The sequence below is a fragment of the Pelophylax lessonae genome (genome assembly GCF_965119305.1).
Source record: "Pelophylax lessonae genome assembly, chromosome: 6".
NCBI classification, from domain to species: Eukaryota; Metazoa; Chordata; class Amphibia; order Anura; family Ranidae; genus Pelophylax; species Pelophylax lessonae.
This window is the reverse complement of record NC_138773.1, coordinates 214,021,838-214,137,220: the sequence shown is the minus strand read 5'-3', so window position 1 is coordinate 214,137,220 and position 115,383 is coordinate 214,021,838. Positions and strand designations below refer to the sequence as shown.

Sequence of the window (115,383 nt, the reverse complement as noted above, 5' to 3'; positions counted from 1 at the left end):
AATTGCAACCGACTTTTCCGAAAAGTGGAATTTCCCAAATCCAATTTTTTATGATATATAAATATATATTTTTATTTGGTTACAAAATCAATAAAAAAATTTGTTTACGCATTTATGGTGTCTTCTTTAGATTTTCTTTGGGAATTTATCATGCATTTAATATATATCGGACAATGTTGATTAATGCTTTAAAGTCCTTTACTATTTAAATAGGGAATACATTACCAATAGATTTGCTAAAAACATACATGGCATATGTCTATTTGACATTCCATACTATATCTTGGCTGAGAGGACTTCTTTCGCTTTTTTCATTCGTGTTTACGAAACTTCTTGACATTGTACAATGCTTCCGGGTCAACAAACATTTCCGGGAAAATATTTTCAGACATGCATGATAAGGTTAAACTGAAAGACCTCAACATCAACGTATAGAATATCGTTCTTTCGCAAACGAGACGACAGAATTTTTCGGGTTTTTCAAACGGTATTTTTCGTTCACAATATCGATATCGCTCATTGATGGCTGGACATTAACAGGTAGAATATCGGCCGATCGCTCGCTGAACGGAAATTTTCGTCCGATATTCTTATCGTGTATTCCGGCCATAAGCGTTTTTTATTTATAATTAGATTTATAATCACATTTAAAAGAGACAGTGCATTCATTGTTTATTAGAAACTACAGGGGACCTGGACAAACCCTTTAAGGCAGGGATCCTTAAGTTACAGCCCTCCAGCTGTTGCGGAACTACACATCCCATGAGGCATTGGAAAACTCTGACATTCACAGACATGACTAGGCATAATGATAATTGTAGTTCCTGAACAACTGGAGGCCATAGTTTGAAGACCACTGCTTTAAAGGCTGGTTCACACCAAAAAAATGCACTCCAGGTCCATATTGGATGCAGTTCTGCAGGGGTGTTTTTAATGTGTTTTTAGCGAGTTCTGGTGGGGCAGTAACCTCATCTACCTGGGTAAGCTTGCATTTTTGATGCATTTTCGGATGCCTTTCAGATGCATTTCTACTTCTTTTTCCCTTTTTTTTTTCACTGTGCTGGGGTCTGGTGCCTTTTTTATGCACTTTTGATGCATTCCAGTGCATTCTGGTGCGTTTTTGATACATTTTACTGCGTTCCAATACACCTGTGGCAAAAAGTTTTTAGAATGACACAAATATTATTTTTAACAAAGTCTGCTGCCTTATTTTTTATGATGGCAATTTGCATATACTCCAGAATGTTATGAAGAGTGATCAGATGAACTGCAATTAATTGCAAAGTCCTTCTTTGCCATGAAAATGAACTTAATCCTATAAAAAAAACATTCCCACTGCATTTGTAAAGAAGGCTTCAGGGCGTTCCAAGAAAGTCCAGCAAGCGCCAAGATCTCCTACAGTTGATTCGGCTGTGGGATCAGGGCACCACCAGTGCATAGCTTGCTCAGGAACGGCAGCAGGCAGGTGTGAGTGCATTTGCACGCACAGTTAGGCGAAGACTTTTGGAGGATGGCCTGGTATCAAGGAAGGGCAGCAAAGAAGCCACTTCTCTCCAAGAAAAACATCAGAGACAGACTGATAATCTGCAAAAGGTACAGGGATTGGACAGCTGAGGACTGGGATAAAGTCATTTTCTCAAATGAATCCCCTTTCCGACTGTTTGGGGCATCCAAAAAACATAGTCCGGAGAAGAAAAGTGAGCGCTATCATCAGTCCTGTGTCATGTAAACAGTAAAGCATCCTCAGAACAATCGTGTGGTTGTTTCTCAGCCAAGGGAGTGGGCTCACCCACAATTTTATCCAAGAACACAGCCATGAATAAAGAATGTTACAAAAACGTCCTCAAAGAGCAACTTCTCCCAACCATCCAAGATCAGTTTGGTGATGAACAATGCCTTTTTCAGCATGATGGAGCACCTTGCTATAAGACAAAATTAATAACTAAGTGGCTTGGAGAACATAACATAAAAAAAACACAAATTCTGACGAACTACAAGCATTGATTATGCAGGAATGGGCTACCATCAGTCAGGATGTGGCCAAGAAATAAATTGACAACATGCCAGGGCAAATTGCAGAGGTCTTGAAAAAGAGAGGTTAACACTGCAAATATTATCTCTTTGCATAAACTTAATGTAATTGTCAATAAAAGCCTTTGACACTTATGAAATGCTTGTAATTATACTTCAGTATACCATAGTAACATCTGACAAAAAGATCTAAAAACACTGAAGCTGCAGACTTTGTGAAAATTAATATTTGTGTCATTCTCAAAGCTTTTGGCAGTCCAATACAGGAGAAATACAGCATGTTCTACTTTTTTCTGGTACTGGAAAGCCATGGAACTGACAGCACTGGTGTGAACTATGCCATTGGAAATCATATAATCTACTTTCCATGTGTTTTTGATGCAGAAAAAAAACACTCTGGACTATGGCATGTGGTGTAAACTGGCTCTAAAGATGGCACTGCCGCTCAGTGCCGAACAACCCCTCTGCTTGCAAGAGCTGCAACTGGGCTTGCAAGCAGAGGGGTTGTGCAGGCCTGTAATGTTTGTAGAAGTACTAGACCATCAGGCAATCAGTACTAAGGGTGTCTTGGTAGACACTGCTGTGCTGAAGATTAGGCATTGCTGTGTCCTCTTGCGGTAAGGTCATCATGAGTAACAGGGATGGAGAGGAGATTGGCTCTCACACAGACTACAGAAGAGACAGGAACAGAGAAAGGGGGAGAGGGGGAGATGCAGAGACCCTGAGGAGATAACAGGCAGGATCGGCCAGACATAGTACAACATAGAAAGGGACAATTGACATGGCAAAAACACTGTGCTATATCTCGTGCCTTAAAGGGACAGGAGCATTTCTTTTATTTTAGGGTTACAACGACTTTAAGTAAGGGCACATTTAAAAAGTTATTAAAATGACAATTAAAAAAGTATTATTTACTGATCAATGCAGGCTTTTCTTTCATTATTCATTATTACCCTTTTTTAAACCCAGCACTCTTCTCCATTTTTTGTAAGGGCAGAGGATAATCACTTCTTTAATAAACAAGCAAAAAATTGGGGGAGCAAACCCTGAACATGTATATCTAAAGCCAGTGCAGCTATGGACCAAGCAACATGTATATTAAAAAAGAATAGCGCACACATGCAAAAGAAATGACTATCAAATATGGAGACAATCCATAAATAAAAATGGGGATTTAGTCCCACCATATGGCCATATCGTGCTCAAGCCCACCACTGCGTCAAAGTACCCCATTATCAGTGGGTCCAACACTATCCATAAAAAAGGGGTGAATCCAGCCTCTCTAACCCTTGGAGACAACACTCCTTGCTGGGAAAGATGTGCTAATGCACTACAGGGGACTCCTCCTATATCTACTTGATAGTGGACACCGATAGAGTACAGGTGTGTGTGGGGGATGGGATGCTCAACCTCAGAAGTCTGGTCAAACCGAATACATAATAAACAAGCAAAAAAGTGGGGGAGCAAACCCTGAACATGTATATCTAAAGCCAGTGCAGCTATGGACCAAGCAACATGTATATTAAAAAAGAATAGCGCACACATGCAAAAGAAATGACTATCAAATATAGAGACAATCCATAAATAAAAATGGGGATTTAGTCCCACCATTTGGCCATATCGTGCTCAAGCCTACCACTGCGTCAAAGTACCCCATTATCAGTGGGTCCTACACTATCCATAAACAAGGGGTGAATCCAGCCTCTCTAACCCTTGGAGACAACACTCCTTGCTGGCAAAGATGTGCTAATGCACTACAGGGGACTCCTCCTATATCTACTTGATAGTGGACACCGATCCTTCACTTCTTTGCTTCCTGGAGTTTATTTCCGCCTTCCACATTGGTGTGGAAGAAAATCCTATTCTTTACTTGGAATACTGCTCTGAGGGGAAAAAAAGGTCTTTCTCCACCTCTTTAGAGATAAAATCTCCCTGGAAGGACCCTATGAAGTAGCCTTCCCAGGGGGCATCCGTAAAGCCCTTACTACTTTACCAGTGCCCTAAACAGACCAGGAAGTGGAATGCAAGTAAAGTAACCAAATAAATGTTTATTTTTTAAATGAATAGCAGAGATTATGTTCCAGCAAGTTCCAACAAGTTCCAGCACTGAGCTCCAGATATTAAACTCCTAAGGGCACGCTAGCCCCGGGCACCCAGGACACCTCCACCACATTCTTGTGGCTTGCCCTGGGTCCCAGGTGCAGCGATCAACCCTTCTATTATTGTTAGAGGCATCAGACTGTAACGCTCCTGCGTTTTTTATATGGTGTGGATTTTCAGCTGCAGAAATAGTTCCACGTCAGTTGTCATGTAAGAGATATGCTGAGATACCATTCCCAACCTCAATGACTGATCATGTGTGGAAGGTCTTATTTCAGCCAGTAAATACACACAATTAGCAAGCTGGTTCCTAGAGTGACTTTATATATGTGGTAACACAATGATGAAGGTTTGAGGGATAGGTTGAGTGGAGGTGGTAGGTGATAGACACTTGAAGGTGAGACAGTAGCAGATGGATGCAGGAAGGTTTAACAATGTTGTATGATAGCAGATGATAGAATAGCAGGTGGACATACAAAAGAGATCAACCCAGTGCAGAAAAGTAGCAGTAGTCTCAAGAGCTAGCAATCTAGTTTATGCAGATGTGATAAACAGTCTCTACTATGCAGAGCTAGATAGTGTAAGCTTAGTATAAGTTTATAGAGAATTCCCCTGCGGGGTACTTAGCACTATTAGCGATACAGCCAAAGGGTGGTTCAGGAGAGGTGGATGATCCAGTAGCGGGATACAGGGATCAGCGCAGCGAGGTTCCGTCAGCGAGGTGAGCTTGCAAGCATGGAAGCTTCAAGCAAGGTTAGCATCCAGATAAGGGTGTTTGAACGAACACATGTGAGTGAGAGCCGACGCCTTAAATAGCCATCTAGTCCGGCGCTGAGTGATGACAGCTCCAGTCTTAAAGGTGTATGCGCACCTTTCCAAAAGTAAATGGTAGGGCGCATACACTTGTGGAAAGTGTAATTTAGGGTACCAAAGGTACCGGAACATTACAATACCCCCCCTTTAAGGCCTGCTCCTGAAGGCCTCTGGAGCTGGTTTGTCTGGGTATCTCGCATGAAAATTGCGGATTAATCTAGGGGCATGTATGTCAGAGGTGTTTAGCCAGGTGTCGTCTTGGGGCCCATAGTTCTTCCATCTAACCAAGTACTGAAGTCTTCTTCTGTAGATACGAGAATCCAGAATCTCTTTTATCTCGTATTCTTCTCCACCTTCAACTTGTACAGGAGGGGGAGGTGGAATATTAGGCCTTATTCCTTGGTCCGGAACATGGGATTTTAGTAGCGACACATGGAAAATGGGATGGATTTTTAGGTCCATTGGCAATGTAAGCTGCACTGCAGCTTTTCCAATAAGTTTCTTGATTGGGAAAGGTCCCAAGAACAGAGGTCCAAGCTTTTTGCTAGGGATCTTCAGTCTCAAGTTTTTTGTTGAGAGCCAAACGAGGTCCCCGATAGTATACTGTGGAGAAGGTCTTCTACGAAGATCATAGTACTTCTTTTGTTGACTGTGAGCGTGTGCAATGGTAGTATTTAGTAAACCCAGAGAATCCTTTATTTGGGAAAGATAGTCTGAGGCTACTGGGTTATTTGAAGGAAGGATGCGTGGAGGGAGAATAGAGGGATGGAACCCATAGTTCAAGTAGAACGGACTCTGCTTGGTTGTACTGTGAGTTGCGTTGTTGTAGGCAAATTCTGCCAGGGGGAGAAGATCCAACCAATCATCCTGTTGGTAAGAAGTGTAACAACGTAAATACTGCTCGATGCATTGGTTGACTCTTTCAGTCTGTCCGTTGGTCTGCGGATGGTAAGGAGAAGTGAGCTTCCGCTCAATCCGTAGTATGTGACATAGTTCTTGCCAGAATTTAGAAATAAATTGGGATCCACGGTCAGACAAAAGAGTTTTTGGGATACCATGTAATCTGAAGACATGTTTCATCAGGAGTTGTGCCGTTTGTTTGGACGAAGGTAGTCTGCGAATAGCAATGAAATGTGCCATCTTTGTCAGATGGTCCACTGACACCAAGATGGTATTAAATCCTTTGGAAGGAGGCAATTCTACGATGAAGTCCAATGACAGAACCTCCCATGGAGTTTGGGGTATTGGTAGACTGCATAGTAGGCCGGATGGTCTCGTAGTGTCAATTTTGGACCTGGCACAGACATTGCATGAAGAGACGAATTTTTGTATAGATGTTTTCATGTCAGGCCACCAGAATTGCCGAGAAATCAAATTGAAAGTCTTTGTCATACCCATATGTCCTGCCATAGGCACATCATGCGATAATTCCAAGATCTTGGTGCGTAGGGTAGGTGGTATGTAAAGTTTGTCGTTGTAGTAGAGGAAGCCTTCTGCATCGGTATTTAGTTGTGGTGGGGGTGAATCCAACCTTATACCATGCAGAACCTCTTCCTTCAAGGAACGGACAACTCCAATAATGCGTTTGTGAGGTATTATAGGAACGGAAGGAATTTCAAAGTAATTTTCTTCAGTTAGTCGTGATAGTGCATCCGCCTTTTTGTTCTTATCTGCAGGTGTGTAGGTCACTAGGAAGTTAAACCTTAGAAAGAATAGTGACCATCGTACCTGTCGATGCGAGAGAGTTTTGCTAGTCTGAAGATATTGGAGGTTTTTATGGTCCGTGTATATAATTATTGGTAATTGGGTGCCGAGTAAATGTCGCCAATTCTCCAGAGCCAATTTTATAGCAAGCAGTTCCTTCTCACCCACGGGGTAATTTATCTCGGGACTGCTCAGGGATTTAGAAAAAAAGGCGACTGGATGAAGTGGTGAAGTGGGGGTAGGTCGTTGGGAGAGTATTGCTCCTACTGCCAGGTTTGACGCATCTACCTCCAGAATGTATTGGAGGGATGGGTCTGGATGGCGTAATATGGGAGCGGAAGTAAACCTTGTTTTTAACAAGTGGAAAGCCTTATTTGCTTCTTCTGACCATTTAAATGGTATTTTTATGCTAGTGAGCTGTGTGAGGGGTCTCACAATAGCAGAAAAGTTTTTTATGAACTTCCTGTAGAAATTTGAAAATCCCAGGAATCGCTGTAGCACCTTGCGTGTAGTTGGTGTAGGCCAATCCTGAATGCAGGATATTTTACTCATTTCCATCTCGATTCCTGTTTTGGATATGATGTAGCCTAGAAAGAGTACCTCATCTTTATGGAACAAGCATTTCTTCAGCTTCACATAAAGATTATGTGCAAGCAATCTCGATAATACAAGTCTTACATGTCTTATGTGTTCAGACAGGGTCCGTGAATATATAAGTATATCGTCCAGATATACCACAACACAGACATCTAGTAAGTCTTTAAAAATATCGTTTATAAATCGTTGGAAAACTGCAGGGGCATTGCATAGGCCGAATGGCATCACAAGATACTCGAACAATCCGTATCTAGTTCTGAACGCAGTCTTCCACTCGTGTCCATCACGGATTCGAATGAGATTGTATGCTCCTTTCAGGTCTAATTTTGAAAAATAGGTAGCTCCACGCACCTGCTCAATGAGCTCAGGGATAAGTGGTAGAGGATAGCGATCTTTTATTGTGATAGCATTCAATTTCCTGTAGTCGATGATAGGTCTGAGACTTGAATCTTTATTGCGAACAAAAAAGAGTCCTTCTGCTGTGGAAGAAGTGGAAGGTCTAATAAAACCTTTTTCCAAGTTCTCATCCAAATAGGTTTTGAGATGGGCAAGTTCATCCCGTGAAAGAGGATAAACATGACCGAACGGCAATTTGCTATTTGGGAGTAGATCAATGCTACAATCATAGTCTCGATGAGGAGGTAATGCTTGAGCATTTTTCTCAAGAAAAACCTCAGAAAGATCCTGATAACATAGTGGTGCAATCTCATCTGTCACCACAGACAGAATCTTCCCGGAAAACGGGAGGTTACACGTTTCCTCGCAATAACAAGAAGGGAAGGTCAAGGACCGTTTCTTCCAATCTATGGTTGGTTGGTGTGTGTGCAACCAGGGAAGTCCCAACACAATGGGAAAGTGGGGTGATGGTATTAAATCGAAGGTAGAAGTCTCCCTATGAGACTCGTTAATAGTGACTAGAAGTGCTTGTGTCTGATCGGTGATCGGACCAGAGGATAACGGAACACCGGTAATAAGACTTACTGAGACAGGTTTGAGTTTAGAAATAATAGGAATTTTATTTAAAGCAGCAAAACATATATCCATATAATTTCCACAAGATCCTGTGTCAATCATGGCCTTAGTAGTAATCCTGTTCTGGTCCCACTGTAATGTCAAAAAAACAGAAATGTAGGGGTTAGTGAATGAAGTTGTCAATCCTCCTAGAGAGACATGTGAACACTCACCCTTCTTTTTGTTGACTAGGGGACAGACGTTTATCTTGTGATCCGGGGATGCACAGTACAAGCAGAGATTTTCATTTCGTCTTTTGGCTTTTTCCATAGTTGATAGCGGTGGGCGTATGGTTCCTATCTCCATAGGAACGGGGTCAACGGCCAGACTCCGAGAGGAAACGGATAATGGCATTCCCATCTTTTCAGCCTTTCTTTCTCGTAGTCTTCTATCTATGGTAATACTGAGTTGTATTAATGCATCCAGGGTTTTTGGCACATCCGCTCGGGCGAGCTCGTCCTTAACGGCTTCTGATAGGCCAAGCCTAAATTGGGTTTTCAGAGATGCATCATTCCATTCTGAATCAAGGGTCCATCTCTTGAACTCTGCGACAAAGTCTTCCACAGGCCTCCTTCCTTGTTTCAAGGATCTTAACTGAAGATCAGCAGTACTCTGCCTATTGGGGTCATCATATAGGCTAGTGAGCTCTGCCAGGAACAAGGCATAGGAGTTGAGAAGCTGGTCGTTTTTCTCAAAAAGAGAATCTGCCCAGGCTCGAGGATCGCTTGATAGGTAAGAAATAATAGTACAAACCTTAATGTGATCAGTAAGGTAGGTACGAGGTTTTAGCAAAAAAAGTAACTCACATGCGTTTTTAAATTCGCAAAATTTTTTGCGATCGCCTGTAAATACCAAAGGGGGATTTATCTTGGGTTCAGGGGACTGAGCAGAGGTAAGTTGTGTCAGTCTAATTACCTGCTGCGACAGAGCCTGATTGTCTTCTTTTAATTCAGCAAGTGCGTGTATTAACGCAGATACTTGCTGTTTTAATTGTATCACCTGAGTGGCTATTTCTGCTGAATCCATTTTTTAGGTTCGTTCAATCTGTAACGCTCCTGCGTTTTTTATATGGTGTGGATTTTCAGCTGCAGAAATAGTTCCACGTCAGTTGTCATGTAAGAGATATGCTGAGATACCATTCCCAACCTCAATGACTCATCATGTGTGGAAGGTCTTATTTCAGCCAGTAAATACACACAATTAGCAAGCTGGTTCCTAGAGTGACTTTATATATGTGGTAACACAATGATGAAGGTTTGAGGGATAGGTTGAGTGGAGGTGGTAGGTGATAGACACTTGAAGGTGAGACAGTAGCAGATGGATGCAGGAAGGTTTAACAATGTTGTATGATAGCAGATGATAGAATAGCAGGTGGACATACAAAAGAGATCAACCCAGTGCAGAAAAGTAGCAGTAGTCTCAAGAGCTAGCAATCTCTACTATGCAGAGCTAGATAGTGTAAGCTTAGTATAAGTTTATAGAGAATTCCCCTGCGGGGTACTTAGCACTATTAGCGATACAGCCAAAGGGTGGTTCAGGAGAGGCGGATGATCCAGTAGCGGGATACAGGGATCAGCGCAGCGAAGTTCCGTCAGCGAGGTGAGCTTGCAAGCATGGAAGCTTCAAGCAAGGTTAGCATCCAGATAAGGGTGTTTGAACGAACACATGTGAGTGAGAGCCGACGCCTTAAATAGCCATCTAGTCCGGCGCTGAGTGATGACAGCTCCAGTCTTAAAGGTGTATGCGCACCTTTCCAAAAGTAAATGGTAGGGCGCATACACTTGTGGAAAGTGTAATTTAGGGTACCAAAGGTACCGGAACATTACACAGACGGGCAGAGATGCTCGCTGCCTGTCACAATAATACACCTCAGAGCTGGGAGCAGGGAGCTTCCCTTAGGCTCCTCCTTCACTCTGATGTGATCATAAAACAACATAAGGAGGGACGTTCCTCTGGAATGAGCTGCACTGATCTAAGGTCTGAAATTTGCACTGTAGGGGCACAATAACCTGGGGATGGGGGCAGGTAAAATGCTGGAGGATTTATGCCGGGAGGAGTGATGGGGGGCAGTCATTTGTGCTGGGGGCAATTTGGTAGGACAGAGGATTTTTGTTAGGGGGGACTTATTCTCGAAGGGAGGGATTAGCGGCAGGGGGCATTTGTTCCTGCCTTAGTGGGGGAACACTAGTTCAACAAGCTATAGTACTCATTTTGAGAAATCATTAATTCCAGAGACTTTTGGCTGGGTAGTGGTTTTACAACAGAGTGAATTTCCTGATGTGTAAAGACTGGAAGACAGTAGAGAATTAGTCTTTAGATAGAGCAGGAAGATTATATGCTTGCAGGAATCAATCAATGATAGGTGCTGTAGGTTGTGGCATTGAAATATCATTCCACAAGTCATAGAAAGACTGGTAATAATCGCTGAATGCGTTAGCAATATCCTGCAGGTTAGTGAGTTTGCTTTTAGTAATGGCATGTATGTTAAATTATATTTTCTGTTTAGAATGCTGTGAATTCACAATTCTAGCCAGCCATGTACCTAAATTATTACTAAGGACGTAGTTATTTTCTTTAGGATATTTCAAGTGTTTTTCATATTTAGAAGTAGGTTTCTCAGTCGCTTCCTGTCTTGCAATATAGATAGGTAATTGAAGGGTTGGGTGGGAAATATTTAATTTTTCTGTGTCTGCTACAGAGAAAAGCAAGTCCTCATTCTGCAGAACCTTTCACCCCCTTCCTGCCCAGGCCAATTTTCAGCTTTCAGCGCTGTCGCAATTTGAATGACAATTGCACGGTCACGCAACACTGTACCCAAATTTTTATCATTTTTTTGAGACAGATAGAGCTATCTTTTGGTGGTATTTAATCACCACTGGGATTTTTATTTTTTGCTAAACAACCTAAAAAAAATTTTTGAAAAAAAAAAAAGTTTTCATAGTGTCTGTGTTAAAATGTTACAAATAATAAATTTTTCTCCTTCACTGATGTGCGCTGATGAGGCTGCACTGATGGGCACTCATGAGGTGGCATTGATAAGAAGGCACTGATGAGGATGCATGGACATGCGGCACTGATAGGAGGCACTGATGGGCACTGGTAGGTGGCACTGATGTGCGGCACTGATAGGCACCGGTCAAGCTGCACTGATAATCAGGGATTATCAGTGTTAATGTCCCCTGTCAGAATTGTCAGTTACCGGCTTTCCTTTCCTCCTGCTGTTACAGCGTGTGAGGAAAGGAATGCCGATAACCGGCAAGTTTGTGTTCAAATGATCAGCTGTGATTGGAAACAGCTGATCACATGGTAAAAGGCCGCTGTGGTTGGCCCCTTACCATGATGTGTGATAATTTGTATCCGAAGGACACAGCATTCACAGAGCCTGCTGGAAGCATGCTCCAAGGGGTGAGTCATTTTGGGAGGAAGTCCACTGATGCCCTCCCAGAACTGGATGACCACACTATAGCCGTCTTTTGGCTATACCGCAGTCAGAAACTGGTTAATCAGTATGCCTCGCATGTGGGCCTTGTAGGTGTCCCATAAAGTAAAACAGTTCACATCAGGATAATTATTACATTAAAAAAAAACAGATGATGAGCATGGGCAATATGGTGTTAAACATGTAGATTGGGTGGGGTGTTCAGGTAAAGATTATCTTCTAGATCAAAACTAATAGCGGGTAAGAGATCATGCCAATTTTAAAGCTGGTTTCCCTTTGTAAAGATCTTTTGTCTGTTAGGAAATAGTCAATCCAAGATTAGGAGGCGAGGAGGATTAAAAATGATGGGCCTCGTAGAGAAGAAAGTGTTCGGTGAAGGGTCAACAATAGTGTTGAATTCCTGTCCAATAATGAGTGTTCCCTAATCCCTATTTAAGTTCAGAGACTGTTTTTGAAAAGTGGTGCAAGAAAATGTTTTTGATTGGAGTTCGGAGCATATACTGAAAGTTTATTAGAGTGTAAAGAGAATGATTAAGTTCACTGAACAAAATAATATATCTTGGGGATCAAATAATTATTTGAAACATCTAAAAATGGTAGAGTCATTAACGGCAATGAAAACTCCGCATTTCATTTTGAGGCCATTCCCCATATACAAATTTGGAAAGTGCTTGAAATGAATGCAAGGGCATGTTGAAGATGCAGGTGCGTTTCTTGAACAAAAGAACATTCCCCTAAAGGATCAGGCTTCTCTTATCAGGAAGGTATAAGAGACATATTAGGAGCAACAATGACTGTTGTGTTGCTGGATTGGGTATTGTAAGTGTAAATGTAGAGAAGGAAAGTACCTTAAGGCTCCGTTTACACATGCTGTGGCCGCGGTTCACAGCATTGGGTCCGGTGAGTCTCTGTTTGCTGATTCAGGCGCATATCAGGTCCGAAATTTTGCCTGCATTTGCACCTGAATCGGACTAGAAGACGCATGGGACCCTTTTTCAATGCAGACCGCGGCTGCCCCGGAGCTGTGTGAAATGGCACCATTGAGAGCTGGCCACACGTCGTGCGAATTGGAATGCGGAGAAACCCGCATCCAATTTGCATATGTGTGAACGAGCCTTAGTAAAGTGGTCCGGGAGTTATAAGATAGCTGTCCACACAGTTGTAGATACTATACATCTTCGGTGAGAAGCGGCAAGAGGAGTATGGTCGACTGGACTTCAGTTGATGCATAACCATAATTCCAAATAAAAATATCAGTTTATGAGATTTTCAAAACATTGCATTCTGTATTATTTAGATTTTACTTAGCGTTCCAAATTGTTTTGGAATTGGGGTTGTACAAAGTAACCAGTGGTGTCTGATTTAGGTAGGCAGTTGATATTAAACCATGGTAATTGGTAACAATAACAAGAAACAGGGGAAAGAAAACCACACTTAAAGAGAAGTACTGTATGGAATTATATATATATTTTTTAACGCTACTTACCTATGTGGATGCAGCATCAGTCCAATGCTGCATCTGTCCCCCGCCACCTCTAACACTGAGAACCGAGTGATCAAACACCGCCAATCGCTCAGTTCTCAGAGCTCCCTGAGCAGAGAGCTGGTGACTGTCAGTCACCGGCTCCTTGCTCTGCCACCCTGCGCTCACTGGAGTTGGGTGCCAGTCCAGGCATGAGGGTGGACCCCGACCATATGTTTGCGATCTTTCCCGAGCCTGGATCAGCTCTGTGATGTCAGCCATCAGTGGGCTTTGGCCTGCTATCTGCTGAAAAACGGGTCACAGGAGTGCAAAATGCTCTGCATTTCTGGGATCCATATGAGAAGTACAGCCAAACAAGCTTGGCTGTACCTCTATTTTGAGAACAACCTGCAATAAAAATGCAGGTGCAATGGGAAGTCAAGGCTGCTATAGTTACCTGGGAAGTACAAATGAGCAAGTATTTAACTGTGTCTGGGAACTTGAAAAAGTGTACGCTCCAAGCCTAAAGTCAAATAGTAAAACTGGAGTCTGTAAAGCTGTAGGATTGCTTACACAGAACCCTGAACAGGCACAGAACCCCCCTCCCCCCCCCAGGAGCCCAGGACATTCAAAGTGGATGTCGCCAGGTAGAGGGAAGGAAAACCTGTGAACAAATATTCACTGTTCTCCCATAGCTAGTAAGAACTTGGAAGTGATAAGGCTTTTGTCACCTCTTGTTTCTGCTGTCACTTTCGCTGGTCGTTGGGGGCAAGAGAAGACGCTAATAGAGTGCTATATGTGCTTTTTTATATTCAGGGGAGTGGTCCGGCCTGATGTCTCATTAAAAAACTAAGTGAACACTTAGGCCCCCCCCCCCCCAAAAAAAAATGTTAAGATGTCCTCACATACAAACGGATATATAAGTAAAAAACACATAATGGGGCTGTCTACATATAAAAACATCAATTGCGCTACATATTACATATTGTCATGCATGCCAGAGTGACAGCAATAATTCTAGAGCCATTATTCACAGTAACTCTATAATGACCTGTAAGAGCTTTTAAAGATATGCCCATGGAAAAATTTGGTTACTAAAGTTCGCTGCCATTTCAGACATGCTAAACTTTAAGTTTTGACATTTTACTCAGCACAACCTCATCTTTTATATTTTACTAAAATTGGGTAATATATTGCATTTCTTTGTAATAAATTCACTTTTTTTTCTAAAATGATTATTTGAACCTGTGTGCAAAAGAACACCACTGAACCACCACTGAACACCACAGCCCAACTGAACTTTCAGTCTAACCTCTTGCCAACTGTGTAATGCATATATGCGGCAGCAGTGAAAGTGGGCTTTAACACCCAGCGACCGCACACATTTGTCTAAAGATCAGGCCTGCTTCGGGCTCCCCGTCCACTAACTGAGCTGATTCTGACAGATCTTGCTCGCGTCTTCTAATTAGGAGCCAGTAGAATGCACTCCTGATCATATGATCAGTGTGAGAGCCAATAACAGCCAATCAGAAGCCATGCTGCAGCCGAGAGAAGGGATTAAATCAGCTAAATACATTGCAAATCAAAAACAAAAAGTTGTGGAAAGTCTTATAGTTTGTATTCTTTAGCAACCACAGTCTGAGTAGAAAAGTCTGTCCTCTGCCAGCAAGCCACAGAGAATGACCCTTGCTCTCTGTTTGGAAGAGAGTTTGTCTCTCTGCATAGATCTGACTTGCTTCCTATTGATCTTTGCAGTTTGTCTTTCTGCATAGGTCTGACTCACTTACCTATTGGTACAAAACAGTAAAAAACAGCAAAGGAGCTCCATTAAGGGAGCGCAGAACATAGATAACAAATATTAAAAAAAACTAAATACATCTCAATGGTAGCACAGGAAATACATGAATCCAAATCATAGAAAGCATACCCATAAAAATGTTGTACTGCTATGATTGAATGACATCATAATAATCGTAGGAATTCATACAGGCAACCTAACATTTGAGAAAGATTCCTTTGCACACCGACGGGCTACTTAAAACGAACAATTTAAGATGCTCAGAAGTGGAGAGAGAGAGAAAAAAAAAGGGGGGGTGTGAGTGAGGTAGAGAGGGAGAGGTGTGGGCTGATGGAGCAGTCTGTTCGCCCAGCCAAGGTAAGGGTGGAGCACTCTGATTGGCAATCCCCTATCTACGAGAGGGCATTCTGACAGTCAGAATAGGGGATTGAAACTCCCAAGTGCCAATCTCAAGATATTAATAAATCGCTATATTCAGTATGTGTGTACTGCAGCCAGGTTTTCTTTTTTTTATATTCATGTTTTATTTAATTTTTCAATAAGCATATAAACACATTCTAATTGTCACACAAGTCAACAATCATATAAAAACATTGCATTGCTTTCAATCTTAATACCCCCCTTCCCTCCCTCCCCCTCCAGAAAAAACAAAATGTTTTTAATATTATTGCTATTAACCAGATCCCTTCCTATTTTATTCTCCATTGTATTTCATCCCTCTCAATAACCCTCCTAATCTCCTATCTAGACCCAGACCTCTGAGGCCCAGGTAGTTTTACTCCTATTGGCCTCAAACACCCAGCAGCTTCACATAATCCTCCGTTTTTTTAAAGTTCATCCAATCCCCCCATATATCCAGATATTTCCTCCCGAGAGTCCTCTGCTGTGGATATAATTTCTTCCATGGACCTCACCCACTCCACCCTTATGGCCCAATCCTTCATACTCAGGACTTCTGGCAATCACCAGAATGCCGGTATCAGGCTTTTGCTCTGTGCTGTGAAACAAGCAGGTCCAGAGTTCCGCCTGAATACAGTCACCTGTAATCTGGTGGATTGTCATGATAATTCCTTCCCAAAAAACTTGTATCTTTGTACACTCCCACCACAAATGCGCAAAGGTTCCAGCACCAAACCTCTGAGCCCTCTGTGGTGTGAAGTACCAACTGGCGAAAAGCTTATAGTCCATCTCTGTCGTCCTCTAATCAACCGATGAGTAACAAGCTAATCTTAAAACATTTTTCCTCATCTTGAAGGGGTCCTAATTCCTGTTCCCATTTTCTTAAATATGGTGGGTATACAGGTCCTAATTCCCTGCTTAAAATCTAGTATATTTTTTATAAGCTTTGTTTAATGCATGAGGTCGAGCTAAGCAGATTCTCCATTGGTCTCATATTATCCATTCCTCAGAGAGGCTGCGGTAGGGAGTGTACAAAGTGCTGCAATTGTGTATATCTCCTTTTATCCAGTGGCATATTTCCTAATTTTTGTAATATTTCTGAAAATGTGCACAATCTATCCCCTACCATTACATCTTGAGACTGCATCACTTCATTTTTTGCCCATCTAACAAAATATAAATAATCATCTTTCCCTGGTTTGAAATAATTTGTGTCAATTCATTTAAATCAAAGGTGCATTATATTACCAGTGAGCGACTGTAAAACTATCCCTAGATGTACCTGTGGAATCCAGACCATCTTTCCCAAATCTACCCTGCTCTCTGCACACTCAATTTCCACCCAACTCTTGCCTTACTTATTATGCATCCAGTCTGCTATTCATGCTATAGAAATTGCCTGATAATATTTTTTAAAATCGGGTGCAGCTACCCCCCCAGACCTTTTTTCCTTTGATAATACTGCATAGGCAATTCTAAGGCACTTATGTGCGCATATGCATTTTAATACCATTGCTCTTAACTTCCTGAAATAAAGCTGGGGAGGATAATTTGAACCATTGGGAATATATATATATATATATATATAACTTGGGGAGAATATTCATATTTACTGCGTTTATTCTACCTAACCATGAGAGGGGTCTGTGTCTCAAGGAGTTCAGTTCAGTTGTTCTTTCACCTTATTTAGTATGGGAATATAACTGGCCTTATACAGAGTTTCCAGGGATCTAGTTAATTTGATTCCAAGGTATCCCAGTTCCTCTCTACAAAGGGAAATTTGGGCTAGATTGCCTGTTGTTTCCTCTTTGATATTGTAAGATTCAAAATATCTGATTGTTAGCCTAGGATTAGAGATAAAAACTAGTACATCGTCCACATATGAAGCCACCTTGTACTCCCTCTTCCCCACTCACACCCCTTTAATGTCTAAGTTTTTACTAATTGCTGCCAACAGAGGTTCTAGAGTGAAAACAAACAGCATTGGGGAGAGGGGGCATCCCTGCCTTGTCCCATTATGAAGCTCGAAAGGGGAGGACAAACTGCCATTTACTCTAAATCTTGCCATTAGTTGGCAATAGAAGGCAGAGATCCACCGTATCATCCTAGTTCCAATCAACCCTGTCGAAGGCCTTTTCTGCATCTACCGACAGCAACACGGCCGGAGAGGCCTTCTTTTTCGCTACGGGGATCAAGAGAAGTGACTTAATGCAGTTGTCTCTCCCCTCCCGCCCGGACACAAAGCCTACCTGATCATTATGTATTCATCTTGGCAACAAAGGTTTTAGTCTTTCTGCTATTATTTTAGCAAAGATTTTTTGTCTCTGTTTAAAAGGGAAAGTGGTCTGTAACTTGTTGGTGCCGTAGGGTCTTTCCCCTCCTTCAAAATAAGAGTTATGTAGGCGAGCAAAGACTCTTCTCTTAAATTCTCTCCCTTGTAATTTGGGGACTAAAATTTTTTGGAACCTTTTGTAATACAGAATAGCGTACCCATCAGGACCCATGCTCTTCTCCAGGGTGGTATTTTCATGTAGATATTCCCTCATGACCAGATCTTCCTTTTCCCCTCTCCCCTCTCCCTACCTTCCTCTTTCTGCTTCACATTATAAAGCTGACTATAGTATGAGAGAAATACCTGAGCGATATCTGGGGATGAATGTACTATCTCCCCATTCTTGTTTTTTCATTTTAGGAATATAGGATGCATTTTTTTTCTCACTTACTGCTTTTGACAACCATTTTCCAGGTTTATTTTCCAATTCATATTTTTCTTTCATAACTAAATGGAATGCATTTTTTATCTCCTGCTCCATAAATGCTGCCAAATCCCCTCTCTTCTCAATTAGTTCTCGCTTCTCTGAGATGCCTTTAGGTCTGGTCTGTTATTCCAAAATGTGGATCTCCCGAAATAGCTGGTTCTTCCTCTTCTCCCTTTCCCTCTTTCTTTGTGTCCCAACACCTATTAATATCCTCCTTATATAGGCTTTATGTATTTCCCATAGAGTAGACCGTGAAATCTCTGGTGTATTGTTAATACCAAAAAAACTCTCTAGTTCCTTTTCCACCTTTTCGGTTAGCTTAGGATCCTGAATGAGCTAATCAATCAGTTTCCAAGCCCTTTCTCTTGGTACTGCTATGAGTTAATCTAGCTGGGCCATCACTGGGGTATGATCAGAAAGTGTGATGGGCTTAATTATAGCATCTTTAAGGGAAGCTAATAGTTGATGCTCTATTAAGATATAATCGATCCTTGAATAGAAGTCATATACTGAGGAGTAACAGGTATAATCTCTAAGTTTTGGATGTCTGACCCTCCACGCATCTACCAACTGATATTACCCCAGTACACTTCTGATTTTATTCTGCCGTTGTAGTGAGAGGCATGAAAGCCCCATTGATGAATCCATACGTGGGTGCAGCCTCATAGTAAAGTCTCCCATTTCAATAAGCTTCCCTTCTTTAAATGTCATCAGTCTTTTCAAGATTTTTTTCAGGAAATTATTCGGCTCTCTATTGGGGGAGTAGATGTTTGCAAGAGTACATGCCATATCAAATAATCTTCCTTTAATAAACAGGAACCTCCCCTCGTGATCTGCCAGCTGCTCCTTTAGCGTAAACATGGTGCTCCTGTCGAATCCAATCGCCACTCCTCGTGAGTGACTCAAAACCGAGTCACCATAAAACCACATAGGATAAAGGCGGGATGACAATTTTATCCCTGAGGCATGTGCAACATGTGTTTCTTGTAGACAGACCACTCCCGCACCACAATGATGCAATTCTTTAGTTACCTTATGCCTTTTGCTAGGTGTGTTCAAGCCCCTAACATTATATGATACTAAATTAACCAAAAACATGGGCAGCCAAAAGAGGCCGCAAACATCTCCCTTTCCAGAGAGAGATCCTGAATGGAGAAAGAGAGAGAAAGGGGGAAAAAAAAAAAGAAAGGCAAAAACCCCCACCCCAACACCCTATCCAAGGAGGTTATCCCCTCGGAGGGCTGGACAATTGTTCAGATCTTATCCCTTCTACAGATCTGGTGACACTCGACCCTGTTTCCCCTCATATCCATACCTTCCCAGGGGGCAACCACTATGATGCTCTGATCCCACCTCATCCACTGGGCCAGCAAACCCTCCAGCCCCCCTCCCCCTCACCGCCGCTACAGGAGGAGAAAAGCTAAGAGAAGGGACGATAGGAGAGGGGGGGAGGGAGGAAGGAGCAAGAAGGGCACACCACAACAGGCTCATCAAACCAAACAAGCTCTCACTCCCTCCCTGTTTATTCAGATCATCCAGTAATCGTTTATGTACATCTATTCTCCCCTCCACACAGCCGAGTACCTGTCCTGTATCTGCCCAGACTGCTGCTATGTCCGATTTCAAAGATGTTTCCATTTTAGCCAGCAGTCCCGCTAAGGCTTCCTAATGAGAGGCAAGCCTGCTTGGGAATTCTCCATGCCACCATTTCCCTCTGCCATTAAAACTGTGTTCTCCCCTTTAGAGCCTCCACTTTGCGCCTTAGGTCCTCCTTGAGGGGCCCCTCCAATACTTTTTGGTCTGGTTGCCCCTAGACCACTGATCCTTCCTGCTGGGAGTTGCTCTGTTATAAGTTTGTTTTCCTGTCCCAGTCCGCCCTGATGCCCCTTGTCTAGGGCTACCGAGCCCTTCTTCCACCATGCTAAACTCTGCTGACATGTAGCACTGGATGCCTCCTGAGCTAGGGGTGGGTTGGATTACTTTATTGGCCTTTGATTTACCTCGGCCCCCAGGTAATATCAACTTGTGAGATGGAGAGGGGAGGACAAAAGAAAAAGAAAAAAGGTGGTAGAGTAGCAACATTAAGCAGTTCAGTATTCAAGGCAATATGGCATTACCTGCAAAGGCCAGATATAAACAGTGTGACAAAAACAGAAAGAATTCCCAGCTCAATTCACCAACCAGTTTGCTGACCAACCGAATAAACCTGTCTAACAGTATGCGCTAAAGACAGGGGTTTAGTTAGCACACATTTGCAAATGCATGTGTAAGCTGCAGGGCCACTACACGGCACCCTGTATTACCTGCAGTCTTAACTCCTGTAAATCTATGTGAATCTCCACAGTGGGAGCACATGTATCCTAATGGATAGATAGGGGGCATGTGGGCCTGGAGGTAGCTTTGTTTGTTGCAGATATAAACAATCCCTTAAAATCAAGCAATAAAGCTTTGCAGCAAGGCTCACAAGATGGGTGGTTATAGAGTACACAGGAGTCAGGCCCAAAATGCAGCAGCGTGGAACCATCTAATGATTGTTATGGGGGATTATCTATCTCTGCTGTAATCCTTTTCCTCATAATCTCAATGCAGGCTCCACCACCTATTTGTCTTCAGAGAAACCCCTGGGGGGGAAAAAGCCAATAGGAGGTCAGTTCAGCTAGCTCAGGAGGTCTACGTCAAGGCTTCTCCCCCTCAAGCGGCTCCCTCAGAAAGCTTCAAAAAAGCCCCCCCAAAGCAGGCTTACCACATCCAGCCTGCAGTATGGGGCGAATAGGACAAGTAGAAGTCTTCTTCATTCACAAGAGCTGCCAATGGGAGTAGAGGGGAGTCCGGTGACCGGTACAGTACTGTAGGGATCCAGTGGATCGGGTGTTTCGGCAATGGCCCGCTGCGGGGGGGATCAGGAAGCCATGAATCCCATACTGTGGACTTCTTTCAAGCGGCCGGACACCGTCTCCATGCAGCGTAGGCCGCAGGATGCATCGGGAGGCGGGCGGGGGCCCGGGCAGCGGCTCCCCTAGTCCAGGATGAGCGGGAGCATCATCGCCTCAGAGCTCTTCCCCCCTTCCCGCAGTCAGGTTTTCTTTCACCGTGTACTGCAGCCGAGTTTTCTTTGTGATACCAGCTGAGAACTATTTTTAATTGGTTAGTTCACCTGCAACCTAATGATGACAAATTAGAGCTGTATATAGGAGACTGTGGTGACTAATTCAAATAGGTAATGACTAAGCGCTAACATTTGCCTGAAACGCGTCTACCGCTTTGTCCCCTGCTCCATCTGTCAACCACTTGTCATATGAAGCTTCAATAAAAGGATTTTTGGAAGTGCAGACATCTAGAATTAATTCCTTATGCTATATTCAGTAGTGCAGGTGAATTGGGACCAGTAAAACCATGTTTTCCAAAAGCGCTCTTCCGTATGATTAATCAAGGCTATAATTTCCTCCATAAGGTGGGTTTCGGTAATTTTAGTGATCCACGGGTTTATGAGTGGCACTGATGTTTGTTTCCAATATGCAGAAATACATGGTTTGGTGCATTGAGCAAGTGTATCAGCAATTAACGTTTGTAGCGTTTCAATGATAGGGGAGCTAAGTAAAGGAGAAATGCTGCTGTGTCATCTGTCATGTGGATGTCAGTGAATTTAAAGAGCCAATGTTTGACTTGAGACCAAGAATCTTGGAGCTTAGTGCACGACCAGAAAATATGAAGCATGGTTCCCTCCTCTTCCAAGCACCTCCAGCAAAGCGAAGAGTACTGTGCAAATATCTTATGTAGTGTTGTTGAACCCAGTGCCATCTAGAAAGGATTTTATATGCCGTTTCTTGAACACTGCAGGACACTGATGTCCCATGGGACATTTGTTTAATTCTGTCTCATTGTTGTTCAGTAAAAGTTGTGCGAAGGCCTACCTCCCACCGTGTAATGTATTTAGGAGGCATTTCATGTGGCGGATTAGATAACATCCTGTATGGGATAAACACCTGCGGTGTCTCCTCCCCATCTAGGCATAATTTTTCAAAGTCTGTACGCACAGTTAAGTTCGTCACTCTTCCCTAGATATGGGAGATAAAATGGTGAAATTGCATAGCTTTCCAGTGTGGAAGGGGAGGTTTGAAAATCGAGCGCATATCCTCCAAGGATCACCAAAAGCCGTCTTGAAAGATATAGCACTCTAAATTGCTGATCTCGAAGAGTAGAAATAAACATTTTCCATCTTGGGAATCTGGGCATGAAGTTCTGGCGTGAGATAACCAGAGTTATTTTGAAGCTGAAACTTTTTAATTAGCAGGGAGCATCAACATTTGAAGGTCAGAATGAAGCTTTAGCTATAACGACACTTTACTAGCTTTAAAAAAAAAAAAAAAATCATGTTCTCTGTGTTTATTGAAGGAGACAGCAGAGATCCTTTAGATCTTGACTTTTGAGTTATAGAGCCACCAAAAATATTGTAGGATGCTAGGCACAAAAAAAAAGAAGTACAGTCGAAGTTTGGCTCCTACCAGTGGCCAAACCCTCTCCATTTGCTAGAGGCAGCGAAGTCACAAAGCAGTGCACAGAATACATATAAACTGGTCACAAACAGAATGACCAAAGGGGTGTCCTTCAATGAACACAGAGAATTTTTTTTTCTGTGAGCGCAAAAAAATCCTTTCATTTCAAGGACACAGCGGAGATTCATTTGATTTTTACCGTTGGTACATCCTAAAGGAGTGTATACAAAGTGGTGTTAAAAATTGAGATTATCGAACGAATGATCGTTCTTTTTTTTGTTTTTTTTGCATGTAAGTCTTAATATCAAAAAAGAAGAGGTTACTAAAGTACGAACATTCTCATATGACAGAGTAAAAATTCAGGAGTGATGTCCCTTGTACAGATCTGGTGACACATGACTCTGTGTCCCATCCTATCTATACTGTCAGGGACATTCCGGTAATAGGTGAATGCGCATGCGCAGGAATGCGCGTGTGCGTACAAAGATTTGCCAAATCTGAACGCCTATGCGCATGCGCGTGCATTAGCCGTTTAGCATTGGTGCCTAAATGGCGTATATAAGGGCAGCAGCTGCACTTGTGCAGTGCTGTCTGATCTGCAGCTTTACCTGAGTTCTGTTCCTGTGCCTGTATTTGATTCCTGTATTGACCTGGCTTGTCTGACTACGTTTGCTATCTCCAGTCCTGACCCTGGCTTGCCTAGACTCTACTATACCTGCTTTCCTGCCTGATATCCTGCTGCCAACCTCTGCCTGTACACAGACTATTCTCTGCCTGCTGCTTGAACCATATCTGATTATCTGTGTCTGATCTGGCTTGTCTGAACCTGCTCCAGTCTCTTGCCTATCCTGCTCCATCCAGTGCCTAGTGACGCTGTCTTGCATCCACTGTGCATCCGCACCGCTGTACCTGCTTCTACCTGCTGCTCAGCAATCCAGCCCTGTCCAGTGACTCGTCGGCTACTCATCTCGGCTGCCAGCGGAAGACCAGCACAGGCACTCTTACCCCCACTGAGCTCTCGCATCCAGTGTTGCAACTCCAGTGGTGCCTGAGCCAGGGCTGTATGAGAGGTCTCCCTCTGCATGTCAGGCTCTGCTACAAGGTATGTGACACATACCTTCCCAGGGGGCAACCACTATAATGCTCTGATCCCACCTTGTATTGCATTTACATTGTATTTTTGGACAAAAACTGTACTGATTAAACAAATATCATACAATCTGGTATCGTACGAGAGAAAAATTCTCATGTTTGTCCCTTCGGATAATTTTGGATGACAGCTGTGTACTAATGATCAGATTATTGTGCGATCCTTTCGAAAGCGGTATTTTCATCCGATTTTCTGATCGTGTGTACGGGCCTTAAGGCTATTCATCCACAACTAGCATCCAAGAATGCGGCAATGTCAACTTTGTAAAATTTTGTTTAAGTGTGGACTGGCACCAGTGGCCCCCTTACAAACCTAAGAAATACACACCTGATAGTGAAAAGTCCACAATGCACACTTATCTGTATTGACAGGAAAAGGAGACATCTTTTATCCTTGATGGTGTACACATGAACAATAGTCTGTCTACTCCATTTCAAGTTAGTAGATAAAGAAGATGCCTGACCCTTGCGCTGTAACTCTGTGACTATAAACAGAGTCCATTTTACTAAAAAAGCAGTGTCAGAAAGGAAAACATTGTACAGCCCTAACTATGTCCAAGCGATGAACAGCCACTTCCTCATGATGAACCAGCCTGGGACAGAGTGAAGGAAGAACGATTTCCTCATTAAGGTGAAAAGCAAAAACCACCCTTAGCAAGAATGAAAGCCTAGGAGGAAAAACCAACTTGCCCTTACCAAAACCAAGACCAAAAAGGGGGACTTGCGTGTCACAGCCCCCAATTCTGAAACCCACAAGCTGAGGGGATGACCATCAAAAAGGCAACTTTCGCAAAAGGGTCTGCAGGGACTGTTTCTGAATATTCCCTAAAGATGGTTTCTGATACAGTTTACTGTATGTCCTGCTGTGACATCCACTTGACTGGAGGAGTCGCATGCATAACACTGTGGATTAACCTGTGAACTAGAGAATAGGAGGCCAGCGGACACTAAAAGAAGACCACTAAAATCTGAACCTAACCTTTGATAGTACTCTAGGCTAGCTTTTGGTCCACTCCCTGTTGAAGAAAAGTCTAAATCAATGCTACCAAGAAAGTACGTGGATGAACCCGCAGAGGAGGACACCACGAGATATACGTTTTCCAGGTGTGATGATAGGTCTTCTGAAATCTCCTAACCTTAAGCATCGTAGTGATCACTGAGTCTGACAGTCCCTATGCCCTAACACCTGGCTTTCAACAGAAAATCCATTAAAGCAACTGTAAAGTAGGAGGGAATGTTGAACCCTGAGACAGCAGGACTGGCCAAAAAGGGAGGTGCCCAGGAGTGTATGCAATGCAGCTATGTCTGTGAAAAAGAGATGACAAAGCCAATCTGTTTATTTTCCTGATAAGATGCCAGGAGATTTACTTTTAGAATCCCCCACCTTCAGCAGATCTGAAGACATTCAGATTTAGAGACCGCATTCTTTGATCCAGACTTAGTCTGCCAGCCAGTTGTCTACTTCAGGGTGTACACTGTAAATAGAGCTGGAAAAGGGCACTCCACCCAACAAAGGATGTGGGAGACCTCCAACGCTGCAAATGGGCTCATTCTTTCTCCCTGATGGTTGACATTTGCCACGTTCATCGCATTGTCCAAATAAACCTTTAGGGGCTGACCCTAAAGAGCAAGAGACACAATTTAATCACATGCAGTTCCAAGACACTGACTGACCAAAATTACTCTTTGGACCAAAGGCCCTGTGTTGGCAGTTGTCCCATCAGCCCTCTCATGGCTGATTAGGCTGGCATCCATCATTACAATTCTCCAGTGAGGATGTTTAAGCTACTTTACAACTAGCATCAATAAAGAAGAGTGAACCAATTACACCAGGATAAGGAGCCATAACAAGATTTCCCTGGCCAGAATCTTCCACTTAAGAATCTGTGTGTGATTTTGAGCATACACAACCACTCTGAATGAGGAAACCATAAGGCCTAGAACCCGCATGCAGGTGTGAATCGATGCCTATCTGTGAATGGCCAGGAAAAGAACATGGACTTGGAGCTTCCAAAATGTGTCTAGTGGAAGGAACACCTTGGCTTGACCTGTATATAGAATCAAGCCAGGTACTCAGAGTAGAAAGATAAAGTTAGCAACAACTTCCTGATGTTTAACATTCAGCCAAACTCCTCCAAAGTGTGGCTCCCAGGTTGACTTCCCGGGTAGAAAGAGCATATCCTCATACAAGAAGATTGTTCAGCTATACCAGATTAAAACGACTTGCAATGGGAGTGCCACAAATTGGAAAGGTTCATCTTCCACCAGAAAGCACAAAAACCATTGATGGAGTTTAATATAAATAAATCCTGTATAATAATAATCGAGTGAACAAATCAGGACATGTAAGTATACATTCCTGATGTTGATAGATGCCAGAAATTCACTTTGTTGCAGTGAGGCCCCACCAATTGGATGGACTCTTTCTTAAATATACAGATCTTTGCAAAGGCTAGACAACCTTGAGATCAAGAATTTGGCGAATTCTGTCTTTCCTGGGCATTGTGAAAAGGACTGAATACCAACTTCTGAACTTGCCTGCAAAGGAAACCAGAGCAATCACTGCCTGCTAAAGTAAACCCTTTAGGGTTGAGGAGACACAGTGGACAAATATTTGAGGGAAAGAAAAATCTTTGGCAGATGAAAATGGATTTCTACTTTATAGCCTGAGACAGTTCACTGACCCAATTGTTTGGAATGTGGGAAAGCCAAGAATCTGCAAACAAGCTAAGTCTCCCCGTACCTTGAGCTGAATGGATGGGAGCAAATCCTCATGCAGAGAGAGATTTCTCTACAGGCTTGGAGGACTTGGCATGCCATGGAAGCTTAGATCTGGCGTGGTAGGGGATTTCTTGTAGGTCAGGTCCACTGACCAACACTAAGCCAAAGAAGCCTGCAAACAACTGTTGAGACAAAAAAAAATAAAAATATAAATGATGCACAATATAAAGTTTCAAACAATATTTATTAAAAAAGAGTAGTATTGTACTCACATGTAGTGGGTGATCATCATATCCCCCTTTGAAGACACGTTGACCCTGTGTCGTGCGCGTAGGGGAGGGGCCCGGACGGTATCACTGCCAAATCTAAAAGGAGAGGAGCAGCACACAAGAGGGTTTCCATTACCACCAGATTGCCATCACATCTAATCAATGCAAATGTTTCATGTTTGGTGCACTTGAGGACCCACTACATGTGAGTACAATACTACTCTTTTTTAATAAATATTGTTTGAAAGTTATAAGCACTATTGTGGCCCCCCCTATTTCTTTCATGCGATTTCGCATGGTAAAATGAGGGACGTCTACTAAATAAAAATACTCCCCTGAAAGGCCGTTACACCACCTCCATGAAGGGCGACCCTGAGAGAGTAACTTGCGCAGTGGGACCTTGCCTAGCGGCTTGGTCACAAGAGTGGAGGTGAGAACCCAGGTACACAGGGTGTTGCGGTGGAGGTCACTACAGAAGTTGTTAGTGGAAGCATGGTTTTAATGGACTATTTATAGAAAAAATCCAGCACTGGAAATTGGCACTTGCCACTTTTTTCACCAGTTATTTTATTTTGGATCATTGTTTATATTTGGATAATTCACTTATATTCATCGGTTTTACAATATTTTAAAAGTACTGTTGATTATATTGTCACGTTATGCACTCTATATTTGAAGATTGATTTTACACTACTGATAGACAATGCACTTTACTATCTGTTTATTTTTGTTGCCACCACACACGCTTGACACCATCTGAATGAAAGAAGTTTATCCTGGTCTCATCAGACCACAGGGCATGGTTCCAGTAATCCATGTCCTTAGTCTGCTTGTCTTCAGCAAACTGTTTGTAGGCTTTCTTATGCATTATCTTTGGAAGAGGCTTCCCTTGGGGACGACAGCCATACAGACCAATTTGATACAGTGTATTGTCTGAGCACTGACAGGCTGATCTCCCCACCCCTTCAACCTCTGCAGCAATGCTGGCAGCACTGATACGTCTATTTCCCAAAGACAACCTCTGGATATGACGCTGAGCACGTGCACTCAACTTCTTTGATGGACCATGACGAGGCCGGTTCTGAGTGGATCCTGTCCTGGTAAACCTCTGTATGATCTTGGTCACCATGCTGCAGCTCAGTTTCAGGGTCTTGGCAATCTTCTTATAGCCAAGGCCATCTTTATGTAGTGCAAAAATTCTTTTTTTCCGATCCTCAGAGATTTCTTTGCCATGAGGTGCCATGTTGATCTTCCAGTGACCGGTATGAGAGAGGGAGAGCGATAACACCAAATTTAACACACCTGCTCCCCATTCACACCTGAGACCTTGTAACACTAACGAGTCACATGACACCGGGGAGGGAAAATGGCTAATTGGGCCCAATTTGATCATTTTGACTTAGGGGTGTACTCACTTTTGTTGCCAGCAGTTTAGACATTAATGGCTGTTTGTGGAGTTATTTTGAGGGGATAGAAAATTTACACTGTTATACAAGCTGTACACTCGCTACTTTACATTGTAGCAAAGTGTCATTTCTTCAGTGTTGTCACATGAAAAGATATAATAAAATATTTACAAAAAGCATGGATCCATCCTGCCTTGTATCAACGGTCCAGACTGGTGGTAGTGTAATGGTGTGGGGGATATTTTCTTGGCACTTTTTGGGCCCCTTAGTACCAATTGAGCATCGTTTCAATGTCACGGCCTACCTGAGTATTGTTGCTGACCATGTCCATCCCTTTATGACTACAGTGTACCCATCTTCTGATGGCTACTTCCAGCAGGATAATGCACCATGACACAAAGCTTAAATCATCTCAAACTGGTTTCTTGAACATGACAATGAGCTCACTGTACTCCAGTGGCCTCCGCAGTCACCAGATCTCAATCCAATAGAGCACCTTTGGGATGTGGTTGTAACGCTCATGCGTTTTTTGTTAATGAATGGATTTGCAGCTGCAGAATTGTTACACTCAGTAGTCGTGTAGAGATTCTGTTGAACAACATATCCAACTCTCAGGACTTCATCACCGTGCACAGCCTGTTATGCAATATACATACACTCAATATGATGTTCCTGGAGTGATAGAATATATGATAGTATAGAGGTGAGAGACAGGCGATAGTATGGTGAGCACTCAGTAATAGTATTCAGGAGAGTGGTAGGTGATGGTAGTATGCAGATAGGTTCTAGCAATCATGTATAGTACAGATGGTAGGGGACAGCAGAATGTATACAAGATAGAGTAACCTAGTGCAATGATAGATGATGGTAGTTCCAAGAGCTAACAATCTATGCAGATGATAGGAATAGATTAGATAGTAATAGTCTTTGTAATATGCAGTAGATGATAGTGAAAGTACAGGTTAGGAAGGAATCCCCTGTGGGGTACTTATCACTAGATAGTTAGTAGTAGCAAGGTCCAGTAGTAAGGAGTGATCCGGTAACGAGATACGGGATCGGCAGCGAGGTTCCGGTTCAGTTCAGGCAAAGGGTATAGCTAGAAGCTCCGGCAGCACAAGACAAGGTAAGGTGAACATGCGGTTTGATCGAGCAATGAGTGAGAGCAAACCGGCGATTGAAATAGCCGCTCATAGCGGCGCTCGGCGATGATGTCATTGCCCTTAAAGGTGTATGCCTTCCATTTGGATAGCAAGATGGGACGCAATGTTAGGAGAGAAATGGAAATAAGGGTACCATAGGTACCAGAACATTACAGTGGTGGAACGGGAGATTGGCATTATGGCTGTGCAGCCGACAAATCTGCAGCAACTGCGTGATACTTTAATTTCAATATGGACTAAAATCTCTGAGGAATGTTTCCAACACCTTGTTCAATCTATACCATGAAGAATTAAGACAGTTCTGAAGGTAAAAGGGGGTCCACACCTAGTCAAAATATATCAAACATCCCAAGTATCCCACGATGTGTGGGAGTCTCCCCCATGCGGCTCCCTGACACCCGCAAGTGCCGTGCCATATCCCGGCTGTCTGTGTCCGCTGTCAGAACGGAGCCGATGCTTCCTGTATAGTTCCGGTGTTCCGTGAAAAAACCATACCCGTAAAAATTCCATACCCTCGTCACTTCCAGTGCACCTACGTCAGCGCCTACGTCATTGAACAGCTGAGGAGCTTACTAGTGCGCATTCTCGGAGGGTATGGAATTTTCACGGTACTGTGTGTAACGTTACACCGCATCAGCTGTTGCGGCGGTTACATTAAAGGTTACAATAAAACAGCTCGGCTGCAACATGAGTCATCTCCGCTCCTATCCCTGTCACTTCCCTGATCTTGGCTACTAAATGTAAAAGCGGCAGTGGGTGTATGAAAATATAAATTTACGGAGCCGAGATATCCGTCATTTAGATTTTATAGACCCGCCGCCGCTTTTACATTTAGTAGCCCAGATCAGGGAAGTGACAGGGATAGGAGTGGAGATGATTCATATTACAGCCGAACTGTTTTAATGTAACCTTTAATGTCACCATTGCGGTGTAACGTTACACACACTACCGTGACAATTCCATACCCTCCGAGCATGCGCACTAGTAAGCTCCTCAGCTGTTCAATTACGTATTCGGAGCTGTGAGCATGCGCACTGATACGCTGCTCAGCTGTTCCATTACGTTTCTGACAGGAAGTGACGTGGGTATGGAATTTTCACGAGGTATGGTTTTCTAACGTTACATCGGCTCTGTCCTGACAGTCACAGGCGGAGTGACATCAAATGCACTCCGCCTGTAAGGAGACCAAGAGATACCGGAAGCATCGGCTCTGCATGCTTCCTCCAGCACCACTACTCACACTTTCGCTCCGTTGATGTCATGTGTCTCGAGTCAGCATTTCCCGCCAGCAGTACCAGCCAGCAGTAACAGCCAACAGTAACCACCAGCAGTAACCACCAGCAGTAACAGCCAGCAGTAACAGCCAGCGGTACCAGCCAGCAGTACCCACCAGCAGTAGCCGTCAGCAGTAACCACCAGCATTACCAGCCAGCAGTACCCACCGCAGTACCAGCCAGCAGTAACCACCAGCAGTAGCCGTCAGCAGTAACCACCAGCATTACCAGCCAGCAGTAACCATCAGCAGTAGCCGTTAGCAGTAACCACCAGCATTACCAGCCAGCAGTACCCACCAGTAGTAGCCGTCAGCATTACCAGCCAGCAGTACCCACCATCAGTACCCACCGCAGTACCAGCCAGCAGTACCAGCCAGCAGTAGCCATCAGCAGTAACCACCAGCATTACCAGCCAGCAGAACCCACCAGTAGTACCAGCCAGCAGTATCCGCCAGCAGTACCAACCAGCAGTAAGTCACATGTACTAGGAGTGCAACTAGCCCCCAGCACATAATTGTAAATATCCCAGCATGTGCAGTGTTTCTGACTCCTACCACCATGACCACTTCAAATCACTGAAGCCCCGTACACACGTACCGATCGTCGGCCGACGGAACGTCCTACAAATGTTCGCGGCTGGTGTGTTTGTTGTTTGTCTGTTGAAAAGTGCTCCAAACTTGCCCAGGACATTTGTCTTCCGACAGAAAATGACGTCACTACGTTCCACGCACGTTCGCCGCTACAAAAGAGGAAGTGAGTGTTTGGCCGTGACCCTTCTGGGCATCTCGCGCTGATTTCGGTAGCATTTGTTTGGTTGACGACATTTCGCTATTTTCCGAGACATCGTTCGAGAATTTATTATGGCGACCGTGAATTCGTCCGTTGCTGTCGTTAGTGTTGGAGTTTTGGCTCTGAGACGACGTACGAGCAATAGGAAGAAGAAGCGGACCTCCTGGACGAAAAATTGGTTGCTTAACCGTGATCAATTTTCTCATATGTCCTTGCTGAGGGAGCTCCAGGAAAATAATCCTGATGACTTCAGGAATTATTTGAGGATGACGGATCCCATCTTTTACCGTCTTCTTGCCCTGGTGTCCCCCTATATTCTGAAGCAGGATACTTGTATGCGGCTTGCAATTACTCCTGAGCAAAGGTTAATTGCGACGTTGAGGTATCTTGCAACAGGGAGAAGCCTGCAGGATCTGAAGTTCACCACAGGCATCTCCCCCCAAGCTCTTGGAGTCATCATCCCTGAGACCTGCTCTGCCATCATCAAGGTCTTGCAGAAGGACTATATCAAGGTATGTTTGATTTTTTACATTACATTACATGTATTACTAGTTTCACCTGAATTATGATGTTTTTGGATGTACAGCAATTGACACAGGCCATTATTTGTAAACTACCCTCTGTCCGCATGCACATAGTAGTAAAGATGTAGATTATCTTTAACCATTTGTAAAATTACCCACTAACCACCCCACCATTCTCTCCTATGTGTCCCTAAACGCATTGCCTGTTAACAGTATTTTGAATTTGGGTCATTTTATTGCTTTCCCTCAAACAATTATTCCTTGGCCAATGTTTTAGTACCTAGTTAATGATTTATCTAAAATACATCAGTCCATCCATTCCCACCTATGATTCTGTATGTTTATGTAATGATGTTAAAACCTTCACTGACCACAAGCCCTAATTGATGTATAAATGCCCAGTTTTACTTACCCATCCCCCACCCACATGCTAAATCTCAAAGTCAGCATATACCAAAGCTCAAGTTCAGAGGTCTTCAAACTATGGCCCACCAGTTGTTCACGAACTTCAATTTCCATCATGCCTAGTCATGTCTGTGAATGTCAGAGAATTACAAGGCCTCATGGGATGTGTAGTTCTGCAACAGCTGGAGGGCCGTAGTTTGTAAATCTCAGCTCTAGCTGGTGAGTATAATGGGCCATACACACTAGAAGATTGTCAGAACAATTTATCCTTCCGATTTACCAAAACCAAATAATATGAGGTCCAACAAACACTTTCAAATCCTATGCAATCTGGTAGGCCCTTGCACTACATAGAAAAGTTAAATCTGCACGAAAAAGTCTTCAGAGAATCTTCTAGTGTGTATAGCCCTTTACAATATAAGAACAATAGGAGGTTGAAAAGAAATGTATGTAGATGTTACATCCCCATATCCAAACCTTTGCCTTCCTGTTGTATATTTTTTTAGCAAGTTGCATAAGCATTTAACAGACAACTGTGTGTGTAATTAATAATGTGATGTGCTCAAGCACTAATTTTATTTATTTTTTTTTTTTTTTTTTTTTTTTTTTTTCCCCACAGTTTCCTTCAAACGCAGAGCAATGGCTGGAGATTTCTGATCAATTTCTGGAGAAGTGGAATTTTCCCAATTGTGGGGGTGCTATTGATGGGAAGCACGTCCGCATTGTCCCCCCTCCGAATTCCGGCACATTTTATTATAATTATAAAGGTTTTTTTAGTATAGTCATGCTAGCCATAGTTAATGCAAACTATGAGTTTATTTTTTTGGATATTGGCAAAAATGGCCGCAATTCGGATGGGGGAGTTATTGATCAGACGGAGTTCGCTCGTCGTCTAAAGAACGGCACTCTGAACCTGCCATCCAGGGAGCAAACTGTTGAGGGTATGAGCTTTGTGTTTATCGCAGATGAGGCTTTTGCGCTTGGGGAGCATCTCATGAAGCCCTACCCTCAGAGGAACCTCACCCCAGACCAAAGGATTTACAACTACCGGTTGTCCAGAGCTCGCAGAGTTGTGGAGAATGCCTTCGGGATAATGGCCAACCGGTTCCGGATATTCCTGACGTCCATAAACCTGGCACTGTACAAAGTGGATAATGTGGTCTTGTGTTGCTGCATTTTGCACAACTTCCTACGCAGGAATGCACAAAATTATGTATTGCAGCAACTGGATACTGACCCTGCTATGCCAGGTACAAGTGGAGAGGCCCAACCTTCTAACCAAGTGGAGTCCATGACGTCAATGGAAGTTGGACGGTCAGCATTGGCATCACACAGGGCCCGTCAGATCCGCCAGGAATATCTGGACTATTTCGTGGGGAGAGGAGCTGTGTCCTGGCAGCAATCACTGTCACACACCCATTAATCTTGTTAAAGATTGGACACACAAGATAAATGTCAGAGATATATTATTTTTCAACACATTAAACAAAAATTGCAATGATTCTGTATTGTGGATTATAATCATTTGGGCACATATGCCAAACACAATTATTTGGGTTAATCATGTGTTATATATGTGTGACTTTGGAAGGGTTAATACATTCATCAGTGTGTTTCTTGACTGTAGTCTCTCACCAGCTGATCCAAAGTGATGATGGCCATGTGTTATTTTTTAGCCAGTGGTGTAAATACAAGGGCCTTCTGCACCCCACAAAATGTACACAAACCCTGTCACATTGAGAACTAGGTCACACCCAAGGTTCATCTAATGTCACCTTACATTGGTGTTCATTGTCCAGAAGTTGCCCATACTATATATTTCATATAATACATTAGGGTATTAACAAAGTACCTACACCTGTTATGTTGTGTTCATTTATGACATCCTTCTCACTGCCCACCAATGTTAGGATATGTCAGTGTTATGTGAAACTTGATCATTGTTCATCTCAAAGTGTTATATATATAGGTAATGGAAAGTGGACTAGAGCAACGAACAAGCAATACACTATAGATTACACTGATCTCCCTACACTGATTGCTACTGGCAATATCAATGCCATATTGAATCCTAGGACTGCTAGTACCTTGAGTGTTGAGTCACACTTATGCGATGCGGGAAGTCTGCGACTTTGCAGCCTTCCAGCATTGCATAAGGGTGACCCGCCACTTACTTTTTCCACAGGATTGTATTCCACAAGTGTTAAGCACTGTGCGATCCAATCCAGATACATCAGAAATAAAGGGTCATGTGCGACTTGTATGCGTGTTCAGTGCGAATGTAGCCATACAAAGTGTATGTCTCAATTCACACTGCACATCTGATGGCATGTAATATCGTAGCGCACTGCTCCTTTATTACATGCGATCAGATGTTCATGCGAAAATCAGCTATACAGTTTGTATGGCTCAATTCGCACTGCACTCGCACAAAAGTCGCACATGATGCATTTATTCAGCCGCATCAGGATAGGATCGCACAATCGTTCAAACTTGTGTGATCCGATCCTGTGTGAAATGTCAGATCGCACTGTGATATGCGTTAAAACTGGGGGTATCTTTAACATTTCATTGACACCTCCAGCAACTCGCATATGGCAGTGACCAAAATGCTTTCATTAACATGTAAATATGGGAATAGGACAGCCATCATACATTTAGTGCTTCTTTACACAGCTTTAGACCTCGACCCCCCAACTAAAGTCTAATAAAGAATTGAACACACATTGTTGAATGTAAAAACGTTTTAGTATCAAACATTCACAGGGTTAGGGTTAGGGTTAGGGTTAGGGTTAGGGTTAGGGTGTTGTAAAGTGCTTTTCCCAAACTTGGGTACACTCTTTAACATCTGAGTGTAATTAAAATGCCCTAAAACATTCTAAAAAAATTGTAACATCAGGAACATCCCAATACAAACATTAAAAACCTAGTAAAATTGTGGCTTAAAATTTGCCAATCATGTCCACAAAATTGCGCATTTTGATTTGTAATGCCGTTGCAGTCTCCTTTATTTGTTCCAGGTCTGCGGAGCATTGGAGAGCCTCACGGGTCAATTTGGCTAATGTGCAACTATGTAAAACATGGTCTGTAAAAATTAAAAAAAAATGAGTCAATGTGAATCACCTACATGAGGTCATAATAATAGAGAAACATTTGGTGTCCAGGTAATCTTAAATTCCTCTCGAGTTAATACCTACCCTGTTCTTATGCTCTTTTGCCCTAGGCTCTTCTTCTTCCTCCTGTCCTCCTCCGATGCTGTTGCTGATGATTCTGCCGGTCTCCTGAGCTTACTATATATTCATTAGGGGTGTGAACGCATGATGACGTCATTGTGAGGGCATGGTTGTAATGTATATATATTAAGATGCAGAGACCAGAGACGGGCAGAATGCACGGCAACAGCATTGGAGGAGGACAGGAGGAAGAAGAAGAGCCTAGGGCAAAAGAGCAGACAACATAAGAGCAGAAGATTGGACAGCAGAAGAGTGGAGAGGAGAAGATCCAAAGAGCAGAGTGGAGAAGACCGGATGAAGATATTTAAGAACATTTCATAAACGTCTCCTGTCGTTATTCACATACACTTCCATTTATGTGGTTAATGTGTAGGGGTACTATGTACCCCATACCCATTCACATAGTGATTGGGGTCTGGGATCTGGGGGCCACCCTTTGTTAAAGGTTGCTTCCAAAGTCCTAGGAACCCCCTGGCCGCATGACCCCCCAAAACCACCAGACAGGGTTGTGGGGATGAGGCTCTTGTCCTCCTCTACATGGGAGTAAGGTGCTTTTGGGTGTGCGGTGCAGAGGCCCCCTGGCCCAAAGCAACAAAACCCCCCCATGTTGAGGGCATGTGTCCTGCTGTGGTCCAGGGGGTGTTTGGTCCGCTTGCTCGTTCTCTTTCCTGGCCTGACAAGCTGCATGCTTGTATAAGGGTCTGGTAGGGGTTTTGGGGGTAACCCACGCTGTCTTTTTGTTGTGGGCATACCCTCAAACTCAATACCACACACAAAAGGCCTGGTTGTGAACTTGGGGGGACACCCACGGTGGGTTGTTCAATTTTTGGGTGTAGTTCCCCCTCAAAAATCTTCACAACGCAAGTGGCCCCGCAAGTCAGAGCATCCTGATCCGACTTACGGTGCGACTTCCATTCAAATAAAGAGGCTCCCATAGGGAACTAGTGTTGTAAATTGGAGGCTAAAAATAACACTGATAAAAATCATTCTGAAAAAACCTACGTGGGCACACAATTGGCTCTTGGACACTTGGTCCTGGTTCCTCCACAGTTTCGGAACTGGCTTCCATGCTGCTTGGCAAGTTGCCAGGAGATCGGGCTTCTGACCTGGCTGGGGATGCCACATCCTGGCATGATGCAACATCTGCAATGTAAATTTGTAAGGGAATACAAGAATATAAGGTTAAACAATCATTGCAAATACACATATTTCTATGATCCCACTACACAAAAATCTGTGCCTACCAACCTTCTTGTTGCTCTGGTGTCTCATCACTTGTTGGCTCCACCAGGATTATTTCCGGAATAATGTCTTCATCTACATAATACAAAACATTGGCCATATCATAAAAGTCACAAGAGGTACATTTGTTAGGACATGGTGCCCTGCTTGATAGCTCTTTTAGTAACAAATATGAAGACATGTACATGGTTATCTACGAAAAATATGGTACATTAATGTTTGACAGTGCATAGGAACCAATTACCTTTAGTGGAATCTGTGCCACCTTCTGTGCCCATGTCCTCATCTTGTTCGGCAACTGCCGATGGAGCTGCCAGACCTCTCCTCCTCCTTTCCCATAGTTTGGCACGGAGTTTACGTTTTTCTCCTATTTAAAGGTTTGAATAATAATCTGTGATTAATAGGAATGTTTGCTGAGAAGATTCGTGCAGGAAAGAACGTTCGTTGCAACACAATACATATATTTTTAACTATGGCTTCCTGACTTTTAATGTCATATACTAAAACATCAACAATAGATCGATCAAATCACGACATGACAACTAAAATGAGTAATCTAACTTTTTACATAGACATTATAATCTAGACATGTTAATACAACATACACAAAATTATAAAAAACATATTGCATGATTAAAAAAATAAAGAAAAAATAAAACTTACTTTTTTTCAAAATCCGATGGATTTGGGAAAGCTGATCCTGCTCACGGTGTTTGAGGTCAGACCACCGTTTCCGAATCTGATCTTTCGATCGCTCGACACCGAATTTTTTGACCAAACAGGCCACCACCTTGTCCATGATGCCATCTTTCCTGGCATTGGGCCGATCGTAATTTGCCAACTTTCCATCGTAATCCATTTTTTCTAAAATGGAGACCATCTCCACCATTTCTGGCTTTGACATGGGTGTAGCCCTTGATTTTCGGGTGGCCCAATCACTTCGGCCCCCACTAATTGAGCTCCCAGATTGTTGAGACATGGTTCCTAATTAAACAATGATTATTCCACTGCCTCAGGTGTGAGTGTCGCATGTAGGCCTGATCTTCGGCACGTACACACCCCTGCACAAGCCCGCCACTGGAGGAGGAGTTGACGCCTGCGCTGTATTTAAAGGACGCCAGATCGTTCGGCCGACGATTCGCTAGCGGACATATCGAGAGTTGGAGCACGATCGAGCGGCGAATCACGACTTTTCCCCACAAACAAAGGTACGACTCTTTTAATAGAAAGTGTGTGTTTTGGGCCCTATACAGCTTTTATTAGGAATATCTTTATTATGTGCCAAAATACATGCTATTTTAATATGTTTTGTGTTGTTTTGTGTCTTGCAGGCATATACTGTCCTGCAATATGGTGGACAATTTCACCACCCACAACTTTTTAATAAGTTTTATTGATGAGTTCAGGCAACTGCCCTGTTTGTGGCAAGTCAAGTCCGCAGATTATAAAAATCGAAAACTCAGAAAACAGGCCATGGAACATTTGGTGGCCTTCTACAAGCCCGTCTGTCCTGGGGCAAATTTTACTTATATCCGCAAAAAAATAAACAGTATTCGCACTGCCTACAGGCGGGAGTTAAAAAAAATAGAGGAGTCCACCCAGTCTGGAGCAGGGGCACGGAATGTATATGTACCACGGCTGTGGTACTTTGATAACATGCGGTTCCTGGCAGACACCATGGAATCCAGGCCGTCAATTTCAACACTGCCTTCTACTTCGGCAGAGGGCTCAGTGTCGGTAGATCCAAGCCAGGATGAGGATTTCCTGGAGGAGAGTTTTACTCAGGTATGGCATTTCACAATATATTGTCTGCTAAAATGTAATCATGTAACAAAATTATAAGCTAAACCATAATTGACCCTTTAGGTAAACGGGCATAGCAAGGGGTTGGCATGACAGGCAACCGCCAGGGGCGCAGGCCAAGGGGGGTGGGTCACAAAAACATTGGCATTGTTTTATTGTTTATTTTAACAATCCACTCAGCCTGCACACCCCAGAACCCCCAGTTTGCAGGCGGATTCATGCAGGTGTAAAACATTGAGAGCAGCTTCATGCAGGTGTAAAACATTGAGAGCTGCTTCATGCAGGTGTAAAACATTGAGAGCTGCTTCATGCAGGTGTAAAACATTGAGAGCAGCTTCATGCAGGTGTAAAACATTGAGAGCAGCTGAGCCAAAAGACCAGGAGACTGAGACTGCCTCTCACTGCATCCCCAGCACACCTCTGGTCTTACAAACACTGCTGCATCCCCAGCACACCTCTGGTCCTAACAAACACTGCTGTAGCCTCAGCATTCCTCTGGCTCAACCTTTTTTAATACAAAACTAACAGCTCCTGCAAATGATCCATCCATCCTTGCTTCCATGTCTCTGGTCTCTCACTCTGGGTCAGCAAGGCAGGTGGCTTCCTTATTCATGTTTCCCTGCACTGCTTCACCCTCAATGCCCTACATCAAGTCCTCTGCAAGTTCAGGCCCCTCTCTCTCTGCAACCCCCTCCTCTCTCTCTCACACCCCCTCTTTCTCTCCCTCTCTCTAGCTCTCAACCCTCTCTTTCTTTTTCACACCTGAGACAATGATTGCCCACTAGAGAGCTCTACACTGGGCAAACAAGGGGCAAATTAGAAACTTTTAATGCCCTTTAATTTTTTTTGGGGGGGGTGGGTTACAGTTTTACATTGATCTTGGGGGGGGGGGGGGGTTGTTGCCAAATACAGCTCCTCAACAAGGGCACTGGAGACCCTAGATATGCCACTGTATGTAAAGTCTGCTATTTGTTCACAATAATATAACAAACATGCATTTTTATATACACTATAACATTCTAATCAATTGTTCATTTCATCAACAGGGAAGTGTCACTGAGGAGGAGCCAGGTTGCAGCCAGGAGCCTGGGGAGCCTGTGGAGCCTGAGGAGCCTGCGGAACTCTTTCCACCACCACCTCCTCCTGCCAAACGGAGGCAAAAGAGGAAGCACGTGGATGACATCACCGACGAGTTTATCCAGGAGGCCACCATAGCCCTACGTCGGAAACCGGAGGCCAATGAGTCCTTCGGGAATATGACTGCCAAAATCCTGGATAAGGTGGACCTCAGGCAGTGTCAGTATGCCAGAAAAATTATTCTGGATGTGCTGCAAAACGCAGAAAACGGCATACTTACTGAGCACAGCCACGCATGCCAGGAGCACCCGTGCCCTCCACCTCCACCTCCACCTCCACAACACCCACCACCTCGCCAAATGCCACATGGCCAGTGGCAATATGGCCAGCAGGATCCAAACCTGCCCTCATGGCAACCTGATTTCAGTTACCAGCAACTTTAATTTTTGTAACCCCCTATTATTTATTTTACCCCTGTTTGCCAGTTTCTAGTTTAATTTTGTCCAAATGGACCTTTTTTATGTTTAGTTATACGGAAAGTATTGATGTTTGCTTTGTTTTTTTTTTGCTGAGATCCAAAAAATAAAGAAAATTTAAAATAAAAAATGGCCTATCTGAATTTGTTAACATGTTTAATATTGTGCATAACCTGAAAAATATGTTTTAGACATTAATTCATAAAAGAATAAAGGGTCATATCAATAGTTAGATCTTTGGTGTGAAAATACAAAAATAATGGTGAAGAGTTCAAATTATTTAATTCTAAAATTTGATAGAACAGATAGAATAGACAAACATTATCTTCATCATAACAGAACACATGCCTTTTTATTAGAAAAGTATGGCATTATGAGCAGCATCTTCCTTCTTCTCACATTTATCAAGATGAGCATGTGCTCCGCATTTCACCTATTTCTTGGACTTCCGCGAGCCGAAAGTTCTTTCTGAATAAAATGTTGAGTTTACTAGAGAAAATTCTTCCGGGAACTCATTTGGTTTGATCATGCGTGTTGGGATTTGTAGCTGTGTGTCGGCAGAATTGTGTACTGACAGGCGAACAATCGTCCGTTCTGGTGTCGGCATACAAATATTTTCATGTTTGCAAGAAAGACTTTTGTCCGCGGATTGTGCGCAGACATCTGTCGGAGGCACCATACTAACACGCGTACAATCGGCAGATCCTTCGTCCACCGACGTTTGTATGCCGACGATCGGTACGTGTGTACGGGCCTTGAGTGTTCCTTTAATATTTCTCAGAAGAAGTGAAGCTCTGTATACTGATTCCATTTCATTTAATTATCCTCTAGTTGTGGTAAATTGGTGGGGGGAGGGAGCGGAGTGCCACTTCCCTGAGATGAGCTTTTGCAGGTTGGGATGCCATGTCTGTTATATACAGTATATATATATATATAAATTTATTAAAGTAACAATAAATAACCAGTCAATGACTTAAGAAATACCCCATCCTACAGGACGAGAGACTCCTCTCCCCTTCCACCACCTCCAGTAAACATGTCTGTGGGAAGCAGCGCTCGCCTCACTCATCTCACTCAGCCACGCCCTACACCCAGTCCAGTCTATAGGGCCCTGATTTTGGGGGCGGTGATTAAAGTTACTATGGGTGGAGTAAATAGTTTCGTCACTAATAGGCGGGACTATCACGTGCTTTGCACTCTAGGTCAGGGTGAAGATCGCGGAGAAGATGGACGGAGTTCGCTGTGTTTGTGTCTTGCTGTGTCTGCTGGCTGCGGCCGCCGCGGATGATACCGGTGAGTGTGAAGGAGAATGAGGATCGCTGGGGGTGGGGGGAGAGGCTGTGACACTTTCCGTCCTAAAGGGGGACACAAAACAAGTTCTGAGACTCTTCTGTTTACTCTGTGTACTCCCCGCCCCAGTGCTACGGGCAATCCTACACTGTACACCGGACACTTCTATCACACCGCACCCCTCTGATTACACTATATGTTCCTGATCTGTAACCTCCCCCCCCCCCCCATGTTCCTGATCTGAAGAATACCCCCCCCCTCTCACTCCATGTTCCTGAGCTGCCCCCCCCCTCTCACTCCATGTTCCTGAGCTGCCCCCCCCCCCTCTCACTCCATGTTCCTGAGCTGCCCCCCCCCCTCTCACTCCATGTTCCTGAGCTGCCCCCCCCCCTCTCACTCCATGTTCCTGAGCTGCCCCCCCCCTCTCACTCCATGTTCCTGAGCTGCCCCCCCCCTCTCACTCCATGTTCCTGAGCTGCCCCCCCCCTCTCACTCCATGTTCCTGAGCTGCCCCCCCCCTCTCACTCCATGTTCCTGAGCTGTACCCCCCCTCTCACTCCATGTTCCTGAGCTGTACCCCCCCTCTCACTCCATGTTCCTGAGCTGTACCCCCCCTCTCACTCCATGTTCCTGAGCTGTACCCCCCCCCTCCATGTTCCTGATCTGAAGAATACCCCCCCTAACTCCATGTTCCTGAGCTGTACCCCCCTCCATGTTCCTGATCTGAAGAATACCCCCCCCTAACTCCATGTTCCTGAGCTGTACCCCCCCTCTCACTCCATGTTCCTGAGCTGTGTACCCCCCCCCCTCCTCACTCCATGTTCCTGAGCTGTGTACTCCTCACTCCATGTTCCTGAGCTGTGTACCCCCCCCCCCTCCTCACTCCATGTTCCTGAGCTGTGTACCCCCCCCCCCCTCCTCACTCCATGTTCCTGAGCTGTGTACCCCCCCCCCCCTCCTCACTCCATGTTCCTGAGCTGTGTACCCCCCCCCCCCTCCTCACTCCATGTTCCTGAGCTGTGTACCCCCCCCCCCTCCTCACTCCATGTTCCTGAGCTGTGTACCCCCCCCCCCCTCCTCACTCCATGTTCCTGAGCTGTGTACTCCTCACTCCATGTTCCTGAGCTGTGTACCCCCCCCCCCCTCCTCACTCCATGTTCCTGAGCTGTGTACCCCCCCTCCTCACTCCATGTTCCTGAGCTGTGTACCCCCCCCCCCTCCTCACTCCATGTTCCTGAGCTGTGTACCCCCCCCCTCCTCACTCCATGTTCCTGAGCTGTGTACCCCCCCCCCTCCTCACTCCATGTTCCTGAGCTGTGTACCCCCCCCCTCCTCACTCCATGTTCCTGAGCTGTGTACCCCCCCCCCTCCTCACTCCATGTTCCTGAGCTGTGTACCCCCCCCCTCCTCACTCCATGTTCCTGAGCTGTGTACCCCCCCCCCTTCCTCACTCCATGTTCCTGAGCTGTGTACCCCCCCCCCCTCCTCACTCCATGTTCCTGAGCTGTGTACCCCCCCCCCCCTCCTCACTCCATGTTCCTGAGCTGTGTACCCCCCCCCCCCCCTCCTCACTCCATGTTCCTGAGCTGTGTACCCCCCCCCCCCTCCTCACTCCATGTTCCTGAGCTGTGTACCCCCCCCCCCCTCCTCACTCCATGTTCCTGAGCTGTGTACCCCCCCCCCCCTCCTCACTCCATGTTCCTGAGCTGTGTACCCCCCCCCTCCTCACTCCATGTTCCTGAGCTGTGTACCCCCCCCCCCCTCCTCACTCCATGTTCCTGAGCTGTGTACCCCCCCCCCTCCTCACTCCATGTTCCTGAGCTGTGTACCCCCCCCCCCCCCTCCTCACTCCATGTTCCTGAGCTGTGTACCCCCCCCCCCCCTCCTCACTCCATGTTCCTGAGCTGTGTACCCCCCCCCCCCTCCTCACTCCATGTTCCTGAGCTGTGTACCCCCCCCCCTCCTCACTCCATGTTCCTGAGCTGTGTACCCCCCCCCTCCTCACTCCATGTTCCTGAGCTGTACCCCCCCCCCTCCTCACTCCATGTTCCTGATTTGTAGAATGCATGCAGAGATCTCAGGTTCTCCATTTATTTAACCCACTAAAAAAAAAAAAAAAAAAAAAAGGGGGGGGGGGGGACTGCTTTGCTCACCTCAATGTCCTAAATCCTTCTCATCGTACCTAGCTGTGTCTCCTGTGCTTCACTGTGGAGACTGGGGATGGACTATCGGTGGGAACCTGAGATCTCCGCATGTACAAGGGATGTGGATGCAGGGATCTCTCCTGCTGAGATATTGGATTCTGGACGGTGCGCTCTACCCCCAGCCAGAATACACTGATCACTTCCTGTAGATATTGGGTGCAAGTGTTGATTGATTGCTGGTTTTCCAGCATTGACTGTTTCCACAGAAGCCAGTCATTAGCCCAGCTTCCTGTCACACCACTGTACACATGGACCAAAACTTGTCCCTTTCCTGCCAGACCAGCTGATTTTTGTCCCAGGTTTACCTGGGATTGATGCAGATTTCTTGCTGAGCCTTGACTCGGGGATGTGGCCTTCCTTGTTTTCTTCTTTCTAGTAAATTAAGGAAGTAAAGAATCTGAAAAATAACTCTGTATAGGTTTGACTAGACTGCATTGTTGAAGTATTGGATGTTCACTTTACCTGCTAAGCTTAAAAAATAAAATATAAAAAAAAAGCAGACACCATAATTCAGCCCCCCCCCCCCCCCATGCTCCTTTCTATTTGCTGCTATCAACTTGGAAGCCCTACAGAATGAAGGGGAAGAAGAGCCTCCTGTGTGGGACTGCCAATCACCCACAGAGTGGGTACAGTGGAGATGAGAGGTGTGTAGGGTGGTACTTCAACTTCTTCCCTTTTTTTTTTTTTTTTTTAATGTTTTTTTTCTAAAAAAGGTGAACTCTCCCAGCTTTTCTCAACCAGGATACAGCCTGAGGTAGTCAAGGGTGGCGTGGCATCCTGGTAGAAAATGGTTGTCGGATAAGAGAGCACTCCCGTTCCCAAGCCAAACTCTACATTGGCCTACGGGAGCTCAGTAAGACATTGAATCCAAAGGCAGGGAAGGGGAGTTGTCTTCCTGAGTGTGTGCTGTGCTCTCTGCCTCCCCCTACAGTGCAGTACCTGGCTGTGTGAGTGAAGGTGCTGTACTATTATTATTATTTCAGGTACTTGTATAGCGCTGTCAATTTACGCAGCGCTTTACATATACATTACACATTCACATCAGTCCCTGCCCTCAAGGAGCTTACAATCTAAGGTCCCTAATGGGCCATACACACTATAAGATTTTCTGAAGACTTTTTCCTTTAGACTTACCAAAACCACATAATATGAGGTCAAACCTAAACAATTTCAATTTGTATGCAATCTGGCAGGCCCTTGCACTACATAGAAAAGGTAAATCTGAAGGAAATCTAACCACAAAAGTTGGATAGTGTGTATCCAGCTTAACTCTCATACATGCACAGTAGGGCCACTTTTTATACAGGATCCAATTAACCTACCAGCATGTCTTTGGAGTGTAGGAAGAAACCCACGCAGGCACAGGGAGAACATGCAAACTCCAGGCAGGTAGTGTCGTTGTTGGGATTCAAACCAGCGACCCTCTTGCTGCTAGATGAATGTACTGTAATTTTTTTTAAAAGGCTGTGTATATATACGTTAGTGTGTACGTTTAAATGTTATCTTTATTTCTGACCCCTCTCCCTGGATAGTCGGAGCTGCTTTTTTTTAGGGCTTGTTATAGCAATAAGGACTGTCGCTCCTCTGAAAAGTGATCCATGCTCAGATCACTTTTCAGATAGGTTTGACAGGTGGTGCAAAGGCAGTATGCCACTTCCTCACCGCATGTTTTGAACCCCCCTAAATGCAGCATCACCACACCAGTTTCGGAGCGGTTGCAGCACAACCCCATTTACCTGGGGGGTTTACTTCCAGACACGACCACAGCATATGTGTACATCCCAGTTGCTGCCTTTGCTAAAGGGGGTAACAGTTGGTGGTAGTAAAAATGGCTCAACAACGTGGTTTTACCCCCCTCTCAAGCTCACATGTGAACAAGCCCCTTGGTTCACATCTGTGCAGATGCCTGCTACATGAAGGGCAGCCCATTCATTTCTATGGGCTGCCCTGCCAGCAGAAACACAAGGAACAAAGTCAATTTTTGGGGTGTTAGTGGGCAGGTTTGTGCAAATGTTTACTGCCTTGCCTGCAGAGAAAACCTAAGGCCGCAGTTATGTTAGAGGGTATGTATGGACCAGGATGGGGGGGCAGCTCTGTGTATTGAGGGGCCCTAAGGGATTTTTCCAAGTAGACCTATTACTATAAATATCAACTTCCACTTTGGGAAGAATACCTGCTCCACCTCTGCCCCACACTATGCATGTGTTCCATGGCATCCTGCAGAGTACAGCCGCCCCATAGGGCCACGCTTAATGTGGCCTTCGCAATGTGAATGCATATGACGTATGATTCCAGACATCTGTAGTCAACTTCTACTACAGAATAGCATTTGTAGACTTAATTCCTTTGTGGACATGTGGTTACAGTGTGTCAATAGCCCCATTAGATCAATCAGGTGATGGTTGCCCACCTCGGGGAATAAAGATTACGGTAAATGTTGGCAGACTCCTGGAAGCGGACACGTCTGGAATGTGTAACATTCTGAATTGGGCAGGATGTGGCTTTTATACATATGTACGACGGCTCGTGCTAAATATGTTGGGCAGCTATGTGCAATGCATAGACCAGGCAAGAATCCATGTTCACACACTGCACCATAGGAAAATTCTGCATGCAGTACCTTTTTCAGTGCAGTGCAATCCATCACATCGCACTGCAGCCAAAGGAACCTTGTAATATATTCAGTAAAGTGCCCCAAAAAAATGTAATGCACATTGGCACCGCTGTGATCCAAAACATACTGGCAGCAGTGCACAATTGTGGTGTATGGGGCCCTTAAGTGTCTTAAGGGCACCGCTGTGCTTTGGTGGCATCAAAGCTTCTTCTAGGTGTTCATTACCTACCTGAGCTCTAGTAGAGGAATGCTTACCTGAAGTTGTTGATCTTGTGGTAACCTGTCTACAGGCTTTTTATTGGCATCTTTTGGTTGCCTGCACCCAACAAAACGGACTTGGAGGCTAGTTCTTCATTCTTATTAATGGGTTTATTAATTCCTACAGCCATAGTAGTTTGATAATTCATGTTATACTGGTGTGCAGCAGTTTTTAGGACCTCCTGGTTTGCCTGAATCCTGGTTGTTCTGACTAGGGATCAACCAATATTATTTTTTCAGGGCCAATACCGATTTTTCTGGCCACCCTTCAGGCCGATAGCTGATATTAGGTGCCGATTTTCTGCATATTTGAAAGTTTTTTTTTTTTATAATCACTTTTATTGCTGTCACAAGGAATATAAACATTCTTTGTGACAGGTACTTGTTATGGAGGGTTCTGGGGTCTGTAGGACCCCAAACCCCTCCCCTGCACTTAAAAGCATTCAAAACGCCAAGTTTGGCAGTTTTGAATACTGTCTTTTTTTTTTTTTTTTAAGGCTTAACTAACCGGAAGCGTTGTCATGACATCGCTTTTGGTTACGGCTTTGTTTGGGTCTTTGGCCAGCCAGTGTACATGCCAGCTGGTTGCTCGGGCCTCCCGGTGTTTGTAACAGCCAAGCGGCTGCTTAGCCGCATCAGTGGTTACAAAAAATGACCATTCGTTCTAAAAAAGACGTTACTTGGTTCATGGCTGTAGCTGCGGGCATCACTCCGGTACAACCACTTGAATCAATATTGGTCATTTCAGCAAGTTTTTGGCCGATACAGGTAAAAAAAAATGTGAATATTGGCCTCCAACAATTGGCCCCACCGATAATTGGTTGATTCCTGGTTGTTCTGGCACTCCCACTTCTCACATAGGTCTTTGTTAATAAAATGGTCTCTTACTGGCCAATAGGAATGTGCAGGAGGCAAGAGGATTTGGGCAAGCTTTATCACTGTCAGTATTGACGCCTTGCCTGTCAGAACAGTCCAACAATTGGGCAGAGTAGATGATACTGAAAGTTGTTGTAGGTATTTGGGTCGTCGCACATCTGTCAGTCGTTTTCCTAAAAGAACAGTAGCTTCAATCTTCCTAAACCTGACATTCACACGGAAAATGAACTTTTCCTACATGCATTCTTCCTAGGTGACAATGAAGTGTTCCTGCTCTGGGATATCTCCATCACACATCTCACAACGGGAGCAGGCACACAGTGGCCGGAGGGTGAACGTGGTGGTTCCAAATCCCCTGCTTTGTGTGCAGTACTGCATGTTTGCAGTGGGTTTTGTGGTAATTTTTTGAGTTGCATTTACTTACGTTTGTTGCATTCACACCAATGCGACTTGTCATTTGCTTTTACAGTACCAAATTGCATGACAAGTCGCACCCCATTGCCGGCAAAGGAAAAGTTCATGTTGCATCGATTATGAAAGGTTCCTGTGGTAAGGTGCAGACCTAGTTGAGATTAAATCCTATAACTGGCCATACATGGACCGAAATGTGTCCGGTTCAGCAGGGACCGGCCAAATTATGATCTGAGTTTAGGAAAAACCTGACCATTCCCATACAATCGGTGCAGCTGGCAAAAAACACTTTTGTTCTGATGGGGAAGGCTCCCTTCCTTCAGAGCACAATAGCCCAGTGCCAGTGATTTGACCCCCCCCCCCCGTGCACATTGAATGGGTGGATGGGGCAGTTTTTTTTTTTTTTTTTTTTTAAATGTATGGCCCACGTGACAGCTTCCATGGTTCTTTTAACCCCTGCATCTGGAGATTGGTATGGATGGCGGAAGATTTCACTCAACATGGAGTCCTCTGCACAAGGCACGCATCTTAAGAGACGTATGTTTTTTTTTTAAGTTAATAGTCATACTTACCTAGGTGGATGCAGCATCAGTCCGATGCTGCGTCTGTCACCCGGTGCATCCAAGACTGAGAACCTGAGCGATCTAACACTGCAGATCGATAGGTTCTCTAGGCTTCATGAGCAGAGAGCAGGTGACTGTCAGTAATCGGCTCTCTATTCTGCCCCCCTCGTTCACTGGAGCGGTGGGCTGTGGAGGGAATGGGAGTGTCTGGTCTGGCTCTCAGCGGCTTGCTTGGAGGCTGTGCTGGTCCAGGCATGTGGGTGGATTCTGGCTCCATTGTTGCTATCTTGCCTGAGCGTGGACTGGGCCCATGACCTCAACAGACAGCGGGCTTCAGCTGAAAACTGGTCACAGGAGTACAGAACAAATTGCTCTCCTGTGACTCACAGGAGTACAGACAAACATTAGCTGTACTTCTCCTTTGTGCTTTTTTTTTTTTTTTTTTTTCTTGATTGCAAAATATGGGCGAGTATTAGGCCTCATGCACACTGCATGTTTTACAGCTGCGTCAGACGTTTTTTTTTGCAGCCAGTAAACTCCCCAGCATGTTATCCTATGTGTCCATGCACACTTAAGCCTCGTACACACGCACCGATTGTTGGCCGTAAATTTTCGGCCTACGTCCGATCGGCCGATTGTCGGCTTGTTAGTATGATGCTTCCGACAACCGACTGCGACTTTTCGGGCGAACAAAATCTGGTGTGCAGGCTATAAAATTTTTGTTGGCCGTCACCAGAACGGCCGATTGTTCGTCAGTCAGTACAGATTTCGGCGGACAAAAGTCAGATGAGCAAGACTGGGAATGCTCAGAGAAGAAAAAACACACGGAAAGTAAACCAGCACATGACATCACTTCTGAAGTTGGTTGTTGTTGGCCGACAAAATTCGTGTGCAGTCTAGAGCACATTTCAACCAACACAACAACACTGGACAAAAGTCGGCCGATCGGTCGGCCAACAATCGGTGCGTGTGTAGGAGGCTTTAGGCCCCTTTCACACAGGCGGACTGTTAGATCGGCCTGTCAGTTTTTTTTGGCGGATCTGACCGGTCACCCCATGCATCTCTATGGGGCATCGGATGTCAGCGGAGACATGTCTGCTGACATCAGAGCCGTCAAATCTGGACGGATGGAAACCCTATTTTCCATCCGTCCAGTGGATCGGATGAGAATGAACAGACGGTCCGTTCCCATCTGATTCCCCCATAGAGAAGAATGGGGACCTGACAGCTGTGTCTCCGCACACAGCACGGAGAACAGCTGTCATCCTCCTGCTCAGCCGGGGATCGGCGGATCGATCCCTCGCTGAGAAAAACGGAGTCCGTCCGGACTCCATGTGTGAAAGAGCCCGTAGGCTGTTATCAGCAGTTTTTGGCAGGGGTGTTTTCTGGCTAGAAAAAACCCCAGAACTAGTGGGTTTTAAGAGTTGTTTTTCAGCTGTAAAAAACGCTTGAACGCTGATAAAAGCTTAAACGATGAAAAACAGCCAAAAATGCAGCTACAGTATTCGGCATATCAACGTTTTTTAACCATAACCTTTTTGCTACAAAAAGCTGAAAAACGCTGCTGCGCTGAAGCTACAGCTTTCTTCTGCCATTTTAATAACCTCCAGTGTGCATAAGGCCAAAGAAATATCTACAAAATCTTTTAATGTGGCCCTGATTATAAATGTATGTGCCCTAAGGTTTGTGTGCTGCATACGAAGTTGGATTGCTGGCCTGTAAAAGCGACCTACAAGGAAGAAGTGTGAATTACTAAGCGGTTTATCTCGCTGGGAAGTTGGTATAACGCGTTCCGCGTGATTCTGAATCGCTCGCTTGCTGCTGTTTCTCTGGGGTCATTTATTGTTCCCAGTGGCAGAGTCGTTATTTTGGAAACGGCGTGGTGCGTGAGCAAAACAAAACACGGAAAGGATTGTTTGCGCTCTGATTTACAAGCTGCTCGAATAGCTAACCTCATTAACCTGTTTGTTTGTGATAACCGCTCAGGAGCAAAGCGTGCCACTTGTCACCCTCCCATACAAATGCTTCAATCTGATGTCATTCTCTGACATGCTGCATAAATCCTCACCCTGAGCGTGTCATCCGTCCGATGTGACAACTTGGTGTTGTCAGAAGTATGTTTATTACTGCTTACATGGGACTCCTACATGCTATGCTGCAATAATTATATGTGTATAGTCTGTAATAAAAGGCACCTGGAGAACTTGTCAGCCCACAAAACAGTGACACAATAGTTATCGAATATCAAAGGTTCAGCCTTTTAGTTAAATGAGCTTTGTTTTATGTAAAAGCTTCTGCTTCATACATATTAATAGGATTACAGAACCCTCTGGCAGCACGGTAATCCCAGAACCTGTCAAGCTACAAATATGCAGATCACATTAGATAAACTTGTTTTAGCCCCAGAAGGTTTACACCCCCCCCCCCCCCCCAGGCTTTTTTTTCAATATAGCACTGCGTTGCTTTAAAGCGGCGTTCCACTCAAAATTTAAACTAACTTCTGCTTATCTGTCCCCCCCCCCCCCCCCACCTTCCTCCTCCGGGGGGGGAGCGGGTACCTGTTACGCCAGAAGTTCGGCCCCCTCCTCCTTCTCTGCTTCTAGGCCAGTAAGAGCGCAGCGCACTTCACGCATGCACAGTAGGGCCCAGGCTGAGTGAAGCCGCAGGGCTTCATGGGCAGGTTCCCTTACCGGCAGTGGTGGCAGCAGCATCCGACGGAAACCTCGGCTGTGGTGCCGACATCGCTGGACTCCAGGGCAGGTAAGTGTCCTAATATTTAGTCCACAGCTACAGTATGTGTAGCAGCTGACCTTTCATTTTTTGGGGGGGGGGAACACTGCTTTAACTGACAACTGTGCAGTCGTGCGACACTGTACCCAAATAACATGTAGGTCCTTCTCCCACAAATGGCACTTTCTTTTGGTGCCATTTGATCACCTCTGTGTTTTTTTTATTTTTTTCGCAATAAACAAAAAACAACCGACAATTTTGAATGAATACAATTTTTTTTTTTTTCTGCTTTAAAACCTATTCCAAAAAAAAAGAGATGGAAAAATTGATCTAATTTATCAATTTAGGCCAATATGTATGCTGCTACGTATTTTTGGTTAAAAAAAAAACAATCCTAATAAGTGTATATTGATTGGTTTGCGCAAAAAATACAGCGTCTTCAAACTGTGGGATATTTTTTTACTGAAATGTAGAGATCAGCAAATTGTAGTGGGACTTTGATATTGTGGTGGACAAATCGGACACCTAATTGACAATTTTTTTGGGGACCAGTGTGACATTACTACATTTTTTTTACTGCAAAAATATGCATGGTCACTGTACTAATGACACTGGTAGGGAAGGGGTTAACATCCATGGGCGATCACAGGGTTAAACGTTTCCCCTAGGGAGTGCTTACTAACTGGGAGGGGGGAGGGAAGGTGCTTTCACTACTTGAAGGCATGGATCTGTCTTTCTGCTTCACAGAAACCCAGGATCCATGTCTTCTGTAGTCACAGAATGACAGTCTGCCCTGTTTACATAGACACTGTCATTCTGTCAGAGTACTGAACGATTGGATAAAAATAGGGGGAGTGAGTCAGGGGTGTGTGTGTGTGTGTGCCCAAAACCACCCACCAGTGCCCAATATTGCCCATCAGTGCCGCCTGCCAATGCTGCATATCAGTGCTACCTATCAGTGCCGCCCCATCAATGCTCATCAGTGCAGGAAAAAAGGTATCGATTTCTAAAATGTTATAACCTAAACAAAAAAAAACTTTTTTTTTTTTTTTTTTTATTTAGCAAAAAAGAAAAAACCTTGCGGTGATCAAATACCACCAAAAAGCTTGATTTTGTGGGAAAAAATTACATAAATTTGGTTTAGGTACAGTGTTGCATGACCGCACAATTGTCATTCAAAATGCAACAGCGCTAAAAGCTATAAATTGGCCTGGGCGGGAAGGGGGAAAAGTGCCTGGTATTGAAGTGGTTAAATACTATGGTAATACTAAAAAGTAAAACCACCTTAGCGCCAAGGAAAAAATAAATGTAAATTAATAATATAAATTTAAAAAAAAAAAAGCTTCTACTTTGAAATGACAATAAATAAAATAAAAATGCTAAATAAATGCAAAAAGCAAATATAGTACAAGCAGCACTATAAATATAAATTGAAAAGAGAGTCCTGAATTGTGTGTATGTATATTACATACACTCCTTAAAGGAATGTTCACAGTGATTCCCAATGTGTCAGGTGATGAGGAGGTGGAAATCAAGAGATTGCTGAACAAAGTCCGTCTGTGCCTTCACCACGCCAATGCGCTCATCGCCCCTTGTAATAAAACTCACCAGATCATGGACATATAAAAGCCTTAATAGACATCCAGCACCCCAGATCATAGATCCATAGATAGATATACGATCGTCCAGCTCCACTTTATATCTCCATAGGCAGATTATCCATCAGTCAATCCATCAAGTGCATTTAGTAAAAGGGAAGATGCAACACATAGCGTAAAACCATTCAAGCTTTTTTGCCCCACTCCCCTCCTAAATATTGCACTTAAAGAATTTAAAATATAACACCGCTTTCAATAATACATTGTGACAGGTGTCTCGGAGTATCTCGCCGTTACTTGCTGACGTCCCGCAAGTCCGGTGTTTGCTGACGGACCTCAGAACCGAAGTCGGTGTACAACGTCGCTCATTATCGGATGCCACGTGATCATGCCACGGATGCGTTTCGTCATTCCGTCCTTATCTGGCGCCCGCAGATGAAGACGGAATGACGTAATGTGTCCACGTTTTATGAGGTGCTATTTTCTGAGGTGCCCTTTTCTTTTACAGTTTTGCCTTTAGGATGTATTTTCCTTTTTGTAAACTTTTTATGTGAGCATTTCTTGGGATAAACCATTTTGATTGTTTAGATGCATATTGTAGCTCTTCTATAAAAAGCTTTTCCTGTTGTCCTAACTTGGTTATGAAAATGTTTTTCAGTGTGCTCCCTGATGTCCAACACGTCTTGTGAAACCTGTCTGAAGAATGTCAAGGTAAGGGCAATGCAGTCCCATCTGGCTGGCACAGCATATGGTGTGTGTTTTTTTTTTTTTTTTTTTTTGCTTAGTGTTACGAATTCCACAACAGTAAAATCTGTCTGTATATGCAGTAAATCATGCTTGTTATACTCTCTGATCCTCACCTTCGTCCATGTCCCCTTATTTCCTGATAAGAGCTCCGGGACAAGCTGCACAATGCTAAGTTTGTGTATTGCTAGAGTGTTTTTAGGGCCAGTTGGCCCTGTCCAGACAGTGGCAGTGGTTCTGCATCCTTATCCTCATGGGAGAATGAAAAGGCTTAAAGGCTTCAACCAGACACTGAAAGGTCTCAAGATTTCTCTAAGGAAAAGGTATTTAGCAGTTTATATGTACTAAAATATCGCTGTACTGTGGGGGACCAGATATAGTGAATGCAGGGTCCTTGGGTTTAGTAACACTTTACGAAGTACAGCAAAAGATTGTTTGTCTGTACTTCTCCTATGGATCATAGGAGTGCAATTCACACACCACTCCTGTGATCCGTTTTCAGCAGAGAGCAGGCTGACGTCAGAGGTCAATCCAGGTTGTCACGACAATGGAAGTTGGGATCCACCCGGTGCCTGGACCTGACACTTGGCTCAGCGAGCTGCTAAGATCCTGAGCCAGCAGCTCCCCGCCCCTCCACAGCCCAGCACTCCAGTGAGTAAGGAGGGGGCAGAGAGCTGCTGACTGACAGAACCGAGCAATTGGTGGTGGCCAATCACTCAGCTCTCTGTAGAGGCATGGGCGACAGATGGCGCATCGGACCAATGTTGCATTCACCTAGGTAAGTATAATTCTGGGAAAGGAAAACAAAACCATACATCTTTTAAATAATAAATTGGCAGCTCTTTATTCTAGCATTATAAAATCTGCACTTCTCTAATGCAGTCAGTAGCATTGATTCTACAGGTGTTTTTTTTTTTTTCTTGTTACCCCCTGTGGGTTTATCTCCTTTTCCTGGCAGTAGGTCTGTTATACCACTTTTGTGACAGACCACACTGTCCAGCAAAAGTAGCAGTTGGGCGAAACCATATTACACTGGTGGGTTGCTTTATAATAGTGAACTTTATTTTATTTTTTTTAATATGGTTTAAAGTCGACCCAAAGTTTGCAGAACACGCTCCTCCATTCCAGCAATGTGACTGTTGTATCCCTTGGTCACTTGGCATCTTCTCCAGTCTTTTTCTAGGTGCTGGGTCTCAGGCCTCTTGTTTGGCAAGCAGAGATGACTGACTTTGGCATGTATGCAAGGCAGTCATTCATCCCGGCACAATGATACCGTGCTGAAAATCTATGCTGAGCTATAGATCTAAAAAGCTCAAGACTGCAACTATATTGTGTGTATTTTGCAATAAATCGTACATGCTGGTCTTTTCTGCAGTGAATGACTGCTTGCGCCTGCGGTGTTTAACTTTAGTTGGGCATTCATTTTTTCTATTTATTTAAAGCGGACCTAAACTTATTGATTTTGGTTTCCCAAAATAGTTAATCAAGGTATGCCTCTGGTGATAATGGTCACCATTGCCAGGGTGTTTGTCAGCTCTTAACCAAACGTTTAAGCCCTAAAATGGCTAATGGTGTAGCTGATCACATGCAGCCCCATGGCAAATGCAGATCTAAATAGAGAGAAGCTTTTGACTTCACAATCTTTGGCTCAGCCAATCAGAGGAAGCTTTGTATTCTGAGAATACAAAGCTGCCTATGAATGGCTGAGCACTGCCTGGCCCCTGTGTTTTGTTTGGGTGTGGAACGGGATGTTTGCACCCCACAGCTAGAACCAGCACTATTGTACGTAGCTTAGGCTACATACAGTTTATACGGCTCTACCAGCAGGCTCACCTGTTAGTGTAGAAAGTAGTTTGAGGGATGTGTAATGGGATGGTCATGTCCCACAGTTGGAACACAGCACTTTATACTGTATGTAGCAGATTATACAGTGCAGCCAGCAGGTTTGCCTGTTAGTTTAGGTAATGGCTCATTTGGGCCAACTTGGCCTAAAGGATCTAGTTAGTGAAGATGGAACAGCTTTAAAGAAGTAAACCCTCCTCTGCAACTTTTACCTATAGGTAAGCCTATGATAAGGCTTACCTATAGGTACTGTAAATATCTCCTAAACCTGTACTGTTTATGAGATATTTAACTTAAATGCAGCCAGTGACATCACTAGCGCATGCGCTCTAAAGGAACAGCCGCTGGTGCCATTCCTTCAGAGCCCCGTGCAGTGACCGTCGGCTCTCGTGCGCATGCGCGGGAGTGGCGTAATCGCGGGTCCGGCCAATCATATGGCCGGATGCCGAGATCCCGGAAGACGGGCGACTGAATATGTCGCCCGTCATACAGGTAAGCTGGCGGCATGGCGGGGGCTCGCTCTAAGGTAAGTATTTCATAATGAGCTAGTATGCGATGCATACTGGCTCATTATGTGTTTCTCTTTCAGGTTGGGGAAAAAAATGTTTTAATGAGTTTACAACCTCTTTAATGTCTGTTTAAAACTACACACTCATCAATTGCCTTATCCACCCATTTAAACAACTAGGCTGTGCTAATTCACATCAGAATGAACAGTGTTGTCACCCTATTAAGAGGTGGAATAATGTGTTTTCATTACCTGTTGATCCTGCCAATAAAACAAAGTCTCTGGGGACGATTCAGTAAAGCATTTGCAACACATTTCTTTCAAATTCAGGAAAACTTGCAAACCTTTTATCATTGGAACTAACATATGATAGATTCAAGTAATTCTTATTTGTGGTACTTTTTCTGTCTTTTTACTATTGTGACCTTCATAAAGAAATACTGTTCTTAGTGGTGATGAAGAAAGTGGAGGTAAGAGTGCTGGACTATATTTTGTTTGATATGTAGTATTGCATCAGACAAAATTTCTGGCTTAGACAAGTTATTTAAACATTCTTAAACAAAATCATGTGCATCTTACTAACACGCACATGCATGTATCACAAGTTGCACCACAGCAATACTGATTTCTGATAGTATCTGTGATACATTGTAAGAGCAGCCTAGTGAGGCTAGAGAGCCATGACTTCTATAGATACAGTGGAGTGAGCATAGCCACCGTAGGATAGGAAGTGTTACAGAATTGTCAAGTAGAGAACCTGGAAAAGGGAACTAGCTGCAATATATTTTAAGGTTTAGCTCTGCTTTCACAGAAGTGCCACTGTAAACTTAATTATCCAGAACTTGTGGATGTATTTGATGTCTTTCTGCTGTGCCATCTGTTCCCCCAATCTTTGCTGCTATCGACCATCCCTTCCGAGCGATTGGCCAGATTGGAAGACCTCCAAAGGGGTTTTGACTTGCTATCCAAACTAAACTTAAAATCTACCCCTATCCCATTCTAAGCCTATTCTATCTACTATAAAAGGAAAGATGGCTGGCAATACTTGCCTATTGTCTTTCCATTCCAGCTTCAGTGTAGATTGGAGATGATGGATGATGGATGCAGAGCATGTTGCGATGACCTCACCCATAGACTTGCTGTATGAGCATCCATTGTCTGCTGTCCCTCCTACACTAAAGACAGCCATGGCACCTGATCATGTGACCAGCCTGACTTCAGAATAGGCAAGTTTAGGCATCCTTTCTTTTACAGAATTGTTTACATAAACTTACAATGGAGGTGGAGTAGATTTAAGTTTAGTTAGGTTTTGTCTTTCCTTCCACTTAAAGACCCCGTTCAGACAGTGGCGACGCAACTTGCTGGGGCGGCCTGTGAAGTCGCGGTGCACCGCGACATGCACGAACTTCATATCATTGAAGTCAATGCAAGTCGCCTCCAGGTCGCCCCAAAGTAGTACAGGACCCTTTTTCTAAGTCGGAGCGACTTGTGTCGCTCCTATTAGAACTGATAGTGATTTGTCTACTGAAACTACAGCTGTTATTGCACTTGTTCCACCTCTTACCTTAGAGATATGGATCTGTAACCTTGTAACAATACTAGTTTGTTGGCATTGTGAGTAATTCTGTAACTGGAAAATCCAGTAAGCGTTATGTGCCCGTGAACTGAATCAAATGGCTTTGCAAGTGTGAAGGTGGTTCCTAAAAGGACCTGTAATAAACCAAAAATGTAATGTATTGCAGCTTGCCAATCTTCCGATGTGCTGGCCATATCTCTTGTAGGCTTCATTGACCCCCCCCCCCCCCCCCACCCTCACCTGGTGATCTGGCCAGTAACACTCCCTGCCTTAAGATTGCCTACACTCTGGATGCAGGAGTACAAATGGCTCTGGAGGTGGGGAGTTTTAAACACTAACAAAATTAAAGTCGAACTCCAGCTAACTCTTTTTTAAGCAGGTTTTTCTTCTGGGGTTAAAGGTTTGATCTAAAAGCTGGTCAGTGTTAAAGAGGAAGTAAACCCGCTGAAAAAAAATGTGAACAAAACCTGTAAAGACAAAGGCATAATGAGCTAGTATGCATCGCATATTCGCTCATGAAGTACTTACCTTAAAACGAAGCCCCGCAGTGCTGACATGTTCGGCCGTCTTGCTTCCTGGATCGTGTCCTCCAGCCATCTGATTTTTCCGGAGGCGCGATTACATCACTACCGCACATGCGCGCGGGACCCGCCGTTCACGGCACTGGGCTCTGAAGAAACGGCACATGTGGCCTTTCCTTCAGAGGGCATGCGCCGATGACGTCATCGGCTGCATGCACTGTAAATGTCTCCTAAACGGTGCATGTTTAGGAGATATTTATAGCACCTATAGGTAAGCCATAAAGTGTGTTTAAAACCTTTTTTAAATGATTTCTCTAAATGCTGCATCTGTAGGACAGCTGGTTCTTTTGAAAAACAGACTTGCTGGTAGAATCACCCACTGAAAATAAAGCAAAGCTTGGAAAAAAAAAAAAATGCGGTCGCCACAGCTAAGAATTGGTAGACTGCAACATAATGTAAGGGTTTGAAGGCTGATTCACACCGCAATGCATGCATTAGGTTTTTAACAGCCCAATAATTTCAGTGAGCTGCCAAATGCATGGTAACTCACAAACAGTAGGGCAGGTGCAACTTCATGGCATACAAAACTGTGTGGTACTGCGCTATCATGCGGTTTGGAGGGCAGACACGACTTACTTTCTAGATGTTTTGGGTGCCATTAATAATGGCACCCACACATCTAGCAAGGACAGTGCATTCCCGTGTGGGAATGTGCCTTTCTTGCACCGCATGCTGGTGTAAACAGGCCCCAATATCCCTTTAGTGCCGGGTCACACTTGTGCAATGCGGGAAGGCTGCAAATTTGCAGCCTGTTTCCGCATCGCAAACGCACATCTGGCAGTTCACACTGCCATATGCGATATGCTGGGAATGTCAATGAAATGTTAATGACACCTCCAGTTTGATCGCATATCGCAGTGCGATCTGACAGTTCGCACAGGATCGGATCGCACAAGTGTGAACCACTGTGCGATCCGATCCTGATGCGGCTGAAAAAATGCCTCCTGTGACTTTAGTGCGGGTGCAGTGCCAATTTAGCCTTACAAAGTGTATGGCTGAATTCGCACTGCACAGCCGATCGCATGTAATGAAGGAGCAGTGCGCTCCAATATTACATGCGATCGCCGCACACGCGGAAGTGTGAACCGGCACTGAAATACGGCATTATTCAAAAATGGTAGTAGCATTTCAGACAAAGTTTAAAAATGTAACTGGTTGTAAAGTCTCCACAATAAACTCCCATGATATGTTCGCTTTTGGGGTAATCGTAGTGTGTTTTTTTTTTTTTTTTTTTTTTTTTTTTTTTTTTTCTCTCCAGCAATAGTCTCCAAACTTTTCCCAGCAGTGCTTCTGTAGAGTCACGTGGTTTTCTCAGGTCTTTCCTCAAAGTGGAGGGGCTCACATTTTCTCTGCTGTTAGTTTTGGTAGAGGAGGGGCTTCACACAGACCATGGAAATTACAAAGGGAGAGGGAGAAAGGAGGATTCAGATGCTGCAGAGAGCAGGATGACGGAAAGTCAGTTTACTGGCGGGTTCACAGGAACAGGCAGGGTCATCCAGGTATTATAATATATGGAAAAGGATAAATTACATTGCAAACAAATACGGCAAAAAAATAATGAAGGATCAAAGAAAAGGGAGCAAGGGTGGAAGGGGCAAGTGCTGGGTAGTCAGTCGATCAACTTCAGAAAGGGTCAGGGGGTGGAGAAAAGAATCACCCCCCCCTTTTTTTTTTTTTTTTAAATCCCATTTTGTTGCTTTGCAGCCTGAAATGAAGAGACCATTTCTGTTTTTTATCCAGCTGTATTTACTAGTGCAACTTAAAACCTTCAAGTGCAAGTTATTACGCCAACTAAAAAAAATTCAAAAACCGCATCAATGAGTTGGAAAAAGGATTACCCCCCTTATGTCAGTATTTTGTTGACCCACTTTTCTCTATCATTCATTGACAGACGCAGCTCCTTATCTTCATGATTCATAGGGTTATGCTCCTCCTTCCAGGAATAGGCACTAGGCAGGATAAAACGTAACCACGCCTGTGGGTGCTGTCCCTGCAGGCATAACCCCTCACACTCTATCATCAAACAGTTTGTTCTGGAATAGCACCTTGCTCCCTGCTGGGACTTCAGTGCTAGCTGTAACAGGGAAAGTTTTTTTTTTTTTTTTTTTTTTTTTTTTTTTTATAGTTCCTGAGGACCAAGATCCAGAGGAACTACAAGCAACAGCCGGCTGTGGTTTCACACTGGATGATCTAGGTCCTTAAGGTCTCCCAGCCTGGCCAGGATGGTGGACGAGCCTGTTAGTGGACAGTCTCGCTGGGACGTAGCGACCTGGAAGTCGCAACTTCCCCATGGCTGACAGCACCCCCATCCCGGGTGGGAGGTGATCTGTTTCGGAGTGGTACCCACCTGGTACTGTGTTATGGTGTGTAAAAATTGCCAAAAACACCCCCCCCCCCCCATTGAGAATGTAAAGTCCATGGGATCGACATGCATGTGGCATGGCTCGTAATGAGAAGCAGTTTCTTCCTCTTCTGTGCTGACAATGTTAGTTTCGTTTTTACACTGATCGGGTTGGATGCTTCTTTGTGGTCTGGTAATGTTCCTGGGTTTCTCTGTGGGTTCTTCCTCTTCTGCTCTTATTGCATAATAATTGGATTGTGAATCCGCAGTAATAGCGATTTTGCGGTCTTAAAGGGACATTACACAATTTTTTTTTTTTTTTTTTTTTGAGCAAAGGATAAAAATTCACCTGTAGACCCCCCTGGAAGCGACTGCGGCACCCTTCGGTTCAGTCGCAGCCAGAAATTTGAGGTTTTTTTTTGCAAAGCCTGATGTCTGGATTTTATTATTTCTGGTGCTGCCAGACATAAACTCCCTCTACCCTCACCTCCATTGGCAGGGTCTTTGCATTCTGAGATGGATATGGTCGCTGCGGACGCAGACCACCTTGAGGTGTCGATAGCTTCACATTCTCACTGTGAAGAGGACCTGTCATCGGCCGCTGCGCGGGAATGTGCATTGGTGGAAGCTCTGATATTTTGTGTGGGGAAACCCTAAAATTGGCTGAACCTACAGCGTCTGATATGCAGGTGTCTTTTGGCTCCCGCAATTCCCGTAAATCGGGCAAGGTATTCCCTTGTCCAGAATGGTTTCATACTATTGTGGATGAACAATGGCGACGCATTAAGCACATGTTGGTGGTGCCTAAGCATTTTGCACGCCATTATCCTTTTGTGGAAACTGTGTCCAGTAGGTGGACTTTACCACTGACAGTGGATTCTCTGGTGGCCAGGTTGAATAAAGAGACTCTGGTACTGGTGAAAGTCTCCAACCTTTCCGGATCCTGTGGATAGACGGGTGGAATCCTTGTCCCGCCATTTACATGTGGTAGCAGGTCACATGGTAAACGTTAACTTTTTGTGAATGTTTTAGTAGCACAGACTGCTACTGAATGGGGAGAGTTACAGAAAAGTAACTTGGAATTGGCTTGGCTTCCCCCTGCCGTACTGGAACTAATAGTCCAGTTGACCAAAGCCCTGGTGTTCATGTGTGATAGGTCCCTGGACTCAGCTTTGTTAGTGGCCAGGTTGTCGGAAGTGGGTATTGCTATTAGGCGCATGGTATGGCTAAAATGCTGGTTAGCTTACCAGGCTTCTAAGAAGGCTGTGACTGATCTTCCTTTTACAGAGGAGAGGCTGTTTGGATCCTCCCTGGACGAGTTGATCAAAGGTATCGGGGGGGGGGGGGGGCTAAGGGCACTAATCTGCCCCAATCCTCTAAGGGCAAGGCATACTAGGCGGGGACCTTCCTTTACTGCTCCCAAACATCTTTTTTTTGTGCCTCTGGGTCCCAATAAAAAGGTAAACGGTTTAGGTCTTCTCGGGGTTCCAAGAAGCCATGGTCTGGAAAATCTAAGTCTGGCCAATCTGGACCTGCAGACAAGTCCTCGACTGCATAAAGGGGTGCCCTCACCCAAGTCTGGGGTGGGGGGACGTCTTTGATTCTTTCAGAAACCCTGAACCTCCTCGATTCAATACAAATGGGTTCACAAACTGATCCGATCAGGATACAAGATCGAATTCCGGTCTCGTCCGTTTGGACAGGTTCTTCCTGTCCAATCTTCAATTATCCACAGTCCGGTTAAGGGACTTGCGAGGGGCGGTGCATGACTTGCTGTTGCAAGGAGTGATTGTGCCAGTTCCCGCTCAGGAACGTTTTAAGAGGTTTTATTCAAACCTATTGACTGTGCCCAGAAAACGCAAAGTGTGCCCCATTCTGGATCTCAAGGCCCTGAACCGCTACTTCATGCGGGTACAGAGGTTTCAGATGGAGTCCAGCCGCACAGTAGTAGTGTCTCTGCATCAGGGAGATTAATTAGCCTCCCTAGATCTCAAGCTCCCTAGATCTCAAGGACACTTGTCTACACATCCCTATCTACGCTGGACACCAGCGGCTTCTTTGCTTTGCAGTAGCAGAGGAGCATTATAGATTTATGGCGTTGCCTTTTGGTCTCGCCTCCGCTCCCAGAGTGTTCACCAAGGTACTAGCACCAGTTTTGGCACTGCTGCGCTGGCGGGGGATTGGGGTACCTGGACCATCTCCTGTTGAGAGCGGACTCCCATTCAGCCATGTTGGGGGATCTGACGATCACGGTCAGAACTCTGCAGGAATTTGGTTGGAACATCAATTTCAGGAAATCCGTGCGACTCCGGTTCTGAGACTGGATTATCTGGGCTTGACTCTGGATTCAGCCTTAGCAAGGGTTTTTTTTCCCCTGGACAAGCTGCAAAACTTGCAGGGGGGCAATTCAGTTGTTGGACAACAATCTGTCCTCTGAGTTTGCATGGGAGCCTTGGGTCTGATGGTATCGACCTTCGAGGCAGTTCAATGCAAGGCCTTTGCAAAGGGAGATTCTTGTAAAATGAACAAGGATCCAAAGTCCTTGGATTCTGTGATTCAAGTGAACCACAACACAAAATCTGCTGTAGTGGATTCAGTCTCCAGAACTGTGCCAGGGCAAGTCCTTCCTTCCGTTTTTGTTTTCGACGGTGGTAACCACGGACGCTAGCCTGTCGGGCTGGGGCGGGGTGCTGGGGAAGCTCTGTGCCCAGGGTACCTGGACGATGGGAAGAGTCACAACTTCAGATGAAATGTTTTGGAGCTCAGAGCGATTAAGCTTTGTCGTCATTGGACGACTCGTCTGCAAGGTTGTCTGGTTTGGGTTCAATCCGACAACGCCATGACTGTGGTATACATCAATTACCAGGGGGCAGCAAAAGTTTCTTGGCAGCCAAGGAGGTGGCTGAGATTCTGGCCTGGGTGGAAAGCTTTGTTCCAGCTCTCTGCTGTACACATGGCAGGCGGATTACTTGAGTCATCAGGTGTTGTATCAAGGGGAGTGGTCCCTACACCCGGAAGTGTTCCGCCTCCTGTGTTCGTTGGGGGAATCCCCCAAGGACGATCGGTTTGCCTCTCGCCTCAAGAAGGTGCAGAGATTCATAGCCAGGTCTCAAGATTCTCTGGCCAACGCCACAGACGCACTGGTGGCTCCTTGGGATCGGTAGCGGCTGATTTATGCATTTCCCCCATTGAAACTCCTGCCGAGGCTTCTGCACAGGATAGAGGCCGAAAACATTCCGGTTGTTCTGGTGGCTCCAGAATGGCCTTGCCGGTCTTGGTACACAGACCTGGTAAGGCTGGTCGCCGATTCCCCTTGGAGACTTCATCTCAGGGAAGATCCGATGTCTCAAGGTCCGATCTTCCAGCCTGCTTTAGTCGCTGGCTTGAACGGCATGGCTGTTGAAAGTCAGGTGTTGAGAGATGGGGGTCTTTCTGACTTTGTTGTTACTCTTGAAGGCTAGGAAGTCAACTTCCAGGAACATCTACCGTCGTCGTGGAAATCGTGCATTTCATGGTGTGAATTGCTGAAGGTACACCCTCGCTTGTTTTCGTTCGCTAGGGTTTTGGCCTTTTTGCAGAAAGCGGTCAATGGCGGTTGGCTTTGGGTACTATCAAAGGCCAAGTTTTGGCTCTGGCTATATATTTTTAATGCCAGTTAGCCACGCATGTACTAATCTAAACTTTTATCCAGGGAGTGCGCCGTATGGCTCCTCAGAGGTGATCCCCGTTACATCCGTGGGATCTAAATCTGGTGTCTGTCCTTCAAAAGCCTCTTTTTGAAAAATTTTGGGAGATTTCACTGCTTCTTTGTCTCAGAAGGTTGCCTTCTTGGTGGCGATCACTTGTGCCTGCAGGGTATCTGCATTGGCGGCGTTGTCTTGCCGTTCACCTTATCTGGTGGTACAGGGGATAAGGTGGTACTTCGACCTAATCAGTAGTTCTTTCCGAAGGTGGTTTCTGATTTTAATCTGAATGAAGACATTGTGTTGCCTTAACTTTGACCTATACCTCAGCATCCTAAGGAGTATATTTGCGTTCTTTGGATGTGGTTTGTGCAATCATGGTTTATTAAGAGACAGAGTCCTTTAGAAAAACAGATGCTCTTTTTGTCCTTACTGATGGACCTCGTAAGGGATTGGCTGCGACCATTTCCAGATGGATTAGGCAGATGGTGGTACAGGCTTATTCACTGAGGGGTTAGGTTCCTCCTTTCCCAGTGAAGGCTCATTCTAGGGGAGAACTGAGTGCCTACTGGGCTTTTTGCCATCCGGCGTCGGTGCTACTAGTTTGCAAGGCGGCAAATTGGTCGTCTGCATACGTTCACAAAATTCTTCAAGGTAGATGTGTTGGCCACGGATGCTTCTTTTGGCTGCAAGGTTTTGCAGGCTGCAGTTTAAAAGAGAACGGTTTAGATTCTCTTTGAGGGTTACATTTTTTCCGGGTGAGCGATAGTTGTTCCTGGTTGAGCTTCATGTTACCTGGTTGGCTAGGTTTAGCCATTGGGGACTTAAATTTTGTTTCTGCGTTGTTTCCCACCCCTCATGATTGTACTGCTTTGGGACATCCCTACGAGTCCTGAAAATAAGGAGCTGCGTCTGTCAAACGATAGACAACTGGATTTTTGTAAGAACTTACCATAAAATCCTTTTCTCAGAAGTATGTTGACAGACTCGGCACCTGCCCCTCTACTTCTGAGGTATGGGGTTTTTGGTCTTCTAAACACTGCTTGCAACTAAACTGTTTGATAGCAGAGTCTGAGGGGTTATGCCTGCAGGGACAGCCCCCATAGGCGTGGTTGTTACACACACACACACACACACACACACACACACACACACACACACACACTCGCTCACTCTTTTTGACCCCAGATCTCATAATAAAGAGGCCCTCCCATGCTTATTTAAATAACAAGGGATATTACTTGTATTTATATTACAAGGGATGTTTATATTCCTTGTAATAGGAATAAAAATGATCAAAAATTAACGCATATGTAAGTCCCGCCCACATATGTAAACGGTGTTCAAACCACACGTGAGGTATCGTTGGAGCGAGAGCAATAACTTCAGCCCTGGACCTCCTCTAGAACTCTAAGCTGGTAACCTGTAGAAATTTAAAGTATCGCCTATGGGGTTTTTTAAGTACCAATGTTTGTTGCTATTCCACGAGCGTGTGCAATTTTGAAGCATGACATGTTGGGTATCTATTTACTGAGTAAAACATGTATCTTTCACATTCAAAAAAAAAAAATTGGGCTAACTTTTTTTTTACTGTGTTCTTATTTTTTTTTAATCCAAAATTAAATTTTTATCCTAAAGAAATTGTTTGGAAGACCTCTGCACAAATACGGTGTGATAAAAGTATTGCAACGATCTCCGTTTTTATGCTTTAGGGTCTCTGATAACAAAAAAAATTGTGGTTTAGAAAGTCCTTTTCTAGCAAAAACTCATTTTAACTGGTAAACAACAAGCGTCAGAAATTGGCCCGGTCCTTAAGTGGTTAACTACAGCCTTCAGTCTGTTGGGATATGGCTCTACTAATTTTCACATGTAGACTGCAATATTTGCCCACTCTTCAACAGATATTCAATGGGGATTAAGTCTGGGCTCTGACTGGGCCATGCAAGGACATTAACCCTTTTCTCTAACATTCTCTTTTCTCCAACCAACCACTGTAGTCTTCTGCTGTGTGATGTGGGTAATTGTCATGTTGGAAGGTAAACCTTCCCATTGACAACTTTCTGGCAGAGGGCAGCAGATTTTCCTCAAAAATGTAATGGGATTTTGCCACATCCTTCTTTTTTTTTTTTTTTTTCCTTTTTTTTTTTCTATCATGACAAGTGCTCCAGTTGCTGCTGTAGAGAAACACCCCCATAACGGAATATTACCACCTCCATGCTTTACTGCAGGAATGGTGTTTTTTTTTTTTTTTTTTTTTTTTTTTTTTGATCGTGGGCTGTATTTGATTTCTGCCAAACATTTGGTGTAACGGCCAAATAATTCAATTTTAGTCTCCTCTGACCAGAATCCCTTTTTTGCATGTGGCCTTAGAATCTTCAAGGTGTGTGTGTGTGTGTGTGTGTGTGTGTCAGATGAGATTAAAACTAAATTATTTGGCCTCCAACACCAAAATGATATATTAAAGATTTATTTGCAGGTAAGTGTGTGTTTTTATTTTATGAATTTACTATTTTATGAATTTACTATTCCTGTAAGGCATTGACCCTTTAATATGGGTGAAACTTAACATGTTCCAAACGTGTGTGGTGGTTTATTTTTTCCATCTGGGAGTTTACTTTTGTGTAAGGCTTCGCTGAGGGCGAATTTCCTGATGCCATAGCAGGAAGTAACAAAAATGCAGTTTAACTCTTCCGCACTCTATAGAGTAGAGGATTGCTTCCTCGCCATGACATGGCTTGTCAGTGGGGGCACAGACAACAGTAGCAGCTTTTAAGACCCCCCCCCCCCCCCCAGATCTATGGCATAGATCAGTGTGCCGCTAATGATTGACTTGCATTGATGCACGACAATTTTTGTTTTAGAAATAACGCATGCTATTGCTGAAAGATGGCTACAGCGTGGGCTTAAAATGCCATGGACGTTGTCCCGTTCTCGCGCCCCCTGTGGCCCATCAAGAATCGGGGCAAAGGAGCCCTTTTACCAGGTCAACAGCTGATCACAGGAGTAAACAAGCCGGTTATTGTGACAGCATTGGGGGGGGGGGGAGAAACCGCTTCTGTTACGAGGACATCGGTCTCCACAGTGCTGTCAATCAGTGCCTCCTATCAGTGGCCATCAGTGAAGGAGAAAAATAACTGGTTTGCAAAATTTTATAAACTATGAAAAAAGTCTATAGTTTTCAACCTTTTTTTTAGTCTGTTTGTTTTAGCAAAAAAAAAAAAAAAAACTTTTTTTTTTTTTTTTTTTTTTTTGTGGATTATAGTGTTGCATGCCTTTGCAATTGTCATTCAAGGTGTGAGTGCTGAAAATTTGGCCTGGTCAGGAAGGGGGTAAAAGTGTCCAGTAAGCAAGTGGTTGCTACATTTAGAGTACAATTTTTACTAGGGCTTCATACAGGTTTTTAAATGTTCATTGTGTATAATATATTTAGATCTAGGTAGGTGTGTGTGTGTGTGTGTATATGTTAAAACCTGCATGCATAGATCTATGTATGCAATGCAACAATTGGGAAGCATTTCCTTTTATAGGTAAAGTGTGTGTGTGTACACATACATAAACATGTATATGTTACTGAGCAGCATTGTTTCCTTTTTTTTTTTTTCTTGATCATACAGAACACTAAGGCTGCATTCACATGTCAGCGTATGATCGCGGGCAGAACCGCCGCGGTTCCGCCCGCGATTCGGAGATTTATTGCAAATCGCGGGACGCCTAGCGTTGCCCGTTGATTTGCAATAGCCCCCCGATCGATGTTGCCGCGATTTACGCCCGCCGAATCGCGGCAACATCGCGCAAACAAAATCGCGGGACGCAATACGCTCCAAAGAAGCTCTTGTACTTTTTTGGAGCGTATTGCGTCCCGCGATTTTGTTTGCGCGATGTTGCCGCGATTCGGCGGGCGTAAATCGCGGCAACATCGCTCGGCGTTTGGGGGGCTATTGCAAATCAACGGGCAATGCTAGGCGTCCCGCGATTTGCAATAAATCTCCGAATTGCGGGCGGAACCGCGGCGGTTCTGCCCGCGATCATACGCTGACATGTGAATGCAGCCTTAGATTTTTTGTTCTGTAATATGTCTGTTTTCCCTAAAACCAAGGCACGCAGAGGTGGAGTTTAAATACAAGCTATTTTGTCACGTTCTTGCTGTGTATGAGGCTTAACGAATAGCAGCAAGTGAGGCCTTTTCCTTTTTTAGCCCTTGCTGACATGGTAAGCACTAAACCAGGGTGGACAGTGTGGGGTTGATTTACTATTGCAAAATCTGGTGCAGCTCTGCACAGTAGTTAGTGGGCTTCTAACTTCAGCTTGTTCAATTATGCTTTTACAAAAAAAAAAATCCTGGAAACTGATTGGTTTCTATGCAGAGCTGCACCAGATTTTGCACACTCCAGTTTCAGTAAAGCAACCCCTGTGTCGCCCACAGCATAATTCAGTTACTTTTTTTTTTTTTTTTTGTAGAATTTTGTAAAAACCTACAATTTCCATCACCCCTTTATTGTGCTTGAGTCAACTTTTTTTTTTTTTTTTTTTTAAAGCCCTTTAGGCACCTTCCACACAGGGCACACTCTGCTCCAACCAGCAGAGGAGTCGCTAACAGATACCCTTCTGATCAGAGGTCAGCGGGACTGATTTCACACATCTATGCCTATTCAGTTTTTGGAGAGCGGGCATGGGCAGACCCCAGTGAGCTCTGAGGGCTCATGGGAAAAGGGTAGACTGGTGACCCATAGGGCTTCATGGACCCTTCAGTCGGGTCTGTCAGCCTAAATCAGACAGGCAGACGTGATCAAAATTGCCATGTTAAAGGAGACATGGGAAATTACATTGTTGCAATTTTTGCTCATTCGAGAAATGTAACTCCCTCTTTCAAATTGTTTACTACGCTTGTTATCGGGAGCTTGGTTACAGAGGGAAGATTCTGCAAAGCCTTATTTTATTTTTTATATATTTTTTTTTTATTCTATCCATTTTTGGGTAGGGAAGGAGTTTTAAACTCCGATCAGGTTTCCTATTTCGGCCAGTGTTCTTTTATAGTATTTCCATGTGAGTGAAGTCCTCTCTGAAGAGTTGACCTCAGGATAAGTACCCCATTTGAAGATTTTCCCCTCTGTTCCTGTTCTGCTGACAACATTCAACTGTACCTAATGGAGTGAGGGTAAATCTTTCTGAAGGGGAACACAGGCAGCAATGAAAACTTGACGAGGGTTCTAACCCCTCCCTACTCGGTCCAACGTGCAAAATGTTTTGGCGAACTTTAACAGTGCAGAAGTAGTTTTTATTTTTTTCAAATTCTTTATTGAGACAAAAACAATATAAGTCAAACAAGGTTCACACTCAGTAAATCAAGAACAGCACACAACAGGAACATAGTTCGCAACAGGCATGTAAGAAAAGCAATTCAGAGTAAATGGTGCGTACGGTCATGGTGAAGAAATAGCCACGTAGAAGTGGTCTACATAAGGCCTAGGATGAGGCAGAACATAATGCACATCAACCATTAAAAACACTCAGACATCAACAATATCACAACGTGTTGAGAGCAAAGAGCAGCATTCATCGTTGTCCAAAAGGTAAACCGAGAAAGAAAGAGAAAAGCAAAATCTTTTCGCACCAAAAAGGATGACAAAGTGAGGCGAATCCGACTTGCGTATAGTACCGAGTGTATAGTTGGAGCGGACAAGAAGGGGGGAAAGAGGGTGGGCATATCTGATTTGGAGAAAGAAAGGGGGGCAAGGGAAGAAGGGGAAGGCGAAAAGGCAGGAGGGGGAAGGAGAGGCAGAAGTAGTTTTTAAGCTGGCCATTACACTGATGTGTGTGCGCTCCTAGCGCAACAGAACTTTGGCGTGTTGAGTTTTTCCATCGATCAGCAGCTACTGATCGGTGTATTCTGACAGTGGTGGGTACTTTCAGAATAGGTCTGTGGGGGTGCTGGGATTTCTCAGTCTACCTTGCTTGTGTGAATGGAGGCATTTATTTGTTCTCGCTGGGGGGGGGGGGGTGGCGGGGGAGAACCTGTATGGCCAGCTTTACTCCTTTTTACAGTAACATGGAAATTGTTATTTAACGTAATGCTGTAGGTTGTTTGCATTTGTTTAGAACTCACTTTGCGTAACCAGTTCTTCTGTTTTTCAGTCTGTGCGATTGTGTCCTGATTCCGTTGTGTTTTGAGATGAATCCTAAGGGTGTGTAGATGGTTTGGCATCTGATCTCAGATCTTCTCTTTTTTTTTTTTTGTTTGTGGGATGGAGGCAGACAAATCTGACACGAAGTGACACCTTTTGGAGACCAATACCGTGATAAGTGCTAGAAAAGGAACGGTTACTGTATGAAAACTGGCAGGGAAGGGGTTAACACTAGGGGTGATCAAGAGGGTTAAGTGTGCTCCTAAGGAGTGCTCTCTAACTGTAGGGGGAATGTATGTACTAGAGGAAAAGAGATCTGTGTTTCAGCTTGGCTTCGGGAGAACAGCGGTCTGCCTTGTTTACATAGGCAGATCTCCGCTCTGTCATTCTGCCGAATGATTGGTGGATCAGAGCCGCTGGATTGGCTCCCGCTGTGACCAATCACAGCAAAAGCCGTGCCCGGGAGAACGTGCACCCCCGACATTTCCTGCACAAAATTACGTATATGTATGTGATTTTTCGCAGCCGGGACGCCCTGCCGCAGTATGTATGGATCCAAACCTTTTTTTTTTTTTTTGTTTTTTGGGTTGGTGCATGTGATAAGCACAGGACCAGGTAGCACTGTCCAGACTGAGGGTTAGGGGTCATGCCGTCGGGAGAATAAAATCTCCTGCAAGCTTTAACCAGTTCTCTGCCAGACACTGATAGACAACACAATACTTCTATATACTGCTGATAAAAAAGGTAATCAGCAGTTTAAAATAATTGCATTTCCATGTTGTGCACTGTGGGAGACCAGATGCACTGAATACAGGGTCCTGGGTTTAACACGTTAAGCTCCATCTCCCCTGAAGCACAACTGTTTACTTTCTCCCATGTCCTCAGAAGCTGGATCCATCCTAGCTAAAGCCTGGTACACTTCGCGGTTTTTTTTTTTTTTTTTTTTTTCCCTCTCCTCCCCCCATGTCTCCCAACATTTGGCCCTTGAATACACAGCTTTACCTACTTTTTGTTCGATGTGCAGATCAATACTTATTTACAATTGCTTTTAGACCAGCTAGTATTGGGCAATTTTATTTGGTATTCCAGTATCACAAATCCTGTAGTGAGTAATCTTCCTGGATGTTCTGTTCAACCCCACCCTGTGTTGTAATGTGTAAATCAAATTCCCCCATATGAGTAGTTCTTTCCATGATGTAGCTAGGTCATGCTGGGATTGTGTGATAATGAAACCTGGAGAAATGTTGGCTGGTTATCTGCATTAGTGAAGATTTGTGTGTGTGAGATGACCCCCCCCCCCCCCCTAATTTTTCCAGTTAAAAACATAGGTTTTGGTCTATACTCGCTGTACTAGACTACCCCCCCACCCCCCTTCCGAGGCAACACCATTTCAAAAACCTCAGTTTTTACACCCACTAATCTGTCCGCCCGCTGGATATGCAGTAATCAGGGTTCATACGGTCCTGAAAATCCTGGAAAAGTTTTGGAATTTTTAGATGACACTTTCCAGGCCTGGAAAGGTCATGGAAAATTAGGAAACACACTAGGTTTTGGAAAAGTCATGGAATTAAATTACTGTGGAGGAGCGGGGAGCGGATGCTTAATTATTTTATGATAATTATATTGCCACATACTGTATTTACATTTTGCTGTATTAGCGTCCTTCCGGGTCCGCGGTATGTTCGTGCTGTCATTGGCCAGCAGCAGCCGAAGAGATGACCCAATCAGGCAGCTATGAGGCAGCGGAAGCATCACTGGAGGACGGGCCTGCCGCATGAACTTGATGATGACACGGAAGGGGGCGGTAACCGTTTCGGTTTCCGCACCCCCGCGTCATCACGTTCATGCGGCCGGCCCGTCCTCCAGTGACGCTTCCGCTGCCTCATTGGTTGATAATCTCCCGGCTGTTACTGCTGCTGCTGCTGCTAGCCAGTCACAGTGTCTCCAGGCAAACCGCGGCCGGCCCTCCCCACTGCCCTCAGTGATTTCCAGTTCCCCCCAGACAGTGCTCTCCAGTCCCCCCCCTGTGCTCTCCATCCCCCTGGTTTTCCATGCTCCCCCCGCGCCTTCCAACCCCCCTGCAATGCTTTCCAAACCCCCCCCCCTTAATTCTCTCCAGTCCCCCCCCCCTCCTCCAGTGCTTTCTGCTTCCCCTGTGCTCTTCTATCTTCTATCATGTCTGCAGTCTCTGACCTTCTCTTGTATCATGCCTGCAGCCTCTGACCACCTCCTGTATCGTGTCCGCAGCCTCTGACCACCTCCTGTATCATGTCCGCAGCCTCTGACCACCTCCTGTATCATGTCCGCAGCCTCTGACCACCTCCTGTATCATGTCCGCAGCCTCTGAACACCTCCTGTATCATGTCCGCAGCCTCTGAACACCTCCTGTATCATGTCCGCAGCCTCTGACCACCTCCTGTATCATGTCCGCTAAATGTACAGTGTGTGTCGTAAAACGTTTGACATTTCGAACATGGGAGAGGCAGCGCTGTCTAGCCACGCTAAAGGTGCAAAGCACCAGTCTGCAGCTGTGTGCTTGACAGCTTCCAATCCGATTGCTGGCTTTTTCACCCATGCGCCTGAAGTGACACCGGCTCCCAGCTGCGGCAGCGGTGCTTCCATCTCATCCACTGTAAAACAAGGGACCATTTTGAGTCACGCTGTATCCAGAAACGAAACCCTAACTGCAGAGGTACTGTACACTACAAAGATTGTCATTTATTTTAGTACAAATATGCTGGGTGTGACATGGATTTTCTTCTTATTTAACATGTATACGTAGACATTTCATGAAACCTTATGTCATGAATATTTACGTGAAGTCATGGAAAAGTCATGGAATTTTATTGGTGAAAATGTGTATGAACCCTGAGTAATACTGTATGTACCCTAGCTTCATGTAGTATACCGCGCAGAGCCAATCACGTAGAGTGATGTATTTTATTATTGAATACAAAGACAGCTCGGATTGGCTGAGTCAGAGGTTGTAACATCAGCACGCCTCTCTGACTCTGCCAATCCGAGCAGGCTTTGTATTTTTAACCATTTAATATAGTATATATATCCCTCGCTGTGATTGCCCTAGTGCAGTATACTGGATGTAGCCGAAACTACAGTACAAACAGTATTACTGCATATCCAGCTGGCTGACAGATTAGGGACATTCGTTTTTGGGCCAGTTTGGTCCAAGCAAACTATGTAAAGTAGTCCTAAACCTAATTTTTAACTGGAAAATTAGGGTGTCGTTTTGCACGCCCAGTGCCTTATACGCTGGCGTATATTGTATGTTCTTGACCATTGGGTTATATTGCCCTTACACTAGGCAGAAAAATAACTTATTGGCCTATGGGTAGTTCCAGGAGGTATACTTCCCGCTCCCCGAAGTGTCTTTGTGCCTTGGAAGAGACCCTCCTTCAGAAGTGGACTGTTCCACCGGTTGAATAATGAAACATGATTCAGGTAGAAGAATCTCTAGCTTTGAGGTATCCAGCTGACAGGCGGATGCTGTTGGCTGCAGTATGTTCATGTTCACTGTGGCTGGTTCCGCACTCAGAGCAGTCTTCACCATTGCCATGGTGTCACAAACTGACCGAGGTGGCTAAGCTTTTACACCATCACCTGGACGGTGAGCTGGTGGACCAGATAGTCCAGGGGCTTTAGTTTTTGTGAAGCCTCTTTGGATGTGGCTCCCCTGATTTCTAAACGGTCTGTTTTGGCAGTGGTCCTTGGGTGTGTTTTGTGGCTCAAATGTTGGTCTGCGGACCAGACCTCTTAAAAAAAGAAAAAAAAAACCTTTACCGGTCTTCCTTTTTCAAGGAGGCCCCCTGTTTGGAGCTACCCTGAAAGTCTCACAAGGGGGGGAAGAACACTTTTTTTTTTTTTTTTTTTTTTGCAGGCTAGTAAAGGGTAAGGAACCTTGTCCTGACGTGGCCTGTCCTCGGCTCACAGGAAGTTTTTTTTTTTTTTTTTTTTTTTTTTTTTTTTTTTTTGGCCCTCAGGGTTGGCTGGCAAGGGTTCAGTCTTTCAAGGCCTCTTCAGGAGATCCACGCAACCTTGGTCTAGTAAGTACAAAGCAGGTTTCTTCAGACCTGCAGACAAGGCTCCTTCTGCATGAAGGTGCACCCTCACCCGTGCATGGGGGGGGGCATCTTTACTGCTTTCTGGGCCTGTGGAACTCCTTGGTGCAAGACGAGGGGGTTTACAAAGTGATAGTCCAGCTATAAGATCGAGTTTTGTTCTTAACCTCTTCTTCCTTCTAATGTGCGTCTGTCCGCAGACCGATTGGGGCGGTGCAAGACCTGTTACTTCAAGGGGTGATTGTTATGGTTCCAATTTTGGAATGTTTTCAGGGGTTTTATTCAAAACATGTTTGCAGGTACCAAAGTTCAGAATGGAGTCTATTCGCATGGTGGTGGCATCCCTGCATTAGGGATTTCCTTGCCTCGATCGACATCAAGGACGCCTACTTTAGACATTCCAATATGTCAGTCTCAAACACTTCCTCTGCTTTTGCCGTAGGAGAGGAGCATTATCAGTTTGTGGCGTTGCCCTTTGATCTCGCCTCTGCTCCTCGGGTCTTCGCAAAGGTGCTGGTGTTGCGTCAGTGAGGGATCCCAGTGCTGGGCTACCTGGACGACCTTCTCTTGCGAGCAGAGTCTCCTACTGCTCTATGGACAATGTGGAGATCATTATACGGGCCCTGAGAGAGATCTACTGGCTTCTGAATTATCAGAAGTCTGCTCTGGTTCCTTCCACAAAACTGGACTATCTGGGTCTGACTCTGGATTTGGCACTAGCCAGAGTTTCTTCCTCTGGACAAACTACTGAAATTGCATGCTGTGATTCATCTCTTGCCGTTCCACAGGTGGTCATCCCTCCAGACTTGCATGAGGTTGCTGTGCCGAATAGTTTCTACCTTCGAGGCAGTCCCGTTTGTACAGTTCCATATGAGGTCCCTGCAATGAGAGATCTTGGCCAAATGGTAAGTGTTGGAAGTCTCTGGACAATAAAATCCAGCTGAGCTGAAAAACAAAAGGGTCTCTGATCTGGTGGCTTTGCTCTCCAGCTCTTTACCAGAGCAAATCTTTTCTCCCCCTGTATTAGACCGTGGTTACTACGGATGCCAGGCTGTCCAGGTGGGGAGGTGTCCTGGGTCCGAACTCCTCAGGGACTTTGGACACTGGAACTCCGAGCATCAGGCTGTGCCTGAATCACTGGGCAAATCTCCTTCAGGGGTGTCCAGTGCAAATCCAATCGGAAACTGCCATGGCCATGTGTTATTTCGATCACCAGGGTAGAACAAGAAGTGCATTGGCAGCTCTGGAGGTAGCCGGCATTCTTCGATGGGTGAAACGTTTGTCCTGGCCTTCTCCGCCATACACATTCCAGGGGTGGAAAGTTGGCAGGTGGATTATCTCAGTCGGTAGGTGTTGGACCAAGGAGAGTGGTCCCTTAACCAAAGGGTTTTCATCAGCTGTGTTTCCGGTGGGGCACTTCTGAGGTGGATCTGTTGGCGTCTTGGCATAACAGGAAGGTGTAAAGGTTTGTGGCACTGTCATGGGATCCGCTAGCAGGAACCAGACGTGCTGGTGGCCCCCTGGTGCCAGTGTCTGATTTTACGCCTTCCCTCTCGAGGTTCTTGCGCAGGATCGAGGCAGTAAGAATTCTTGTCATTCTAGTGGCTCTGGATTATCCTCGCCAGTCTTGGTATGGTGACCTGTTGCGGCTGGTAGCCGGTGCCCCGTAGAGACTACCTCTCAGGGATAATCTGCTGTCCCAAGGGACGATCTTGCATCTTGCTTTACAGTCACTGCCTTGACAGCTTGGCTTTGGAGTTGAATTACTTCTGACCCTGCCTCCAACAAAACGGCGTACCAATAGGGGAGGGGGGGGAGTATACCTTCTGGGACTGCCCATAGGCATAGTCCAAGTTCTTTTTCTGCCTAGTGTGTTAGTCCTGTAGGGGGGGCAGTATAACCCAGTGGTCTAGAAGATCAGGAGCTGTCTGTCAATGAACATCGGAGAAATTCATAGAAATTGATTGATTTTCTTGTAAGTCAAAATTCCCATTCTTCAGGATTTTGTAAAATGACACGCCAGTTTTTTTTTTTTTTTTTTTTGACTGTATGGATATTTCTTTGTAGTCATGAACCATGCGACAGTGGTTACGGATATTCGTTCATTAATGTCGGAGTCTGTTTTAGAACTGTATATTAAACCAGATGGAAGAGCATGCGTGGAAGGATCGGTTTAGATTATGTACAGACTTTATGTACAGACTTTTTTTAGAAAGTATGTAAAAGTATGCCAGTGTTCAATGTTTTCGTCAATCTAGTGTAGCTTGCTCATTTTTAACATGGAAGAGAAATTTTGGATTCATGTAGATGTAAATGTATTACAAAAATGGATTTGCTTTTTAAACTGCTTTCTGTAAAATTGGGCAGAATGTGTTCCTTTGCACAAGCCACTTAGACTAGGTTGATAGCATTTTGAAAACCTATTTCTATCTTTCATACTGATGTGTTTAGCAAATATTTGCTACCCTTGAAATATGCCAAAAGCTCATACATGAGCTGTTAAAGATTTAAACCACCGGTCTGGAAAAAACAGGGTCTTGTATGGATTTTGTTAATCAGAGCACATGACCATTGTTTCTGAAAGTCATAGGTATATTCAGCTGCAGCGGTGGTTGCAGCCACAGTCATCAACAAGTACAATGCAGGGCAAATAGCTCTGCCTTGTACATGAGGCTACTGAAGGAGTGGCCACAAACCAGAGTTAGACCTGGATATTTGGTTACCGGGGAAGCAAGAGATGAAGCATTTTTTTTTTCTGGTACTCTAGACAAAAGTGAGTGTTTAATCGTTCGTGCTGGCGCTACTACAGTGATCCTTGCTCAATCATCTCTTGGATCCTGTGCCAGCATGGGTGCTAATCAAAGAACACCTTGTATTTTTCCTCAAATGCAAGGCATTCTTTGATTGGACTGGGTGGAGATTTTGAAGTCCGCATCTCACCTCTCCACCTTCTCCAATCGGAAACACTTCTTTTCAATGAGGAAAATGCAAGGTATGCTGTGAATGATGCCCATGCTGAACAAAGGGACCCTCTCTGTTTAGTATTCAGCAGGGACAGCCCCCAAGCTGGAGCAATGTAACTATGCAATAATATCCATAATAAAGGCAAAGGAATTGGCAGCACTCCAGGTTGAGTCCAAATCCAGATTTATTGACTGGACATCCAAATGTGACAACCGTGACAAGGTAGACGCGTTTCACACACTGACTGTGTGCTTAATCATTTGTAATGATCGTAATGATTAAGCACACAGTCAGTGTGTGAAACCCGTCTACCTTGTCACGATTGTCACATTTGGATGTCCAGTCAATAAATCTGGATTTTGACTCAACCTGGAGTGCTGCCAATTCCTTTTCCTTTATCAAGTTTTCACGGAGGCGAGCCGGGGCATGCACCGGTGTGAGTCATCAGGCAATCGCACCACCTTGAGCAGTGAGTTCTTGTCTTTTCAATATAATCCATACCTGGAATTCAGCTTTAAGCTGGTCACTGTCCAGTGAATGGAGTGTTTATTCCTCCATCTGTGCTGAAGAGTTTACATGAACGAAGGTCCCCTACCAGCGATTGTTGGAAAGCCAGAATCTGCAATTTTTTTATTTTTTCTTCCTAATTCTTAGATTTTTAGATTGAAGAATGCCGGGAGGGTGTGGACAGGGCCAGCCACCGCTTGGGTTTCATCCGGTTTATCATGAACAGGCTGAAATTCATGGCTAGCTGTAGTCACTTGTGACCTGAGCACTTAAAAATTGATTGCGAGTCTGAAGGCTGTTTGTGACTAAAACAAGTTTCGAGGTGTTGATCACTCTTGCTCCTTGAAATGAAATATCGTTCATGCCACTGGTTTTCGTAGGCGCTAATTTATTTGAATAACTTTTTTTTTTTTCCTCCCTTTCAGTGTCTGTGGTGTAACACAAACAGCAAATGCCTAGATTATCCTGTAAGAAACATCCTGCCTCCCTCATCGCTCTGTAAACTGAGTGCTGCCCGCTGGGGAATATGCTGGGGTGAGTAAATATTTTTCAGTTGCTTTGTGTGCATGTTTCCATTTTGTAGGTTAAAACCATTTTATTATTTTATATTTTTATTTATTTATTTATTTTTTTTTTTCCATGGCTTGAATATTTCCTATAACTCCAATGTGTCATGTCAGTTAGTACATAGCAGGAAGAGTACTTGGTTAAAATATTGGTGTTTTTTTTTTGGTATGTCTGAAAATTGCATTCATTGTGGGGCAGGAGTTGGTAGAACAAGATGCTGTACATTTTCTAATGTTCAGGACAGGGAACTTGGTCTCTGCTTATATTGGGAACCCTGAAAACCTGGGCTAAGGGCAGAATCTCTTGGCCCCAGGCTTCTGGGAGTGCTGTTTTTGCTTCATGTAAGCTATTTTCTACGTAAATTTGTATGAAAAATGCCCAGGGCAGAATTGTGGGGTCCGTAAAATGTTGTACTTGGATCCATGCATACCTCCCAAGTTTCTGAAATGGGGAAAGAGGGGCACCCTTAAGCGCAAAGTAAAGACCATGATTAAATGTTTTTTTAGAATAGAATGAAGAGAATTTGTATGTTAATCCCTTTCTGATTTTCATTCTGTTATTTGTTTAGGCCAGTGTTTCTCAACCTTTTTTTTCCATAAAATGATGGACACTCCAGAGGCACCCCTTTCTGAAATGTAAAAAAAAACATTCCAATAGCTTTACATAATGCAGCAACATCCACATGTAGAACACTTAATGTTGGAGGTGATTTATTCTTCCAAAGCTAATACACTTTTGCACACTTGTATTGACTAGTATGCCAATGTTTCTCTTCTCCCTAAATTTCTCTCCATCAGTCGGCTAATGTCACCACAGTGCTGAGGGAGAGGCACACAGGAGGGTCAAACAAGGATGCTGTGGAGGCAACAGACATCCTCCTTTAACTGATGTCATTGTTAAGATGCCAGTGTCTAGAAAGCCATAATGGTGCATAATAAAAACCTGTGGCTTTGTGTAACTAAAAGGCAGGCTTGATTCCCTGGATGAAAGGCTGGCTTAGGATCCTCCTAGTTTGATGACTCCTGGTAGATTTTCATTAGACCCCAGAAGTTTTAGGAACCTCTTAATACCGCAGCAGCAAGAGGGGAAAGTACACTTAACAGTTGCTTTAGGCTTGTTCCACACTACCGCGCAATCTTCCTGTAATGTCTGCTCCAATTCACATCCATTAAGATGAGGATCTGACTTGGAGGCAACTTTAAAGTCTAGGGGCACAAGTTGGATAGAAGTCACCTTGAATTTGTACAGGACTCTTTTTAAAAAATAAAAAAAAAAAAAAAAAAAAAAGTCAGTGAGACTTCTGTAGTGCTAATTACTGCTCTCATTGACTAAAATGGTATTTCACGTCTTGCGACTTGGTCTCTAGTTGGATCATAAGTCGTGGCAGTGTGAACTGAGCCTTAGTAAAGGGAAAGATGCAGTGCTCATTTTAACGAGTCCTAATCGTGACAAAGTGGTAGTAACATTTGCAACAAAAAATGAGCCCCGTTGTGATGACAAGGATTTTTTGTAAAAAAAAAAAAAAAAAAAATTTTTCATGGGTATGTGTGGTTTTAAGGCTTGACACACTTTGTATCTACTGTATTCTACAGGGCCTTTTCTAAAATACACAATATTGTGGGGGCTGTAAATGGGTTTTCAGGCCGAAAAAGCCAATTTATTGTTGCAAATGGGGGGTTATGGTTGTGACAGCAAAAGGACTAAAAGTGCAAAGATTCCATATTGTAATACCACATTTTTAGTTATCATTATAAGCCCCTAATCAACCCTAAAACTGTGGGTGGGGTTTTTATACTGACCAGCATAAATGGTCCAGTCTCAATCCCTGTCCCTAATTTTCTTAAAAGCGGATGATTGGCTGCCTCCTGCTGCAAATGGGAGACTTCTAATTGAGTGCCTCTATGCACCTGTATTTAGTGCATGAGGCCTAATTTATGTTTACTTGAACTATAGTCTAGTCTAGAACAGTGTTTCTCAAACTTTTTCAGTCAACGCACCCTTACCAATCTCAAGGAACACCATTATACAGTGTAAAAACGAAACCTCTAGTTTTACATAATGCATCGGCAAACAAGGATGCCCAATGTCCTCCTTACCAACCTGTCATCGGTTGTTGAGAAGCCAGAAGCTGGGCCACATAATGCCCAAGTTCTATTACTGCACAATAAAAACCTGTGCCATGGTTACAAAAATAGGCCGACTTGATCCTCCTGCTGGCTTGTTAACAATCTTCGTGCAATTTGGGGAAATTTTTAGCCAAATTGCCGAGGAACCCAGAAGGCACCCCAGAGTGCCACGACACCCTGGTTGAAAAAGGCTGGTCTAGAAAAGCAAGATCACTGACCTAGCTGTGCTGTTGGGTAACAGAATGGCAATGCTGATCTTTGGTACGTTTAAATATTAAATAGTACATTTTTATTTATCAGTTTGCCTGGTGTTTAGCTTTAAATTTTCATAACTGGCGTTTCGTGCTCGTTTCCTTAGACTAGTTTTGTTTTTTGCTTTGGATGTTAACAATTTTTAATTATTCCATTTTAGTTAGGATCTGGTTTTTGTAGCCTCAGGTTGCACAAAATGAATAAATTCTTTCTTAGAAAAGTTATTGAGCCCTTTGGCTAATGTCATGTGCTCCCATATGACTTGGTTTAAGCATTGGGGGGGAGCAGCCTTTCTGCTGCATTCTGTGTAATTAAAGATGTAGATTGTAATTCTGGTCTAAGTACAGCTATGGTGGCTTCAAGTCAGGGGCGTAACTACAGGGGTTGCAGGGGTTGCGATTGCAACCGGGCCCAATGCTCCAGGGGGCCCAGCATTGGATAGGAGGGGCGGCAGGGGCAGCATGTAGAGAAATCACTGTCCTCCTTTTTCCTCCTGTAGCTGCAGGAGGAAAATGGAGGAGATTGGTTCCTCTGTATGCTGCTCCCACCACTCCTCCTATACAGTTCACTTGTGTTCTGCTGTCTCTGGGCCCCTGTGTGCTCCCCTGGTCCCCCCCCCCACTGTGATCCTTCCCCTCTTCTGCCGGCTGCTGCAGGGGATGTGTCACAATAGAGAACCAGGAAGGGGTCGGTAAATATGTAATTTACCAGCTCCTTGCTTCTCTAAATGGACAGAGTCATAGTCAGTGACATTGTAAAAAAAATTAAATAAAATGATAAAAAATAATACAATTAAAATACCAAAAAATAGAAACTACTGACATCAGTGGGTGAACTTCTAGGATCGGAAAGGTCACACTTGCAACCGGGCCCTGGCATTCCACCACCGTGGGGAGGCCCCAAGATGATAGGAAGGGGGCCCACTGCAGAACTTGTGAAAGGGTCCCGCTGTGGGACCGCAATAAAGGACTCCGCAAGTGGAGTAAAGGACCCCAGGATCAGTGGGAAGAGCCCCGGGCTTGAAGGGAAGGGCCCCGGCCAGGGGTCCGGGGGGGCCCTTCATGGTTTCTTGCACCGGGGCCCTGAAGGTTCTAGTTACGCCTCTGCTTCAAGTTTTAATATACTCTAAGCGATATGTATTGTAGTGGTGGAAACTTGATGCTGGAATTCAAAGTCCAAAAAAAGGCTGGTTTGTTGAAGGCATAAAAAGGGAAAAGGTAGTACACAAAGCCATGCTGTCATTGGCACAACGAACTTGCAAAAGGAGACTGGTTACGCGGAGCCTAGTATAGGGAAAAACGCATACCTACAGAATAAAAGTGGCTAACAGCACAGTGCTGCAGGTTTACATAACCTAGGTAGCAATTATATGAACATAAGCAAAAAAAAAACCCACCTAGTTACCTTTTTTTTTTTTTTTTTTTTTTTTTTTACTTGTCCATATACAGCTGTCACAAATTTTCCAGCTATTTCCCAGCCTGTCTGCAGGGAAACCTAAGCAGGAAAAGCTTCTGGTCCTGTGCTGCTGTTCACATGATCAAAATAAAAAAAGCCTTTTTAGGGCTGGAACTAATAACCATTGGTGATAAAAAAAAATAGTTGTCAACTATTTTCATCGTTTTTTTAGTTGGCCTGAATACAGAATGCGTTTTTGTTGACCTATTGGGAAACTGTGCAGCAGACATACAGCTCAGTACACCGTCCATGTCAGTACCTGAACTTGTGAATGTGTGAGGAGCCATGCCTCATGGGACATGTAGTCATGGGAAGGATAAGGGAGTGATTCTAAAGGCAGAAGTTTTTTTTTTTTTTTTTTTCCTTCCTTGCTGTAGGGGCTCTCTATACTATGTGGCTTGCTATGGGATCACTCTAAAGGCAGGAGGAGCCAGAAGCATCGACAGGGGACCCCAAAAGAGGATCCTGGGCTGCTCTATGCAAAACCATTGCACAGAGCAGGTAAATATAACATGTTTAAAAAAAAAAAAAAAATCCCATGTATCCAATCACTTTAGGATTTCTGTGCAGGGAAGATCAGCATCTGAACCCAGAGAAGCTGGAGGCTGACTGACTTGAGGTAATATAAGGCATTTCACTTTTCAATGTTTTTTACAGTATAAATTAACCCCTGGCGTTGTGTTTTTTTTTTTTTTGTTTTGTTTTTAACCCCATCACGACAGGTGATACAAAAGCATGACGCTATTAAAATAAAATTTCTCTTACGTCCTCCGACAGTCGCCGCCACTTCACAATCTTCACTATTGGGGTAATTGACCTTTCCTCCGCAGGAGTAGCTAGGCAACAAGATTTGTTAATATCAAAGCTTTTAGCATATCACACCCCTAGGGGGTGGTCCCCTCAGTCAATACCTCCCTGCTTCCAGCATTCTCAACTCAGTTTTCAATTGCCTAGCTTAGGAGTGGCTGGCTGTTACTGTTGCTGGGGCTTTCAGTCTCAGCCTTCTATTCTCTTTTTGATTTTATTTCAAGTATTTTTTCTCTTTCTTTTACTTGGCTGTTTTTTTTCTCAGCATTAGTTTAGTTTTCTTCGGATGAAGATGATCGTGCGGAGCTGGGTCTCGGTCTGGCCACCCTGGATCCCAGGGCTGAGAGCCAGGGGTTTCCCCAGCCTGCCATCGAGCGTTCAGCTCAGGTTTTCCTGGCATATTGAACGACCCATCCCTGTTCACTGCAGGGATGCTGCCTGTGAGGTGGCTATCTCACCGGACGCCATTTGCGGTTTCGCACCGCAGTCCACTGCGTCCTGGCTGCGACACTCCCTGTCCTCAGTACAGCGGTTTGGTCGCTAGAGAAGGCTCCCCACGCCATCCGGACTGGTAAGTAAATCTCTATGTGGGGACCTGTCTGTTTGGGTGTCAGTCTGTGACTGTGTGACCCTGCATGTTTAAGTGCTGAGCTCCCTGTCAGATTCCTGTGTGGAATAGCTGCCTTTCTGTTGGCTGCGGGGGGGGGGCTCTCCCGCTCTGCTGTGTGAGATGTATGGGGCAGACTGGGATCAGACATGCTATGCGGCGACCGCTGATGCGGCCCACCATTTTTTCTTGGCAAACTGTGCTGAACGGCCCTGTGTGTTACAGCGCGGTGTTTTGGCGGCGATCGCTCCTGCGAGCACGTGTCGGCGCCATTTTCTTGTTGCCTTGATTCCCTCAGCCGAGCGGCCATGTTTGTGAAGCCTTCATAGGCTATATAGGGTGGTCAGTCATTGCATCACTTCCTTTTGCTCTGGAACAGCGATCGGTGGCAGCAGCCTGTGTGGTCTCTCCAGGTTTTTACCTTCCTTATCCTGTATTTCCTTGCTCAGTGCTCCTTATCCCTGCGGGGGTCGGTGCATACAGTAGTGTGCGGTGGGCTGCGCCCGCCGCGGTCTTAAAGGGGCAGTACTTTATTTCAGTTGTTACTGGGGCATGGATTCTCAGGATTGCAAGGGGCTGCTGCATCCCCCGAGGGGGCTGATCTGGCTGCTGTGGTGGCGAACTTGGCTTCTCAGGTGCAGATGCTGATGGCTGATCGATCCGCAAAACGGCCCAGGTTATCCATTTCCTCTGATTCAGAGGGCGATGGGGCTGCTATGGCTGGAGTGCCCTTCTCAGGGTCTCGTTCATCTCTGGACCTTATGGGGTCTGAGGGGGAGGCTGAGGTAGAAGGGGTTGATAATTCTCCCCCTGGCTCGCCTGAAGAGCTTGCATTCATGGATGAGTTGATTACTTCTATCAAGGAAACACTGCATCTGCAAGATGAACCGTGTCCTCCTGCTTTGATGTCCTCTTATGGGACGCAAAGGAAACGCAAAGCAGCGCAGGCTTTTCCCTGCCCTGTGGAATTTCAGCGCGCTGTTGATGAGCAATGGCGCAATTTAAAGCCTTTTACTGTGCCAAGTAAGTTCAAGCTGCGTTATCCATTTACACCCACCACTGATGAGCGTTGGTGTGTGCCGCCTCAGGTGGATCACGCGGTGGCAGTTTTGAATAAATCCACTGCGATTCCTGCTGAGGATACCCCAGTGTGCCGGGACCCTACGGACAGGAGATTGGAGTCTCTGACCCGTCATTCTTATACGGTTGCTGGTTCTATGCTGAAGCCTATTTTTGCTTCCATTATGGCAGCCCAAGCTATTGCGGATTGGACGCAGGTGCTCAGGCGCACCCTGGTGGCTGACTCTGCTCCGCCGACAACGTTGGCTATGGTGGATCAAGTTCATCAGGGTGTCATGTATTTGTGCGATGCGGACTTGGATTTAGTCCCTTTGGCTGCACGCCTCTCCAGTGTCGCGGTGTTGAACCGTCGCCTGATATGGCTGAAATGTTGGTCGGTTGACCAATCTTCTCGCAAGACTTTAGCTAATTTACCCTACGCGGGATCTCGCCTTTTTGGCGAGTCTTTGGATACTCTGATAAAGGGAATTTCCGGGGGTAAGAGCACTCTCTCTTACCCCAAACTCACAAGAATAAGTTTGTTCGCGGTAAGAAGAATACCTCGTTCAGGCCCTCTCAAGGGTCCTTAGGTGCTTTTCGGTCACAATACAAGGGCAAGCCCTTCAAGGGTCAATGCTCTCAGAAGAAGCCGTGGGCAGGTAAGCAGAAGTCCGGGCCCGCTGCCCATACCAATTCGGCCTGAAGGGGCGCCCTCACCCGGTTCTGGGGTGGGGGGACGTTTGCTCGGTTTTCTTCAACCCTGGCTGGCCCGCGTTCGGGACAGGTGGGTTCAGGAAATTGTTCGATCTGGATACAAGATCGAGTTTCTCTCTCGGCCGGCGAGCAGATTTTTTCCCTCAAATCTTCAGCTGTCTCCGGAGCGTTTGCAGGATCTGCACCTGGCGGTGCGGGATCTGTGGGCCCAGGGAGTGGTGGTTCCGGTGCCTCATCGGGACAGATTTCGGGGGTTCTACTCCAATCTGTTCACTGTGCCCAGAAAGGAGGGCAAGGTGCGTCCGATTCTGGACTTGAAAGCTCTGAACCGCTTTGTGCGGGTTCGCAAGTTCCGCATGGAATCCCTGCGCTCAGTGGTGGCTGCCCTGGTTCCGGGGGAATTCATGGCCTCCATCGATCTGAAGGATGCGTACCTTCACATCCCCATTTTCGAGGGTCACCAGAGGTACCTTCGATTCGCCATTGCGGAGGATCATTACCAATTAGTGGCGTTACCCTTCGGTCTCGCTTCGGCTCCGCGGGTTTTCACCGAGGTGCTTGCGCTGGTCCTGGCTTTATTGAGAGCCCAGGGCGTCTCGGTCTTGGGATATCTGGACGATATCTTGCTTCGGTCTGCGACCGGTCAAGGCCTGGTGAACGACCTGTCCAACACGTTGCAGACTCTGCAGGAGTTTGGTTGGACGATAAATTTTCCAAAATCAAAGTTGTGTCCGTCGGTTCGTCTTCCCTACCTGGGGATGATCCTGGACTCTGCTTAAGCGAAGGTCTTCCTGCCGGAAGACAAGCTCCGGACACTTCAGGACGAGGTCAGGTCCCTCAGGGACACTCAGTGCTCGTCCCTCCGGACATGTATGAGATGTCTGGGCCTAATGGTCTCGGCTTTCGAGGCGATTCCCTTCGCCCAGTTTCACACGCGGGGTCTTCAAGCGGAGATCTTGGCCAAGTGGGACGGGCGTCCACAATCTCTGGATCGGCAGCTTTCAATGAGCCGCCACACCCGAAGGGGTCTTTTGTGGTGGCTACAGTCCCCGGCGGTGTCGGGGGGCAAGTCCTTTCGTCCCTTGTCGTGGACGGTAATCACCACGGATGCCAGCCTGTCGGGCTGGGGTGGTGTTCTGGGCGTTCTGTCCGCCCAGGGAACTTGGTCGGAGGAGGAGTCCTCCCTTCCGATCAACATTCTGGAATTGCGAGCGATAAAACTTTGCCTTCTGCATTGGTCGGAACGGCTTCAGGGCCGTCCGGTTCGGGTTCAGATGGACAATGCCACAGCAGTGGCCTACATCAACCATCAAGGGGGCACCAGGAGTGCCCGTGCTGCTCGGGAAGTAAACAGCATTCTGTCACGGGCCGAGACGCACGTCCCGGCGATGACGGCTGTACACATTCCGGGGGTGGAGAACTGGCAGGCGGACTATCCGAGTCGCCAGACCCTGGACCAGGGGGAATGGTCCCTTCACCCGGATGTCTTCCAGATGTGCGCGAAGTGGTGTCTTCCAGATGTGGACCTGTTCGCGTCTCGTCTGAACAACAAGGTGGAAAGGTTCGTGGCAAGGACGCGCGATCCTCGGGCAGACGCCTCAGACGCGTTGGTGATGCCCTGGCATCAGTATCGCCTGATGTATGCCTTTCCACCGATTCAGCTGCTTCGCAGGCTGGCCTCGGAACCGCACGCGGTGATTCTGGTGGCACCGGACTGGCCTCGCCGGTCTTGGTACGCAGACCTCGTAAATCTGGCAGTCGACGCTCCGTGGCGTCTGCTGCTTCGGGACGACCTTCTGTCTCAAGGGCCGATATTCCATCCTGCTTTACAGTCGCTGGCTGTTGAAAGCCAGGTCCTGAAGGCTAGGGGTCTCTCCCCTGAGGTCGTTCCCACTTTGATCAATGCTAGAAAAGCCTCTTCGGGAAAAATTTACTACCGTACTTGGAAAGCGTACTTTGCCTGGTGTGAGTCCAGGGGGTATTCTCCTCGCTCCTACTCGGTGTCGAGTGTTGGCTTTCCTCCAAACTGGAGTGGACCAGCGTTTGGCGCTGGCCACAATTTAAGGGTCAGATTTCTGCGCTGGCCGTTCTTTTTCAGCGCCCAGTGGCGTCTAATTCATTGATTAGCACCTTTGTTCAGGGGGTGCGACATTTGGCCCCTCCTAGGAGGGATCCTTTGCCTCCATGGGACTTGAACTTGGTTCTGTCCGTGTTACAACAGGCTCCCTTTGAAAAGATCAGGGAGATCTCGTTGTCTGTTGTCCAAGAAGGTTGCTTTTTTGGTGGCGATCACTTCGGCTCGCAGGGTGTCGGAGCTGGCGGCTTTGTCCTGCAGCTCTCCCTACTTGGTGATTCACTTGGATAAGGTGGTCTTGTGACCTAACCCATCTTTTCTTCCGAAAAGGATCTCGGAGTTTCACCTGAATGAGGACATTGTCTTGCCTTCGCTTTGCGCGAAGCCTAAGCATCAGGAGGTGGCTTTGCATACCTTGGATGTTGTTCGGGCGATCAGGGTTTACCTGTCATCGACTAGGTCCTTTCGCAAGTCGGATTCCCTATTCGTCCTTCCAGAGGGACCTCGGCAGGGCATGGCGACGTCGGCTGCTACCATCGCCAAATGGATCAGACAGACGATTGTGCAAGCCTATGCTTTGAGGGGGAAGGTTCCTCCTTTCCCTGTGAAGGCGCACTCTACCAGATCTCTGAGTAAGTCTTGGGCCTATCGTCATCAGGCTTCTGTGGCCCAGGTGTGTAAGGCGGCGACTTGGTCGTCCGTTCACACCTTCTCTAAATTTTACAAAGTGGATGTTCAGGCATCAGCAGATGCTTCCTTTGGCCGTAAAGTTCTTAGTGCGGCAGTGCCTTGGGGTCCCTTGTTTGGGGCCTTGGCTGTTGGGGTGTTTTTACCCCTGAGTTACTTGTTCTTCCTGGGTTGTTGCTCCTGTTGGGCACGTTTTCCTGTTGCCAGGTTGGTTCTCTTACTTTGGTAAGGTTCCTTTCTCTGATGTGGGTACTGCGTTGCTTTATGCGCGGCTGCGTTTTTTTCCCACCCCTCATGTCTACACTGCTCTGGGACGTCCCCAATAGTGAAGATTGTGAAGTGGCGGCGATTGTAAAATCTTACCGTAAAATTCTTCTGAGTCCTCAGACAGTCGCCGCCCCCGCCCCTCTTTTGGGGTTTGTTTATGTACTCTACTGCTATGCTACTGAAACTGAGTTGAGAATGCTGGAAGCAGGGAGGTATTGACTGAGGGGACCTCCCCCTAGGGGTGTGATATGCTAAAAGCTTTGATATTAACAAATCTTGTTGCCTAGCTACTCCTGCGGAGCAAAGGTCAATTACCCCAATAGTGAAGATTGTGAAGTGGCGGCGACTGTCGGAGGACTCAGAGAAAGGAATTTTACGGTAAGATTTTACAAAAATTCCGTTATATAGGAACCCAATAGGTTCTAAACCCACATTAATAACCAAAAAAACTACAATAAATAAAAAGCTGCGGGTTGTAAAGTGTAAAAAAAAAAAAAAAACACCTATACTGTGAAAAACAAAGACTGCACTCTTGCATCCTAAAATACATATCACCATCATAAATAGTGAATAGACATACATCTTCATTTAAATTCTAAAAAATACATAATTGTGACATCCCATATATAATCCCACGCGTGACTAGCATCCTCCAGTGAAAGGTTCCTCTCCTCCAGCATGCATTTGCACTATACACTCAACAGGCTGGGCCATTGGGAAAATCTAGGATGTCCCTGAAGACATCAGACATAGACTGATGAAACGTGTTGGGTGGTATTTGAGATACGCTATTTCTGGTCAGCTGGAATGCAGGTGGACCAGAAAACCAGTGATTCCTGTACAATACAGGCTGATCCCTGTCGTCTTTGTGTGCAATACAACCTTCTTTTTTAAATAAATGATTTGATATACTGCACCTTGAGTGTTTTTGCCTCTCTATATGGCAACACTGGAGCTTTGAACACGCTATTTATATACATATTGAATGGATGACAGCAGCTGTTTGAAATCGTTCCTTTGACCTCATGTATGGCATCTTGGGTTTTCCAATATGCGCAATTTGACTCCCTGTAATGGGGTCAATTAAGTCTTAGTGTATAGTGTGCCTGCATGCTGGTGGAGAGGAACCTTTCCTATACTCACTGAGGACGCTATTTACGTGTGGGATTACCGTATTTTTCGGACTAAGGCGCACTGAAAATCCTAAAATTTGATCAAAAACTGGCAGTGCGCCTTCTAATCCGGTGCGCCTTATATATTAAAATAGTTTGAAAATTTCAGTTAACTGGATGGTTTGAAGGGGTGCAACCACTGGACATAAGTGTCATTCCTTCCTTCAAGGCGAAACTGCGAATCACGTGGGAAAACTGGATGATGGAAGGAGAGCACTCCTTCACAAAGACCGGGAGGCAACGCCGGGCCAGTTATGCCACTGTGTGCCAGTGGATGCCTGGCATAAAGTATCTGCCAGAACTGTCATCCGAGGGTTCGCGATGAGCACCTGCCAGTAAACCCCGCGCGAATCAACGTTCCAAAAAAAGTGCGCCTTATATATGAAAATAGTTTGAAAATTTACCGTTAACTGATACTGCGCCCTTATAGTCGTGAAAATACGGTATATATGGACTTCACAAATTTTTTTTATTTAAATGAAGGTGTATTTGTCTATTCACTATTGTTTTTGCACTATGGTGATGTGTTTTTATGATGTAAGAGCATGGTTTCTTTTCATGCTTTTAAGTGTGTTAGTGACATCATGCACCGGTAGCTTGTATCAAGCTACCTGCCTATGACAACAGAGGAGTGTACCATACGTAATATTACAATCCTGTCTGAAAATCTGAAAGACTGTCTTGGATAAAAATTGGGAGACCCTGCTTTAAAGGCTTGAGACCTCCCTGAACCGCTCGATCACTTGAATCAGCACATTAAAGGAGTTTTCAGAGCCATCCAAATACAACAATGCGTAATATGCATTTAAAGACATCTTCTCCTCCAGAGGACCCCAGCACATGCCTCCCATCTCTGGGTTCTGTCAAATGGACAGAGATAGGGGTTCCATAATGACTGCAAACCAGAGGGGAGAATAGGCAGTCCTGTTGGGTGCTCCTCTAGAGGGGGAATAGTTTGTAAATGGCCTTGTTCAAACTCTTCCCTGTGGATTAGAATCTAGATGATGGACCCATTTAATCAAGGGCCGAAGAACATACGTGACTGTTTCCCAGGGAAAAGACCATCAAACTGTTGAAGGCCTTCTGAACATCCAGTGACAACCTTTTTTTCTAGTGTTGGCAGCATTGTGTATATCTAAATATAGATGTCTTATCGGAAGTGTTCTTACCGGTCATGAAATGGGGCGGTAGGATCCACATAATGGTTTATCCTTGCCTTGTTTGGGCAACAAAATAAGAGCCTCGTTCATTGAATTCGGTAGACTAGACTACCAGTTTCTAAACTCCAAGAAGAGAGCTGCATTTACATAAGCCTTGTCCGCTTGACAGATAATCCAAGGCCTGATGTTTTGTTAGTAGTAGTTGAGTGGATAGTAACTGAGATCTCCATCTCTCAAGGAGGCCTTAGGCAGTTGACACTGTGAGGGGGTAAGCTGTGGGAGACTAACATGGGTAAAGCAAATGTCTAGGACAGAAGTAGGTCTGCATAATGCTTTTAAAAGACAAAAGAAATCGGGCAAAAGGGTTTGGCTTTCAGGTCAGACGTAACTGTATTGTCGGGTACTGTGAAGGAATAGTGGTGCCCAAGTCTATATGGGATAAAAAGGCCAGTCATTTCCTTTCCTTACCACTGTTCTCATGTGAACAGGCAGCTAAATATTGTTGGTTCTTGTATGTCGATTCTACAGATTGGAAGTTCAAAGCTCAGTGAACAGCAACAAGAGCACTGTGGGAAGTCGGGGTAAAGGCTAGAAGTGCATTTGATGCGTGATATTTCCCGAGACTTGCTTATGTAAGCGCTCTGAACCACTGATTTGAAAGCATCTAAAGGAGGGCAGGCAGTGTGGAAATTGTGGAGCCAGTAATCTAACGTAGTAAGAACTCGTTTTGGCTACCTCCTTTTAGTTGTGGATCCATAGGTGGCTCACCCTCCAAATCTGAAAGGAAGGTTTGTGCCCCATAGCTAGGGTTAAGTAGACTGATCAGACAAAGTTTTGAGTTAGGAAAGAGATGTTGCATGCAGGGGAGAAAATCGGTTGTAGTCAGGGCATAGTATATTCTAGATAAGGCTTTGTACGTCTTTGATTGACATGAGTACTCGCTAATAAGAGTACATTTCTATCTCCATAGATCCACTTAGCCATTAGGCTGCACATCAGTTACTAAAATCCCTTGAGCTTGTCTGTATTGGCCATAGTCTAGCCAGGGCAGGGTCCATTGTTGAATTAAAATCGCCAGGAAAAGTGGTACAGGTGAGAAACATGGAGAAATGGACATTAAGATCTGAGAAAATTGTGGCTGCAACTGGAGGGGAATATACAAAGCCACTAAAATAAATGGGGTATTCTAAATTGTGGCATGTAATATGACATAACACCTGTTGGGGTCAGATACAGTACATAAGCAGACAAATGGGAGGCCCTTATGAATTAAGACCTGAAACCCCATGGGCATAGTTTCAGTTTTCAGGTTAGATTTTCCAGAGGTCAAGTGGGTAAAGTCAATAGGAATGCATCAATGTGAAAGGGCCTTGGGTATTTTGGGACCTAATTAGATGGGTTTCCTTTAAACAATACATGTGGAAGGTGTCTTAAGGAACTTCAGGAACTCCAATGAACTGGCCTGCTTTAAAGTTAGAGTTCAGGCTCTTAATGCTCAAGAGGCTACCTCGGACATAGAAATTGTCCCAAAACAAAACCTTCTGGTGGAGAACATTACCATTGGTGATTGTGAATAAAGCCAAAAGGGATCTACCTATAGACTTTATCCTTTGAAGTCAAAATATATACCAGATAATGAAGTTTTATAGCTAGCTGATCAGTACCACCATATGGATCCCAAGTAGGTGGGAGTCAGTGGACTTGATAAATGCAGCAGTTTTTCTACCCAGGCTAATGTGCTTTCAGGTGTACAGAAAAAGTGTTTGCTCTTAGTGTGCCACCCATAATTTAGCTGGTAAGAGCATGGGGTAATGTTGAGGGCTCTCTTTTTTTTTTTTTTTTTTTTTTTTTTTTTTTGCTTGACAAATGAAATTTGTGCTCGGAGTTTGGACATATGTAAAATACTCAAGGAACAAGGAGACTGCTGCATTGCTAATATAAAGGCTCTCCTTGGATCTGGCAGCCCTGAGGATTGCTGTGATTTCACTGCATTCCCAAATAGCTCAGGAACAGAGGCTGGGGAATGCCATGAGGATGGAGAGCAGCAAGCATTTTGCCAGGAGCCTGTGGCAGTGCTCATTCCTGCCAGGGGTTTTCTGTGCTTGCTCTCCACCAGCAAACATCAGAGTGGAGGAATTGTGAGTGTCCAGGGGTGTCAGAGGTGGATGATAGTGCAGGATAGCGGAAAAGTAGTTTAGAGCTGCAGTAAGGAGTGTCGGCTCACATGTCTTGCCTCCGAATCTAGCCTTTCTATAGGAGGCAGTAACTTCCGTTGCTTGGAACAGGAAAGACTCTTCTGAAATTATGGTTGCCTGCATGTCTTCAGTACTTTTCCAAAAAAAAAAATATGCTTATCTGGAATTATGACCTTGCTTTCTGCATTTGGATAGCATAAAACTGAAGGAACTCAGCTCCAAGCAGCTGCTCGAACCCCAGGGTGCAGGAGTCGAGCTGAACAGTCTGTTCTTTAGAGCGAAGCCACCAGACACGGGACAGACGACATCCATGTTGATTGTAAAAACTGTCCCTAAACATGGCAGTCAGTCCCTGCCTTAGGACTACTCCCTCCAATGTGTTTTACCCAATCAGGGCTTGGTCGTAGAGATCTTCACTTTCTGCATGCTTAGTCTGGGTCAGTAAGGCTGGCCATAGATGGAGCATGTGTTTTTTTTTTTTTTTTTTTTTGTCTGGCCTTGATGTGGTCTGCTGTTACAGCGAAACTTTAGTAAGATGATCAGGCAATGGCCATGTCATTTTGGAAAATGTTATTGGATGCAGACTACATATGTATGAGCCCTTTGCTTTAGAAATTTAAAATTTTTGTTTTTTATTTTTGTTTTCCAGTGAATTTTGAAGCTCTAATCATTGCTATGTCCGTGGTTGGAGGAGTTATTATTTTGTCCTTGGTTGTCTGCTGTTGCTGCTGTTGTAGGAAAAAGAAGAATCGAAAGTAAGTATAGTCAGATCACTGTTTGTGCTTCTGCAAACATTCACAGTGTCACTTTGTTTGCAGAACTGAATGCAGTGCAGAATGTTTATGGTTCCATTGACACGATGTCTAGCTTAAAGGCTTTAACTTGTAAAACATGAATTTTGAATGGCCGCATGTATAGCAAAAATTTGATAAAGCTTTTAGTTTGACCATCTCAGGCTTCCATACTTTATAGTTTGCTGATTTTGACGTGCATACTAGCTGCAGGTCGGTGATTCAGAAATCAGTAGACCCGCAACCCCCCCCCCATATTTGTCCATTTTTTAACCCCCTTCACACCCGACCCCATTTTCTCTCTAACTGGGCTTTTATGCCCAGGGGACAGAAAAGCCTGCCTAAGCACATGATTAATTGGCTGTCAAAGTGGTCACATGCTCAGGACCCGGTCCCGCCGGATCCAATGATTAGTAGTCTGGGAGCGTGCAGTGGGAAAGTTCTTAGCACAGAAACCTGCTGCCCATGGAGATGCAGATGTGTGGTGCATGGGCGTTAAAGCCCATCCTCTTTGCTGCCACACACGTTAATGTGGGCAGAAACCGATTAAACATCCTTCAGTCTGGCTTTGTACTGCTTGTTATAGTGGTTGTAAAGGCTCAAGGTTTTTTCCTTTTTTATATATGAAGGTAAAACACCTGAGCCCCATCATGATCCTGCCATGTGCACGAAAGCAGTGGCTCTCCTGGGTCTTTTCTCCTCATTGACAGTAGGAGCCAATGGCTTCCGCTGCTCTCAGCCAATCAGTCAGTAAGCAAATGACAGTGGGGGTGGCCCCGAGCCATGTGTGAGAGCAGTGGCTTGGGAGTAAGCCTGCTTGGGTGCCCCCATAACAAGCTGATTGCTATAGGGGCACTCCGCAGGTGCCAGGAGCGCCGGCGAGGGACCAGATAAGAGATCGGGCTGCTGCATAAAGCAGGTAAGTATAATCAGTTTAATTTCTTTTTCCTCTATTGTCCATTGACACACGCAGTTCTTATGCTTCTTAATACCATTGGATTATGCTGCCCCCTACAGATATAGTACTAGGCAGGAAAAAAATGTTTACCACACCTATGGGGGCTGTCCTTATAGGCATAACCCCACACACCCTGCTCCAGCATACCAATTTGTTTCTGCCTAGTGAAGGAGTAGGACCTAGGTTTCCTGCTGGGACTTCGGTCTCCGTTTTTTTTTTTTTTTTCTTCTTTTAAAGAGTATTTAGTTTTGTCTTTACTCCTGCTAGTTAGTGTTCAGGGTGATCCTGGTGAACTACAACTGATAGCCAGATGAGGTTTCACACTGGATAATCTAGATCCTTAAGGTCTCCCAGCCTGGCTTACGAGCGTGAGCAGGTTATAGTCCCGCACTAGGCCACGCAATGACTGAGCCCCGTTTTGGATGGGGGCCAGCCTGCGAGTAGATGTCTCACTGGGACACGACCTGGAACACCCTGAGTCGCAGCGTACCTCTCAGCTGGCAGCACCCCCACTCCAGGTGGGAGGTGGTCTGTCCGGAGCGGATCCCACCCGGTCCATGGTATGGTGAGTAAATGCAACCCCCCCCATATCCATTAGTGGTCTTGGGGCGGGGGGGGGGATTGAGGAGTAGAATGTGGGCTCACTCCTGGGCATGAAAGGACTGGTGTTTCCTAAAAGATCCCCCTGGCCTATCAGGATGACTGGTTCTGTGCCTTGCCCCCTGCCCTTTTAGCAGTTTTCACCTGGGGGATGCTATTGCTGCGGCGCCAGGCACCCTGGGGAAGGGGGGGGGGGTGAGAATGGTACCTTTTTTTTCCTGCTGGGTCTTGTAGATCCTCTGTGACCTCCGATTTTGGGGTCCCCTGACCTCATGGCATGCCGTGGGGGCTGCCATTTTTTTAGCGTAGCCATAGAATTCTCCCTATTTACTTCCATGGTGCAGGCATTTTCCCTGTGCTCCCTATAGACTTGCATTGGCAGGCATTTTTGTGTATCTCTATGGAGCTCCACAGGCAGCGTGACCTTTCACATTCTTTCCAGGCTGATGTCATATCCTGTCACTTTCACTTTCCTGCTGCACAGATCGGCTCTGGAGGGAGGTTTCTCAGTGAGGTGGTAAATTACTGGGGTCTCTGGGCATATCCCTGTGCAATCTCTGCATAAGGTGGACTCTGCATACCGTGGTAAACGGCGAAGACAGTACACCTGTTTTTTTCTTTTGAACTAATTGTGGAGTCCCAGGCAGTGGTTTCACTCTCAGACCCCCTTAATGCGACTATCGAACCTTCTGGATCGCAGTCGCTGGCCGTGATTTCAGCAGCACTGGAAAGCCTGACGACCAAGGTTAATTTTGTGTAGAAAAAGGTTAATGGCTGAAACCGGCCACTGCCTTCGTCGTCGGTGGGGTCCTTTGATTCAGAGACTGATATGGTCACCACAGACACCCCCCCTCGAGGGATCGCAGTCCTTGCAATCGTATGGAGAAACGGACCTGTCCTCTTCAGCTGCAGCGCGGGAAAGTTCTTTGGTGGAAGCCCTGATTGTTTCAGTAAGGGAAACTTTTTAAAAATGGCAGATGAGCCCACTCTGGCAGGGACACGGGTGTCCTTTGGCTCCCGCAAAACCCAAAGATCGGGTAAGGTTTTCCCTTGTCCCGAGAATTTTCATGATATTGTTAATAAACAATGGCTGCGCATCAAGTACATGTTAATAGTGCCTAAGCGTTTTAAACGCAGTTATCCCTTTGCTGAGACTGTTTCGAACCGTTGGACGGTACCGCCTAAGGTGGATCATCCTGTATCCAGGTTGAACATATATACTACTATAGTGCCTGGGAAAGATTCCCCGGTGTTTACGGACCCGGTGGACAGGCAGGTGGAATTTCCTTCCCGCCACCTTCATGTGTTGACTGGTTCAATCCTGAAACCGATTTTTTTTTTTTTTGTCTGTTTTGATATCAGACGGTTATAGAATGGGTAACGGTTTTTAAGAGTAACCTAGATGCTGACTTGGTTTCCCCAGAGCTGATGGAACTTATGGACCAGGGGGCCCAGGCCCTGGTGTTCCTGTGTGATGCGTCCTTGGATGCGGCTCCCCTGGTGGCCAGAGGTGTCGACTGTGGGGATTGCCATAAGAGGCATGGTGTGGCTGAAGTGCTGATCGGGAGACCAGGCTTCCAAGAAGGCCCTAAGAAGGAGCCAGTATCTGGTTGTTCTGGTGGTGACTGGCCTCGTCTGTCTTGGTACGTGGAGACTTCCTCTGAGGGAGGTTCTGCTGTCCCAGGGACCGATCTTCCATCCTCATTTACAGTCGCTGGCTTTAATGGCATGGCTGTTGAAGGGCAGGTGTTGAGAGATGGGGGTTCTCTCTGAATCTGAGATTCCTACCCTGTTGAAAGCTAGGAAGGCAACCTCTAGGAAGATTTAGCATCGTTTGTGGAAATCGTACATTCATGGTGTGAATCGCTGAAGCTGCACCCGCACTTGTTTTTCTATAGCTAGGGTTTTGGCTTTTTTTTTTTTTTTTTTTAACAAAAAAAGGGGTTGAGCAGCGGTTGGCCTTGGGCACTATAAGGGTCAAGTGTCAGTCTTGGCTATTTATTTCTAATGTCTGTTGGCTTCTAATGCCTTGGTTCACACTTTTTTTTTTTTTTTTTTCATTCAGGGGGTGTGTCATCTGGCCCCCCCAAGGAGCTCCCAGTTGCCTCCTTGGGATCTTAATCTGGTTTTGTCTGTTCTTGAACTTCTCTGAAGTTCATTGTCAGACACAGCACCTGTCCCTCTGATATGGGGATGATTTGGGTCTTACTGCTTGCAACGAAACTGGTATGCTGGAGCAGGGTGTGTGGGTTTATGCCTATAGGGACTACCCCCATAAGCGTGGTAAACTGTTTGTTTTTTTGTTTTGTTTTTTTTTTTCCCTGCCTAATACTACTCCTGTAAGGCAGCAAAACCCAATGGTATAAGAAGCATAAGAGCTGTGTCTGTCAGTGGACTTCAGAGAAAATGATTTTACAGTAAAGTCTTACAAAAATCTTTTTTTTTTTTTAATAATCTGCCTTTTAACCACTTTCCCACCGGAGGATTTTGCAGCTTAAAGACCAGACCCCTTTTTTCAACTTGGCACTTCGTGACTTTAACTGATAATTGCTTGGTCATGCAATGCTGTACCTAAACGAAATTTACGTCCTTTTTTTCTCACAAACAGAGCTTTCTTTTGGTGGTATTTGATCGCCTCTGCGCTTTTTATTTTTTGCGATATTAATAAAAAAAGAGCGAAAATTTTGCAAAAAAATGACATTTTCAACTTTGTCTTTTAAAAAATATCCAATATACTCAATTTATGTCATTTTTTTTTTGCCAAATTATATTTAGCTACATGTCTTTGACAAAAAAAAAATCAATGAGCGTATTTTTATTGGTTTGCGCAAAAGTTATAGCGTCTACAAACTATGGTGTAAATAGTGAAATTTACGCAGCTTTAATTTCTGACTGCCAATCTCATTTCATGAAGTGCTAAAATGGCGGGGCAGTACAAAACCCCCCCAAACTACCACTTTTTGGAAAGTAGACATCCTAAGGAATGTCCTGACAGGCATGTTGAGCTCATTGAATATTTCATTTTTTTGTCACAGGTGTTTGAAAAATGACTAAAAAAAATTTTTTTTTTTTTTACACAAAGTTGTCATTGAAATGATATATTGCTCACACATGCCATGGGTATATGTGTAATTACACCCCAAAATATATTCTGCTGCTTCTCCTGAGTACAGGGATACCACATATGTGGGACTTTTTGGGAGCCTAGCTGTGTAGGGGTCCCCAAAAACAAATCACCACCATCAGAATTTCAAAGGGCGTACATTTTTCATTGCATTTTCTCACTACCTCTAACGGTTTAGGAGGCCCTGAAATGTCAAGATACCACAAAACCCCCCCAAATGACCCCATTTTGGAAAGTAGACACCCCAAGCTGTTTGCTGAGAGGCATGGTGAGTCCATGGAATATTTTATATTTTGCCACAAGTTTTGTGAAAATTACAATTTTTTTTTTTTAACTTTTTTTTTTTTTACACAACGTTGTCACTAAAAGATAAATTTCTCACACATGACATGTGTATATGTGGAATGACACCCCAAAATACATTCTGCTGCTTCTCCTGAGTATGGGGATACCCCATGTGTGAGACTTTTTGGGAGCCTAGCTGTGTACAGGACCGCAAAAGCCAATCAACACACTCAGGTTTTCTAATGGCGTAAATTGTTCATGTCATCTCTGCACTACCTGTCACAGTTTCGCAGGCCCTAAAATTCCAAGATAGCACAAAACCCCCCCAAATGACCCCATTTTGGAAAGTAGACACCCCAAGCTATTTGCTGAGAGGCATGGTGAGTCTAGCCGCGTACAGGACCCGGAAAACCAATGCGCACCTTTTGGCTTTCCAAGGGCGTAAATTGTTGATTTCACTCCTGACTACCTATCAGTTTTGGAGGCCATGAAATGCCAAGACAGCACAACCCCCCCCCCAAATGACCCCTTTTCGGAAAGTAGACAACCTGAGCTATTTGCAGAGAGGCATGTTGAGTATTTTGCAGATCTCACTTTTTGTCACAAAGCTTTGGAAATTGAAAAAAGAGGAAAAAAAATGCATTTTCCTGTTTTTTTCTTCATTTTCCAAAAAAAATTAGAGCTGCAAAATACTCACCATGCCTCTCAGCAAATAGATTGGAGTGTCTACTTTGCAAAATGGGGTAATTTGGGGGGGTTTTGTGCCATCTTGGCTTTTTATGGACTTCAAAAGTGTGATAGGTAGTAAGGAGTGAGATCAACAATTTACGCCCTTGGAAAGCCAAAAGGTGCGCATTGGTTTTCCGGGTCCTGTACGCGGCTAGACTGGCAAAAAGTCTCACACATGGGGTATCATTGTACTCAGGAGAAGCAGCAGAATGTATTTTGGGGTGTCATTTCACATAAACCCATGGCATGTGTGAGCAATATATCATTTACTGACAACTTTGTGTAAAAAAAAAAATAAAAAAAAAATTTTTTCCCGAAACTTGTGGCAAAATATAAACTATTCCATGGACTCACCATGCTTCTCAGCCAGTAGCTTGGAGTGTCTACTTTGCAAAATGGGGTCATTTGGGGGGGTTTTGTGCTATCTTGAAATTTCAGGGCCTCTGAAACTCTGACAGGTAGTCAGGGGTAAAATCAGCAATTTACGCCATTAGAAAACCTGAAGATGTGGACTGGTTGTCGGGGTCGCGTACACAGCTAGGCTCCCAAAAAGTCTCACACATGGGGTATCCCTGTACTCAGGAGAAGCAAAAGAATGTATTTTGGGGTGTCATTTCACATATTCCCATGGCATGCATGAGCAATATATCATTTAGTGACAACTTTCTGTAAAAAAACAACAAAAAAAATAATAATAATTTTCCCGAAACTTGTGGCAAAATATAAAATACTCCATGGACTCACCATGCCTCTCAGAAAAAAGCTTTGGGTGTCTACTTTTCAAAAAGGGGTCATTTGGGGGGTGTTTGAACTGTCCCGGCATTTTATGCTCAATCTTAGCCACACATCACCCACTCTTCTAACCACTTGAAAATCAAGCCTTTTCTGTGCCTTTTTGTTTACATGAAAAAATATTTTTTTTTTACTAGAAAATTACTTTGATCCCCCAAACATTATATATTTTTTTAAAGCAGAGGCCCTATAGAATAAAATGGTGGATGTTGCAAATTTTTTTGTCACACGGTATTTGCGCACAGATTTTCCAAACGCAATTTTTGCGAAAAAAATACATTTTTTTTTAATTTATTGCACAAATACACTATATAATTCCAATTTTTTTGGTAAAATTTAAAAGATGATCTTATGCCGAGTTCATAGACACCTAACATGACATGCTTTAAAAATTGCGCATGCCTGCGCAGCGGCAAAAACATACGTACATTTTTAAAAACCTTTAAAAGTCTCTACAGGTTACCACGTTAGACTTACAGAGGAGGTCTACTGCAAGAATTACTGCACTCAATCTGGCGATCGCGGCGATACCTCACATGCATGCTGCAATTGCGGTTTACATATGACACTAGACCACCGCTTGCGTGTGCCATTGCGCGCAAGCACCGGGGGAAAGGGGGGGGGGGCTCAATTTTTTTTTTTTTTTGCTTTTTTATGTTATTTTGACACCTTTCCTTTCATTTTTTTTTTTTAAATCATTTTTATTGTTATCACAGTGAATTTAAATATCCCCCATGATAGCAATCTGTGGTGACAGGTACTCTTTTTTAAAAAAAATTGGGGTCTTTTAGACTCTAGATCTCTCCTCTGACCTTAACGCATCTGACCACACCAAAATTGGTGTGATAAAATACTTTCCCAATTTCCCAATGGCCCTGCTTATTTCTGGCGAAACAGAAGTCATGAAATGCTCGTAGCCTCCGGCATCTTAGGCCATAGAGATGATTGGAGCCATTCTCATCTCCAATTAGCTCTATGGTTAGACAATTGAACCACCGGCTGCACTTTCGGGTTAACCGGTGGGACAGGAGAGCCCGAGAAAAACCACGGAAGGCTGCGGAAGGCGGCGGTGGGGGGGGGGGGAGGCCCCTCCCACTGCATGTAAAAGCAGTCTAGCGGCCAATTACCTGCTAGGATTGCTTTTACATGTAAGCCGACCGCTGGCTGTAAAAAACGATACCAAGATGATGCCTAAATCTGCAGGCATCATCCTGGTATAACCACTCAAAGTCCAGCAACGTACCAGTACATTGCTGGTCCTTGTTTGGCATATAGGTTTTTTTTTTTTTCATGCAGCCTGTGGGCTGAACGGAAAAAAAGAGAACCTATCAGAAATCAGCACAGGAATAATGCGTAGTATTACTCATCATTAACCGCCCAAACAACCACCCACTGAATTTAATGATGGGTATACACGGCGCTATCCACGTATACCAAAATAGGATTTTAACTGCAGTGCTGAAATCAGAAAATCACCACAGCTGCTATCAGCAAAGGTATCCATATATGCTGAGCGCAAACGCTGTTTGTGTCAGAATATATAAAATCAATGCGTGGTAGCCGACGAGTACCTGCAAGAGAAACAGGTCACAAAAGAATGAAAAAACAAACTAAGGACATTGAAAAAAGTACAGTAGGAAGGAGAAGGACATATAAAATTACTGACACAACAACAGTTTTTGGATCCTTTTATTTTTCTAACTGTTTCTTGATTTGGGACTGCGATCTTCTGCGATCTTCTCTTCCAGCTTGGGTCTCTCAAAATGTCGATGGACATCCAACATCTTTCGAGACCCTGTGTTTGTGTGCCCTACACTGTGTCGTGCTGTACCCTACGCTAATACTCCACTAGTGTATGGTAGCGCTCGAAACATTCCCCGATGCAGAGACCAGGTTGGTCAGGACATTTGGGACAATAATAACGGGTGTCACGCCTAAATCCGCGCCTGCTACAGACACGACATCTTTTTTGGGGGTATCTTTGGGTAGGGGTACTCGGGAGGACATAAGGAAAATGCCTCTCATGCAGCCGGCTCACTGCATCTGGAAGGGGAAGTTGGGCAGGCATGCCTCCTGGGTACAGGTAGGCAAGGATGATCTCTTCCTGGAATTCCCGGAAAGATCCAGTTCGTCCTGACGCCCTGTATAGGACAAAGGCGTTCAGCATAGCCAATTGGTAAAGGTAAACAGACACTTTTTTGTACCAGCGTCTGGCTTTACGGGCAACTAAATACGGCGCCAAAAGCTGGTCGTTAAGGTCCACCCCTCCCATGTTAAGGTTATATTCGTGGACACAGAGGGGTTTCTCCACAACGCCAGTTGCCGTAGTGATTTGGATCGTCGTGTCTGCGTGAAGGGAGGACAGAACATAAACATCCCGTGTATCCTTCCACTTCACCGCAAGCAATTTGTCCGTTTTCAAGCAGGCTCTCGCCCCCCGACTAAGACGGGAATTTACAAGCCGTTGGGGGAAGCCCCGGCGATTAGGTCGCACGGTGCCACATGCGCCAATTTGTAAATCGAGAAGGTGACTAAATAGTGGCACGCTTGTATAAAAGTTGTCCACGTACAAATGGTACCCCTTTCCGGATAAGGGTGACACCAAGTCCCAAACGTTCTTACCGCTGCTCCCTATGTAGTCTGGGCAGTTGGGGGGCTCCACACAGCTATCTTTTCCCTCATAGACCCGGAAACTAACTGTATAGCCTGTGGCCCTGTCACACAATTTATACAGTTTGACCCCGTACTTGGCACGCTTGCTGGGGAGGTACTGTTTCATAGCAAGGCGGCCAGTAAATTTAATCAGGGACTCGTCAACGCAGACAACTTGTTCGGGGGTAAAAAAGGCTGCAAACCGCTGATTGAAGTGGTCTATGAGGGGCCGAATTTTGTGGAGCCGATCGTATTCAGGGTCTCCCCGAGGACGACAGATTTCATTGTCGCTGAAATGCATGAATCGCAGAATTTGCTCGTATCTCCCCCTGGACATGGAGGCAGAGTACATGCGCATATGGTGAACTGGGCTAGTGGACCAATATAGCCGCAATTCACTCTGTTTAGTTATGCCCATGTGGAGGGAAAGGCCCAGAAAGATCTTAAATTCGGAAACCGTTATAGGTTTCCAGCCGAATTGTCTGGCAAGGTGTGAATTTGGGTTGGCGACGATGAACTGTTGTGCATATAAATTTGATTGATCCACAATCGATCTGTAAAGATCTTCCGTGAAGAACAGCTCATAAAAGTTTAGGGGCGTAAAACCAGCTGTCTCCACGTGGATTCCAGGTTGGGCGGTGAATGGGGGAAGTACTGGCGCTGTAGTATCGGTGGGTTGCCAATTAGGATATGCCAGCGCATCAGGGAGGGCACTATGGGCTCTACGGGCCTGTCTACGAATACGCGGTGGCTGCGGGCCACTACTTGTGCTAGCCACCGCACCAGCTTCAACTGCACTTAGGGGACTCGCCACGTCACCAGGTCTTACTGCAGTGCTGGTTGTACTAGGTCCAGGTTGTACTAGGCCGCTGGCGCTTGCCAGGTCGCCAGAAAAATGAGCGGCACTAGTACCCACACTCTGCTCCATACGAGCACCCTGCGATTCCTGCATCTCAACAACTTCAGAATGGGGTCAGGTACGCCTGGGTCTAACAGGGACCCATCTGTCGTCGGAGCTATCTGTCAGGGAGCCGCTGCCGTCATCAGGTTCATATACTGACACTAATTCGGTCATTGTAGCTTCCCCTTCGCTATCAGATGACTCGGTCAGCATATAACTGAGAAGCTCTTCATCCCTGTACGAACGTTTGGTCATTTTGGTAACTAAATTTACTCGTACAGTGATGCGACTCACAGGTAATAAAAGCACCTGGTTGTCGAAGATTATTTCAAGCGCTACAAAAAAAAAACTGCTAATGCTAGCAGGGATCAGGCCTGACTCTGCTAACACAGCGGTTTTGTGTCTTGTGTTTTTTTGCAAGTGACAGTAATCTATTGATTACTACACTTGCCTGGGTGAAAGGGTTAAACGCAGGTGCTGGCCGGAATCAGTACTGATCGTGCAAACACCGCGTTTTGGGAACCCTAAACTATGGGGGCGCTAGTATAGTTCTGATCAGATCAGATATTGATCTGTTCAAACACTATACTAGAAATGGAAGTGTAGGTGCGTGCGTGCGTGCGTGTGTGGCAATCAAGGGGTTACTTCTAAACTATGCGCTGGGGATCTGGGGGGGGTGGCGGGGACCCTAAACCTCCTTTGGGAAAGAAACTAGCTAGCTAGCGCAACCTCAAGTCACAATGACACCAATACAAAATACAGTAAAAACAGTATATTATGTGTGTATTAGTGCTAATGTGACAGAGGGTGTAGGGGTTAACGGGATGTGATCAGGGGTTTAAATCTTTATTGGAAGGGGCTGGCGGGTATCCTAAGGATAAAAGGAACGGTGGCAAGCGCTAAACCTGGTCACAAGTCACACTTATACGGGTATATAGAAAATGCTATATACTGTATACAGTGTGTGTTATGGCAGGGGGTGTAGGGGTGATCAGGGGGGGATCAGGGGATTAAATCTTTATTGGGCGGGTGGCGGGGACCCTAAACCTCCTTGGGACACAAACTTAGTCGCCTGCGCTAATTCTGATCACAATCACACTAATACAAAAATACAAAAACACTGTATATTACGTTTGTATTAGTGCTGATGTGACAGAGGGTGTAGGGGTTAACTAGCGGTGATCAGGAGGGGATCAGGGGCTTAAATCTTTATTAGGGGGGGTGGTGGGTAATTCAAGTGGAAAAAGGGGGGTCGCAAGCGCTAGACCTGACCACAAATCACACTTATACGGGTATATAGCAAAATGCTATATACTGTATACGGTGTGTGTTATGGCAGGGGGTGTAGGGGTGATCAGGGGGGGGTCAGGGGCTTAAATCTTTATTGGGCGGGTGGCGGGGACCCTAAACCTTCTTGGGACAGAAACTTAGTCGCCTGCGCTAATTCTGATCACAATGACACTAATACAAATATACAATAACACCGTATATTGCGTTTGTATTAGTGCTGATGTGACAGAGGGTGTAGGGGTTAACTAGCGGTGATCAGGGGGGGGTCAGGGGAGATCAGGGGCTCAAATCTTTATTAGGGGGGGGTGGGGGGTAATTCAAGTGGAAAAGGGGGGGTCGCAAGTGCTACACCTGTTCACAAATCACACTTATACAGGTATATAGGTATATGCTATATGCTGTATATAGTGTGTGTTGTGTCAGGTGCTGTAGGGGTTAATCGGGGGGGCGATCGGGGGTGAAATGTGCCTATCTAACTGTGTGTGGGTGTGCTTGGTGCAGTACTCACAGTAAGATGTGCTCTCCTCTCACGCTGGATCCAAAAAGACCGTTGTGGGGGGAGGTCACATCTCCTCTAAGCCTGTGTTTACATTTCACAGGCTTAGAGGGAGATCTGATTGGGCAGGACCGATCAACAGGTCCAGACCAAAAATGATTGGCCTGGACCTGATGACTGATCGGTTCTGAACCCAATCGAGCCATCGGTGTCGGCGGGCACGCGCGGGAGCGCGCACAGGACCGGCAGGAAGTAGCGACGTAGACCTACGTCACTCTGCCTGGCCGGGGCCGACTGCCGCAGTAAATATACTGTGCGCAGTCGGCAAGTGGTTAATACCCATTTAAATATTCATGCAGATCTGTGATGATGGGTTGAACCCCTTGTTTATGGCACATACAATTTTTAAAATGTGAGTAAACCACAAGTGACCATTCATTCTTATGTTCTTTGAACAGTACCAGCTTGGAGACTGAGAGATCAATCAGAGAAAATGAAGAGCGAAAAGTTCGTCAGGAAGAACGGTAAATAAAAAAAAAAAAAATTAATGTTGGTGCAATTGCCTGCCCATGGGTAACTCTAAAAACTAAATATAGAATCCTAACAGGGGAATGGAGGGAATATTAGGGGAATGGACATCGGCTATGAGGAAAGACTACAGGCATTGAACTTATTCTCTCTGTAGAAGAGACGCTTGAGGGGGATATATATCGATGTACAAATACTGTACTGGTGATGACCCTAGCATAGGGAACAAACTATTCGGAGAAAGGGAATACAATAAGACACATGGCCACTCACTAAAACTAGAGGAAAAACAGTTTAACCTTAAAATTTGTAAAGGGTTCTTTACTGTCAGAGCAGTAAGGATGTGGAATTCTCTTCCACATGCAGTAGTATCAGCAGGAAGCATCGATAGTTTCAAAAAACTATTAGATGGGCACCTTAAAGACCACAACATATAGGGGTATACAATGTACGGTTAACAGCAAACACACACGACATGGGTTGAACTGGATGGACTGATGTCGTTGTGTGTGTGTGTTTTTTTTTTTTTTTTTTCTCCAACCTCACAAACTAGAACTATGTAACGTACACACAAAACGTTAGCTATGCCTTAACAAATTCAGAGGGACTGTACTCTGGAAACTGTGCTGAAGAAAAAATAGACAGGCAGAAACTTTGACTCGCCATACCTTTTTTTTCCTGCAGGATCTGTGTAGACGTAGCCATAGAAACATAGAAACATAGAATGTGTCGGCAGATAAGAACCATTTGGCCCATCTAGTCTGCCCAATATATCTGAATCCTATGAATAGTCCCTGGCCCTATCTTGTATGAAGGATAGCCTTATGCCTATCCCATGCATGCTTAAACTCCTTCACTGTATTTGCAGCTACCACTTCTGCAGGAAGGTTATTCCATGCATCCACTACTCTCTCAGTAAAGTAATACTTCCTCATATTACTTTTAAACCTTTGCCCCTCTAATTTAAAACTGTGTCCTCTTGTGGTAGTTTTTCTTCTTTTAAATATGCTCTCCTCCTTTACCGAGTTGATTCCCTTTATGTATTTAAATGTTTCTATCATATCCCCTCTGTCTCTTCTTTCTTCCAAGCTATACATGTTAAGGTCCTTTATCCTTTCCTGGTAAGTTTTTTCCTGCAATCCATGTACTAGTTTAGTAGCTCTTCTCTGAACTCTCTCTAGAGTATCTATATCCATCTTGGTAAAGGGCAGGACATCCTCATGTCAGAGCCTCCAAGTGAGCACCACAGTAGTGACCTCACCAAATCTTGTGAAACTAGCAGTCAGAGGCTTAGATGATATCTTAGATAAACTGCTAATATAAATCCATACAGAACAGGAGTGCCCTGGCACCTTTGCATACCAGGAAGTGCACTGCTATTTTTCAGGAGGAATTCCAGACCAAAGGTCTGTTTCACAGAGCGCTACTTCACTTTTATTCCGGTCCACTTAAATGCCTAAATTTTGTATACTTATGACAAGATTTATTTTTCTGTAATAGATGGGTAGCACTAATCTAAAAGTAGTAGACTGTGGCATATCGTAGTAGTCTGTGGCATATCGAAGTTTTATCTGATTTTTTTATTTTTTCTTCTAGGAGAACTCAAATGAAGTCAAGACACGATGAAATAAGGAAGAAATATGGTAAAAAAATTGAATTTGCATGGCTCATCTGTTCATTTAGATGTGATAATGGTCAATTTACTGTTTTACCACTGGAAGTAGATCTGCTTTTTTGATTATTTGTTGGCTCAGTGCACTGTGCTTTTGAAGATAGTTCCTTTACTGTTGCTCCAACAGCTGATTCTTTGCAAAGTGATTGCTGTGGAAGAGGCTCAATCCCACTGCTCCTTGTACATTTGACACCTTGCAAATGGGTATTTGGGGTTTTATTGCATGTAAGCATAGGCCTAGCCTTTTGTGCCTGGTGCTTCCAGATATTTATCTTCCACAAATACTGGATTCACACTTGTATTTCTATCTCCATACACACCATCTATCTGCATTATTTGTAATTAAACTTGTCAGTTTTCATGCCTTGAATACTGTATAGTAATTGGGTTTTCCTTGCTCTTAGTAAGTGTGACCACCCCCCCAGCCTAGGTTCAAACATATTCAATGCAGGAACCAGCATAAGTTCCTGCACTTTTTTTATTAATTTATTAATCCTATGCACGTTCAGCCATACAACTGTGTGGCTGGCTGAATTCGCATTTGCACAGACCTCGGATGTGATCTCCACAGCAATGCAGTGCAAATCGCATGTCATGTCTGATATTGCATAAGTGTGAAACATCAACTCGCGGAACGGAACCCTTGTTGGGCCTATGATCGTAGACCTAGGTTTAGTCAACCTTCAGAAAGTTGGTCTGATGCGAATGATATAGCATGCATTGTAAGCATTCTCTAGAAGCTCTTTTGTCGTGTGTGGTGTGTTTTTTTTTTTTTTTTTTTTTTTTGCATCCATCAGATTCGTAGAGGTGCAAGAATTCTTTGGGCACCTCATCCTAGACCCCATGTCCAGATAGTGCCATTTAAATGTATTGAAATCCAAAATTGGAGTGAGCAGGATATTCTCTGATCTCCAAATCCCAACAGGCATCTGTGATGCTATAAGAAAGGTACCCAGGTACTGTCACTTATTAGAAAGCTTTGGTAATCTACTAATCTAATCCCTAATAGACTTGGATTAAAGCCAAATTAAACTTTGCTTTAATTTAGGTTTTGTTTTTTTTTTGTAACTGGACCACCCCCCCCAGGAGCTTTATGCCATAACGACCTAGTATGTACCGCCTATTGGCACAATGTGGCAAACTCGCATTTTAGACAGCTGGTCCCGGATGCATCTCATCTTCTCCCAGTCTTCCTTCCTGGTTCTGTCTGTTATGCTGCTAGAGTGTTTGGGCTGTGGTGATGGCATTCCCATCCATGCTCATGGGAGTCACTGTATAGAGCAGTGGTATACATTACTGCTGACGGGGGGGGGGGGGGGGCTATATGACAAGAGACCAAAAGACTACAGAAAGCGAGTCCAAATGTATAGCAAAAATTAATATGGATTCTTGCTTCACTTCCACCACAAATGGTTTATAGAAAATGGGTAAGCAAGGTCTAGGTGAGGGTTTGAATCCACGGTGTAGGCAACATACACACACCATTTCATCCTAACCCTGTATGATCTACAAAATTGATGTACGAAAATATATAATTTTTTTTTTTTTTTTTTTTTTTACGGTTACCTTTTTATAATTGCCATTTATACACAGTTGCTAACACAGCATTTGTATAGAGCCTGGGAGGCACATCTCCTACATCTGCAACAACCCCCCTCCCCGCACATTGCATAGACGGGTCCTGTTTTGTCTCATTCTGTATGTCATGATTTACGTTGCTGATCGGATTAGTTGCTGCTTCATAATAGCCTGTATATGGAAGGGTGACTGAGGGGTCAGTTTTACTACAATGCTGCTTGTGTTAACTCCAGGGGAGAAGTGGTCATTCTTCAGCGGATGTGGATGGCAAAAGCTTTTACAGTTTGTGTGGTGGTTTTTTTTTTTTTTATATGCACTACAGTATTATAAAGCTACAGGCTTACAGTATATAAAAAAAATTATGATGATCCAGTAGTTCTGAATGTTTTTACCCCAGAGGAACCCCTAAAATGTTCACTTCTCTGGGGACCTTTTTCTAAAACCAGTTCATTAGGGGTCAGTTGGAAAAATGCCCCTTTCATTGACGTGCACAGCTTCTGGTATTCAAAACCATTGGGTTATCCTTTCCCAGAGTGAAAAACTGACTGGTGGATTACCTCAGTCAACAGGAGTTAGACTAGGGGTAGTGGTCTCTTTAGCTGGAGGCATTTGATCAGTTGTGTCTCTGGGATGGCACCCAAGTCCCCCCCCCCCCCCCCCCCCCCAGGTGGATCTGTTGGCGCCTCAGCTCAAGAGGTTTGTAGCTCGGTCACAAGATCCTCTCACGGATACCACAGATGCACCAGTGGCCCAGTGGGGGTCAGTTTCGTCTGATTTACACCTCCCCCCCCCCCCCCCCCTCAAGATTCTGCCAAAACTTCTACGCAGGATCGAGGCAGAAAGGATTCCTGTAATTTTAGTGGCCCCGGACTGGACTCGGCAGGTTGGTAGATATTCAGACAAGTAGATTTCCTATCATATGTGGAAAACATACATTGCGTGGTATGAATCCCTTGGGGTTCCTCCTCGCTCTTTTTTTCGGTGGCTCAGATCTTGACCTTCCTTCAAAAGGGGGTTGAACAGAAGTTGTACTTGAACAGAAGTTGACCTAAGTACTATCAAGGGCCAGGTGTCAGCCTTGGCAGTGTTCTTCAAACAACCCTTGGCCACACACTCTGGTGCGTACCTTTCTTCAGGATGTTCGGCACTTGGTCCCTCCAGTGCGGTCTCTTTTGCTGACTTATCTCGATTTGGTACTTCGGTTCTCCAGAACTCTCCCCTTGAGAATCTTCGGGTGATTCCCCTGCTTGTTGGCCACCAAAAAGGCCACTTTCTCAGACCTCACCTCTGCTTGCAGGGTGTCGGAAACTGGCGGAGGGGTTCTGTCATTCACCTTACCTGGTGGTTCTTCGCCCCTGTCCATCGTTTCTTCTTAAGGTGGTCTCAGATTTTCATTTGAATGAATGTGTTGCCTTCCCTGTGTCCCAGGCCTAAACATCTGAAGGAAATTGCCTTGCATGCCTTAGATGTGGTTTGGGTGCTTATGGTGTACCTGGCAGCTACGGAGTCTTTTAGGAAGTCAGACTCGCTATTTGTGCTCACAGATGGGCTTCAAAGGCTTGTCTGATCCATCTGGAAATGGTCGCAGAGGAAGCGGACAGTGGTTCAGGCCTATTCCATCAAGGTTCAGGTTACTTTTGTTTTTTGTTTTTTTTTCCCCCCTGTTAAGGCACACTCTACTCGGGTGCTCAGTGCTTCCTGGGCTTTCTATCATCAGGCGTCAGTGATGCAGGTTTGCAAGGTGGCCCCCTGGTCGTCGGTGCATACTTTCACAAAGTTCTATAAAGTGCATGTGTTGGCATCTGCGGATGCTTCTTTTGGCCACAAGTTTTGGCAGGTAGCTTTTTAAGAGGACCTGATCCTCTTTGAGGGTGTTTTGTTTCAGGTGGACTCCAGTTTGTTTGAGCTCCTGTTGCCTGGTTGGCTAATGTATAGCCTTGGGAATTTTGTTCCCACATCTCACATTTTAACATGGCTTTGGGACGTCCCAATGTTTATGAATACCAGAAGCTGGTAAAATCCATTTCTCTGATCCATTGACGAACACCGCACCCACCCCTCTGGAGTTCTAATTCTGACACTGCTTGTAACAAAACTGAGTGGCTACAGCAGTTAGAGGGAGTATACCCCTGGGGACTGCCCATGGGTGTAGCCAGAATTCTTTTCTGCCTAGTGTCCTACTCCTGTAGGGGGCGGTATAACACAACGTTATAAATATCAGAAGCTGTCTGTCAATCAACATCAGAGAAATTAATTTTAAAAGTCAAAAATCCAATTTTTCTTTGGTCACTAGGAAGAATGCAATTCTCACTTTGGTCAGAATGCCACACGTAAAGCAAGCTAGAAATATTGGCATCGTGCTACTCGCTTTGCCAACTGGTATTGGTCCTGGGAACTATGCAGGCACTATCAAATGGGAGGTCAATCAGCTACAGCTCAAGGAACCACAAACTAACAAATGAACCTGGATTTTAAAATCACTGATCTCATTAGAGTTGCTCAAATTGTGTGTGGTTTTTTTTTTTTTTTTTCTTTCTCTGGCTCATCAGCCAACTTCTTTAAATTCTCCATTCAGAGTTCATCTTTAGCATGCTGGCTTATTCTGTGTCTCTTGGAAGGGTAAGCAAGGTTAAGGCCACTGGCCAAGGTTATTGGCCATTGTCTGGATATCTTTTTAAAAATGTGTTTTGTTGAAAATGGGAACACCGCTATACATCTCCAGGCCTTTAAGGGCCATACACACTATAAGATTTTCTGAAGACTTTTTTCTTCAGATTTACCTTTTTCTATGTAGTGCAAGGGCCTGCCAGATTGCATACAAATTGAAAGTGTTTAGGTTTGACCTCCATGGTTTTGGTAAATCTAAAGGAAAAAGTCTTCAGAAAATCTTATAGTGTGTATGGCCCATTATTGTTTCTCTAGATCTATAGGAATATTTTTGCTTTTGTCTCCAATGAGTTATGCAATTCTCAGTTTGAGAATTTTGGCTGTTAGAATAGTGAGCCTGATCTGCCACCTTGTGGTAAACTTGCAGTGTTGGGTATAGCCAGACCTTTACACAAGCCATTGTTGAATTGTAGGTTGCTGATTATAGCAACCAGACTGCTTGTTTCAACTTTTGCAGACTGCAGAAAGGACACTTAGAAGCTGAGTGGTTTCAACAGGCAACAGTTTTCTTGTTAGTTGTAGACTTTTTTTCATACGAAGTCCTGATTTAGTTTGACGTGAGTGTTTCTTAAAAACAGAAATGAGCCAGTTATTTTTTCACTTTGCACGTGTGTGCGTGTGCTCGTGTGTGTGTGTCTTACATTTTTTTTTTTTTTTTTTTTTCTTTTAAGAGTGGAGAGTTTATACATTCTTTTGATTATTTTTTGTTTTTCTCTTCTAGGCTTGTTTAAAGAAGATAATCCTTATACGAAGTTTGATAATTAAATTTTGGAAGCCTGTGTTGCCAACGTCTGGACAGTCAAAGATTAATTCTCATATGTACCAATTACTATTTAATTGTCTCCCAGTGGTGGAACCAGTGCTTGTATACATAGAAAATCTCAGACACTTTATATATCTTTTGACACTTGGGTGTTTTTATCACCAAAGCAAAAGGTAGCTATATGCAGTAACCTATTTCAAGCGAACACTAGGTGCAGTGTGAGTTTACATCAAATTCGGCACCGCGTCTAAATCGCAGTTTATTGCAGTGTATGGTCGTGACACTCTGCAATCGGCTTGCAAAATGCATTGCGATTTTTCAGAATTTGATTGCGTTGGTGTGAACCCATGCGATCTTGATTCTGGTGCAGACAAAAAGGGTCCTGCTCCAGTTTGGTGCGAATGCAGTGCGATTTGAGCCATACAAAACCATGGCTCAAATCGCACCCCAGAGACCCCACCTGTAACTTGCACAGGAATGTGCTTGGATTCCAGTGCACGTTGCATACAGCGTTGCACCGCAGCAGTGTGAACCCAGGCTTAGACTGCTGAAGTGATCTGTGCCTGCATATCAATAATATTGAACAAGGTTTGTGTACTGTACATATGAGTTTTAGATCAAACATGCTAATCCTTCCTTAGTAGCCTTCATTAATTTAAAGTGATTGTAAACCTCTGAAATGAGGACAATAAACAAAGTGCATCCCACTATAGGTTGTACTAACCTGAATCCAATCTGGAATCTGGTTCAACTCTGAGCTCTCTCCTCGGTGTGACTCCCTCTTAGTAGATTAAGCTGACATCACAGCCTCCATCCACCTGCCCCTGCCTAGCACACAGCAGATGGCTCATATCTTCAGCAAGGTTTCTCTTGGCCTGTGAAGAGGGGTATGTCCCTATCCTCCGGTCAGCTGTGTGCTGCAGTGTGATGTCAGATCTCTGGAGGCTCACAGGTGCTTTGTGAAATCTGAGAATTGGGAAGCGGGAGAGCAGAGAGCTGCAGATAAACAGATACAACTTGAAGGAGGATTTGTTTATCTCGATCACCTGAGGCCAGTCATTTCACTGGGTATATATGGGGGTTAACAACCACTTAAAAGAATATCACAAACGTAGTTACTTGATCTTATGAACATGAGCAACCATCTCCTATGTACTCACCGGTCACTTGTTAGTAGTTTGTCTGAGGCGACACACTGGCATCAGTGATTTGGGCATAAAATATTTATGTATAGATATGTATTTGACACTTTCTCATTCCAAAGATCTGATTGCTAGGGTTCAGTATTTCTCTTTACCTATATTTTAGCTACTGGAAGACAATAAAATATATGTGAAGGCTCTAATAGTTCGTTTTACCAGGGTAATGATTAATAGATATGTATATAGATATAGATTTTTTTTTTTTTCTTCTGTAACACTCCAATCAAATATTGTATAGTTTTACTTGTCGTCATTGCTTACGGCTTGCTATTCAATGTAAAATTACTTTAGTGCAAATTATCGGAATGTATAACTTTGTGTTTCCAACCTAGCAACCAAATCAATATCCCCCTTTCCTCTTCGGGTTAGAATATGTAAGGTGGATACCGATTGGATGTTAGAAACTCTCAACTGACACTTCATACATGAGGCCTAATATTTTCAAATTGGCGTGTTTGAAAAGCTGGCTTCTGTTTATGATTGTCCAAAACGGTAAGACCTGATGACATTTTCTTGATCGGCCAAGAGCCTCATGAGATTCCTTTTTTTCTTTTGCTCTATAATGGAATTGCCCCATCCAGTTCACCTGCTGAGGGTGAAAGCCAAGATTCCCTGAAATTGGGGTTCACTTCTTCATGGTTTAAGCTCCACTCCAGACAAACCAGTAAAATCTACATTTGAAATGCAGAAATGTGAGTTTTACAAACATGTCTGTAATTGGCTAGTTTTTTGGCTGCTTTTGTGATTCATACATTCGCCAGGCCGCAGCACTGCATAACCAGGAAGATGACTCCACGGTTTTCCTTGCGCAGTTTGTAGTTTTTAAAGTCGCCTGTCTTCTCACTGGACATCCAATCGGCAGTGTGCTTGTTGCTCCTATACCTTCAGCTCTCTTTACTGGGCAATTGGTGAGTATCCCCACACTGCTGATTATTGTCCAGACTGCTGGTTTACATTTGCAGCTTCCTTTGCCACCTAAGTTTTGATTCTTTCTTTATGCGTGGTGTGTAGAGATGTGGGAATCAAACAATGGTTTTTACATACAAAAGAATTTCCAGCGAACGTGCACTGATCAGCCACAGCATTATTTGACACTTATTACCAGTGTGCTACTATGCTCCTAAATAAAAACGTGCTGTGGCTAACGCTTATAAACGTGTCCACTCTCTCCCATGGATCAAATAGTGTAACGCTATACAATATTTACAAATCTCTAAAAGCACAAAGTTGAAACCAGAATCCCAGTGCTGTAAATACAAAATCTGATGACATGTGAAAATAATATTCAGTGAAATGTTGAAAACCAATTGTGACCAAAATCCCAGTGCTATAAAGTAAACCAAATTTCATATATGAAACCAAATACTGATGCTGTGATATACACCAAATTTCATATATGAAACCAAATCCCGGTGCTGTAAAGCAAACCAAATTTACAGCACCGATGTTTTAGTCCCAATTTTGTTTTCAACAGTTGTTATAATTTCACATTAAAAATGTTGCTGTAAATAAATCCAACATCTTATAAGTTTCAACTTTTCTTTGTTCTTTTAGATATTTGGAAATATTGTGCTGTGCTACACAATTTTAT

At 44.6% G+C, this 115,383-nt stretch overlaps 1 protein-coding gene across 1 annotated transcript; it reads left to right on the top strand.

Moving 5' to 3' along the window:
• The first annotated feature begins 41,324 nt into the window (after window positions 1-41,324).
• PTTG1IP (PTTG1 interacting protein) lies at window positions 41,325-112,672 on the top strand. The gene is made up of 7 exons (XM_082262390.1): window positions 41,325-41,427; window positions 53,337-53,389; window positions 78,048-78,156; window positions 93,414-93,519; window positions 105,841-105,906; window positions 107,507-107,553; window positions 112,549-112,672. Exons 1-7 carry the CDS (start codon window positions 41,361-41,363, stop codon window positions 112,590-112,592), a joined length of 492 nt encoding a protein of 163 aa, XP_082118516.1. The 5' UTR covers window positions 41,325-41,360; the 3' UTR covers window positions 112,593-112,672.
• Window positions 112,673-115,383: the final 2,711 nt, after the last annotated feature.

Excerpts from the sequence above, each read along its gene's own strand:
- PTTG1IP (XM_082262390.1), top strand. The coding sequence starts at position 41,361 with ATGGACGGAGTTCGCTGTGTTTGTGTCTTGCTGTGTCTGCTGGCTGCG. Across the intron at positions 78,157-93,413 it reads CCGCTGGGGAATATGCTGGG|TGAATTTTGAAGCTCTAATC; the intron begins GTGAGTAAATAT and ends TTTGTTTTCCAG. Across the intron at positions 107,554-112,548 it reads TGAAATAAGGAAGAAATATG|GCTTGTTTAAAGAAGATAAT; the intron begins GTAAAAAAATTG and ends TTTCTCTTCTAG.